The 121896-nt window shown below is 41.4% G+C and overlaps 1 protein-coding gene across 1 annotated transcript; it reads right to left on the bottom strand.

The window, feature by feature from the left end:
- Positions 1-16911: 16911 nt before the first annotated feature.
- Positions 16912-76974, bottom strand: Mamld1 (mastermind like domain containing 1). The gene is given in 5 exon segments (XM_059251236.1): positions 16912-19122; positions 21224-21308; positions 57316-59077; positions 59079-59134; positions 76830-76974. Coding segments are annotated over 5 exon segments (3069 nt in total). The 5' UTR covers positions 76926-76974; the 3' UTR covers positions 16912-18052.
- Positions 76975-121896: the final 44922 nt, after the last annotated feature.

Raw genomic sequence — 121896 nt, 5'->3', positions numbered from 1 at the left:
TCACAACTCAGAAATGATACAATCCTGTCATTTCTCACAAGTCTTGGCTGCACATCAAATGTTCCATGGATTGAATGAGTTAGTAAACTTCCATTAAGACTATCAAAGTTATAGAGGCTGAGAAGATGGTTCAGAGGGTAAGAGTTCTTTCTGTATAAGCATGATCCAAGTTTGAATCCATAGCACTCATGTAAAAATCCAGGGAAGGTTTCTGGGCATGGTTGCACATATCTTTAATCCAAGGAGGCAGGGGTAGATGGATCTCTGTGATTTTAAGGCCAGCCTGGTCTATAAAGTGAGTTCCAGGACAGCCAGGGCTGTTACACAGAGATAAACAAAACAATCCAGGGAAGGTTGTGAATGCCTGTGACTCCATTGTTGGAGACAGACAGACAGACATGGGTGGATCCCTGGCCAGCCTAGCAGAAAAATGGTGAGCTTTTGGTTCAATGGGAGATTGACTCTCTCTGTCTCTGTCTCTGTCTCTGTCTCTCTCTCTGCCTCTCTCTGTCTCTGTCTCTGTCTCTCTGTCTCTCTCTCTCACACACATAGATAACCTTTCTATTATTATTGTGTGTGTAAGTACAGAGCACACATGACATGGTACATGTGTGGAGGTCAGAGGACAACATAGATTAGTTAGTTCTCTCCTTTGACCATGGCATTTGGGAATTGAACTCAGTTGTCAGACTTGCATAGCAAGTGCTTTTACTTGTTGAGCCATTTAACTGGCCCTAGAGACCATGTCTTAAATGAATAAGACAGATGTCCTTCTGTGGCTTCTATATGCACACAAATGCAACAATGACAATAAAAATAGAATATCAAGATAAACATAGATAAGTCATGCCAAAATTCTCAATGTTTCGACTGCTCCAAGAACAGCTCTGATATCTCAAGTGGTAGTAGACAGGGCTCATTGTCAGGAATTGGGAGAATTGTAGACTGGGCTGCTATCTAGCAGAGGTTTGTAAGGCTTTGAGCCCTCTCATTGTCAGGAAGCACATGTAGGACCTGCCAGTATTAGCATGGGACCAGTTGGAAGAAGCAGTGCCAGGTCTGAGGTGGGTGTGGGCATGAGGTGAAGAGTGGCTTGAGTCCTGGGAGCAGTGTGCTCCAGGCACCCCTTGTACCCTAGGGCAGGGGAAGTGGTGAGTATGTGTTAGTGTTAAATGGCATCCTGATAGAGGACCAGGCCTCTGTAATCTGGAATCCATACAGGCTTTGACTCTTCTTCCTGGAGGGCCAATTTTGCTCTAAATTTTTGGGAAGGGCTAAGTAACATGAAAATCATTTTATTATGTTTAAACAAATTTGGGTATATTGTATATTAGGATGAACATTTCAAATGGAGTTTTAAGCTAGAGCAGTGATTCTCAACCTTCCTAATGCTGTGACCCTTTAATACAGTCCCTTATGTTGTGGTGACCCTCAACCATAAAATTATTTTAGTTACTACTTCATAACTGTAATTTTACTACTGTTATGAATTGCAATATAAGTATTTTTAGAGATAAAAGTTTGCCAAAGGGGTTGTGACCCACAGGTCGAGAACTTCTGAGCTAGAGTATAAAGATTCAAAGAGCAAATTTGGTCATAGAGATGTAGCTCAGTGATATATGTTATTTGCATAGAGTGGACAAGGTGCTGGGCACAATTCCAGTACCAACAAACAAAGCAAAGGACAGAATCAAAAGAAGACAGGAGGATGGTCCTCTGTAGCTGAAGTTTTCATCTACAGTCCTTATGGTCTGCATCTCATTCTTCCCAGTTGCTAGAGGACCCTGCTGAAGAAGTTGGTTTGTTGGCTAGTGGATCATCAATATTTCCTAGTCTCCCTTATATTCTTCTCCTCACACAGGAAAAGGAGGCCAGCTCTTAAACTGCATGAACCCAGCCATACACAATTTCCATCCAGTTACCTCTCAACTACAACAGAAATTCAGGAGCCTCTGAGTTTTCATGGAGGAGAGGCAGTGGAGGAGAGGCTCCAGGAGAACTGTGATGTGGACACTGTGTGCAGATGTTGCCAGTCTCAGAGAAATACCCTTCTCCTTCCTCCATAGCCATCTCAACTTCTTGGTCAGCCTTCCCAGAATGGCCACTACATGACCTCAAGGGATGGGCTGACTGTAAGGGATAGCCTGTCCCTCTGAGTTGGCCTAGGTCTGGAGTCTGGTGATGTTCATCTTCTCTGGCTGCTGCAACCAAGTACCACAAACTGGGGGCTTAACTATAGACATGCATTGGCTCCCAGTTCTGAAAGCCAGGGTTCTGAAATGAAGATGTTGGCAGGGTAGATTCACTCCAAGGACTGGGCAGGAATCTGTTCTGTGCTTATGCTCTAGCTTTCTGGTAGTGTTTGCTCTTCTCCAGTTTGGGCAGTATAACTGTAATCCATACACGGTATTGTTCCTGTGTCCCATACTGTTTAGAAGGACACCAGTCATATCACATTTAGGACTCACCCTGTTCCACTTGACTTTGTTCTAACTTAACTGATTTTATCTAAAAGACCCCATTTCCAAATAAATTCATGTTCTGATATACTTGGAGGAGAGGTAGAACATCATCATATATGTTTAGGGAGACAAAATTCAACTAATAACAGAAACGGAAAGAAAGTTGACTCAAGCTTATGGGATGCCACAAGGCAAATTTTTATTAAAATATGCTGGTGTTTTTCAAATTTTGCCACTAGGCCTGCCTGGTTGAACACAACCAGGTGCATGCAGACTCTTACTTTGCATTTCCACAATGCCACGGGGAATGAAACCTTGAATAACTAACTGCCTCTGGTGCCACCCACCTAGGGCATCTTTGCTCAGGATCACTTACTACTGTTTCATGTGCCTCTATCTCATTTCCTGTAAGTTTCTTTCTCATAGTCTTGGTCAAGTCCAAAGTAGTTTTGAGCTATGAGTACTAACTTTAGTTCTAGAGCCATTCTCTAAGTAGGAAGCTTAAGAGTCCCCATGATTTTTTTCTGAAGAAACCCAATGTGCCATTAGTGACACTCAGAGTCTCTTCTCCATGGCACTTTTACCACACTTCATTGTCCCACCCACTTGTAGCATTTTCTGAAATGAGAAAGATTTCATTCTGGCTATGTGTCTGGATTTGTCAGCAGCCTCCAGATTGTGTCTTGAGGGAGGATTGCTTTGGGGACCACGTGGAGCCTCATTTGGCACAGTTATGTCAGTCATAGCTGAGTTTCTATTATTGCTATTTCTGCATGCTAACCACATATTTATTTTTGACTCCTCCTAGGAAAGAGTGCTTCCATTTAATTCCTTTCAGCCCCATACTCACACTGCACTAACCTATTTATATTTAACAGTTTGAGCACTGAAGTGCTTTTATTAGAATAGTCAATTCTGTATCAGGAAATAGCCTTCCCTGGAATACAGAATCTAACCAAGTGTCTGGATGTCAAGAAAACAGCTAGACCTTTTGTTACAGCCACATCCTCCTGGACCATAGCACAGCTGTGAGTGGTGGGTGTGCTGATCCCTAGATCTTACCATGATAAAGAATGAAATTGCTTTTGGTCAGATTCTTTTTGAGGGTTTGTGATGAGAGGCATGGCAGCTCCAGGTACAAGTTTGTCCAAATTTGTAGTAATCTTTGTGGTATTAGGTACACTTAAGGACAATCAGGAGTATAAGATGCTAATGGCTGACACTCACTAAACATTAACCATGTGTCAGGCATGGTCCAGCTGCTTTCCATACAGTGGGAGATCTCACTTGATCCTTGAAGCCACTCTCTGGGATCAGTCTTTTTTAAGATTTATTTTTATACCCATAGGTGATCAAAATGCAGCGGATACTGTCAGTGATGTCACACCCTTTTTCCAAGCCTCAGGGACTATCATAGAACATGGGTAGAAAGGTGGCTATAGGTCAGGGAGGACTTGGGTGTAGGGAAAAGGGGCTGGCTAAAGAAACCCACTGTAGCTAGAGTTTTCCTGCCTTGCCCACAGTCAGGACAAATTTCTGTCACCCGCCAGTCCCACAGCCACTCAGACCCAACCAAGTAAACACAGAGACTTATATTGCTTATAAACTGTGTGGCTGTGGCAGGCTTCTTGCTAACTGTTCTTATAGCTTAAATTAATCCATTTCTATAAATCTATACCTTGCCACGTGCCTTGTGGCTTACCGGCATCTTCACATACTGTTTGTCATGGCAGCGGCTGGCAGTGTTTCCCTTTCCCTTCCTGTTCCCTTAATTCTCCTCTGTTCGTCCTGCCTATACTTCCTGCCTGGCCACTGGCCAATCAGTGTTTTATTTATTGATCAATCAGAGCAATTTGACATACAGACCATCCCACAGCACTTCCCCTTTTCTTTTTTTAAAAAGGAAGATTTTAACTTTTACAGGAAGGTTTTAACTTTTACACCTCTCCAAAGCCAGCTTGGTATATTTGCGAATTTGGGCGTAGCTTCTCTTACTACTTCCTGCTGGAAGGGGGGTGCTGTATCTTATCGGGACACAAGAAAATTTAAGGATCATGGAGTAGTCCGTGAGGCTGTATCGTCTGAGCCAGTTGCCTTGAAACAATTCTGGATGTTGGATCATCTGGGTCATGGTGTCATCAGAGACCTTTCAGGTGGTCTTGGCTGGTCAAACCTGATGTATCTTAATCTGGAACAAATCCATAGCCTCTGGCTTTCTGTGGGAACAAAAGCAGAGTCTCCTTTCTAAAGCAACACATCCTTACATCCAAATTTTGAAGTCAAAGTACCTTTAAAATATACATTTTGGCATAACTCAACAGCTTTTGCAATCAAATGTTTTTCTTCAGTTACAAATATCAAAGACAACACAATCCAGATTCTCTGTGTGGTAGCCATCTTTATGTGGCTTATTTTTTATATTACCTTGAACCTATTGCTTTAAACTGCAGCATTCTAAGACTGAAACGGTGCATGTTGCTGCTGGCTCCACCCACTTCAGCTTCCCAACATGGCCATGATTCATTTTCCACCAGCTCTGGGAGCCATCAACTCTCAGAAATAGTGGGTCTATGCTTTTATCCAAGCAGCGTGTAGCCCAGAAACCTTTTTGTTTTGTACTAGCAAAGGCTAAATCCACCACACAGCTTAATGTGCCACTTGTAGAGGCCTCATTCCCGCCATACTGAAGGTCGAGCACGCACACCAGGAACCCGCCATAGTAGCTCAAACACACAGGCTGCCGCTAACTTGAAAGAGACAACTAGGAACTGTTTTTAGCTCCGTTTTAGAATCTTTTTACTCAGGTTTTAAGGTGGAAACTCCTGCCCTATGTTGGGCGCCATTTGTAGCTAGAGTTTTCCTGCCTTGCCCACAGTCAGGACAAATTTCTGTCACCCGCCAGTCCCACAACCACTCAAACCCAACCAAGTAAACACAGAGACTTATATTGCTTATAAACTGTGTGGCTGTGGCAGGCTTCTTGCTAACTGTTCTTATAGCTTAAATTAATCCATTTCTATAAATCTATACCTTGCCACGTGCCTTGTGGCTTACCGGCATCTTCACATGCTGTTTGTCATGGCAGCGGCTGGCAGTGTCTTCCTTTCCCTTCCTGTTCCCTTAATTCTCCTCTGTTTGTCCCACCTATACTTCCTGCCTGGCCACTGGCCAATCAGTGTTTTATTTATTGACCAATCGGAGCAATTTGACATACAGACCATCCCACAGCAACCCACCCTGACCCTGGAGCCCAGAACCAGGGAAAGATGGCTCAGATCAGGGCAGAAAGAAACACAGTTTGGCTCACTCAGATCCAAGACATTGCTGCCCCTGGTCAACTGACTTGTGAAATCAACCAATCACAGAGCAGGACAGTAGAACCCTGGGCCCCAAATCAACCCCTGGTTGACTCTACCCCCAAGACATCCTATGTAAATCCCCCCTGTCTGGTCAGTTAGAAAAAGGCTGTTCTCTCCACCCTGGTAGAGGCAGCTACTCTTCTGGACTCCTCCTTCCCAAATAAATCTCTTCCTCAAAAGAGTTTTGGGTGTGAAGATCTTCATTCACTGGGGTAGAGAAGATCCTTGCTGAGACATCCCTCAATGGAAAAAACAAGGGAGAGCTGAAAGAGCAGAGCAAGGAGGAGCTGAACAGAAGGTCTTTGTTGATACATTCCTCAGTGGACAGAGCAAGAGAGAGCTGAAAAAGTAACACTTTTCTCTGGACCTGGAGAAGATTGCTACATTTCTACAGGGGTTTCCCCTTTTGCAGAGTGAAGCAAAAGAAGCAACATCTTAGGGTGGAGAAGCAGCGCTCTGCTAGGAAGCCCCCTTAAGTGGGGGCTGAGCAAAGCTCAGCTGTAGTGGCTCTCCAGGAGAGGAGCAGGATTTCTGTATCCTGTGGGAAGACCATCCTCCATCACACCAGGTATACCCTGACTTTCCTGAACAGTCATGATACCCTTCCCTGCTGAAGCAGTTCCAGGCCTGACTTTCCCAAGAAGTCAGAAAAATTTCCCTTCCAGGGTTGGGCTGCTTCTTTGCAGCTCCAGCCATCAGAGCTGTGCTAAACAGCTCCAGGTGTCTTAGACACCTTCAGGGCAAAGCTGTTGTTCTGAGCAGCTAGAGGTGTCTGGGATACCTTGACCTCCAGGGCTGAACTGTCTCCTGGCAGTTTCAGTCATCAGAGCTGTTCTAAGCAGCTCAAGGTGTTACCTGACTCCCCAGGTAGTCAGGACACCATTCCCCAGAGTTGTTGCAACAAATTTACTTACATTGTTGGTGCCGAAACCCAGGACCAAACTCACAGAGTTGCAACCAAATTACTTACATTGGGTAAATCTTGTTTGGCATGGCAGGAGCACTATACTCATGAACTCACAGCAGCTGGGGTTGCCTGGACAAGACCTGCACAGTATCAGGGTAGTCAACATTCTAGCATGGAGGGGTGAGTGGCTCAGCAGTCTCCACTCCTAACTTACAATTGATATCTTTTGGTAGTGGGTAGTTAGTTTTCTTTAAGGATATGGCCCCTGGTAGGTTAACCATTTTCCAGTGGATAGTGGATGGCCCCATACCCAGGAGTATATGGGAAGCACAAACTAGAGCTGATGATGAGATGCCAAATAACAAAAGAAGACATGAAGTTAGCAGGGGACTGGGAGGTGGGGTGGTTCTGGAAGAAGTTAATGGGAGGAGTTGGGGGTGAATGCAATAAAAACACATTATATGGAATTTTCAAAGAGTTAAACATTTAAAAAGTATACAGTCTTAAAAGTTTAAAAGTGATTTGTCTTTATTTTTAAAAATTGTTGTATGTCTTGTGGGGGTATGCACATGTGAGTGCAAGTATGAGGCTGGTCTTGTTAAGTTAGTTTAGCCATCTGTAGATGGAGGGTGGGAGGAAGTAAGTGGCTCTGAGATGGGTTAGTCAGTAAGTAGCATCAGTGAGGCTTGAACCTAAGAAGTCTGACTCTAGAACCATGGAACAGAAGCACTACCCTGAGCAAAGTGTTTCCACTAGAAGGAAAGGAAGATTTAACCAAATCACTAATGCACAGGGAGGGACTGAAAGTTGCCCAAGTTTATAGATCAGGAGATATAGCCAGCAAAATTTTACTAGTCGCCATTGTAGGAGTTGGGGAGGGCTTGTTGAAGTGCACTTGGGGAGTACTTTTGTAGGTTAACACTTTGGGTAAAATCCACCCTGCTCATGGACCCCTCTGGCATGAGAGAGGTCCTCACTACTGCTCATTCAAGTACACCTTCAGTAACAACTGTCAGAAATGGTTGGCAGAGTGGGGGCACAATGAGGGAAAAAAACAAGAATGTGACCTGTGGCAGAGGTCAGCTTCTGAGCATCCATTACAGATAATGCTTTATTTCTAACAGCTGTTCCATTCCATCTATGAGTGTATCATAGATCATTGTATTTCCCAAGCCCTCCTGGGTCTCTCCAGCCAGAATCTGAGTTCCTGATGAGCACAGCAGGACTCTTCTTTTCCCTGGACCTCAAATACATGGTATGACCCTGAAAATCCAGGATGGGATTTCTGAGGAAGGAACGTCATAGTCAGAGTTCTCACTGCCACTTTCTTTCTGACTTTTCTCAGCTGTTCTTCATATTTCTTTTATTTTTGTTTTATTGTCATGCTAAATACACATAACCAGAGCCTACCATTTTAATTATTAAAAGGTATCTAATTCAGTGCCATTTAGGACATCCTCAGCCCTATATGATTATCATTACTGTCTAAGCACAGGACACTTTCACCACCACCACCACCACCACCCACCCCACCCCAAAGGATATCTCACAACCATTAGCTTTGGTTCTTTTATACCTTCTACTCCCCACCCTGGTAACTGCCAATTTGTTTCAAATCTGTATGGTTTTGCCTCTTGTGGGTATTTTATATAAGTGGAATCAGATAATAGGTGGGTTTTCATGTCTGCCTTTTCCCATGTAGTATGTTGTTTTCAAGGCTCATCCATGTTGTGAGGACTGGATTATTCAGTTCAATACTTACAAGGCAAGTGGAAGTTAGGGAACTCAGAGAGCAATTGACACAATTACATAGCATTCCTTATTACAAATATATGGTACATCTATATACGCAAACACATACATATGTGAGTATATGTACATGTGTTTCTTCATGTGCATATGTGCATGAACATTGAACTCTCAGCAGCTGTGAAATTGCTCTTTGTTTCTAAGTCTTTTTCCTTCAGTGTTGGAGAGCAAACCTAGGGTCTTATGTATTCCAGCAAAGCATTCTGCCACTGAGCTGCAGCTGCATTTTCAGCCCTGGTCTTAAGTCCTCTCAACTTATGGCTGAGGCCCACATTCTTGATGATTAGTAACCTCTTTTACTTAAAATGTACAGATTGTAGATCCCACCCATAGCAATAAACTACCTTCAAAATACCTAGATTAGTGTTTGATGGAATGACTAGTGGCATGAGCCTGTTCCAGGTGACACATAAAACTGATCATCACAGTAACAAAAGGCTAATATCATCTCAGTAGTTAAAGCATGGCTTTCAAAGCTATTGTATTGCCACAGACAATATTAAAACATCAAGAGCTGTCTTTTTCCTTATATCCTTCCTGTGGTCATTTTAAACTTCAAGTTGTCTAAGTATGTTTTCAGAGACTAGTGCCTTGGAAATATTGTGGACAGAATATCACTGAAAAGGAAATGCAAGTGAGAAAAGCACATTAATACATTTTTTTCTTTTTTGCTCAAAGGAGGACGTCATGCCTTCCAAATTGTGAATCATCTCAATGGAGAAGGAAGGGGCAATTGATGACAGCAGTAAGCTCCCCTTGGAAAGAGCACAAACAAAGAGTGAGGCATGAGAATTTGACCTCTGGCATCATGGGCATAGACTATTGGTAAACACCAGGAATGCTATGCCTAGAAGGCCAATACTGAGTAAAAGATGAGGATAAAGCAAAGGCCATGCTGTCAGTACTGCTTGGCCCCAGGTGAGTCTTGTAGGGAAAGGCTGGTGACTTAAGGAGACAGCTTTCAAATGAGTGATACTCAAGGTAGGAGGGCTACCCAACTCCTCTTTTGCTATTTCTTCCAAATATAATCTTGATTTGTAAAGGATCTAAGTAACATTTGAGAAAGATAATGTGGCATAGAAGTACCTTAGCTTCCTTGTATTCCTTCAAGGTTAAAAGGGGGTCTATGATACCACCTGTGCACAGAAAACTGGCTCCCCTTTCCAGCAATGGTGCAGAAATATTTTAAACCACATGGTCTGTGGCCCCTTCCTTAACCCACAGTAGCCTCTCTTGTTTAATGGACCTTATCCTCAGCTCAATGTCCCCTGTAGACCAAGGCTCCATTCTGATGCTTTGGATCCTTGCAGGCTAGTCACTGCCAGGCCATGTCCAGCAGTAAGGAGTCATGTGCTTGGACTCTAAAAATTGTCTCTGAAGTGGACTTTTTCTGTCTGCCCAACTGCTGAGGCAATAGTGAAGCTTATAGAGCAGAACAAGGAGGATCACCAAGCAGATCTTGAATGTCCTGCCCCCAGTTGCCCACTACTGAGACTATAGGCAGGTGTCACTGTTGTACCATTTCCCTCCTAATTCTGAATATAAACAACCTGACATGTCATGGGGAGCCCAGACTGACAAGACTCATCAGGCCTCTCTAGAAATCTCTAGAAGCGGTGAACAATTGCTGAGAAAGGAGACTCTCCAACTTAACAAGCTGCCTACAAGTCATGAGCAGAACTCTAGGATTACAGTTTATTGAGCATTGGCACTGAGGCTGGAGTGGACATTTTGGAAATTCAGCTGCTACCAAGTAATCCATGCTCCTGGAAGTAACCCCCATAAACTCACTGGTTTACCAAATTGAACACTGGTAGAGTTGGTATGTTGGTCTACTGTTGGTTCCCTATCTGGCATAAATAGACTTTGTGAGTAGTCTCCCCAGGAAAAGTCCCACACAATACTCAGTATGCCCAATTTATGCAGTGCCTAGGCTGGAGCTCAGGGCTTTGTCCATGCTGGCCAAGCATTCTACCAACTGAACTAACTGTATTTTCAGCTCTCCTTTTTAAAGATTTGTTTAAAAATTTCTGTCACTGTGTCTCTGTCTCTCTCTGTATACCACATGTGTCCATGTATTCTGGTGCCCATGGATGTCAGAAGAAAGCATCAGAGCTGCATTTCCAGGAGATTATAATCTGCTACTACATATGATTGCTGAGAACCAAACACTGGTTCCCTGGAACAGCAGCAAATACTCAACCGCTGAGCCATCTCTCCAGTCCCCTGCCTAGCTATCTTTAATTTTTAAGAATGTATTTGTTTTTTCAATTTTCACAAAGCTCTGTAACATAATATTTTCATTTTTACCATTTGACAGATGAGGACACTGAAGCACTGACAGACTAAATGGTTTGCTGACCTGTACAAGATCCCATAGCTAACAAGTAGTGGAGCTATGGGTTGAGCCCAGGGGCTTTGGTGACAGAGATCCAATGCTTAATGACTGCCTTATGTTGCCCCTTGGCTTATAGTCTGTCTCCAGGTCCCATGAGGCTCTGAGATAGCTGGGTCTTTTCCTTGTGGCCTAAATTCATGTTTGCTGTATCCTACCACTATTTCTTACATGCCAAGGCTGTCACTGGGACAAGTCTGCTCACTTTTTCCCCAGAGGAGCTTTGTAGCCACAGGCACTCAGAAGGAGGGAGGCATGACTCTGGGTAGGCAGCATTCAGGGCAGCCAGAGACCTGGAGGACATCTTGAAGGAGCCACACATTTCTGTTGCTGAATGTGGGCTAGATTATTCAGTGTTAGGACACTGATTTATCAACCTCAGAACAAAGGCATTCAGAGAACAGAAATGACAATACTGCATTTCCAGGAAGGCATGCTTCCATGTGCCTCATTCTTTCATGATCAGAGGAGTTCACTTTTCTACAAAGTAGGGATGAGTTTACTGTGGTGGCCAGATTCCCAGATATCACAATGGAGCAGTTTGCACTTATGGTTATACACAGCAAAAACAGGAGGAAGACAAAGAGAAAAATCCACTTAAGAAGCAAAGAAAAAAGTGAAAAAAATCCACTGATGGCCTGTTGGAGTTCACTTCTGTCTACTTTCTAAAGTCTGATGCAGGGATTCTAGTTTTTTGGATTGAATCAGAATGGCCCCACCCTAGGAAAGACAAGCAAACATGCTTTTTAAACTGTATTCCAATCCTATGATTTCCATGGCTGGGTTACAAGTAACAGATAAAAGGTTGCACATAGGATATGATCCTGGACACATATCCCAAGCATCCTCAGCCTGTTATAAGAGAAGAGACAGACAGTGTGGTGGCTCACCTTCCTGGGGACTTTTGTTAGGTTCCCTAGGTTTGGCCTCAGTACTGGGAGGGAGATGATGGGGTGGTTTGTGGGAGAAGCACCCTCTCCTTAGCAATGGAAGAAGGTCATCAGTCATCTGGTATTTTTCAGAAGCTGTCAAGCACTGCACAGCTTCTGTCTTACAGTTCTCTCAGGGAAGAACTTTCAGTCAGGGGAGGGGTGTAAGTGTGATACTGGGATGCTGGTGATGGTAGTGGGACTCTCTATCAGGCAATATTAATTGAGCTCTTTGATGGAAAGAATCTAGCAGCTTCCAAGCTCTTTCATCCTACAAGTCTTGGTCTTAATTGTCAACTTGATAGGATTTAGAAAGACTTTAGACACAGAGGACATCATGAAAGAGTGGATGTGACTAAGAATACAAACCTCTGCATGTGTCTATGAGCATGCAGCCCTTCAGCCAGAGGGGTTTAACATTGGTGGAATGACCTCCCCTGAATGTGGGCATCACAATCCCAACAAGCATTTCTGTCTTTGTTTCTTCTTTAAAATAGTTATTTATATTGTATGTGGTTAGATATTTTACCTATATGATTGTGCTCCACATGTATGCAGTGCCTGAGGAAGTTAGAAGAAGGACATTTCAATATGAGGGAATTCATGCCTGGCACTGTAAACCTAGCGAACTACTTGTGACAGGAGAGGTCATGGACCTAGAAGAGAACCTACTACTGCCACTTTACTAAATCAGTATAATTTCTAACTATATTAATTCTAAATACTATGTCTACTTATGTGCGTAATTCTCATACCTTATCAAAATAAGCTTCTTTTTGAAGCAGATGGAGGCCATTACAGAGACCCACAATTGGTAAATGCATAGAATAAGTGACCATGGAGTAATCATCTCCACTTGGTACACTACAATGCAGCCCCTAAACATTCATCTCAGATGACATAATGGAAGAGCAGGCAGAAAGAATGTAAGAGCCAGGGAATCATGATGCTTGATGCTAGATAGTGTCTTCTAGACATGACAGAGATACTGCACTCATGAAATCTCAATAATGTGGTTATTGAAACAAGACCTACATAATAACAATACCAGTTGACGTGCCAAGGGAGATAGAAGGAATTTCACAAATCACCCTTAGATGAAGCACTAAAGGCAGTCAATGGTTGCTGAGGGAGGGAGAATCAGTTTTCTTAAGGGATAAGAACTTTCCCGATAGGTTATGCTATCTCAGATGGCCAGTCCTAAACACATATACATATGAGCAACACTAAATGAACTCAGTAGATGATGATGATGATGATGATGATGATGATGTGTGTATATATGTGTATAAAATTATAGATGAAGAGGTCAAGAATTTGAGAGAGAGTAGGAGGGATATAGGAGGAGTTGGAGGGGTAGAAATGATGAAAATACAATACTCATGTAGGAAATTCTCAAAGTATTAAAATTTAAAAGATTTTATTAACATATACATATTAATGAGATTCATTATGACATTTTCATACATGTGCATAATGTATGTCCAATGTAGTCAGCTGTCTCATGTGGTCATCACCACATCTTCCTTTAAAAATGTGCTATATCTCTTCTTAAACTGTGAGTCAAAATAAATGCTTTCTTAAACTGCTTTTGTCAGATATTTCATCACAGCAATGAAAATACTAACTGATCTACGTAATTTTTTTCCGGGGGTCAATGGGGAACCCAAGAACTCTGAACAGATGAATCTCACTCTTCTTAGCTGAGATGCTCAGATACTGAGCAGCTACTGGGGTGCTGGGATGCTGGGTGTGGTCTCAGAAGATAGAGCCAGAAGATAGGGAGAGGATGAAGGCACCCTAGTAAACTGAGAATTAGAAGTGGAAGGAGCAACATCTCTTGGGGCCCAAGAGAAAAAACCCCAAGAGCCAAGAGTATCATAGCTTTGTTGAAGGGGCACTCCCCACTGCTACTGGGGAGTAAGCAACTTGCCTTGGCTTTATGGGTGCAAGGAAATTGTTTTGACAAGAGGACTTAGGAAGAGGAACTGAGCAGGAACCAAATTGTTCTGGGTTGGGGGTGAGAAGAAAAGGGAGATGAGTGCCAGCACTCCTTGGAAAGGGAAGTAATGAGCAAGAGATGGTGCTGTATAGGTGTCCTTGGGAGGAACCCTAAGAGGAGAGGCTGGTGGGCTAGGTGAGAGGGAGCAGTGATAGCAGCACTGTGGGAGTACACATCTCTAAGAAGGAGCAACCTGGGACAACTATCATTCAGAAGCAGAAACCACGGATTTAAGAGGAGTGCAGTGAGTGCAGGAGGGTCAGGTGACGGAAAGTGATGAGAGAGCTGTTCTGTTCTGTGGCCCACCCTTGCTCAGCCTTGAGTTTGCCAGGGTAGGTGACTCAGAAAGTTTGTCCCTCTGGGAATGTGAGATGGAGCCAGCACAGTGGATCAAGCTCCACTTTTATTTTGGATCACAGTAGACTGGCAGAGCTAGCTGTGAGATTCTTGGGCAGGCTAAGGAGGTATCTTGGGAGAAATTGGAGGGAGCTTTTACAGAGCCTGTAATGTAGCTTTGGGACTGGCCAGTTCTGAGGACTAGCTCATTACTACCATATGATTACTGTATGCAATTTTTGCTGGAATTGAGTCTAATCACAACCAACGAAGTGCCAATGAGCTTTCTGCCACCCAACTTTTGCTTCCCTTGGGCTGTGGCTTGCCTGATGAACAACTAGGGCCTGCTTGATGTGTGGATGATATGACAGGGCAGTAGGGCATGAGGAGAAAGAGGCATCAAGATTAATAAATGAAAGAAATCAATGACAGAGGAGGGAGGGAACTACCTATGACTAAGGGGCTATGTATAGGGGACAGCATTCATAAGAAAGAGACATAATGTATAATTGTGGTAGAATGTACATGCTATGTAAATGACTTATAAAGGGTCCCAACACCAGTGACCAGGGCTTTTGAGCCCCAGATCCTGTCTCAATTTTTTAGCCTAATTCCATTCTCAGGGGTGCCCTTTTTTTCTTAGTAAAGAAACTCTATTTCTGTGACAATCCATGTATCCCTGGTTTACCACATGTATATATGAGCAAATACAAATGGACTCAATAAGTTGTATATGCATATGTAAGCATGTAACAACACAAATTAAAGAAAAGACTTTGAATTTGAGAGAGAGTAGAAGGGGAAAAGTGAGGAGTTAGGGGCAGGGATAGAAGGGTCGATGGGATATAAACACAGTATTCACATAAAGACATTCTCACAAAACTTTTCAATAAAATAAAAAGGTCCTGGAAATCTCAATGGGTTTCCTCCAGACTTTGACACATGCCTGTAACAATGGAGACTTCAGACAGAAGAACAATCCTTATAGGGAGTAATGACTGACTATAGGCACATCTCTTACCTGGACCTAAAAGGAATGCTCATCAGGTAGTAACAGAGGCCAGTGTGAGCAGGGGCCAACAAAACCAGGGATTTGGGCATTAGGGCTATTCCTCTGAATGCCCTCTACTCAGCCACTGACTGAGGAAGCTACTCTATCCCTGGGGACCTTTGCCCTTAGTCATGGCATTGAATGTTGGGTGTGGGCATCTTCTAAGAGTATTTTACATTGGGTTTCAGCTGCTGCTTCAGCTGGGCTCTCTCTCTCTCTCTCTCTCTCTCTCTCTCTCTCTCTCTCTCTCTCTCTCTCTCTCTCTCTCTCTCTGTGTGTGTGTGCGCGCGCGCGCGCGTGTGTATGTGTGTGTGCGCGCGCGCGCGTGAGCTTTGTGCTCCTATTGGCTCCCAACCGCCTTTAGGAAGATATGATTCTATTTATGAACTCCTGTCACCTGCTGACTAGGTCCTGTCAACCTGGTGGAAAAGGCAAAGTTCTTATTAGGGTCCCCTTCAGAGGAGGCTAAAATCAGGTGTTCTTTGGAAAGCACTTGTCATGATGGAGAGGGCCCAAGGATAAGTCACATGGGAGTCTCTTGTTTTTGCATTTGTCTAAATGGGAACTGATTACCCTGGGCAAAGTCTCTGACTGTAGATGCTGGTCCAGGAGTGGGAGAAGAAAAGGGGGGGGGGTGGTGGTTATATCTCACACTGCTGTGAGCAGCAGGTTTTTAAAAGGCTTGGGTCTGGGACCCTGGGGGTGAAGCTCCTCCTCCAGAGGAAGTGAGGCAGATCTCAGTCATGCTTTTTCATTAGTGGCCTGGACCCAAAGGGGAGGTAATGTGGGCCTTTCCTTGTACCATTGCTGAACTCTTCTGACTCCACGTTTCCAAATGAACAGAGTGTGGTGCAAGCTAGACCAAACCAGGAGAAAGGATTTTAGACCTTTGAGCACACTGTAAATGTGCACACCTGTTTAGGCATACTACTGGGGTCTTACGGCTGTCTATGAAATGCAGGTCTACTTCTTCAGCAGTGGGGCCAAGCATCTCACCATCTTAGGATCAGCCTCTACCAAATCTCTATGTATGAGCGCCCTTTCTGCAAGAAGAACTGGATCTGGCCCTTTGTGGTTTGTTGTCTGCAGTATCTTCCCCACTGCCTGGGGCCACCTCATCTCAAGTGGATGAAGCAGGAGCTCATTTCTCTATGGAGCCACACTTAGCCCATATTGTAGGGCTGCATCAGGGTCTGACCAGGGAGAGAAAGTATGTATTCTCACAGGGTAGAAGGATAGTGGTTGGGAGCCCTCAGAGTGTGTCTTTCTACCCCTAGCCCCAGCCTAGAATTTCCAAAGTGGCTGCTTGTTCCCTGTTTCTGCCTCTGTAAGATGAAGGGCTGAGGTCAAACTGACTTGCTTCTGAGCCTTAATAATAAAACATTCCACAGCATATGCTGTGAAATTTGTCACACCCACATGCGTACATGTGCACAGGCATACATGCACACACACACACACACACACACACACACACACACACACAGAGAGAGAGAGAGAGAGAGAGAGAGAGAGAGAGAGAGAGAGAGAGAGAGAGAGAGACTCTGCTGCAGAGTTTTTGTGGTGCATAGGATAGCAGCAGCTTCTGAGGGCACCAAAGTCATAGCTGACTTGGGTTTGTGGGGATTAGAGGCTCCATGAAGAAAATGAGAACACAGAGACACTTTTCTTCTGGCTGTTTATTACAGAACAAAGGGGCAAAACCCAATTAATAACAACAACAACAACAAAACACACTGGCCCCAAACGGATGCCAGATTTCAAATGTAGAATCAAAATACAAGGTGGCAATTAAAATGTGATTACACAAAATCTGGACACTGAGAAAAGTTTACAAGACAGTGGCTGTGGATTTTCTCTAACAGACACTTAAATATACATGACAAGAATTGCAAATAGAAACCATTTAAGACAAACCCCAAATCAACTATTAATGTTTACAGACTTTCCCCCCAAACCACAGAGATTTACATCAAAATGAGTGTTAAATGTTTTAAAGCAGACTTAAAGCATCACTCTGTGATGGTGCACCAAAGCTATTTAAAGCTGGGGCTTTCTCTGTGTCTGAAAGTCACCATAGGTGACAAAGGGAAGGGAACGCTCTAGTTCCTCGAGGTGGCCAGCTCTCACAGTGCTCAGCTCAAAGGTTATTTCCGCACCTCTCCCAAGGAAACCTAAAGGATGCTCTTGGCTTTCCATGAGTGTCTCTGTGGGACACTTAATCATACCATGACTTTTGCTGTAAATGCTCATTAGGGAAGAACTAGCTGAGACTTAAAGGCTTGCAAGAGATAGAGTCACACGGGGTAGTACAATTTGTAATGGAGTGGAAATTAATGACCAAGTGGCTTTCTATTTGGCATTTGTCAGTTTGCACAATACCCCTTAGTCACATCCATATCTCTCGTGGCATGAAAACCTCAGTGACTCAGCCACCTGGTTTAACAAGGTGTCACTGGAGCGAACAACACAGTCTGCATATTTGGAACAATGTATAATAAACACAGCTCTATTGAAACCAAAGCTGCCACTTTATTTACAAAGCCACAAAACCAAGTATAAATACTTCTGTCATTTATGATTAGGAAAACCATTTACAAAATTTTCAAATATATACAAGTAGCTTCAAAAATCACCAGCTTTTTATTCATCAGGTAGATAAAGGGATGGGCAGGGCTGACAGGATCCAAATTGTAACTAGGAGCCTAGTGTGGGTGTCTGGGGCCAGTTTCAAGTTGGCTGCAGATTCAGGCCACTCCTTTGAGTGAGAGCACGGGGCTTTCTGGAGCACCCTGCTTTGATTTATAGTTCCTCAGCACCCTGGGTGACTTGGACAGCATTCTGGTTTGTGGCATTTTGGGCAGCAGCATGCTGTTCCAAAATGTCATCTATCAGCCTCAAGTTGCACACCCAGTCTTCATCTGGGGCCACACTGGAGCTTTCTAAAAGCTCATCCATGAAATCCACCTCACTGCCTGCAGATGATGGTGAAATCAGACCATCTGTTTGGGACTGGGCCTGAGGCAAGATATTGTCCTGTGGCTCAGGGGTTGTGCCAGTTCTGATCAATGAACCTGGGGACTGGCTAGTGGCAGCATTAGCAGCTACATAGCTTGGCGGCTCTAGTCCCTGAATAGGACTCATAGGAGAGCAGCTGGCCATGCTCTGCTGGAGGGACTTGGTGCTCAGTACAGGCACGGGCCCCTGTGCTGGGCTGTGCATAAGGCTCTGATTGCTCAATAAGCTGAATCTGGGGCTGGCCAGAGCAGCACGCATCTTGTGGCCAGGCCTGGCTCCTGGGGCCATCTGATTGGCTTGGACCACAGCCTGCTGAGATGGAAATGCTAGGGCTGTTGGGGGTGTACTTATGGGTGCCTTAGCAAAAATTATGGAGTTGCTATCAAAATGCTGCAGCATGCTATTATCTACTTGGCTCAGGGGTGATTCCTTTGAAACTGGTGTGGCTACAGCTGCAGCTGCCACTGCCCACACTGTATTACTGAACACTGGAGACATCATTGGCACACTGGGGAGGCTGAGTTGGTAGTGAGTCAAGGGTTGGCTGCCCAGAGGGTTGACACAGAGCTTAGGCCAGGGTACTTCTGGGGGCATGGCCTTGGCTTTGGGACAGACAAAGCCAGGACTGTTCAGGGGATCCTGACCCGAGCCTGAGGAGATAGGAAATGGGAGGCCGGTGTTGACTTGCTGCTTCCTCAGAGTTGATGAGAAAACACCCATGTGACTTGTGGGTGGTAATATTCTTGGAATCAGATTGTCCTGAAGGAGCTCAGTTTTGGGTGGCATCATATGCTGGTTGGATGAGGGTTTTGCCTTGGTCTGGCTACACTTGGAGATGACTTGTTCTTGTACTGCTGTATAGAAAAAAGACATAGGGATTAGTTTTAAAGGTGTCCTGAATTTTGGCTGTAGTCACTGGGCACGAGCTACAGGCACAATGTAGTTTTCACTCCCACCCTTGGCTATTTCTCTCCCAGTCCCTCCCAACTCCCCTCATTCCTTTGCTGGAATTAAGGTCTTTTGAGAATACCCCATGCTCACAGTATTCTCTACACCAGTGGTTCGCAACCTTCCTAATGTTGTGACCCTTTAGTATCGTTCCTCATGTGTGGTAACCCCCAGCCATAAAATTATTTTTATTTTTACTTCATAACTGTAATTTTTCTATTGTTATGAATTATATCTGATATGCAGGATATCTGATATTCAATCCCTGTAAAAGAGTCATTCAACCCACAAAAGGGTAATGGTGCACAGGTTGAGAAACCCTGCTCTACAAAGAGCCGATAATGCTGGACTTGAAATGCCAGCTGATTTGTCTGCCTCTTCATGTATATTGGAGGCTCTGTGAAGGCAGGGGCTGTGATTACATTTACTCTAATACCCTGGCACTATCCATCCCTCAACAGATGGTTCCTATTTTATAGAAGAAAGGGAGAGGTGGGGGAGGGCCTGAGGAAGAAAGCTCAGTCTCTTAGACAACAAAAGGCAGGATTTGTCTTAGTTTCTCCACCTGATATATGTAACACACATAGGTGAAGAGTCTTCTGTTCCCTCCAAAGTCCCATAGCTGAAGCAGCCTCAGCTGATCTGAACTGCAGTGGAGGTCCTTTCTAAAGACTGGAAACTTGAAAGCCTCATGTCCTGGAATGTTCATGGTGGAGAGACAGGAGCAGATGAAAGGTGAGACCCTCAGCGCTTTAGGGTAGGGATGAGTTTCTTTTCATTATTGGGACAGCCTACTGTGACCCATATTTACTGGGACTTCTGTGGAGTAGGAACTGTGGCAGATGGTGGTGGTGTACTTTGCTCTAGGTCAAGTAGGGAGCATCAGAACTGGCCTGTGTGATCTCCCATATAGCTGATGTTTGACACTATGAATAGATTTTCCTCCTTTACTTGTAACCATGCCTAGGATCTTTCTGTAGTGTAAAGCAAGTGTTTCACCTAGGTTATAGTCCAACCTCCTAAGGCTAGTCTGCTGAGTCCTGTTTCAGCTGACTCATGCCTGGCCTCACTGGCACTCTAGCCTAGCCAGGGGAACACAGCTCTGTCTGCTACAAGGTCAAAGGAAGCATGGTATTTTGCACAAGAATTGAGGATCAATGATGTTTAGATAACACGGGGCTGAAATAAAGATGTAGCCCACCTGTATGAGGGCCAGCCAACAAGTGCTGAGCACTGCTTCTTCAGGACCCATGAATTAGATATCATTGCACTAGCTTGGAGAGTTGTTTAACTCAGGTTGCCTTGGTGCACCTGTAAGCTCCATGAAGTAGAAGCTGAGTTTTGCTGACCACTGCCAATAAATATGGATGATATTGATAGCTGTGATGTAGGATAGGAATCTTTAGTTATCTGTGGAGGATGTGGGAGCACCCCCCCCACACACACACATACAACCAATATCTAATTAGGGTAGAGAATCTTCAACTCCCTTTTCATTTCCCATACCTTCCAGATAAAGGCCCTGAAACCCATTAGAAATAACTTGGAACATGTGTGTTGGAGGGGAGGGACAAGGAAGGGCCCTGAGGGGCCTGTTTCTCATTGAAAGTGGGGTAATGGTGATGTACTTTTGTAAGCCCAACAGATTGGGGGGCTGAGGCACAATAGCAGCTGGAGTATAAGAGTAGCCTGGGCTACAGAGTGAGAACCTATCTTCAGAAAACAATGAGCAACAACAGAACAGGGGATTTAAGGGATCTGACTCTGTTTAATCACCCTCTCCAATTAAAGTAATACTGGAACCACTATGCCTCTCATTGGGGTGGATAATGCTCTTAGAGGCAGGTGAACTGCTCTCAGTGTTAGATTCCTATCCTGGGCACCACTGATGTGACTTTCAGACTTCTCTCTGTCCCTCTAACACCATATGCAAAAACTGTAGAGTCAGAAATAGACTGGCACTCCTCCTCACAGGCTCCTTTAGGAACACTGATCTTTTCTGCTTACCTTGAAATTGAGTCGTCTGCTGGGTGATATACAAATTCTGCTGTTTAGGGGTCATTGCCATAGGACCTGATCTCTGCTTCTCTTGCTAAACAGAAGATGGAAAGGACATATTAGATTATCGATACCAAGAAACATCAGCCTTGGATTGCTGTGTAGGGACCTAATACTAGGCTTTGGTGCAGCAAAAGCATAAGCAGACACACCAACACACACTCGCATGCATGTCCCACCCTTCTGAGCAAGATCACACAAGTAGACATAAAAGAGTATGCATCTGGGTTAAGAAAACCAATTGTAACAGCATAGGGTGGGGCAAGAGAGACAGAGCTCAATAGCAAGAGAACATAGAGAAACAGTTAAGCATTCTGAATGTCTGTCTGCTCAGGATGGGTCAGCAGTGAGATATGGTTGCCAAAATATAACATTAGGCTGCATTATTAGAAGCAGAGTATGTAGAAGGAGGGAGGTGACAGTCTTATACTACTCTGATTTGGCCAAACCACAGTATTAGCAGGTATCTGGGCGCCTTACTCTGGGAGCTTGAGACAAAGTAGCTATATCCAGAGGATGGTAAGCAATGGAGCATAGGGATAAATACTTTAAATTACCCAGTCAAGGGATGGATGGTGTGCTGAGGCTGCTAGGGATAGAACAGAGTGCATTCTGGGCTATTTGGTGATGAATGCCCAGCTTCTGCAGGACTGTCATGGAGTCCTGTGGATTAATCCAGATGTTCCTGAATGGTCACATGGTCTGATGGACACACCAATCTACACCAAGGGTAGCCAGATATTCACTGGCCACTTCCTTTCCTCCTGACCTGATGCAGTGTGGAAAGTGGGAGGAACTTCCTGTCATTATCTCTAAGTGGGCTGGGTGTTCAGGGGGAGGAGCCCTACTTCAGGGCCTCAGGCCCCACACTCAATTTGGAATCAGCTCATAGGACCAAGGACAAAAATACAACCAAGCAACCAATGAGGCCTAAAAGCCAGACATAGTAATGGCAGCTTGTTTTGAGTTCTTCATGTTGGCATGGCCTGACTGTGACTGGAATGAAGGTGTGACTTGCCATATGTCAGGGCTCATCCTCTCTTAACACTTGTTACCACCTCCACCTTTCTCTCCTCAAATAGTCGGCTGCCAGTATGCCAACCATCAAAGGCAGCTGTCAGGAAGTACACACCCTTAGGTCACTTGCTGGCTTGGTGACCCTAGATGTCAGAAGATCTGATCTTGGGATATGAGATTCCTGTGTAGGGCCAATTTCTCCACCAAGGTGCTCTCAGATGCCCTTCTCTGCACTGAGCAAGACTAGTGTGGCAGTAGGTGGGGCTGAAGGCCTGTGCTTGGGAGTGTGCCTGGCTCACAAGTCTGGCAGCAGGTGTTGGCCTTAGTCCCTGCCAAGGCACAGAGGACAAACACATGGCACCTGGATGAGCACAACATAAGCGATTTCCCCAGACTGGGCTTTGCTTTTCTACCCTGCCCTTAGACAGCTTCCTGTGGAGCTCTTGCCTCTTCCAGCTCTGGGGCTATTGGAATGTGCTGGTGGGAGGGAGGCTCCTTCTCAGCTGACCAGCAGAGCTGCCCTCTTCCTGCTAAATCACTGGGTCTGGGTGGGATGGATCTGTCTTACTGTCCTGAACACTTCACACCCACTGTTTTCTGTCATCAGGCCATAATTCAGAGGTGATCTGGGGGTCACATGACCAGCCCAGGCCACTTCATCTGAATCTGGCTAAAGATTCTCTGGGTGGGTGACCATTTCTAACAATGGCTCTTTCACTTCTGTTTTTTCTCCTATTGACACCAGGAAAGATCTATATTCCCCAGATTACTGATGTGACATGTGAGGCTCACGAGAGATTAAATGACTGCCCACAGCAACTTGGCTAGCAAGTGTAATGCCTCTTAACTGTGGACCCAGTACTCCATTTCAGCCTGGATGGCCACTAATGTCCAAGCTCACCTGAATTCTACCCCTAACTGTCTGCCTGATTAGTTTTCAAGTATCACAGTTGTCTAGGAATAGGGACAGGGGGCAGATGGAGGCTAACAGTGTGACCTAACAGAAATTAAGGTAGGGCAGAAAAGTGCAAAGGGGAGGATGAACAGGGAGAGTGTGTCCAGGGGCATGACAAACAAAAAGAAAGGCTAACTTGAGGCAGCAGTCAAAGGGTAGCATCCTAGACCACCGGGCCTACCAGATAAAAGAGAGTACTGGATACCTGGGCCAGGCTCACAAGGATAAATAAGGTTCTGGGAAGTCTTTGTCTAGGGAAGCACACATTCCAGAGTGCCCAAAGTGGCTGGGGGAAATCTTGTCAGAGCCTAACAGGTCTGTGCTTGTCTGGGTGGTGATAGCCAACTCCATAGGAACTGCCCCCCCCAAGTCTGAGTATCCTCCATGGACTGGCTCTTTGCCCTGGAGCCCATTGCTCCCACCAAAGTCCTGCTGTCCCTGGCAGAGGGCACTAAGCATTCTCTCTAGGCCTCTAGAGGAGGCTGCTTCCTTTGTTTTGCAGATGAGGCTCTCATCCTTTGTTCTGAATCAATGTGCTCCAAAGATAAGCCCCATGAAAACAGTTGTTGCCTTTTGAAACTGACAATTAGAATTGTAGGAAAATGGAGAAAACAGGAAATGACAAATGGTTTCAGTGACCAGGAGGAAATGGTGGCTGAGAATTGCCCCTTGGTGACAGTACACTCTTAATAGCCCCTCTTGTGAAGATAGCCTGGGTCTGGTGGCTTTTTCTAAGCACAGAAGGAGAGGTCATTAAATGAGTCAAGTTTCCAGACCTGCAATTGTCATACAAATCTTGTTGTATGGGACACTGACAGGCAGGCCTTGTAGGAGCCCAAGACTGTTTTTCCCCCTGTGGCCAAGCTAGGAAGCCTAGGGTTAGGGCCAACAGAAAGTCTTGCTAACAACCTTTCTCAGCCCCATTTAGCCACATTCACCAACAGGCCCTGCCTTTCTGGAAGCTTCATGCTGATACCCAAGAAGCTATAAAGTGCCACTTGTCTCTGGGGACTTCTAGGACACTAGTACCTTGACTTATGTGCCAAGCAAGAGAGAGGCAAAAGGCCTGGGCTGCCCAACGCTGCCACTGCCTATTAGCAACATGGATCTCAGCATAGGCTATGCCAGAAGTGAACCTGTGTTACACCAGTTCAAACCAGCATCTTAATGTCTCCTGTGGTCCCAGTGCCACAGCTTCCTCTCTCTCATCCTTGAAGAGGGAAAAATCATGTGTTACCAGCTCAACAGTTATACAAAGGGCCTCTCCAAATTGAGTTGATAGGGTCATGGAAGCCAGCAAAAATTGGACATATGTCCTACAAAAAGTCCCTGGTTTTTGGCCTGATTTAGACAAAAATTACATACCCTGTGATCCTCTAGAGGAACAGAGTATGGAAGGAGGGATGAAGAGGAGGATAGGGAAGAAAAAAAAGAACTGAGAAAGAGGAGGAGAATGGAAGATAGGGAACAGGAGGAGAGGGATGAAGAGAGTGGGAGGAAGAAAAAGAGAATGAGGAGGAGGAGCAAAGGGAGATGAGGGGGAGAGGGAAAGAAGGAGATGAGAGAAAGAGATGAGAAAAAGGAAGAGGAAGGGGAAAAGGAAGGGAAAGGGAAAAAGAAAGAAGAAGGGCTCATTATTTCCTACAAGGCACCTCCAACCTTTGCAGCAGGCACTGTCCTTTGAGTGTCCCCTACAGAAGCCAGCCCACTAGGCTACAGAAGGCTATTCATCCCAAAGGTTAATGAGCTCTGGCATGGCTTGTTTATTACCCCACAAGGAAAAGCATTTTCTTTTGTAGACTTGGGAAGCCAGACTTGAAAGTAACTCCCTCGTGCTCATGACTCTGAGGTCCCCCAATCCTATCTGCCTGAAGACTATGTGGGAAGATAAGTCAGTTGACAAATATTTATGGCTGCTGTGCTCAGGGCCAAGCTGCTCCCATCATGAGAGCATTACTGAATGTCTCTACCCTTGTGGGGCTTACACTAGACAGGAGAATTAGCAAGACACAAGTCAATCATTGGAGGTAGTTAGTCTTTTAAAGGAACTTTGGCAAGGTGAAGGGATAGCCAGTAGACAGGCATGAGCAGAGCCCTCAGGTCATACTATAATCAGATATGTCATACCATTTCTTTATTAGGCAAGACCCAGGGTGGTATTGGCCTGCTGAGGTCATTCCTTGTCCCTCTGCATAAATAGCTACAAACTTCACTCACAGTACTGGATCTACCCTTAGAGTGTTCTGAAGCCATCACTGGAAGCTTCACATAATAAATGTCATCAAAACTGAATGACAGAACTTGGTGTAGGTCTTTGCCCTTGACCAAAGCCTATATAAGCAACCCCCAATCTGGTCTAGGTGATTTCAGGGATGGCTGATTCTTACAGTGTTTGCTTAAAATGCTAGGGATGATCCTCGGGCAGAGAAGACCTATATTTCTTCTGCCCCTGTAGTACCTGAATCCTCTGTCCCACCTGTTTTAGTGACCAGTTATTGAGAGAATGCAGACCTGGCTCTCAAAGTGGAGATCCCACTGTGCATTTACCCCATCATGAAAGGCATTGGCTTTGGCACAGAATTACTGATGTTGGGAGTAGGAATCCTCCAGTCAAGCTAGCAGTAATCTTCTCACATGGCTTCTGTGGCCAAGAAAGAGCTGGGCAGGACCAGGTGAAAACATGACATTCAGAGTAGATGGAGTCTCCTGGGGTTTTGATAATTCAGTTTCCCTGGGAGCTTTGGGTTGGATAAGATTCTTCTGGTTTCAGCTGAAGAGGGGGAAGCTAAGGAGTGCTGTGACTCTGAGGGAGAGAGAAATCAATAGCCCTTGACTGGAAAGCACGGTTTGTTCTTCCAGGCCAGGGCACTCAGGATAAAGAGAACAAAGCTGTGTGTACTAAAGCAGAATTTCCATTAAAGGCCAGAATCTCAGGAGGTCCTTTCAGCTTGATGACCATCTTCTGCAGGTTTCTGTACAGATAGGACAGATATCCTGTGGGCATTGATATTTCAGGTCTCAGAACAATAACTCTATGGTTCAAATGAAATATTCTGCCAAGGCTGGTATCCATCACTTTGCTCTCATGACCACTAATGGGACTCTAAGGCATGCCAAGTCATTCTTTCTAGACTCAAGAATTGAGAGAGAGGCTTAGCTAAACTCATAGATAACTTTCAAAAGCTTGGCATCGAGCACTGAAATGTGTCCCACTAGACTGCCTGTCCTTTAGTGGGGTGATCCAGCTGCCCACTTCTGGAGCAGGAGTCTCGAATAAGGCCAAAGAATGGTATGGGATGCAGAGCTCATAGCAGATCCCTATCAGGATGTAGAGTTTTTGAATTCTCACTAGGTATCAGAAAGGCAGGCACTGGGTGGGAGATTTGGAGATGCAGCCTCCCAGCCTGGACACAGGGTCAGGCAGGCAGGCAAATAAGCAAATGGGGGTGCTAGAAGGTGGGTTTCAATGGGAGAGATTGCCCTCAGCAATCTCCAAATGTTTCTAGAGATAAGGTCAAGGTGCTTGGACTACTCTGCTTGCTTAAGTTCTTCACTTTTCCAAAGAATGTTAAAAAAGAAGTGTAGAAGGTACTAGAAGTCCCTCATAGTTGTAAAGAGCCCTATGGGTTGCAAAGGGCCTACTTTTCAGAGCTGTCACCTCCTGAGTCCCTCCCAAATCCCCATGAGGCAGGCTGGCAGGCTGAGCAGGGGAATGTGCCCCAGCTGACAGATGAGGAAAGTGAGGCACAAGAGGGAGAGACTTACCTGCAGCATCGCAGCTAGGCAGTAGTGGAGCAGGCACCTGCCTCCAGGCCTTCGGATCCCAGCCGCCCCAGGGGGCTGCCTCTGAGGTGCTGTACGAGGAGGTGACTCGGGCCAGCTCATGAGCAAAGGAGCTGCCGGGCAGGAAGGACTCACTCCCCAGGGCCTGGCGGGATGGGGGCTGTCGCCCCAGGCTGACCTGGGGAGGCCTGGCTTCCCCAAGCTTGCAGGCTTTGTCTACATGAGTCTACAACAACCGATTGAACAATCCATCAGCTGTTTGGCCACAAAAGGCTTCTGACTGATTTGTCACTGCCCTGACCAACTAATTGGGTTCTTTGAGTATTGTGGTTATACACATCAACTAGTCCGGGGAAACAAAACCAAATATCTTTGTGCTCTCAGCTTGCTATGGATCACAGACTCCTTTGAGGATCATTTGGAAGGTATGGTCTCTCTCCACAGAAAATGCACTTACTGTGTGACATCTCCTCCTCCCTGTACCAATGATTTTTTATGTATTTTGGTTGGTTTGGGGGAATACTAAGTGCCCATAAAAGGATTTCAAATGAGTGATGTTCTTCTTTAAGCAATCATTGTCTTGTTGGAAGCAGGAATAAAGCTAAGTCAGATAGCTGGTTCATTGACAATGATTTTGGCATATTCGGATCCCTCCCACCCTCATAACAGAACATACAACTCAACCATGGTTTGTAGGTACTAGTGTGTAGACATGCTGAGGTGAGTGCAAAACCAGTCAAGCATGTGCCTCCTATCAGCTGTACCCTGAGCTGCATCCCTCACTGCACCAGACTTGGACAGGGCCTTAAGGTTTGGGGGCTAGTGTGGACATGAGCTTCCTTGCCATCTTGTCTTACAAGACAAGAATTTCACCAGTCTGAGTGTGTGAAATGCATGTCAGTTCCTTCAGCTAGGAAATTAAAATGACCTTATCCTGATGCCCACATTAGCAAAGGCAAAACTCAAATAGGTGGCCAGCAGAGCCTTGACACTCTGACAAGCACACAAGTGTCTAGCAGCAGTCATGCTTCAAAGGATAGGGGAAGCCTGCATGATGGGGAGCTGTTCTTCTTTTCCTGTATCAGGCAGTGTCTCTTGTTTTTCATCTTTGAGCTATAAGTGGTCCACTGTGTCTACCAAGCAGCCCAGGGGAAAGGGGAATATTCATTCCCTGAATCCAAGAAAAACTTTTGGATGCATTCAACTCACTATAAGAAATACTTAGTGACCATCTATGCATATTACTTGATATAACAATAAAAACTATACCGGTAAATTTATCAATCATTTACTGTGCACCCTGGACTAACTAACTCAAGGGCTTTAAACATTTGGTCTCACCCTGTCCTGACAAATAGCTATCTATAAGGTAGGGGCTATTACAGTCTTTACTTTTCAGATGAAGATAGTGGAGATCCAGAGAGATTAAATTGCCTAAAGTCACACAGCTATTTAGTACCAAAGCAAGATGTGGACATGGGTTTGCTTCATTCCCAAATCCACATGGAACATGTACTAAGTTACTAAATTATGATATGGAAAATAAACTAAGAAGTGGAAAAATGTTATAGTGAAAGTATAGATGAGGTGTTCCAGGGGAGGTTCCAGTCATTTTAAGAATGAATTATTTATATTTAAATATGGCAATAAGAAAATGACTACCTGGAATATTTTAGAAGTAATACATGTCTATCTAAAATAAACAGGCCAACAATCCCCCTCCTAAGCCCAAACATTTCTCTGCTATTCTGATGACATTTGTCCCAGTTAGTCAGCTCAGTACCACTCTACTTGGGTAGCTCATCAAGCTCTCATTTGTCCTTGGAGAGAGGCCATCAGAGTGAGACAGAGGAAAACTGATTTTCTAGAATTCACAACTTTTCATGCCTATATGCTTAGCCCCTTGATAACTCTGAATACTATTCTATAGCAGGTTTTTAGAAACAAGTTCTTATTGGCCGAGACTGTCCTCAAACTTACTGAACCCACTATATAGCTGAGGACGGCCTAGAATCCCTGATCTTCCTGCCTCTACCTCCATAATGCTGAGATCATAGGTGTGAGACTACAAACATGCCTTTAAACACTAGAGTTTGTAAAGTCCTGAAATACACATATTTCTCAGGTTCTGAAGACTTGCCCCACTCCTTTACGAGATTGTAAAAGCAAGAAATTGGGCTTATTCATAGAGAATGAAAGTTTTTTAAGTTTCTCAGGAATCCTCTGTAATTTCATCTCTTGCAAAGGTTAGTGATGAAATTACTCAAGGAATGGTCTTCCATTTACCCATCAAAGTTAGGAAACTAGTAAGGAGTCATGGGGGAGGTTTTCAATGTTTGCCTGGAGTAGGATATGGGAGGGCAAGGTAGAAGAGGGAGTATGAGGAGTGATAACTAACATGAAAGATGTTTGAATAAACCATATGGAAACCTATTATCATAGAAGATTAGTAAAATATATACCTATACATGTATAAAAGGAATTTAAATGGAGTTACCCTATAACAGGGGTGGGGGATGACTCCTACAGACACCATAAGTTATGAAATAAAAGCCCAGTGCCAGGCATGGGTTACTTCTTTATGAGGTGTTGGTCAGTGGAGTCCTCTGGACTTCTAATAATTACAGACTATCACCATTACTCTTGATTACTCTTCTAAACTTGATGGTAAGACCTCATTATTGAAGACACTATATACCAGAGTTATAGAACCTGGAGAAATCAAGCTCGTACTGATCTGGAAGCTTCATCCCTACTGACTAGCATTCATAAGATGGAAGATACTGCGCATGCTACTAAAGGAGAAAAGGAATCCTTAATCTCATTCACCTGTGAATGCTGTGAGCTTCAATAGTAGTGGCCTGGCAAGATATGGCAACAAGTACAATAGTGGCACAGATGTTATAGTGTGGCACAACTACTTTCTGATTGGATTTAAGGCCTCCTCTTTAAGGTAAAGCTATCCTGGTGTTGTTAATAATGGTCCAAACTTCATGGCTGGTGAGGTCCATAGATGCTGGGGGAGAAACTACCACTATTAGTGTGTCAGATGAGCATAGTATTAAATGGTCTCCTAAGTTATTTTTATTCCCATAGATTACTGCATTTCTTAACCCTCATTAGAGAAGCTTCTTTTTGCAATAGAAAGAGATTGACATGGAGACCCAGAATTAGTTAACATGAAGAGAATAAGAGACTGTGTGTGCTCAGACTTAAATGGGACACCTATTTCACACCCCTTCCCCCAAAAGCTCTGGGTGGAAGATTGTAAGAGCAAAGGTAGTAGATGAGTACACAATACAGAATTTTCCAGACAACAGGGCAGTCACACACAGGAACTCATGGTAGCTGTGAGTACATGTACAAGACCGGTGTAAGCACTACACATGCACATGTAGGCAACACCAAGTGAATTTACTGGGTTAAAAAAAGAGTATGTGATATTGGAAGTGAACAATGTTGAGTGGGGGGACAGGGGGAGGAATTAGAGGGCAGGAAATGGGGGTAGATGTGATCAAATCACATTTTATGCATGTATGAAATTCTCAGACAATAATAAGGAAAAAACATAAAGAAATGGACCTCCATCAACACGAGCATATGCTTACAGTGCCATAGTAGTCTATCAGGCAGAAAAGCCTGCAGATGACACATGGAACCAACTACAGCAGATGGCTCAATGGTATGGGCAGCCCTATTTTAGTAGCACAATTGTAAGTGGCCTGGAACTACTCACTCAGGTGCAGCAACATAGGAGCAGGTACTTAGAAGATCACTACAACCCCCAGTTGAAGCACAAAGTAACGCAAAGGAAGAGATGCTATCCTATAAATGTATCTCACATATAACAATAGATTGATCTTATGACTAGAAACCTCTGGGAGTTAAAATGTCCCCAACAATCTCTTTTCTTTGTATTACAGTTTTAGGCTATATGGTGCAGTTTCTGTTCCCCATCCAATAAAAAGCAGAAAACACGCATCGTAGCTACACAGACATCTTCCAGTCATCCAGAGTCAAAATTGAATACCATCTCTTTCTCTCCTGATTGCAGCTAGCTGAAAAACCTGTGTTGAGCAAGTAGCAGAGCTGGAGACTAAGCCAGGGTCTGACTTAAAAAAACGAAACCAAACCCTAGGCTTCTAATCATTGTGCTTTAAGATGAGGTAGTCTACCAACTTCATGTTCCTTCTGTCCCCTTGCTGGGCAGAGTAAGCACTGCCCATAGGCCCTGGGTTTCGAAGGAGCCATCCAATCCACATTCAACTTCAGACAACTAAGGAAGCAAGTTGCAGGATTTCCTTTGAAGACTTCTGGATTTAAACAGCAGATCTAATGCATGCATCTAAATTCATTCCCTCCCAAAGATCCATGAAACTTCAGCAAGCCTCTATGTTTAATTTTGCTTTTAAAAACAAATTCCCACCAGGAGAGGGAAGCTAAGAGAGGAGATAATAGCACCATAATTTGTGAAGCTAAAAAGCAGACCTGCCAGGCACCACTATAGCTCCTATAGAAGAGAAAGAGAGGTCAGAGGACTGCTTAGACCCAGGGTCCCAGTGCAATTTGGAATGCATAGCCAGACCACATTCGAAAACAATTGCAGTAGTGGCACCACCAAACAAACCCCTCAAACAAACACCATGCAGATAGAGCAGAGCAGACTGACTACTTAGCCTCAAAGAAGGTGAATCACAAGTCAGCAGAGGGGAACATGGCAAAACAACTTGGTCTATGTGCTGAAATCTTCACGATGCTCTAGAATAGGAGCCTCAAGATACTCTGGTACTGGGAGGTGAGAGGAATGAGGTGGCTGTTGGCTGAAAGGTATTGAAGAAATAAGCAGGTCTCTGTATCCATGGGCGTGTGCCTCTCCCCAACCCTGGCAGAGATGAGGCTTGATCCTTTGATTGCCCCATCTCTTCTGCAAGCCTGGCATTCTGTCCACAATTTTGCTCCACATCCCAGCATGGAGGTAGGAACTCTTATCTCTTCTTAGGTTTGTTTTGCTCTTAGCTCTCACTTTCCCTTAAAGTGAAGCTAGGGACAAAGGAGCACTGGAAAAGCTCAGCTTTCTTTCCTCTGGAGGCCTTCACCTAGTAGTGGCTTGTCACTTCTTTTAGCAGAGTAGTAGTGGCATATGTTTATGATTCCAGCACTTGGGAGGCTGAGCAAGTCTGAGTGCTATGAGTTTTAGGCCAGTCTGAGCTAAGAACAAAACCAAAAAACCCCTAGATAGTAGTGAAACTATCTAGAAAAGAATGAGAATGATTCTCTTAGCATTAGGGTAATGAGGATCCTCATGTGGTGGGTGGACTGTGGTCATTAGGGACATAGTAGGGCCAGTATTTCGTTTCCCCAACCTGATCTGTGGATATAAGTTTTCTACTTTTTACTTCCTGTTATTCAGTGTATATAGATCTTCCACACCATTCCACAGCCATGCTATGTTTCATAATAAAGGAGGAAAAGTTATATATGCAGTCTGATAACAATATGCTAATGAGAAATATAGATATATATCTGTATAGAAAAAAGAAAATGCTGTATTCTAGTAGGCTAGCAGGAGTTATCCTTGGGTTATTATATATTCATATTTATATATTTTATTATTACTTGAGGTTTATTGGTTTTTAAAAATAATTTTCTGCATTTTTCTAGTTCAGTCCCAAAAGAACAGATTACTCTTAGAATGAGAAAGCAATAAGCACATTAAACCCCCCCCACAAAGTCCTCATGTCAAAATTAGTACAGATGAACATAAAGCCTGTGTAAGGACCATGTGTAGAAGACTGGTTTTGTGAATGGAAACTACAGTGCTCTCATAACTCCTCCAAAGTCTAGAGTTACTTCTGGAATTGCCTCTGGGAAGTCAGCACTAAGTGTGGTCTCTCAGAGGGTAGGTACCCAGGAAACTTCTAGGCTATTTCAATGTTTTATTTCTTCCCTTGGTTGATAGCCTATGTTTTATACTCTCTTTTATATCTACAGCATACATTCTACAATGGATTTCCTTGAGAGTCCTGGCAGTAGTAAAGAAAGTGCTATGTCAAAGGAACAACTCAAATTTAGAGCTTCAAAAGTCACTTTGATATTTTGTGCCAATCATTTGTCTTTCTGGAGCTATTCCAGGTGCAGTAGGTTTGGAGTGGGGCATGAAATTTAAAGCTGTGGGCCTGAAGATACACATTATCAGCAAGAGGTTGGGAATGTGCCTGGTGCTGGCACTCTCAGTTCTGGTCTGGAATGTCAATCAACTCATGCTTAGGATATGGGGTCTGTCTTCTTCCCGTGGAATTTATCTGCAGACACCCAGACAGGTGGTTTGCTAAGACTCCTATATCATGGCTGCCTAAAATCCTTCCTTTCTACTTCCAGTGAAGACCTTGTCTTCTGCTTCTTCCTTCAGACCTCTCCCATCTCCTTTTCTAACATGAGGGACAGCACTGGGTCACCTATTCAGGCATCATTTTTCTGTAGAGAAAGGAGAGGTCACACTGTTTTCCCCAGGTAGTCAAGCAAGCTGAAGCCAGATTGGGAGAGCCAGCAAGATCCTAGAGAGCACTTGATGCTGACATCTAGTCCTCTTTGGGTCTAGAATTCTGGAATACTGCCTTCTCAGCAACACTGGCTTCTTCCAGCTCTCAACTTGGTAAGTGGTTGCTACAGAGCAAGGCCCAAGATTCCATTCATCAGAAGTAGATCATGGCATAAAGCAGAAAACTCAGTCATCAAATTTTACACTAGGCTGATGAAACTTAACAGTGGGCAGACACTAAAGGCCTGTGGACAGAGCCTTTGGGATAGCTCCAGGGCTAGGTGAAGAAGATACATGGCCAGATATCTATTCCAGCTAGCATTGCCTTGAATGAGTTGCAGCTGCCTGGGGACATGTGTCTACCTCAATAATAGGTGGATCAGGAAATTGTGGCCTTTAGTTCTACCCTGGAGTTATAATGATCTTATCAGTTGTGGGGTTGGGGTATGACACAATATGATGGTATGAATAGCCGAGGTAGAAGTCTGAGGCTAGTCCATTCACAAAAATTCCTGGAACTAGGCAAAATACTAGTATATAGAGATAGGCCAGCAACTGTAGGAGAGATATTTGTGTGTACCCTGGCCCCAGAGAGATACATGCTGGGACAGACTATTTTTTCTTGGTACTTTCCTTTTCTTTCACAACTCTATTTTCATTACATTTCCAAAGTAATTTTGTGTGCATGTATGTATGTGTATTGTGTGGGTGTTCTCATAACAGAGCACATATGTAGAGATCACAGGGCAACCTGTGAAAGTTTGGTTCTCTCCTTCCACCATGTAGGTCCCAGGAATTGAACTCAGGTTGTCACATTTGGTGACAAGTGCCTTTACCAGCAGCACCATCTCTCTGGCCCCCATGCCTGTTCTTTCTTAAGAAATGCCAATAGCGTATTTGGGACAAATCAGCATGTGGCTTGCCTTATAGTACTAAAAAAGTTGACAATGCATCAACAGCAGACTCTTAGTAAATATGGGCCTGGATGTTACCCAGTGCTGAAGCGCTGGAGTAACTGAAGTCACCGGGAAAATAAGCAGCCTGCTTAGAATTCTCTTAAGACAGGCACAACTAAAGATGTTATACATAACTAATCCTTCAATGCCAAGGTGATGCCACATGCAACAAGCGTCAAGGGCTATCAGGAAAATATAACTTCATTTAGTATTGAAAATGAGGTACCAGAAACTAACCAGAGAGCAATCAGTATGGGATATAGCTTAGATAGAGAATTAAAACACCTGTTTGTTTAAAGGAAACTCAATGAGCTTAAAGAAAACATGTTGATAATCTAATAAGGAATATTAACAAAAAGATGAGAACAATTAAAAATTGAAGGGAAATTCTTGAGCTGAAAAATACATTCAGCAAAATTAAAAACAACAAAAAAACAACAAAAGCAGGATAGACTAAACAGAAGAAGTGATCAACTTGAAGATAGGTGACTTGAAAATAAGCAGTTGGAGAATATAAGAGTGAAAAGGAATGAAGAAAGCTTGTGAAAGCTTTGGGATAGTATAAAAAGAGCAAATACTTGGGTGTTCAAGAAAGACCTGAGAATGCCAAAGGAGTTGACAGCTTATATAAAGGAATAATAGCTCTAGGAAGTTTTCCAGCCCTAGAGAAGGGTTCAAGTATCCAGGCAGAGAAAGGCCAAATGGCTCCCATCAAATTTAACTCAGCTTTGCCTACCCTTATCTTATAAACAAGGTCTCAAATGGTGGGGAAATTATTACAGTAATAAAGGAAAAGGAAAAAGAAATCTGTTAGCTGAGCATACTATACCCAGTAGAGCTATCTTTTCTAGAAAAGGAAGAAGGGATAAAAGCGTTCCCAAGCGGAAGCTGAGAGCAGATCTTTCTGAGACCTTTCACACAAGTAAACACTAAAGCAAAAGATACTAATGAGTGAAAATTCAACATTCAAAAGGAAGTGTAATTGTAGAAAGTGAGAATTATCTAATTCTGTAAGCATGGTACATAAATTATTCATAGCCTTAGGATGAAGACTAAAGCAAAAATGAAAAATATGAATATATTAATATACTAAAAGATGAGCAATACACAAAGTCATAAAGTGGAGTATCAAAGATTCAAAATATGAGGAGAAATGGAGTGCAAATGGAAACTGTTCTTATTAGTATATTTTCTCTTACTCTTTCGATTCTATAGTTATCTTTACAACCATGCTAAGAAACTAACATTTAGAAAATAAATTATTTTTATATGCCTCATGGTAGCCATAAAGTAAATATCTATAATGGGAAACTCAGATATAAATCAGGAATCAAACACATGATTGGATTTATCCAGATAGCCACAAAAGAGAGGGGGGAAAATAGACTACAATATGATTAGAAAATAACTTTAAATAGCAATGATAGTAAGATCTTACATACCAGTAATTACCTTAAATGTAAATGGATCAAATTATCTAATTAAAATACATAGAGTGATGAGACAGATAAAAATGAAAGACCCAATCACATATTGGTTACAAGAAACTAATTTATCTTTAAGAACACACATATACTAAAAATGAAAGGATGAGATAAGAACATTTTATATAAAAGGGATTACAAAAAAGAGGAAGCAGTCATACTTACATCAAATAAAATAGATTTTTAAATCCAAAACAGTAAAAAGAGATAAAGGAAGGTTATCATCTAGTGTCTAAGGGGTTTGGATTTTAACAGCTCATTAACACCTAAATTCATCAGTTGAAGGCTTTCTCTCCAGCTCATGGTGCTATTGGAAGGTGGTAGAATCTGTTGGAGTAGGGTATAGTTATAGGAACTAAAGTCATTGTGTGTATGAGTGTGTATGTGTGTGTGTGTGTGTGTGTGTGTGTGTGTGTGTGTGTTTGTGTGGGGTGTCCTTGAAGGTATTTGGGGCCTTGGCTCATTCCTCTTGATTTAGTTTCCTAGACACAAGAATGTGAAATAGTTTGTTCCACCATTCACTCTCCCTCTGATTTTCAGGTTCACTCTAGGTGCAAAGCAATAGGGGCCAAGCCACTGTGGACAGAAACCTTGGAAACTGTGAGCCAAAATACATCTCTCCTCCTTTTTGGTTGTATCTAGTATTGTGGCACAATGACAGAAAGTTGATGAACACATGCACTGGATATCTGAATGTGCAAATGTATAATTCAAATTTTAATAGACCTATAGGGAGAGCTAGACTCCAATACAATAATATTGGAGACATTAACACTTTACTTTCAACAATGAATGGATCATCCAAATGGAGATTCAAGAAATGGATGGTGGAGTTAAATTTCAACTGAGATCAAAGGGACCTAATAGTTATCTATAGAACATCCCATTCCAACAGGTATAGAATACACATTTTACTCTGTGCAGAATATTATCTAGGATAGATTAATAATAAAAGCATTGAATAGTATAGACTATACAGTACTCCATAAAATAAGTCTCGATAAATTTAAAAGAACTTAAATTATATTGGATATTTTTTTCTAATCATAATGTGATAAAGTCAGAAATCAAGAAAAAGAGAAATATTTGAAACTATAAACACATGGAAGTTAAATAACTTGCTTTTAAATACCTAACAAGTCAAGGAAGAAATCAAGAAGGAAAGTTTTCATTTATTATTATTATTATTATTATTATTATTGTATATTAGTGTTTTGCCAGCTTGTATGTCTGTGCACCACATATATGCAATTCCCACAGAAGTCAGAGGAGGGCATCAGATCTCCTGGAACTGGAGTTACAGATGATTATGAGCCATCACGTGGGTACTGGGAATGGAATCCAGGTTCTCTGGAAAGGCAAACAGTGCTGTTAACCACTGAGATATCATTCCAACCCTGAAGAAGGAAATTTAAACTTCCTTGAAACATGTGAAAATGAAGATCCAATCAATGGGATACATCCAAAGCACTACTGAGAGGGAAATTTATAACAATCAACACCCATATCAAATAAGAGAAAGATCTCTAATACTGCATCCCAAGGAACTAGAAAAGCTAAAACTAACTGAACCTAAATTTAGAAGGAAAAAAATTGAAACTCCAATCGGAAAACAAACAAACAAACAAAACAAAACCCCAAAGAAATAGAGACTAAGAAAATGTAGTCAAAATGATCAATGAAACAAAGAGATGATTCTTTGAGAAGACAAAAGAGAGCCAGTGAGATGAATCAGTGGGTAATGGAGCTTGCTATGAAAGCCTGGTGATCAAATAAAGATGAAAGGAGAGAACCAACTCCACAAATGTGTTATCTGACTTCCATATGTGTTGTAGCATGTGCTCTCTCATATCACGCAAACATAATAATAATAACAGCAACAGCAGCAGCAGTAGCAGTAACAACAATATTTTTAAAAAAAGATAAAACAGACAGGTAGGTTAAGAAAAGGAGACACAAATAAATAAAATTAAAAAAATGAAATACAAGATCTTACAACCGACACCACACAGAATAGGCATTATTATGAATAACTATATAGTAGGAAATTTGGTAGTTTAGAAAACAGACAAATTCCTAATAGACATATATATCTTACCAGCACAGAATCACAAATAATAGAAAATCTGAACAGACCAATAGCAAGAGGATAGATTGAATCAGCAATATAAATGTGCTCCATTAAAGAAAAACCAAAGACTATATGGTTTTATGGTTTAAATAAAGCCAATTTTCTCAAGTTATTTCCAAAATCAGAGGAAGAAGGGATTCTTCTAAACACATCACATGAGGCTAACAATAACCTGATTTCCAAACCAGATAAACACCCTAAACAAATAAATACTGTTTTTTATAAAAATCCTCAACAAACCATCAGCATACAAGTATAACAGCATATTCAGAAGATTGTTGACCATAACCATATGGAACTTATAAAATGGATGCAAAGGATGGTTCAGTATAAACAAATTAATAAACACAATACACAACAGCAACAGAAGAAAGTATAAAAATCATATGATCTTAATGAATGTAGAAAAGGCACATGATAAAATCCAACACTGTTCATGATAAAAAATATTGATCAAATCACCCAGAGAAGAAACATACCTCAATATCACAAAGGCCATTCATGATAAACCAGCATTAACCTACATGAAATGGGAAAAAGCTGAAAACATCCTCTCCAATGTCTGTACAACAAGGTAAGGATGCTCACTTTCACCATTTTTTTTTGGTGGTTTGTTATTGTTAAAGTCATGTTATGTAGCCCAGGTTAGCTTTGCATTTTCAATTCTGAAGCCTCTGCTTCTTGAGTGTTGGGATTACAGCCATGCACAAGCATACTTGGCCACTTTTACTACTTTATTCAAAATAGTCCTATCTAGGACACATCCAAATTCTAAAAGAAGTCAGATGTCACTGTTTTCAAGTGATATGATCTTACATATAGAAACTTCCAAAGCTATTTTTATACTAAGTAAATTTACCAAAGTTGCAGAATATAAAACAGCATACAAAAATGATCAGCATTATTACATAATAATTATGATTTATTTGAAATAGAAATCAAGAAATAAATCCCCTTCGCAGTAGATTAAAAATAGTACCTATGCACAAATTTAACTAAGGAGGCAAAATACCTCTATCATGATACATTTTAAACATTGATGAGAAAAACTGAAGAAGATAAAATTAAAATGACATCTTTTGCTCATAGATTAGAAGAATCAATATTGTAAAATGCCCATGCTACATAAAGTGATTTAGATTCAATGCAACGTTTATCAAAAGTCAGATGCTATTCTTGATAGAATTAGCAAAAACAATTCTAAAGATTGTACGGAATTATTCAAACCTACAAATAGCTAGAGCCACCTTGATCAAAAAGAACAAAGCAGGAGTTGTTAACAGGCTAAAATGTTACAGTAATTAAAGCAGCATGTTACTGGCATAGCAACAAGCACATAACAAACATATAAACTAAGATAACAGAATAGAAACCATATCTATCTATCTATCTATCTATCTATCTATCTATCTATCTATCTATCTATCTATCTACCTACCTACCTACCTACATACTTACCTATCTATTTATCTGCTTATATCTAACTGATTTTCAACAAAAGTGGCAAGGATGTACATTGGGAAAAGAACAGTCTTTTCAAAAAATGGTATTAGGAAAACTGGGTATCCACCTACAAAAAATGCAGGTAAATCCCTAAGTTTCAGTTACAAAAAGCTAATTCAAAATGTATTAAAGTCTTAAGTGGAGCCTGGGGATGTAGTTCAATTACTTGCCTAATACTCAGGAAGCCCTGGATTTTATTATTTGGAATGCAGAAAGTGGGCATGTGATCATAAATTTGTAATCTTGACACTTGGGAGGTAAAGGAAGGAGGATCAGAAATTCAAGGTCATCCTTGGCTACATAGTGAGTTGGAAGTCAGCTCAAAAGATATAAAGGTATCTGAAAAAATTATAAAGGTGTTCTCACATGTAAGACCTGAAATTATGAAACTATTAGAATGAACATAAGGGGGAGGTTCAGAAAATTAGAATGGACAGTTTTTTGGGGTTAGGATCCAAAAGGCAAAAGTAGGCTGTGGTGATATTTTATTTGTATGTTAATAAATAAAGTTTGCCTGGAGATCAGAGGTCACATAGCGAGCCAGGAACAGAAGTCAGGCAGTGGTAGCACACGCCCTTAATCTGATCACATGGCAGGCAGAGTCTCTGTGTGGTCAAGGACACAGCCAAGTGTGGTGATACATAGTTTTAATCCCAGTACCAACCATAGAGAGCTGGAGGTCTGTATAGACAGGCAGTGATGAGGAAGTGATGTGGGTGGGCTTAGAGCTAATGAGAAGGCAGAACAGGAAGGCAATAAAAGCACAGGTTAGACAGGAAGAAGCTCTCTCTGGGGAAGCTACTGCATGGTGGTAAGCTAAGGCTAGTCGTGGCTATTCACTATTTCTCTGGTCTCTTCAGCTATTATCCCTGTATTTGGCTCTGTGTTTCTTATTTAATAAGACTGTTTAGAAATTCATCTATACTAGGCAGAGTATTAAAATAGCTTCAGCACAGCAAATGATCAAACAGTATGCATATGTACATCTGATATGGGGCTGAACTTAAAAACACAACAGAGACAAAGCAAAACAAAACACTTTCTTAAAAAAACCAAAACAACAACAACAACAAAATAACAACTGAGAAACCCGACGTCCAGCTAAATAGACCATTCTCCAAGGAAGAAGTACAAATGACCAGCTGGTATTTGGTTCAATATTACTAAACATTGTGAATCCAAACCATAATGAAATATCACCTCACTACAGCCAGAATGACTGTTATCAAAGAGGCTAAGGAGAATAAGTGCCATAGTAAATGGAAGAACTGGAAGTCTTGCACATTGCTGGAGGAAATGGTAATTAGTACAAACATTATATAAAACAATATAAATATTCCTCAAATTTTTGGAATACAGTTACTGCATCATCCAGCTATCCTACCTCTAGATGTACAGTCATAGGAAATGAACTTAGTTATGTTGAAGAGACATCTGCACTGCCATGCTATTGTAGCATCACTAATAATAGTGTCCATCATCAGATAAATGGGTAAAGAAAATACGGTATACATCTGCATGGAATATCTTCAGCAAGGAAAGGAATGAAAACCTATTATTTGTGGCAATGTGGGTGGAACTGGAGATTATGTTAACTGAAATAAGACAAGACCAGAATGACAAATATTCCATGGTCTTACTTGTACAGGGAATCCCAAACAGATGATCTCATTGAAATAAGAGTCAAGTGGCAGAGCTATCCAAGGCTGGGGAGAGTAAGGCTGGGGAGGGACCAGAAAAGGTTGACCAGTAGGTATAATTTGTATTCCTATAGGAGCCCTAAGGTGTTCTTCAAGATAGTTCCACCTCTTCACGTGGTATAATTTGGTATGTTCCAGTTAGAAACCATGCGTTTTAAACCAGTACAAAATTCTAGAGTTCTAAATATCAAAACTGGAAGGGCTCACGGGGATTTTTGGTAGTGATATTGTGTCCCCCAATATATTGTGCACCCTACAGAACAGCCACTAGATAGACATAGAGGCCAGAAAATGGTGGCACACACACCTTTAATCCTATCACTTGGGAGGCTGAGATCCATCTGAATCTCTGTGAGTTCAAGGCCACACTGGAAACAGCCAGGCATGGTGACACACTCCTTTAATCCCAGGAAGTGATGGCAGGAAGCAGAAAGGTATATAAGGTGTGAGGACCAGGAACTAGTGGCTTTTAAGGTTTTAGGCTTTTAGCAGCAGTTCAGCTGAGATCAATTTGAATGAAGACTCAGAGGCTTCTAGTCTGAGGAAACGAGATCAGCTGAGAAGTTGGCAAGGTGAGGTTAGCTGTGGCTTGTTCTGTCTCTCTGATCTTTCAGAATTCACCCCAATTACTGGCACTGAGTATTTTTTTTATTAATAAGACCATTTAAGATTCGTGTTACAATTGTTCACCCTAGAGGTTTTCAAAGTAGAAGAGTTGGAGCAGATGCAGCAGCATCCCTTGGAAACCCATTGAAAATAAAAATTCCTAGGTCCCACATTGTCCTATGGAATCAGAAATTCTAGACGTGGGACCTAGTCACCTACATTTTAACAAAGTACTACAACCCCAAAGGAGATTGAACCTCAGAGAAGCAAGAGGCAACTGATCCTGATCAGCAGAGCTTCAGGGATTATGGTTCAGTGGACATTCAATGTTGATTTTCAATTTCACCTTTTAAAATCAGAAAATGGATGGGAATGTCGTCCTGTATGCTGTGAATGTGTGTTGCTCTGATTTGGTTGGTAAATAAAATGCTGATTGGCCAGTAGCCAGGCAGGAAGTATAGGCGGGAAAAGCAGAGAAGAGAATTCTGGGAAGAAGAAGGCTGAGTCAGGAGATGCCAGCCTGCCATCCAGGGAGCAGAATGTAATGGTACACAGGTAAAGCCACAGAACACATGGCAACATATAGATTAACAGAGATGGGCTGAGTTTAAATGTAAGAGCTAGTCAGGGGTAGGCTTGAGTTAATGGCCGAGCAGTGTGTTTACTTGGGTCTGAATGGCTGTTGACCAGGCAGGACATAGGAAAAACTTTCAGCTACAGAAAATTTTCCTTTTTTTATCCATATTCCTATTCTTTCTCTATTCAGATGACCTTGGAAATTAAGGGTCCTTGGAACACAAGGAGACACATACAGAACCAGTTCTGAGGATGGCACATCCCTAGGGTTTCTCAATTGGAGACTGAGCCCAAAGGGTAAATTGGATTTCCGTAGGGTTGAGCATTTGAGAAAGTGAGATCATGGCAAAAGGGAGTGAATGCATCAGGACAGTCACCAAGACTGACTGCAGCAGTGCATGGTGGCTGGTAGGTGGCCTATTCATCATCAAATATGTCTTCCTTCTCTAGATTCCTCCACCCATTCTCATTCAAGTAGTTTCACCCACTAGCTTCATGCCCAGAAAATATTTGGGAGGAACCTTATCCCACCTGAGATTCTAGAGGTGGGGCATTCAGTTTTGCTGACAGAAAGCTGCATAGTATGCATATTATCCTTTCTAGCCAATAGATCCCTGAAGTCCAGGGACATCTGAGAAAGAATTTCCCTTGCTCCTCTGACTAGAGACTAGAATGGGGTTCTTTGAACTGGGGGCAGGAGGAAGCTGGCAGCGCCTGGAATTGCAGACAGCTACAGTGTGCCCACAAGGGGGAGCTAGCTGTAGGAGGAGGGAAGGTCTAAAAGATAGTTACACATCTCTGGTGACAGGGTTAAGTTGATGATTTAGAGCAACTTGAAGCTACCCAACTGCTGCACTTTCCCTCATAGGAGTCAGTAAGATACATTTTAAATTAATTATTAATTACTTTTTGTCTAAGCCATAGTGAACTGGTTTGTCTGCTACCAGCAATTGAATATATTCTGATAGACCACCTAGCCTAGCTCCTCGGATTTCTGAGTTCATGAAGTCTGTTCTAAGCTACCAGCCTTGGGTTAAAAAACCATGTATGTCTCCTATCCAAGTGCCCAAAAGGCCAGACCCTACTTAGCTTCCAAGATCAGATGAGACAAGGAACATTCAGGATAGTATGGCTGTATACAAGACTACCTTATTTCTAATGATGAAGACCAAGGCCTGTATAGCCTTGCTCAGCCTGGAGTCATGTTTCCTTATTCCTTAGGCCAGCTCTCTTAAAGAAAAATGTAACACACCTGCAATGTCCAGCACGCAAACAAAACATACCCAAGTGTAGATCAAATATCACCATTTTGGGCTCTTCATTCAGATGACTAGTTCAGTACTCAAACTCTTAAATTTGCATTAGTAGAATGTGATACATATTTGAAAAGCAACAGTATAGTAAAACATTAAGAGTCTGGATCGTATTCAATTCTGATGCAAATTTCAATATGTATACTTTGTGGGTTTTTGTGAAGAAAATAATTGATCGAAACTGGAATTTATCTATAGAAAACAGGCAGTGTTACCTCCTAAGAGCAATTATTGGAACCAAGTTCCTGAATTTTAAAATCCTTTGAAAAGTCCAATAACATACCAAAAAGTCAAGATTTTATTTCAGAGAAGATAGTGGAACAAAAGCCTATAGAAGGTCTTACTGAGTAGTCTGCTGATGACTCTAGAGCAATCACAAAGGTTCATTCCCTTTCTCTGTTCCTTTGTCCAACATTGCATCATCACTTTAACTACTTGGAGAATAGAGAATAGATACAAATAAAATAAAGAGAGAGAAATGCTTATCAGTCTCTCTCTCTCTCTCTCTCTCTCTCTCTCTCTCTCTCTCTCTCTCTCTCTCTGTATAGTGGGGTGTTATGGGCTGGAATTGGCAAAGACAATGGGCAGGGCAGATGGAGGATGTGGTTGCTACCCATCTAGTGAGTTTCAGGAGGGTGGGAACAAAACAGATCAATGGGAAAGAATAGGGGGAGTCTCCTATTCTCTTCTCCACTGCACCAAATACACCGGGAATGTTTTGTTTGGTCTAGGCCAGTGGTTTTGAATCTTCCTCATGCTGCAACCCTTTAATACAGTTCCTCATGTTGTAGTGACCCCCAACCATAAAATTATTTTCATTGCTACCTCATAACTGCAATTTTACTACTGCTATGAATTGTATTGTGAATATCTGATACACAGGATATGTAATATGCAACCCCTCTGAAGGGTTGTTCAACCCACAAAGATGTCATAATGCACAGGTTGAGAACCACTGATCTGGTCAATTTGTACCCACTCAGAAGATCTTCCCTTAGTGCCCTGTACTTAGGTCAGAGTCAATCAGTGGAAAGAATTCATGGTGGAGACAGTTGAAACATCTCAGTTGTCTTCAAATCTTTGAGAAGCTCTGAAGCCTCAGGGAGGACATATGGAACTAGAATCTTACTCAGCTGATCAACTTCAAGATATTGTAATTTGTCTTAAATTATTCATGGAGGAAGAACCTCAAGTCTATAGTAAATAGCAACCTATCTAGGTCTAATGAGTCACAAGTCAATTTATGGCTTGGAGCAGGATCTTCGTGGAAACTTGTAAATTCCTGAGGTCTTGCCACCACTTAAAATTTTACTAACATAGTTTTATTAATATTTGAGCCCTTGTTTATAATCTGATCATATCTAGTGTGGCATAATTCCTGAACTGGGGAAGCAGTTGGAGAAAGAGCTTGGTAGAACAGATTTGTGTGACTCTGGACCGCCATGAATTCAAAGAGAATGTCTATGGTTAAACCATTGCCAGAGACTGCTCTTTTAACTCCATTTGACTTCTTTGATTTGTATTGTTCTAAATATGGCAATTAATAGAGAACTAAAGGAATTCAGGCCCCTTATTGAGGATGGGGATGAAGAAAGGTAAATCCTTGTGATATAATTGGCCTAAAGAATATGTTTCCAAATTAAAAATTAATAAAGCAAATGAAAGCAATTAGCAATGTAGTTGTCAAATGACCAAAATAAATGAAAACAAAAATCCAGAGACAAAATTTCCACAAGAAATCAGTCTACTCAGAAAGTAATAAAAATAAATGTTTCATTATTTTAAATTCTATGGTATGAGTTTGCTATTGTTTGAATGCTGAATGCTGAGGGCCCTGTGGTAGCAGCCTGATCACCTGATCATAGCATGTGGTGCTATGGCAGAGGTGGTGGAGCTGTTAGGAGGTAAGGCCTAGGGGAAGGAAGTTAGATCATTGGGAGTGTGTCCTTGACTCCCAATATCACTGTTTCTTTGTGTTTCTTTGCTTCCTAGCTGCTATGAACTGATGAGGTTTGGTTAAATATGTGTCTTCAACCATATTGTTCTGCTTTGCCTATGGACTGAGAAGTGTGAGTCAAAAGAAATCCTTTCTTCTTAAAAAGTAACAGAAATCTGACCAACACAAAGCTTATCCAAGTAGAATCAAGCCAGTATCATTCTTTTGTGGTGTGTGGGGTGGAGGGTATAGGTAGCCATACCCAAGCTGATCTTTAATTTGTGATCCTCTTGCCTCAGTCTCCCAAATACTAGGATTACATATGCCCCCATGATCAGAATAGCTAAGTGTTCTTACTAATTTGCATTTTAAGCCTAAGAAGAAAGAACATGTGCCAAGTAGTATTTAAATCATACTCACCTGATCCTGTGCTAGTCAGAACCAAATAACAGCTATGGACACACTGTGTAAGTAGAGACCACTGACACACAACTCACAAGACTGCAATTGACTGATTTATACCAGGAGGCTCAGTGCCACCTTTGAGTGGTATGAATAAATCTTAATTGAAAAAAAAAACAATTATATAAGTGGCTTGAATTCCTAAGCTAGATGTCTTTTGGGCTTTTCTTATCATATGTGACTGTCATTGTGGTATGCGAAATGGCTACCAGAAGTCTTATAAACTTCATTAACAACAGTGATAGCAACAATAGAATACCCTGTACAAAGGACCACTGGAAGCATGACACTGTATTTGTTGGAAGTTGAAGAGATACACATATTCAGAGATTACACAAATGCTGTAGAAGCACAAGAAACACAACTAGATCACAAAGATGCATTGCAGTCAGTGTACTTACACAAGGTGGCAGAGATGTTTCCTCTACCCAACGTGAAAACAGCTGAGTTCATCAAAGCTTCTAAGTCTTGGAGACTAAGAGCTTCTATCAACAATTATCCCAAACCAACCATCCAAATAGTCTCAAGAACTTAACATTTTGTGAAGGCTAGCAGATGCACTTCAGTCACTGGTTCATTCCCTCCTCCTTACATTCTTACACTTATTTAAAGGGTCACATTTTTTTGCTCACATTCAAAGCTAGGTAAGATATTTTCCTGTGGCTGAGGGGTAGTATTGAGTGGGGCCACAGATAAGACACAAATAACTCTAAAAAGTGGAAATCACCAAACCTCCAAGCAGTCAAAACTAAAGGTTTGTGTGCATAACAACCAGACGTGCCAACTTCCTACAAGTTATTTGAACTGAACATTTATCAGAGGCTCTTGTTTCTTACTTCACGTGCCAGTGGCCAGGCACTGGAACCTGTTCTCATTGTAGTTGAGATCCCTAACCTTTGCCAGAACTCTATTTCAAAGCCCTGAACTTGCTCATAGAAAGTCAATCCTGGAAGAAAAGTCATCACCATTTTCTATTGGCTCCTGAATTATCTAGAAAACTGCTGGCCTTTCTGGTGTTTCCAGACTTGTGGGTACCCAGAGAGCAAATGAAGCATATAGGGCTTCTCATCCTATTCAAAATCATTGATGATGCCTTTTCCTATTTAAGTCATTTCTTCGCACCTCCCATGTTGTCATTTCTATAAAATTTACAGAGAGTACCAGTCATATTGTTTAATTTGCCAAGAAATATATTGCTATGCACTGGCCATGTGCAGTAACTCAATTTCGTGTGATTAAATTACATGTGCTCACTACAACACGATTTGTACTGTGATAAGTAGACATCCATTCACTTCTGCTCCTAAGCAGGAAAATCGACAGCCAGCTTGATGTTATTTTGATACTGCACATTAATAATTGTGGTGGTATTGTGTTCCCCAAAATATTGTGTACCCTAATAAACTTATCTGGGGTCAGAGACAGAACAGCCACTAGATACAAAGGCTAGAAAATGGCGGCACTCACACCTTTAATCCTAGCTTTTCAGAGGCAGAAATCCCTCTGGATCTCTGTGAGTTCATGGCTACACTGGAAACAGCCAGGCATGGTGACACACACCTTTAATCCCAGGGAGTGGTGGTGGGAAGCAGAAAGGTATATAAGGTGTGAGGACCAGAAACTAGAAGCATTTGGCTGGTTAAGCTTTTAGGTTTTGAGCAGCAGTTCAGCTGAGAGCCATTGGGTTGAGGACACAGAAGCTTCCAGTCTGAGGAAACAGGATCAGCTGAAAAGTTGGCCAGGTGAGGTTAGCTGTGGCTTGTTCTGTCTCTCTGACCTTCCAGCATCCACCCCAATAACTGGTCTCAGGCTTGATTTTATTAATAAGAACTTTTAATATTCCTGCAACAAATAATATTGGAAAAGGTTGCTTTTGATTAGTGAAGGATTAACAAGTGTTTTAAAACCGCAAAGTATTTCCTTTTCAATTTTGCTGTTTTGAGACACAGCTATGTGTCACTTAATCATAGAGACACAGAAATGTGTTGCTAGGTGATTTCATCATTGTGGAACAACACTGAGTGTACTTATACAAATCTACATGATATATGCAGGTCAATTACTCTACTGCGGCATTGTGATGCAATCAAGAGACTCAGTAAACAAGAGATGAGCAACTGCCAGCATAACATGGCAATTGCTCTACTGTAAACTTCTTGTTTATAAGTTGTAAGAGCATACTCAAACACGAAAGTATAGGAAATATAAAAAAAACTAGCAATATAACCATTTCTTCTCACTATAAACATGATGTATTGAGTACACAACTGTACATATTCTTTTATTGGACTGCCAGTGAAGTTGGTTTGATCACCCCAGCATCACCACAATAATGTAATGCCTTCTGACATAAATGGCTATGACATCAGCAGATGATAGGAATTTCTCAGCTCCACTATAATCTTAGAGAAACACTCTTATACATTCAGTCTGTGTGGTCAGAAATATTGTTTTGTGCTATACAACCATATGTGATATAACATCAACTATCTCAACCTTTTAAATTGTACAGCCCTGTGGCATGGAGTTCTTCCACCAGTATGTTGTAACTGTCATCATTGTCCATCTGCAGAAGCTTCTCCTCTTTGCAAGTGAAACCCTATGCCTTCCATCTTTGTGAGTCTCTAATCTGCATGTTTTCCAATCTAACATGCAACTCCACTGCTTCAACCAACTGCTAAACAGGAGCCTTATTGTCTACTTGCTATCTTAGGAGCTGCTATCCATGTTGGATTCAGGAGTCAGCAATGCATCAGAACAAGACTAATATGAGGAATTCCCTCATATTCCAAAGTCTGTGAATGCTCAAGTCCTTTGAATAAAATGGTAGTATTTCCATAGATTCTATATACATCCTCTTATACTTTAAATCATCTCTAGATTACTTTAATATGAAATACAATGCAAATTGTTGTGGAATATTTGTTTACACTGTGAAGATGTGTCTTTTCCAAGTCACCTTCTGATTGGTTTAATAAAGAGCTGAATGGCCAGTAGCTAGGCAGGAAGAGGTTAGGCAGGATTTCTGGGAATAGAGAGGACCCTGGGAAGAAGGGAAAGATGCCAGGAGACATAGAAACAGGAGGTGCAAGATAAAAGAGAGGTAATATCACATGATAGAACATAGATGGGTTAATTTAATAAATTAATTTATGGTTAATAAATGGGTTAATTTAAGTTATAAGAGGTATGCTGTGGGATGGTCTGTATGTCAAGTGTGTTGCTGATTGGTCAGTAAATAAATCACTGATTGGCCATTGGCTAGGCAGGAAGTATAGGCGGGACAAGGAGAAGAATTCTGGGAAGTGGAAGGCTGAGAGGGAGACACTGCCAGCCGCCACCATGACAAGCCGCATGTGAAGATCCTGGTAAGCCACGAGCCATGTGGCAAGGTATAGATTTATAGAAATGGATTAATTTAAGCTGTAAGAACAGTTAGCAAGAAGCCTGCCATGGCCATACAGTTTGTAACCAATATAAGTCTCTGTGTTTACTTGGTTGGGTCTGAGTGGCTGTGGGACTGGTGGGTGACAAAGATTTGTCCTGACTGTGGGCCAGGCAGGAAAACTCTAGCTACAGAGGTAGTTAGAAACAGGCCTAAGCTATAGGTCAAGCTTTCATAATTAATAATAAGTATCCATGCCATTATTTGTGAGCTGGCAGCCCAAAGGAAACTCCAATTACAGCAAATAATCATGATATATTGTTTAGGAAGTAATGACAAGAAAAATGTATGTGTTCAGAACACACGGATTTTTTTTCCCCAAACACTTTTGATCCATCATTGGTTTAACTTGAGAATTTGGAGCCTGCATGTATTCAGGGCTTACTTTAGTCTATCCTACTGCTCCCTTCAAGCTCAAAAACACCCAGGTCAGAGTAGTAGGAGCTTTTTAAAAGCAGATCGAAGTTATGGGCTCTGCCAACCTCTATGAGATATAGTCTAAAGTTACAATAGATTCAGGCAAGGTTTCCGTGTGCCTGTGATTTATGATCCTGGTGGATATAAAAGGGGGAAGCTTTAGGGTGGAGCATCATTACCAATACTCAGAAACACAAAAAGAAACTGGGAAAAATGATTCTTGGTAACCTTAGTGCTAAGTTTTTGAGCATAGTTGTTATATTTCCTGTCAATCCAGAGTGGTTAAAACACAGCTGCTCAACACTGAGGTGTCAGTGATCAATCTCTCCAAATATAATGTCACAGTGTGCCTAACATTTATCCTCTTACAGTAGCCTCCCAAAATACCTGCCCCAAACTAAATAGATTTGTAGCTCAGTTTGGTCTTGTTAGATATAAAATATGAATGCTCACTCAGAAAAAACATGTTCATGTCTTGTAGAGAAGATGCTTACAGGTCAAGCCTGGGCTCCAACCAGTGGCTCTTTGAATTCTGACATGTGTCCCCTTCCCCACACCACTTCCTTCATCTGGACAATCTAGGCCCTTCCTTAGTTATCAGTTGATTTATCTTAGGCAGCCAAAAGCTTGCTCCCGAAGGCTTCTGTTTTTGCACTTCACCAGAACTAACCTTTGAAATGAAATCTATGCTACCCATCACCAGAATTAGTAAAAGAGAAAATGTAAAGAAACTTGCCTGTGAACATGTCAGGAAATGCTACCCTCCCCACTGAATGAGGGAAAAAAATAGCAGCAAAGCAAGTGGAAGGACTTAAAAGCCCAAGGTGACAGGCCCTTCTTCCACAAGTGGTGCATCTGATTTGATCAGAGGGGTCATTTCATTCAGCAAGTTAAAGGTCACTGCAAAAATGTTAGTGAGTGATTCTAAGAACAGGAAAAGATTAAGTTTCCATCTCTTCTGACTGCAGTCTAAAATGGGCTGATGTAGCTTTCATTGCAGAAGGAATTCTCTGAACCTCACTGATCATTTTTGTTTTCAATGGGAGGCCGTAGTTTGAATGCAGATAATTTAAGCTGAACTGTTGAGGGGCAATAATTAGAGCTCATGCACTACTAAACATGAAGTCCAAAGCAAAAGAAGTCTTGAGGCTCTACAGATACTCTATTTAAAGGCTCTGGGGTATGAGTAAGTGGTGAAGGAGAGAGATGGACAAGGAGAGACAATGAGCATGCTGTACTTAATCCCTATGGGTCCTGGCCAAGCCTAGAGATGGGCGTGGGTGGTTCTGACCTTTACTTTCCCCTTTGTGTACATACCCTCAGACCTATTTGGCCAGTTGAGGACCTGGTTTCCAAGTGACATGTGGCCCCATCAAGCTGCTGTCATCATATCCTTAGACCCTCTTCCTGCCCACCTCAAGTCATTCTGGAGTCACATTTTTTATTCAGTATCGACATGGCTGCCAGTACCTCAGCTCTCTGTGCTTAGAAGAAAATGACTTGGCTTTGAGTCAAACCCTTTGGCCCTGTTGGGAATCCCAGGGCCAAGGTCCTTGCTCTGTGCATTCCCCTTTAGGTCTTGGCCCATGGGTGGATTGAGGAGGAATCTGCCCTTGCACATATTGCAGACCCAGTGTCTCAGGGAGGGCAGATAATACTGCCTTCATAGTTGCTAGGAAGCTACAGCTTCCTAAGCTAAGGGGATATGTGACTTCTTGTTGAATATATAAAACAGACTTAGCCCAGTAAAGGATTAATTCAGTCTTCTCCTGAGCAAACTGGAGTCCCCTTTCTCCTGCTCAAAATTTTTCAAAATATCATATGCTTCTTGGTATATTTCACTGCAGTTGCCCTCTTCTGTCTGTGCCTCGCAGCCTGCCTCAAGGATCAGATTCCAGAATTTTCTGTTCTTAGTCCAACTGGCTGCCATCCACATCCCTCCTCCTCATGCAGTCACAGTCCTAGCCATGCAGATCTGCATGGGGCAGCAAAGCACGGGTGCAGAAGGCACTGTGGCTGGAGGTTGCCTCTTGCTACCCACATACTTGCATACTCCCATCTCCTGAACAGACTTGTTTTCCTCTTTGGGAGTAATGTGAGTTCCATTCTCCAGTGACTGATGGCAAAATTGAACTAAGTCCTAACCCTGATTGACAATTTGGGTCTCACCAAATTAAAAAGCTTCTGCGCAGCATAAAAAATAATTAGCAGAGTGAAGAGACAGACTGAAGAATGGCATGGGATTAACATGCAAAATATGTAAACAGGTTAAAAAAAAACTAAACAGAAAGAGCAAATAATCTAATCTATAATAGCCAAAGGAACTGAACAGTTTTCAAATGAAATACAAATAGACAATGAATACATGAAAAGATGTTCAATCTCTTTAGCCATCAGGGAAATGCAAATTAAAACTACATTAAGATTCCATCTTATTCCTAGTCAGAATGGCAGTCATCAAGAAAACGAAAAAACAATAAATGCTAGCAAAGATGGGAGGATGGATGTACCCTTAAACTCTGTTGGTGGGATTGCAAATTAGTGTAGCCACTATGGAAATCATGATAGTTCCTCAATAAATTAAAAGTAGATCTTCCAGGCTGATGAAGCACTTGCTTAACATGTGTGAGCCCCTGGGTTCAATCGCTAGTAACACAGAAACATTAGTAAAAACCAGAACTTCTTTGTGATTTTGCCATATCATTTCTGGGTTTATACTCTGAAGTATTAAAGTGAATATACAACAGAGATACTTATATACCCATATTTATCACGACACTATTCACAGTAACCAAGATATGGAATTAGCTTAGGTGCCCAATAACATATGAATGAATAAACAAAAGGGGTCATATGTGCACAGTGGAATATTATTCAGCTATGAGGAAGAATGAAATAACTCCATTTTCCAGAAAACAGATGTAACTGGTCATGTTAAGTGGTATACGAAAGACTCAGAAATACAAACATTACAATGTTTCTTTGCTCATAAGCAGAATCTAAAAAAAAGGTCATGGAAGTATAAGAATTATTAGGGAACAGGAATGGATTGGTGGTATTTGCAGGTGGGCTAAGATAAGATTATGGAGGTGAATAGGATCAAAATATGTGCAAGTAGGAACATGTCATAATGGCATCTATTATTTTGTAGAATTAATATGTAGTAAGAACAAGATGGGACAAATTAAGGTTGTCTGTCAGGGGAATCTCTCTCTAATAATTTTGTGTCCCTGTCTTTTACTGTAATTTGAAGTCAAAGTGGCTCTAAAGGACAACTTTACATTGTGAGTTTGGAGCCAGTTTTTATTTGGTGGCAAAATTTGACCTGGACTCAGTTAAATTTTCATATTTCTCCACTGGAGGGGGTTGTAGCATTTTTGGTATTACTGCCATATTGCATTTCTCAAGTTCCAAGTGTTCACCATTAGAGTCTCCCTTGCCCACAGGGGTTTCAGATCTCAGGCCACAGCCCATACTGGTCCTGTCTGAGTATACTCAGGTCCTGAGCAACCTATCTCTCTTTCCTTCTTCAGTTCTCTATGGGATGGGTGCTGATTCTTTCTGTATTTTTAGTTGAAACTCTGAGGGTTTAGGGAAATTTGCTTCTGGCTTTGGCTCACTCAATGTCAACAACTGCTTTGGATTGGAACCTCAGCTCTGTGTACATCCAGTGCTCTTGCTTGACTTGTCACACTGAACTAACAGATGGCATTTGCCTTGTAGCTTAGGTGGAAGAGATGGTCTATATAAATAGAATCATTCATTCCACTGGTAAAGTAAAATCTCTCAAGTTGAGAAACACAGAAAAATGAGCCTGATTGATAGACAGTTAGAGTGGGCATTACTGCTTTCTTAACTGTTTGTTTCTAATCTTACATTAGAAGAAAACATTCCTTTCAAAAACTGAGCTCCAGATTCACACACATCTTCTGTCTTACCACAGTAACCATGATAGAGGGGAAGGGCCACCAAGCTAACAAAGGACATGTCATCAGGTGACCATTGCTTCTACAGACAGCCTGACTGCTGCTAAGGTGAGAATCATGCACTTCCTGCCTTTAGGGCTTCCATATGTTCTTACACCAGGATACCAAATTTTGCTTCAAACACTAAACTCTTTCTTTCTTGTTTCCTCAGGAAGAGTGACCAAGCTGTTTCAAGGCCTTACAGTTGTGGGAGAGAGGCCATGAAAAGGGGAGCTGTTGATACATTTTTGCCTAGAAGAATGCTATTTGAACAGAGTACTGGGGAGGGCATAAGAGTGCTCAGGAATTTGGAATGGGGTGCTTACAAAGTGAATATGACCCTTTGCCATTTCCATTGAGTCTAGAATGAGAAAACTCCACAAGGTGCACAAGCCCCGTAATTCCTGGCAACATCATGGTAAAGACAGAGTTGGAGAAGAACTGCTCATAGTCTGTCCTGACCTAGATGTTGACTTGGAGACAATGTCTTCAAACCCCAGAGGACAGATTTAAGGGCTCAAGTACAACAGACAGACAGTAATATAAACTCCTTTTTGCTTGACTTTATTCAAAGAGCTTTAGATGTTTTGTCTCATTTCATCCTCAGTCAACTACTATTTCCCCATTTTGTGGATGAAGAAATGGGTGAGAAGGGAAGATAGGAACAGAACATTCTGGAGGCGGTGCCTCATTCATGGGAAGATGAGCACAGGTTCTGTAGCCAGATGCTTTGCTATCTGATTTGCTGTGTGACTGTGGGCCACTCTGGTCACTTCTCTGTGTTTTGTTCTCAACACTGACTGGAATGATAAAATCCTCTACCTCTGAGGATTAAGAGAAGAGACAGGTGAGTGAAGAATTCCATGCCTGGCCCTATGGGTCTATACCTTGCTGGGAAGATAGCTCATAGTAGAATGCTGCTGGAAGCCTAGTCTCTCTGTGAGGGATCTCTGGAGCTTTTCTGTACTTCTAATCCTTGGAGGGCATGGTTGCTTGGTCTTTCTCTTAAACACTTTCTCCAATCCCACCTTGGTGACCAGCTAGGCATAGTTCAATCATTAAGCATTCCCCCCCCCCCAAGCCATCTGAGCTGGCTCCTTGCAAACACAGTCAGACTACAAACATATCCCATTGCAGATAAGAACAAAACAAAGTGGCTCACAAGGTTAGATGGTGGCCCATGTCCATGAGTGCTAGTGAGAGAGTTCCACTGCTGATGCTGGTGCTCCAGCCAGAGAGCCGCAGTAGTCCACGCACAGCGATGGCAACAGCCCTATAATGACATCAAACCACAGTGCTCCTGAGCTACAGATAAGGGCTCAAGCCCCCAGGTGGTTGCCCTGTCCTGCTTGCTATGTCTGTCTTCATGCCACTCAACCTAGCTACCAGCCACCCCTTTGGAAGTTCTCTCTACTTCATGTACCCATCAGATAGCCAATTCCATGTTATCAAGCACTGTGCTTGGTTGGGCTCCATAATATTTGGGTGAAGTCTCTTTCTAGGAAGCTGTCATGTATGCCCTTGAAAATAGGGTCACTTCCTGACAGGCACATCTTTTCACAAGCAATCTATAAACATTATCTCTTTGACTTCTCTCCAGAACAGAGAGGCCCAGCAGAAAGTAGAAGCACTGGGGACAGTCAATACTTCCTGAAAGGATGGAGTCTGAGCTTGAAGAAGCTGCAGAAGTTAGACATGAGAGAAATGAAAAGAAAGCTAGACATAAGAAACATCAGGGACAAAGGCTAAGAATTCTGAGCACTTCAAGGTTATAGAGTGAAGTGCAAGGCAGAACCTCAGAGGCTCTGTGTCTGAAGAAGTATGTGGAGTCATGTTATGGCCCTCTGGGAACTTCTGAACAAGTGGAAAATACCATCAGGACAGCATTCTAGCAAGGTACTAGAGTTAAATGATGATTTATTGGGGGCATTGGTTAAGGGTCGACTGTATCAGCTCATATGAAGAACCAATGAATGGAAAGATGCATCCTGATTGACAGTATTCTATAGGAAGACTTTGAGCCCTGCTTCCTGGTAGCCATAGCTTCATGCAATATCCCGTGGCTGATATCTGATGATGATACCATAGACTGTATCTTAAAGACCCTGGTTTCTAGCCATCTGTCACTCCTCCCCATCCCTAGCTCCATCTCTACATCTAGCTGGCATGTCTTTCTCATCCACTTGGATGAAGCCAGCTGCCATATTGTGTGATGCTTGCTAAAGAAGACTGGCCAATAAACAGTTCCTGAGGTCCCTGTGAAAAGCTGCTTCCTATCAACAATGCCATGAGTGAGTGTGAAAGAAGCTCCTTCCCCATGGAATTTGGAGATGACAGTGACTTTCTGAGAGATTCTGGGCCTAAAGAACCAGCTAAGCCACAATGCCTGACCTGCAGAGCCTGTGAGCCAATATATGCATGAGTTTTGGAGTTGACACTTTGGGGTAACTTTTTACACAGTAATAGATAATTAATACAGGCAAGGATCAGAGCAAAGAAAAGTGGGAACAATGATAGATACCACCAAGGAGAACCAATTGCATTTAATGTTTCAAAAGACTGTAGGCAAAGAGGGAATGTAAGAAAAAAGTAATCTCAAGAAGAGAGATTTTGGGGCAAGATGTTCTGGCTTTAAGCTCCTGCTCTGGCCCTTGCTAACTGTGTGACTCTGGGCAAGTCATCGCAACTTTATGAGCCTCAGTTTCTACCTTTGTAGAATGGAGATGACAACAGTCACTACTTTAGAGGTGTCTGTCTTATACCAGCCTCAGTATCCAGCACAGTGATGAAAGACACACTGAGAGTGCTCAGCAGAAGATTGCTGGGGCATTTCTAGAAGGTTCAGTGATCAGTTTAATATCAGCACAGACAAGACCCAAGTGCTTCAGTGTGATTGCCTTGCATTCTTCAAAGCATTTGTGTGTCCAGGCATGTGACTCAGTCCAAGGGAAACAGTCCATCTATAGATGTCTGACTTGTCCTATCTGACTCCTTCCCCTGGGCACAGATTATGGATGCAGCTTTCCTCCCAGGAGAGTTAAGAGAACTGATCAGGCCCTGGAACCATAATTTTGGCCTCATAAACACTATACTTAACTACGCACAATTATCTGACTTATATAGGCTTTTCCAGGGTCAAGTTTGACCTCAGTGAGGATAATAGCTTGGATTTGCCTGCCAATGCCAGGTTTGCATAACATATCACATAGTTCTTATTTCCCAGAGGAGCACCACTAGATAGGAGGTGGCCTTACCTGTCCAGGCAGAGCAGACATGGAATCAGAGGTCACCATGCGCTGGAAGCGCTGGGGTTGCTGCATTATCTGCTGCAGGAGGAATGTAGACTGGTCAGATTGCTGCTGCTGTTGCTGCTGCTGCTGCTGCAGCTGCAAGGTGGCAGTGGCAGTAGAAGAGGCAGTGGCAGAAGGAACATGTGCTGGTGTTGCCTGAGGCAGGTAGTGGAGCAGCGATGGCTGCCTGGAGGAAACAGGCATGGAGGTTATCTTCTGGGTGCTTGGTTCAGAAACAAAATGTGACAAGGGCTTGGTGTTGTTGAAGGTAAAGGGCTCAGGTGCTTCTGGACTGGAACTTGCCAGGCCCTGCTGCATGATCATGCTCAGGGTTTTGGGTTGCTGGCTGCTGGTCATAGGCTTAAAGATTGAATTTGCTTGCTGCTGCTGCTGCTGCTGCTGCTGCTGCTGCTGCTGCTGTTGCTGTTGTTGCTGCTGCTGTTGCTGCTGCTGCTGCTGTTGCTGCTGGCTTAGCAGATTGCTGGTGGGGGTGAGGCTCCTGATCAGAGAGTACTGTGGAGTGAAAGACTGCTGTGGCAAGCCGGGGCTGGAGAGATTCTCGGGGCGGTAGGGTGGGGATGGCCCTGGGGTGCTGGTAGGCAGAGCAGATATTAGGTGTCCCTGAGGGCTTTTGACAGTAGAGGACACCAGATTGGCAAGAATGGAGCTCTGGGGGCTGAATTGTGGCTGCTGACTGTGAGGCAGACCTGTGAGCTTCACTGGAGCATAGGGCAAGGTGGGCCCAAGGACAGCATTGCTGCTGGGGGCCATGCTGGAGAGTAAGGCATTGGGCGAGCTTTGCACAGCACTGCCAGACAAGCTATTGGATGACATGCAGGATGCTGTGAAGTTCTGTGGGCTGAAAGGTGGTGGTGGTGGCTGTGGTGGTGGTGGATGAGGCGATGGCACTGGGAGGTAAGGTGGGGACAGAACTGGAGGAGGCAGACTGGACCAGCTGCGGTTGGAACCTTGTTGTTTTGTAGCAGATCCCTGCTTGCTGGCTGCAAGAGCTTTCAGCTGGTGGGCATGATGCCACTGAGGCACAGATAATGGAGGCAAAGCGACAGGGAGCATGGTCTGGACCTGGTTTTTTACCTGAGCCTGTGCTGTTGAAGAACTGGGTGAGACTATCTGCTTACTGGTGGAAGGAATGGAATAGCTGATCCCTGTGGAGGAGGGCAAGATTGGTAGAGATGTGCCAGTGACTTGACTGCAGCTAGATGCATACTCCTTGCTGGATCCAAGGTTCTCCATATGTGCTATCTGAACTGGAGGCTTGGCAGGAGGGCCAAGAGGGGTCTGAGGGTGATGTAAAACCAGAGGTTCTTCTGGCTTGCTCCCCAGAATCTTCTCAAGGTCAAGATCATTTGAAGAAGGCTCTTGAATTTTAGTTAGTTCCTCCAGCAGATCTTGAAGCTCCTGGTCTACAGCTGGTATACTGCTGTTTTTCTCATAGTAAGGAACAGCATGCCCTTTCAGCTCCGTGTCTTCAGTTGATGACACCCCAAATGATGAGCCCATAGCACTGCTATTCACAGAATTATTGTCTAGAGGATTTTTCTCGAGGAGTAATGACTGGCCAGCCACTCCCAGATCTGCAGAGCTAGGATTCATGGTTAATGTGGGCATCTGCAGCTCTGTAGAAAGAGAAGTAGGGTGGGCACCTGGGCCCATAGAGAGGGTGACATCTTCAAGGCAAGGTCTCTTGATTTTATTAGGGTAGCCCATCAGCCATGCCTGCGAAGTGGAAGTTGTCTCCTTCCTGTCTTCTCTTACTGGTTCCCTGTATTTATGAGAGGAGAGAGAGAGAGAGAGAGAGAGAGAGAGAGAGAGAGAGAGAGAGAGAGAGAGAGAGAGAGAGAGAATGAGAGAGGGAAAATGAGAGAGAGAGAGAGAAAGAGAGAGAGAGAATGAGAGAGGGAGAATGAGAGAGAGAATATGAATTTAATGAAAGGTTTGACATATTAAAGTTAATGCTAGGAAGCCCACATATAAAACAGATCTCTCAGTTTAGAGTTACTCTTGTCAAAAATCATAAAATTATGGTCTATTTTTAGAAGGATGTATTTTGTTTTGTTTCTTTGTTTCTGTGTCTCATTTAAACAGTCCTGTTACATTTCAAATAAAGCAATATGTTGTCTGTATACTAAACAGGACTGAAAGTCACACAAAGGCTATTCTTTGTGCACCTAAAAGGGGAGTTCAGGGACTATACAGAAGTCACTAAATGAATTTGCTGCCAAAGGCAGGCACTCAAGAACAACCTAGAATTAGCTGAACGATTTCAATTCTTACCTATATACAGATAACCCAGTTCTGAAAAAGACAAACCATAAAATAAACATTGAACTTCTAGGTTGCCTCACTGTCTTGCTTAAATGAATCAGGGTGTGTTGATAAAACAGAAACCAACAGTGTCAGAGAAATGGAAATGCAAAGGAGCTGCCTAAGATATATGTTTAGGAGAAAGTTCATGATTTAGAACAGCCACTGTTGTCATTATTCCATTTAGTTTACACCCACATACTCTTTCCACATGCACACACATGCACTGCTTATATACATACAAAAATAACTTGGATGAACCAATAATCTTTTAGAGTGGTCACCTTTGAGGAAAAACTGGCAATTCTATTTCTATTCTCTGAATTTCTGTATTGTTTGTTTTTAATGAGAAAAACTTGCAATAAAAGAAAAGCTCAAGTATAAAGTTATTTAAATAAGGAATTCCTCTGTGCAGATGCATCCTTGGGTTGGGGAGATATCAAACAACAGGAAGAGGTCCCACTGTGGGATCGGCACCTTGGGAGAGCTGCCCATTATATATAAAAGCAGTCTTCAGGAGCAAAGCAACACTTTGTTTCCCTGTTTCAGATTCTTATCCATGATTCAGTCATGTTAATAACCATGAGTTTTCTTTCAGTAGGTAAAGAGAGAGGAGGTGGAGGCAGGCTTGTGAGAATAAGGATAGGATGCTGATTCTGGAAGCCCCTCATCTGCTAGCAGGCTAAAGTCATGGCTCTCATGGCCAAGTGAACATCAAAGTAAACCCCCTAGAGCTGTGTGCTTCAGGCCTTTCTGTACGTGAGAATCACTTAGAACTATCTAGATAGCCAGATCCTCCCATAAGAAATCAACTATCTTAGTTTAATCCAGGGTAGGGCCCAGGGAGTGGACAGAGGCAGCATGGCATATGTCCCTGGTCATCAGGTAGATATAGGGAGGTCTTACCCTTGCCATGTAAAGTCTCTGGGCCCATTTTATCATGTGAGAAATGATGAGAAAGAGCTCTCAGGTTCTGCTGCTGCTCTCTTGACTGGAACGGGCAGACTATATGCTAAATGTAGGGCCTCAAATGGTTGTGACATTCCTAATGCAGATCTATAAGAGTCCTGAAAATTCACTATCTTCCAATAGCAATGGCTACCTCTCAGGAATCAGGTAGGGCTTTCCTTGTATTGCCTATCCAGTGGGTCAAGGCCAAATGAAGGGTGAGAACCAATGACCACCTGGCTGCCTCTCAGTCTATTATCTTTAGCCATCCAGACAGTAGAACACTGCATCATCTTCATAGAAGGACCTAACTACTTTGAGTAAGAGGACTCACACATCCTTGACTTTTCTGAGATGCTCATGATTCAAACAAGGGCATTAGACCTGTTGCCAAATTCATTTGAGGACTGAATACTACAGGTTGGGCAAGACTGGTTGGGTAGAATAAAAGGCCTAGCCAGTCTTACATGCCCAGTTTCCAATCAAGGAGCCTCGTTGAGGTTCAGAAGCTGTTCAGGAAGCAGTTCACCAAGTGTTTGGTCCATAGAAAATACAGTAAATAAATAATAAATAGCAATTGAGTGAACCAATGGACAGATGAACCCAAATGCCTTGGCACATTGTGTACTTGGCAATTCTTTCAGTCACTTACAGAGCAGCCCACAAACAAGTCCCTCAAATTCCAAACTGGTATTTGGTTCCTTCAATATTCTGTCAAAAAAGCCAAAGAAATCTGATAGGCTTAAAATAGAAATGTCTAAAATGAATCAATAGGTGTTCTTGTAGTATAGACCTCCATAACTGTCCCTTTGCAGGGAACCCAGGTTAGCAACAGTTGGGTCCTACATTCTATTTCAAGGTAGCATGAAATACACAGCAGTTTTAACAATAGTGAAATCTATACACACAAGTAAGTAGGCAAGCAGATGGTAGGATTAGGTGGAAGGGAGGGGAAATGAAACTATAAGCCTGGAATTCTGGCCAAGTGGGTCTCTGAAATTCACTGTCAGGGCCCCTAGAGCTTTTCCTTAGTTGTTGGTCTGCCATGAAGCTGTTGGGAATAAGGTGTCAAGGATTGGGAAGGTAGACATTACTCCTGGACTCGAACAGTAACTTAAGTGAGAATCTGTGTGAGTCCATCAAGCACATCCATGCAAGTGGCCCCCACTCACTTCTGTCTGAGTATTCATTAACAAAACAGATCACAGGATACCTCCTTGGGGTGCCAAGGGGCATCTTATGCTGCTTAGATCTGATTCTTTAAGTCCACAGCCAGTAGCTGCTGGTGCTTGGCACAGTGAACACTGAGGAATATCTAATGAGGAGGGAGTCTCCCCTTGGCTGCCCTCAGGAATGTCTCCTGAGTACTTCCCAACTAACTAGGTTGCCATTTTGGTAGAGGGGCAGCCATAGGCTCTTCTGAAATTTTGCTTTTCAATAAGATCTACCTTTGGTAGAGGCTGTGCACCTCTGTGTTTGGGACTCAGTGTTAAGAGCTTTCAATATTTAATCAAGGGGCATTGAGGACAAGAAAAAACAGCTGTATTTCCTGGGGAGAGCTCTGCTTCAGTCTCATACCATCTGCTCTCACTGAACATTGGGAACGTTGAGATATGGCAACCCATTATTTTGTGTATGTCTAGGTGCACATGTGTGCATAATAGGACTGGGCTTATAGGAAAGGAGAAATTAAAGCAAATACCTGGATAAGTACAGATGCACATATAAATATCTATGTATATACTATCCATTTCTATTTTTAAGCATATATCATTTGCATGTTGGTTTGGAGCAAAATATTCCCATAAACTGAAGCTGAAGTTTCTGTGGGACAAAGAAGATTATCAGCTTTCCCAGACTTGCAAGACAAGCGGCTCTAGAGAATCATGGGTGGTTAGGATAGGGTGCTAATTGGCTTACAAGAAAGGACCACAATCTCTGTTACTAGATGGTTTAGAGCATGAATCTTGCCCTAGAGATAGGGATTTGTTAATGCCATTGCCTTGCCCTGCATCAGAAGAGACTGCATGCTCAGCACTAGATGCAAACATAGGCTCCTACTTCCAATCGAAGACAGGACATTTCCTTTTTTGGGGATGAGGGCCAGATGATTAGGCAGATGGTCTCAGAGTAGCAGTGGCTGGCCTTCATATACAGTCCAGGCCAATGCAGCAGGGAGATGTTGGTATACACTGATTCCATGTGTGATTCTGAAAAAACCCTCTCTAGCTGCTGTGGAGCCCTCCACTCTACACAATGCTTCAATGCATGACTCAGTTGAATGATATGAATTGTGTGGAGTCTTTTGACTATTCAACCTTTTACTACTGGGAACATGTGACTGAGATGCAGCCAGGCTGCATAGCCAAGGAACCAAGAAAATGTCCATTTGCTTCAGTATTTCAGAGAGACAACAAAACATGGGCATCAAAAGGTGAGGTAAAAATGGCTCTAACATGTACCTGGGCAGTGCTTACAAATGACAGAAGGCCCTTCATCTGTACAGTGACAGGAGTAGTGGAAGACACCCTTACGCAGTAATTCTTAGACACCTTGCAAGCCAGCCGAGTTCACACAAACCATAGCCTGGTAAGTTGTCAGATTCCATCATTGTGCTTAAACGTCTCTATGCTGCTCTGGGCTGTGACAGACTTTGTCTCCAGCTTTCCACACACACCCCCGGGACACCACTCATAGAATAGCCAGGTAGACTGGCCCTAACTTTATACCACAAATCCCTTCTGAGGCTTCCTATTTGACTGATGTAGGATGTAGGATGGGTGGTATCAGATCTCTCCCTTTTCCTTTCTCCTAGTCTACTCATGCCTTCTTCTCATGACTACAACCTTATTGGCTTAGTATCCTGATGCAGTGGTGGACCCTCAGGTAATGGTAGACACCATACTCGTATTGGTAATATAATTGGGAATGAGATAGTTGAGGAATTCCCTGGACTGAGACTTGTTGGTATGAGCAGCATTTTAAGGAGATTCCTAGTGTATTTCAGAGACTTGATACCTGTTAGAGTCAGGCTGAAAGAGTATAGATCCATTATCAGCGTGAGAGCCATTATAGAAATGTTAAGTGCCAGGTTGTCTTTAGTTAGTGTGTCTGTGGAGAAACCATGGATCATGCGGTGTAGCTCTAAAACTCTGGTTGTCACTAGGTGAACATGGAAGCACCAACTCTTCTTAAGCCATGATCTGGTAGTCCTCTGTGTGCTGGTACCCTAGTGACTATTAAATTATATTGCTTGTACACTAAAACCCCTTGAGTTCTATCTCCTCCAGGCCTCAAAGGATAATCCCAGCACCAGGTGCTCTTCCTCAGAGAACTCATTTGACTTGAGCTCGCTCTGTATGGAGCAAATTCCTTAGCTGGGCAGAGGCACAGCATGCTTACTGAATAAGCCCACTTTAGCTTCTAATGACCTGGAGAGATATTGAACCTAGTTAGATTTAGGTCCAGACTTGGGAACTCTAATACCATCAAAGCAGAGGCTTGGAGGGGACGCAAGGAACAATGGTCTGTCTAGAGGACTTTCCTTTTTCTTGTAAATTGTGGTAAAATTGACATAGTATGGAATTAAGTTTTTAAAAAGAGAGTCTCATAGGCTAGCTTGAAGCTAACTATGAGTCTAGGCTAGACTTGAAGTCATGATGATCCTCTTGCCTCAGCCTTCTGAGTGGTAGGATTATAATTCTGAGTCATCACATCTGGCTGAAATGAACATTTACTGAAGTGTACCCTTCTGTGGTGTTTAGTCCATTCAGGATGCTGTTCAACCATTACCATCATATAGTCCCTCAATTCTTCCCTTATCCTAGATGAAAACATTTGAACCATTAAGCTGGGTTTCTCCTGTCTTCGGGCTCTGTAACCACTCATTTTTCTGTCTCTCTAGGCTTAGCTATTTTTAATATTTCATAGAAATGGAACTATACAAAATGCAGCCTTTTGTATACAGTTACTGTCCCTGAGCATGTTTTCTAGGTCCATCCATGTTGTGGCATCCATCAATACTTATTTTTTTTTCATGGGTGAACAATATGTCATTGGATAAGTAAAGTACATTTTTTCTATTCATTTATTGAATGATGGATATTTGTGTTGTTGGCATATTTTAATTTTTCCTTATTCCTGAGAATTCCATACATGTATGCAATGAAACATCACATCTACCCTCTCAGTTCCACTTCCAACTCCCCACATATCCTCTACAAGTCTTCATTCTAACTTCATGTCATTTAAAAAAATAATTCACTAAGTCCAGTTAATGTTGCCTATATGTGCATAGTTATGGGGCTATCCCCAGGATCATGGGAAACCAACTAATGGCCACATTCTCCAGAAAGAAGGACTCTCCCTTTCCCAGCAGCTACCTACTTCCAATAGCTACTCAATATGTGGTAAGGTCTGGAGATCATCTACCTGTCTAAACTGGAGCTGTACAGAAACCAGTTTTTGTGAGTTCATGAGTGTGATAGCCATGCCATATCAAGAAGACAGTATTTTACTGTCACTCCTGCTATGAACACTTAAGTACACATTTTATTGTAAGTTTGCTTTTGGCTTGGGGGAAGTGGAATGGCTGTGCATAGCTTTCTGAAGACCCCAAAACTGTTGTTTCACAATCTAGGTCCTCTTAGAAACATCTACCATTGTGGCTATATGGGAAGACTGTAGGGAGGGCTCTGATAACTTCCAGACTGGAAAGAGAAACCTCTGTAGTTCTTTATGGATGATGTTCTTTGTATATACTAGGCAAGCACTATCCCACTGAACTATATTGGCTGACTTCTGTATATTCTGTAGAGAAATGCCTATCTGCTTTAGCTCCAGTACCTGGCACTGTCTGTGGCACCTACAAGGACCAGGGACAAATACAGAAAGTGCATTTTCCATCTTGAGGCCAAGCAAAGGCATCCATAGGCTCCTGTACTCCATGCTAACTTCTAGCAGAGGCAGAAGGCCAAGGGAAATTCAGTAACCAGAAAAGTGGCTCTGTGCTTTTTCAAGACTCAGGATCCTTTCTGACCTAAAACTGCAACTTGGGAAAAGTTGACAAAGCTCTAGACTCTTACAGCAGGGTTTGAGGGACCTCACGTGTTACTGTGATTTGTATTGAATGGGACATGGCATTCTCATCCCAGATAGAATGTATTTTCTTCAAGGTAAAAGACCCCCCAAAGGCCTTGTCCTCCAGAAGCTAGTTGTGTCTCATCAGCTACATCTCCATATCCTAAGCCCTATGGCCCAGCTCTCTGTCTGGAATCTAGCACAAAGGTAAGAGCATTATGTGGTCCTCATCTATTTAACCACTCGACCACTTGGGAAACTCCTTTAGAACCCTTTCTTGGAACAATATAGCCAGAAGAAGCAATTGGTGTAGCTAAGCCATGTGTGGTGCTACACATATGTAATCTTAGCATAAGCAGGAATTAGTGTCACGAACTAGAGGCTGGCTTGAGCTAATAGGGAGTTTAAGGCCAGAAGATAGTGAGACCCTGCCTCAGAAAACACACAAAAAGCAAAACAACAATAACTAATATGACAGAGACAGAAAGAGGAGAGAAAGGAGAGGAGACAGGGGTTGGGGATTTAGCTCAGTGGTAGAGTGCTTGCCTAGCAAACACAAGGCCCTGGGTTCGATCCTCAGCTCCAAAAAAAAATTCCTGTTCATTTTTAAATAGATATACAGAAACATAAAAAAATTTAAAAAAAAAAAGAGAAAGGAGAGGAGACAGAGACCGAGAAAGACAGAGACACATGCGTGCAGCACACGCGGGCGCACACACACACACACACACACACACACACACACACACAGAGAGACAGAGAAACAGAGAGAGAGATGAGACAGACAGACAGACAGACAGAGACAGACAGAGAGAAGGAATCAGGAATAGGCAGATCCTGGCTATGGTGGCTACAGGTAGCAAAGCCTTTGGGGAAATTGAGGAATCTATGTTATTTGCAAATGAGCACTCAATCAATAGACAAGATCTCTACAGATTCTTAAGATGCTGAACTTTTTCTAGGCCTTTATAACTAAGTCTTGGTGTTAACAATGGCAGGCCTTTGTTAAGATCTCAGTCTTTGTCAGTGGTCCATGTATTTTCTTATTCATGGTCCTTGGCTTCCAAAAACAATCCTAGCATGTAGGCAGGCCTCTGCTTAGGATATCACTTGTGCTCAGAAAGGCCAAGTGACTTAATAAAGTCATGCAGTTAGTAAGTGGCGGAGGAGATGGTGGCATTCAAGAATCTGAGGTATAGTCTAGTACCAGAGTGTCAAGAACTCAGTCATCCATGGTGATGAACGTGTGGACACCTCTGCAGTAGTAAGCCAGCCTTCCTCAGTTGAACATGGAGTTTATTCTAGAGCACCAAGGGAATGAAAGGTCATTTCAACTTTATACACCAAGAGGATAAAAACCTGCTGTTCAGTGTTGGTTACAGTGTTTTAATTTCCCTGTAGGGACAGTTATACTTTCCCAGGGCTTTCTAAATCACACATAAAAGGGTATATCAGATAGTGATGGCCCCAGAGAAGGAAGTTCTTTCTTCAGGTTGTACACAATGGGATTTGCTGAACCTCCTGGGCCCAACCACTTGATTCCAAAGCCCATTAGGTGGCCTCAGGGGCCTTGGGACCTGTGCTATGTATCTGTCTAAACTGCCAGAAAATCTTTGCATGAAAATGGATGGTCTTGTGAAAAAGACTTCTGGTTATTAAATTCCAATCATAGAATTCAGCAATGTGAGGTGCTAAGAGGTCTGGAGAGAGGCCCAGAACTCTTAGTGTGTTTTCTTACCTGCAAAATGGGAGCATGAGGCTACCATACAAATTTCTTCTAAGGATTCTGTAAACTTAGAAATGTAAAGTTAGCATAGTGCCTGGCATGGTACAGATACCAAATAAATATTATCTCTCTTTCCAAGCCTGAAAACTCAAACACATTCTTGGTGGTCCTAAAATAACTGTTAACATGTTTTACTCAGCAACATTTGCCATTCAAGGCAGATCTTCCTTTAGCTGTTGGCTGTGCTCCTGAATAGCTGTGTGAAGGCTAACTTTTGTAAACCAAATCATAATAAAATTCAGCATGAATTTACCATTGAAAGAAAATTCTCAGTGCATCCTTTTATGAAGTGAAAGCTCCTTCATTTAAACTTATTTTTTAAGAGTGTGCATTTGAGGCTATTACTTGGTCTTGTGATAAATTATAATTCAGTTTTGACCACAAACATATTGTTCTATAGCCCCAAAGGACAGAGTAAACAAGACTAAATTATATGAAAATAATTTTAAAACATGTATTTATTTCACTATATGTGGTATGTCTATGGTTATATAATGGAAAGCACCCTGTTTCTCTCTGTCTCCCTCTGTCTCTCTCTCTGTCTCTGTCTCTCTCCATCTCTCTCTCTCTCTCTCTCTCTCTCTCTCTCTCTCTCTCTCTCTCTCTCTCTCTCTCTGTGTGTGTGTGTGTGTGTGTGTGTGTGTTATCAGAGGAAAGGGAGGGAAAGGGATCAGAGAGAGGTGGTAGGGTGATAATGATGGCAGTGGAGATTGTGGAAGCGATAGAAGTGATAGAGGTAGTGACAGTGATCATGATGTCATCAATATTGAATGTGGTAGAAGAAGAAGTAGCAAAGATGATGGATAACGAGATGGTGGTGATATTGGTGGTAGAGTAGATAAATGAAGTAGTAGAGGTGAGGGCAGCAGTGGTGGTTATGAGGCACTGGGGGTATATGATGGAAATGCTATTGAGGGTGGTATTGCAGACAGTGAGGGTTCCCAGAAAAAGGGTGAACTTATAAGATATTTCCCTCTTGTAACACTCTAAGAAGCTCCTACTGATTGGCTCGGAGGGAGATTTATTGAGAGAGAGGAAGAGAGAATGAGAGAGAGAGAGAGAGAGAGAGAGAGAGAGAGAGAGAGAGAGAGAGAGAGATTATATAGAGTCTCATCTCACTACATGACCTAGAACTCACTATGTAGTCCAGGCTAGCACTGAATTCATAGTGATTCTCCTGCCTCAGTCTCCCTCCTGAGTGCTGACAGGACTAAGTCACCATGCCTAGCTCCTGAATTTCTTATAAACAGAAAATCTAAATAATGACTCTTTGGGGAAAATGACTCTTTGGGAGACACACAGTAGATTTTGTGTTTGTCAGTATACTGCCAATAATGTAATTTTATGTCATCTATAACTACAGGTAAAGGCAGAGCAACATAAGTCCTTTAACATGCCATATGGTCATTAAAAAGAGGATGGAGAGCAGTGAGGTACTGTACATTTTGCTGTGTGATGCCATGTATTCAGAAAGCAAGAGTTGGGTGCTGGTGTTTCGGAAATTACTTCCTGCAGCTATTTTATACAGGCCAAGTTATTTGTTCTTAAAGGCTTGACTTGAGGGAGAAGGAGAGGCAAGAACATGTTTCGTTTTTCTGAGAGTCATATGGGCAGGCCTAACACTAGAGAACGTCAGCACCTGAAGCTTGTTCCAGAAAAAGAGGCAGCTAAAGAAAGGGCATTGGTCTCTCTACTCACTATAGAGACAAAGGCTTCCAACAGTACCAGACAGGGCTGATTGGGGGTCCAGAACAGACACTCCCACCAGAATGAGTACAAGTTGGACAGAGAAGAATCAGAGTGAGGGAGCTAGAGTTCTAGTGGGTAGATCACAAGCCACATTAGCAACAAGAACAAGATCAGAAGTCTTTGGAAGATTAAAATATGGTGGTTTGACAGAGTGCTGGGGTGGGTTACCTCCTCATTTAAGTGAAGGTCAAATACAGGAAGCAGGCTACAGTAGTGGGGCACAGTACTCCAGGCAGGAGGGCAACAGGCTGGAAGGCCCTGGGGGAAAGGCTCTTGGCCTATTTCAGGGACTAGCAGGCAGCTAGCGGCCCGGTGCACAGCAAGCTGGGAAGTAGCCATGAGCTCTCCTGGGGCCTCAAAGGCCATGTGAAGGGGCTTGGGCTCTGTTATGTTTGCAGTGGGAAGCCATTATGGGGAAAGGTGAAGCAGAGGAAAGATAAGCTCAATGTTTGTGAAAGCTCTCTCTGGATGTTCATGGGAGGGGAAATGATTATCATGGGAAGGAAAAAGGAACATGGGACCTAGAGTATGGGGCTGGGATCAACTAGGACAAAGGAGGGGAAGATGAACACATGGTCAAGCATAAACCCCTGTGATTTTACCAAGTGGGTACTGAAGGTAGCACTTAGTTATTATAGAAAACAATGGCCTCTAGAAAAGTGAACCACATGCCCAGTGACATGAGTCATAATTTACAAATACTGGAAAAGCCCATATAGTAACTAGCTGAACCTTTTCAGGTCATGTAGTGCTTATTGCCACTGCAACTCTGTGGTAAATTATATACTAAAGGCTAGGTAGGGCTGTGGGTCACCAGGACTTTATTTACCAAGACAGCCTGTGGGCTACATGTGGTCCCAGCCTGCAGTTTACCAAGACCCAACCTAGAGTATGAGTTGAATTCTTTCCCTTGGGAAATACCATATTTCCAAAGCCCCTTTCTCATACAGCAGGGTACCACATGGTACAGGCCTACTGTTCATGAGGCAATGTGCCTGCAACCTTTTGGGAGTAGAAAAGCTTTATTATTTCAATCATAATGAAAACAGAGTGACCATTTCTGAGCTGTGCAATTTATGTAGCAGTCCTAAATGCTATGCTTCACCCAACACTAGTGACACTTATTGCACAATGTTGGCAAGTACTCTGTGGCTTCAGTGAAAGGAGGGAATAACATCCCCTCCTGGATTCCCTTGGGTCTTGCTCTCTCAGCTTTTGTACACAGTTGGGCAATTTGAATTTAGTACAGACCATCTCTCTCTGGTCTTCAAGGGTCTCTACGATAATATGGCTACACTGTCTACCCCTTTTCTTTATCCTAATGGCTCTGACCAACATGGAGGCTGCTACACTGGCTATGCATTTTGTTTCACCTCTTCAACATGCCTCTGAAAGTTAGAATTGTTTTCTCATCTTTGTACCCCTAAAGCACCTATCCTCTGTGACTAACTCAGCTGACACCTGCAGGTTGGAATTACCCTCTGTGGAAAATGGCATTCTGCAAATTATCTGTCTTGTTCTGCTGTTCCCAGTGGAAGGCCTCAAGACAACTGCTTCTCAGAAACTGGTAAGTGTGGCAATTGGCTCAGTGATGTTGCTGAGCACCTACTATGTACGAGGTGCTTAGCAGCAGTTGCAGGGGCAGAAGATCAAGAGGTCTCAGGCACAAGGCAGGATGGGAGCAAATAGCCTTGTGAGGACAAGTCATGGGGAAACAGCTCTTCCTAGGGAATTGGGAAGCTATGGAGCCTGTGGCACTGGAGGGAGGCAGACAGAGTCAAGCCTACACTGAAGGGCAAGGGGTTAAAAGATGTCAAGTAACAAAAGAAGCAGCTGGGCCTGGGCCTTGGGTTTGAGTGCCTGTGGTAAAATCCTGGCCTGTGGTTCATACCTACCTTTCTAACATTGAAATCTTAGGGACATCCATCTGTGAGAAGGAAGGGGGAGATGATAGAGAAAGCAGAGGCAGGCAGGCAGGCAGGGAGACAGAATGGGCAGGATAGGAAGTGTGGTACATTATTCCATATTTACTGCAGAAACCAAGTTTTGTAGCCCAGACTTGAGAAGCCTGTGCTCTATCTACCCTCAGAAGTCTGGAATGCAGTACGTCAATGGCAGCTTCTGATCCACATCTTTACCTAAAAAGACACATATCAAATTCTCCAGCTGAGGTGATTAGTGACAGCAAGAGGCCTGAGTCTGCACAGGCCTGCCTGCATTTTGGGATGCCATAGGCCCACATCCCCAAGGCATGGCCCACGGGGTTGCACATTCCCTGAAAGGAGTGAAATCTGGTTCTCCGTGTTGCCTGGAGTGGTTCGCTTCCAGACACCTGTTACCTTGGGCCTACTATCATGGAATCTGCAGGGAGGGGCTGGGTAGGAATTCAGACAAGGCTATTGTGTGCTCTCATCAGTTCAGAGATGCTCCCTACCCAGCATCTTCCCTTGCTACATGCTGATTTGCAGGTCGCTGATTTTCTCAGCTGGGCTACTCAGCCAGGACCCAGATACCAAGCCTGGTGGTGTCCTTCAAGCTGAGAGTTTCTCAGTCCTTGCTGAAGAGATCAGTCTGTAGGCAAAACCTGTGCCTGGCTTCCCTGCCTGGTTGGGTATCAGTAGCAGGAAAGGGCCCTTGCTGCAGAAGGAGGAGAAGGGGGGCAGGGTGGGCAAAGGGAGTGAACAGCTGCGTGCTCCATGGGGAGGATCCCCAAAATAGCAAGGCACATATGCACTGCAGGCCTTGACCCAGAATGCTCAGAGTTGCACTATAAATCCAACTCTCCTCTGTGCAACGGGGCTGCCTATGAGACCATAGCCATCCTTAGGGGTCCTCTGTATTCCAAGTTGAGTTCCAAGGACACATTGTTCCTTGCCTTTCTGGCGGAAAAAATAATTTTGAGTCAATGCCAACCTCTGATAGCTAAAAAGGTGCCAAGAGCAGTCAAAGCCTATATGCTTTAGGACAAGTCTACATCTTTGTCTTACTCATCATGACGTCAGAGATCCTGAAGTAGGCAGGGAGTATTTGTTAAACCCTCTTGACCATTGTGAAAACTGGGCCCCCAAGGCTCATGTTAAGAACTCAGCAAGTGGTTGGAACTGTTCTCAGGCATCACCTGGGTCTCAGCAGTGCAACCTACACACCTGGGATCCTCTCTCTTGAGGCCAGACTTGCACCTGTAGCAGGCCTACAGCCTACATGAAGTAGAGAATATTGACAAAGACACCAACCATTGAACCTTGAGATTTCAGAGTCACTTCAATTCTCCACATGCCTTCCCATACAACTCCAAAGCAGCCTTGTTTGCTGCCAGACTGGAAGCAGACTGTGCTGATCAGAGGGCAAAAGGAAACAAAGATGCTATCCACTCTTCACCTGGTTATACCACTGGGATGAAAGCACCAGGACACCTGGAATTCTCTTCTGTCCATTGCTCTATTTTGAGAACCCAGGGCTTAGTGTGTGTATTGGAGCCTCTAATCCAGGCATAGGAAGCAGTAAAGTGGGCAGAGCAGCAGTCACTCCTCCTGGTCTCAAACTTCAACATAGAATAGACTTGCTCTCAGTGAAGGAAGACTATAGTCCTGGATCTCAGATTCTAGCCCTAGAGCTATGCACATACAAGGGTTGCTGGGATTGTGGCAGGAGGCCAGATATAGACAGGCTCTTATAAATCATATCCAAGCTCTCAGAATTCAAGATGAAGGGGACTTGTTTCAGGTTATACCTCTAGTCACAGCTTTGAGCCTCCGAGATCTCCTTCCTGAGTTTAGTACTCTCTGTGCAAAGAAAACAACAGAGCTCCAAGGTCGATGAGCACAGACCTTGACCTGGATTACACACCACAGAGATGAAGAGCTCTTATTGGGTATTTTAAAGGAAATGATGGAACTGGGGACAGTATTATTTGAATGATTCAAATCTCCACATACTCTTTATGGGTTGGGTGTATGTTCTCTCTTTCCAGAGTTCAGTTCCCCACTTTCAATTGGAGGTGAGGAGACAGATTGGGGTTGTTTTGGGTTGTTCTGTAGGGGCAGAGCACACTGCCCTTTGGACTATGCAATGGGACTGTTGATGTAGCTCCTTGCCTATTCACTCACTATTCTCTACAAGGTACTGGTTTCCTCAGACCTTATTATTTTGTACATAAAGAAAGTGACAAGAATATCCTCTCTTCCAGCCAAAGAGTAGTTGGCAAGATTATAAGGTGTACTGGGCATGCCAACTTATTGTAACCTATAGAGTTATTTAGTAACATTAAGGCTCTGAACACAGATGATGAACAGAGAGTACATGCCCTTTTCTTTCCCAAATTGTACATTTAGTGTCCTTAACCTCCTCATTTTTATTATACTTAGAAGAGTTTGTGGTATTTCTTTTGGCAGTAATGGGGACTGAAACTGGAGTTTTGTGTATGCGGAGCAAGCACTGTGCACACTGAGCTATATCCCCAGGCCAGCTCCACCATTTTGCTCAGAAACAGCTGTAGGAATGGAATAGGTATAGACAGAGGCAGAGATGACATTCGACTTGAACACTGAGTCTTTGCCCATGCAGGCTCTGGGCATTCAATGCCTTTGAGTTTTTCAATCAACCTACTGGATCTGTAGAAGTTCTAGTCTGAACTTCAAAGGAAAGGACACGATGTTCCACATGCTGTTTCCATCTACTAACCTTGAATAGGTAGACAAATGTTGCCTCTTTTTCCTGTGCCACAGGAGTCGTTAAGTAATTGTGGTACTAGATGAACAATGATGCTGAAAAGGAACTTGAATCACTACATTTCTTTACAATTTACTTTGTAAAATGCACTTAGCATTTTGTGTTTCAAAACAAGCTTTCCATCTAAGAAGCAGCAGAGTATGGTGCAGGACAATGGGCTCTGAAATCTGCCTGTTATTCAGTGCTTAACCTATTTATGACTTCTTCTTGGGGTAATCAGGAGATAGTGTTCCCTAAATGCTAAGCAAAGTACTAATATCTAGTCAATGTTGAAGTCAAGGCAGTTATTCTTACTATTGGGTCATCTGAATTATGTTTTCTAGAGGATAATGAATGAACATTGTACCTATTTAGGAGCAGGTGTTAAGACTAGAACCTCAGGGTCCTGGGTCCTGATCTTAGGCTAAAAATACTTGTTACTTCAAATTCACTTCTTTCTTCAAAGTAGCTCTCAATTGTTTACATGAAAATTCTAGGGCAATTAAAAAGCTCTCTTCTAGTGGCACATGCCTGTAATCCCAGCACTCAGGAGATTGAAGTAGGAGGGTCACAAGTTTCAGGTCAGCCTGGGCTACAGGGTGAGATTCTGTCTCTGCATAAATAAATCTCTCCTCTTGGAATGATAGAATTTTATTTTACAATTTTAACGTGATACAGGTTTTTCTGTTAGCTTTGTTTTCAACCTAACCAAAAAGAAACCAGTTAAGGTTACTTCCCAGAGCAGATTTCTATGTTTGGGAGGCTTTCAGGATGAAGTCAGGTGACACACACAATGTGCTTCCAGACTTATGTTGTTTCTTGGGACCAAGGAGCAGTATTAACTCTGGATGTCATTAAGTCTCAAAAATACAGCCAACAACGGAAACATCTGAAATCCAGGTAAGACCACACCTTGAACTGCAAGGCCAGTTACTGCTAAGGACAGCCTTCTGCCATGATAGTTTGAGTCCAGTAACTTCTTTGAACAGCAGGGTTTTTTTTTGTTGTTGTTGAACACCCAGGAAATGCTGTTATTAATCTCCCAGTTTCTGAATCTTCTTTCCTAGTACCCTGCTGTTCAGATCCTCAGCACCTGCAGCAAAGTTGGAGGCTAACACTAGGCACCTTCCTAAGGTTACAGGGATTGACTGGACACTAAAACCCAGCTGCATTCACAGCACACCAAGAGTTGCCCTGGATACTTAAAGATGGAAGCAATAGTCCTTATCAGGCACTGTAGAGTGGGTTATCTCAGTATTATCCCTTTTGGTGACCATATGTGTATTCCAAGACAGATGCAGTTTCACCTGGGATGAAGGCTCATGGAGCTGCTAATGGAGCTGCTTTCAGAAACTCAGGTATATTTTTGGACCCTTTCAGTTGGGGAAAATTATTGGTCTTCTACATCATCTTGGCATTTTTAAAATAGCCATGTCACTTTGAGCCAAGGACAGAGAATGAGGTGTGCTATGGAGGAAGAAGAGCTGATTTTTGGTTAAGTGTAAAATGTAGCTCTAAATCAATGAATGTGCACTTTTTTGGCAAGGCTTATGAAGGGTGCTAGAGGTCATTTGCCCTGAGAGCCCAAGCCAGGAAATGGCATGAACAATGGTAGCCGCTCTACAGTGAGAATTGCTCCAAGGACCCACTCCTAGGACAGTGATCCCTAGATGCCATGCACAATGATGTACACAGATGGAAGCAAAAGTGTTACTTACCAGACATACTTTATTTTTATGAAGTCTGGACAGTAAGTGAGGAGCAGGGAAGCCTCCTTCCTGTACCTATAGCCCACCCACATTTATGCCTAGGATTTGGTCCAAGTGAGTGGAAAACAAAGGGAGAATTTAAAATCAAGCCTAAACTGATTGTGGACTCTGGGGACATACTAGATGCTTTCCTTTATAGACTCAGATGTTGACCGTCAAAGAGAAGCCTGAAATATAAAGGGTTGTTACAATGGATATTAGAGATTCTCTTCTGTGAATGCCTCAATTTGTGGCTGGCCGGTTGTAAACAAGTCACACTGGCCAATCAATTCATCTGTCTATGTCCATTCTGTCTGCCCATTTATGTGAATGTTGTGGTACTCTAGTTACCAAAGTTTTTTAAAAGTTTATGCACTCGACTTAATAGCATATCCTCAATACATTGTTGACAATGAAGGGAAAAAAAAAGAAATGTGTTTCAATCACTCACACCTGTACACATAACAAAATTCCTAAAATGAACAGAGCAGATTGCCCTGGGAACTGAGGAAGATAAGTCTTCCAGTTATGTGAAATGACGTTACCTCAGACCTCAGGGCTCCCAGTTCCATGAGCAGGAAGGAAACAGAACCATGGCTCTATAGGAACCATTTCCCCTCTGCTCTATTACTTTTAGTGATTAAGCAAGCCACTCCTCTGTGGTCTAATACCCCGAGATAACAGCCATTGTGTCTGCTGCAGCTCCTGCTAACCTAATCTTGGTAGAATGGTGATGTTGCAGCCACTGACTGCCAGACTCCAACAACCAGAGGCTCTCATGCTGCCTACTATCATGCTTGCCCTTAGAACTACCACTGGAATCTCCAAAACTGAATTTCAGATACTTGGATGATGGCTGAATTCCTAGAGAATAAAGCACAAATGTGACAAATGACTTTGAGAAAAGATACCAGGGCCAGCCAGTTAAATAGGAATCCGTTCTATGCCCAGTTTCTTAACGTTTTTAAACTAGAAACCCGCAGGGGCAGGAGTAGTTCTTCTTGATTCAAGTGCCTTATATTTTCAGTTGGTCTCCAACACCAAATTTGCACAAAGACTTTCAACAACACATATCATGTTCAAATTTAAGTTTAGAAGCATTCAGCACCCCCTCCCCCCATAGCCCATTTTCTGACCGATTCCTGGAGCTTTCTGGGCTCCTGACGATTTCCCACCATGTTGAAATGGGGAAGCATGCTCTCGATTATAAGCCGACTTTTCCAGTCATCCATTGTTTGACCTGCAATTTTATTCTTGACTCTCCAAGGCGTTTCCCAAACGACCTAGACACAGGGCTTAAGGAGACAAAAAGTATACTGTCTTTCAGATATGAAGATGAGACCATTGACCCCATGAATCACAGGCTTTCAACTTTGTGTAGGATCTGCCTCATTCATTTTCCCGTCTCTCTTTCCACCACACCACCCTCATAGGTTACCCCCAGCCCCAGGAATGAGGAAATGCTTCCATGAGCCAGTTGCCCAGGGTAAAGTGGCCATCCATGTCCATGAAATAGGTAAACTGTACTGGAAAACAGAGAAGGTGGAGGAGGAGCTTGATGAGACTAAAATGGCACTGGTCATATAGTTGGGCAAAGTGAGTCCTAGTTCTGGCTCTCATTTTGTGTGGGACTCAGGAAAGGCTCTCCTATTTTCTGAGATAGTTCACTTCAGTGAACAATATAGCAACAGAATCAGAGTGATATCTTAGAGCCTTTTCAACTCTGGTCACATTAGCACTCGGCCAAGTGATCAGACCAACAGTTCCAATCACAGCTAACACTGGGAAGAAGGAATGGATGCTGAAAGGGGCTCCAGAAAGCCTGGTGCATCAGTTGACAGGACACTAAATGAGCTACTCCAGCACATCCTCCAGGCTGGATGAACAGACATGTAAACCCAGGAGAAGCTGTTTTCTGTTTTCCACAAAGTGAAATAAGGACTATGTTATCTCACTATGCTACACGTGAGATAAGGACTATGAAAAGGTATGCATATAAATATGGGGTTAGCTTTCCTTGCTGTAACCTTTCTTGTCTATATGGTACCAGGCACTACAATCTTGATGTTAGGAAAGTCAGAAAAGCACTTTCCCCACTTTCCCACTGAGTGAAAACAAAATCTTTATCATGTTATATAAAACAAACATCAGAGGATTCTGTAAGATAGAGAGAATATAAATTGTCTAGGGACCTTGGGATCTAATGAATAACACTGATGAGTTCCCTGGGATTTCATTCTACTAGATTTAGAGCCAAAGAACCCAGCAACCTCAAATGCCAATGGGCACACACAAAAGCGCTCTAACAAAGGCTTGCTTTTTCTAGCCTTTTGAGACAGAAAACCTTAAACCAAAACCATTCTAATCCAGCTAACCACTAGAAAAGACATTGTAGTGCCCTCCCATTCCAGCAGCAAAGACCAAGTAGGGGAGCCTACTGTAACCCTACTTGGCAGCAATGAGACACTTCTCCCAATCCCACTGGAGTGATAGCAAGAGATGTCTAGTGAGGACTTGGATATAATATGCTTGCCTAGCAGTAATGAGGGGCCCCAAACTCCTTTACATCAAAGAAGCTATCTCAGTTACTTGAACTTCTATATTACCACGTAAAAGAAAGATGCTATCTCCCTTTCTTGCCAGACCAATTAAAACAGAAGATTTAAATAAAAGCCAGTTTTAAAATATTAAAAATATCCTGACTTTAGTAAAAAAGGCACCTATACCAAGATCAAAAGGTCTAAAGCTAAATGAAAAAGTATTATTAATCGATGTGTCACCAAGATGATACAGATATTACAATTACTTGACTAGAATTTTAAAATAGCAATCATTTAAATGCTTCTCCCGAGAGATACAATAATGCTTTAAACAAAGAGACAAGCTCAGGAAATTGAAATATTAGAACCAGAAACCACAGTAACTTAGATAACCTTGGCGGATAGGACCAAAAGGGGAATGGAAAGAACAGTCAATTTCTTATACCCTTTATACTCCAATTTCTTCAATGTGAAGACAAAGACTGGGAAGGAATGACAGAAAAATGACACACTACCTATAGGAGAAAACTAATTTCAATGATGGCAAATATTTGCTCAGAAGCCACAGAGGTCACAAAGAAATAATGCAGTGATTCTCAAATGTGAGGTTGTAAGGGAGAGCTTCAACACAAAATCTTAGTGAAAATGTGTCAGATGTAGAAGGGGAATCTTGACATTCTTAGATGGAGGGAAACCAAGAGAATTTATCAACAACATGCCTCTACTAAGATAATAATTAAAGGAAGTTCTCCAAACAGAAAACAATTGAAGAAGAAATGTTGGTATTGGCCAGGAAGAAAGAACAATAGAAAGAGAAAAACAATATGGTTAAATAAAATAGATTTTCTTCCATGCTTAAATTTCATAAATTATGTTGATGGTTGAATTAGCAATTATATTGTCTAATATAGTTCTAAATATGTATGAAAGAAATATTTAACACAATTACATTATAAACAGAAGTAAAAGGGTAGAGAGAAATGCAAGGTTTTTCTATTTCATTAAAGGTAGTAAAATATTGACAGTAGTTGTACATTTTATGTTATGCATACACACACAGACAGTAGTACTGAGGGAAACCACCACAAAAAGACAGAGTAAAAATATTATACATGAATCAAATATTATTCTAAAATTAATCAAGTAATGCATAGAAGGTTAAGGAAAAGAAAAATTGAAAAAAATCTCATAGGGAACAGAAAGAAAACAAGTAAGTGGGTAGGAATACACACTAATATCAGTAACTATATTAAACAATGGCCTAAGACTTTGGCAAATAAGATAAAAATATAACCTAGTGATATAGTATTTCAAGATGTTTTCTCAAATATAATAATTTAAGGAGATTTAAAGTGATGTGCTGGAAATTATGCATGTGGACATCTACTTTTCTCAGATTGTTGAAAAATGTTTTTTATCCAATTTATAGTTCTGGCATCTGTAGTAACTACTTATGTGGACTGATATCTAGGTCTTTAACTCAATTTCATTGATCTCTCTGTGTGTTTTTGTGCGAGTAACATGTTGTTTTCATTACCACATGTGGTGGTATTTTACTTGTACTGAAATGTGATTTTAATTGTATGTTAATAAATAAAGTTGCCTGGGGGTCAGAGCTATTAGAGCCATAGCAAGTGTGTGGCGGTGGGGGCGCACACCTTTAAGGACCTGGAGGGTGGTACATACAGGCAGTGACAAGGCAGTCACATGTTTAGGTTTACAACCAATGAGAAGGCAGAACAGCTAGACTATATAAAGACATACACACAGGAAGTAGGCCCCTTTTTCGGAGAGCTCTCTTGACTGAAGAGGATCACTGAAGCAGGAAGGATGAGGCTCTTAGCTCTGACCTCTTGGGTTTCTTCTCTGAATCGGCTCTGTGTATCTTATTTAATAAGTCGGTTGGTTACATCTACATTTGGCGCCCAACGTGACAAGAATCCATTAAAAACTGCTTAACTTGGCTTGGCGACAGGTCCAGTTTCCCGCCAGGGCGGCCGGCTCCCTAGCCCGGGCACAGGTCGGCTTGGCCTCAGGCCGGACCAACTTTGAGCTACTTGCTTAAAGCCAGTGCTACAAACAACTCAGGCCTGCCCTGCCGAACAGGGCCCCTGCCTGTAAAGCCAACGCACATGACATGGTTGGAGCTTCAGGTAGTCAGAGCCAAGGCTTTATTAAGCTCAAGTGGAAACATGTGGCTGGATTCAAGCTCTTAAGCAGAACTTGTGGCTATGGTTCTTGCGTTTTCTCTCTCTCTCTCTCTCTCTCTCTCTCTCTCTCTCTCTCTCTCTCTCTCTCTCTGGACTCACACCTCAGACACTAGGTGGCTGTTTTGAAATTCCCTCGGATTTGTACTGTTCTACGAGGACTTGGTAAGTCACTTAACATATCAGATATTTTAAAGGAAACTATTTAAAAGAGAAATTTTTTCCACATTAAAAAAATGGATTTTCTGTGTACATTGGAAGAAAAATGGGCTTTGTTTGCAATTTTAGACAGTCTGACAATGGAACAGCTATATGAGAAGATTAATGTTGATCGAATTATGTATTTTATTACTATGCTTATCCTCATTTTACTATTTAAAAAGATAGTCAATTTAAGTGCCAGGGTGACAGCTTTAGAAAAACCAGTTAAACCTGTAAAAACTCAGACAGAAGAAACTAACAGTGAAGTTGCTTCAAGATTGGATCATAGAGTTACAGAAAGAAAGCCTGTTTTCACACAGTCACCCTTAGTTTGTCCAGTAACCGTACAGCAGTCGCCTGATCAAATGACTACACAAAATATTTGGGCTCCAATTGAAATGTTAGATTTACGAAGGTTTAAGGAGGCAATAGTATCTTATGGCATGCATTCCCCATATGTAAAGCAAATGTTAAACTCTTGGTGAACATATAATAGGATTGTACCACAGGACTGGTGGGAGCTGGCACAAGCTATTCTGGAACCCAGTCAAAGGCTTCAGTGGCTAACTTGGTTCAAGGATGAAGCTGAAAACATAGAAAAACAGTAGAGGGATAAAGGAATACAAGTCTGCCAGGATCAGCTTATTGGAGAAGGTCAATATGCTTCAGCACAAACACAATGCTTATATGATGTCCAAACCCTAATTTTATGTCGAACAGCAGCCTTGAATGCATAGGACAGAGTTGAGGAACCAGGAAAAAAAAAACTGAGTCATTTACAAAGGTTGTACAAGGCCCAAAAGAATCTTTCACAGATTGTTTTACAAAGACTGGCTTCAGCAGTAAAGAGAATGGTCCCGGATTCAGAAGCTAGTAAGATAATAATTGAATCTTTGGCCTTTGAGAATGCAAATGCAGCATGCAAAACAATAATCAGGCCGTTAAAGGCAAGATCTGCACCCTTGGAAGTTTGGATTAGAGACATGGTTAATGTTGAAGCTCATGAGCATGATGATACGTGGGTAGGAGAAGCAATTTCAAAAGGTTTGAGGAATGTTAGATGTTTTGGATGTGGAAAGCAAGGACATTTGAAAAGGGACTGTAAACAGGTCATTCCTAGAAATAATGTTTCTTCAAGGAACAATGGCAACAGAATGCCCCTTCCTTCTGGAGTATGCAGAAGGTGTGGTAAGGGAAAACACTGGACCAATGAATGTAGATCAGCAAGGGACAGACAGGGTAATCCTTTGCCTCAGTCTTTGGGAAACTCTCAGTGGGGCCTCATGCAGGCCCCAATAGCAAATCCAGTTCGAACCTTTCTTGCAGTCGTAGAGGAAACCCCTACTCAGAGCAATTAAATAACCAAATGCCTATTGGAATAAGTCATGCTGGTCAGGATGATGAAACAGAGAGAATAGAAAATTCAGGAGAAAACATAAAGAAAATTTTTTGGCAAACTTCTATTAATGAACAAAGACCAAAACTATCGATAAAAATAAATGGTGTTTTGTTGTCTGGTCTGGTAGAAACAGGTGCGGACGTTACCATAATTGCACCAGAATTTTGGTATCCAACTTAGCCTCTTCAGGAGGTAAACGTTCAACTGTTAGGAATTGGGACATTATCTCAGGTGAAACAGAGTGCAAAATGGCTCGAATGTATAGGTCCAGAAGGACAGAGAGGAAAATTGAAACCATATGTAGCTAACATAGCTATGAACCTGTGGGGTCAAGACTTGTTGCAACAATGGAATACTCAGATTAACATCCCTCCAATCTCAGAAACAAATCATACACTAGCAAATGTTTCTGAGAGAAATATTGGAAGGCATTATTTTGAGTGGTCACCAGCCATCCATATTATACAAGAACAGGGCACAACAACTGATGATCTTCCAAAGACATCAACAGCTCTACCTTTAAAATGGTTAACAGACAAGCCTGTATGGGTCCAGCAATGGCCTTTAACAACAGAGAAACTCCAGGCTTTAGAAGAGCTGGTAGAAGAACAGTTAAATGCTCAGCATATTGAAGAATCAACCAGCCCTTGGAATTCTCCTGTATTTGTTATGAAAAAGAAATCTGGTAAATGGAGAATGGTAACAGACCTTAGAGCAATTAACAAAGTAATTCAGCCAATGGGCTCTCTACAATCTGGAATTCCTTTGCCTACTCTGTTACCAAAAGGATGGCCTCTCATAGTTATTGATTTAAAAGACTTTCTTTTCAATACCCTTACAAGAAGAAGACAGAGAAAGATTTGCTTTCACAGTGCCTACTTATAATAATTCTCAACTGGTTAAAAGATGTCAATGGAGGGTCCTCCCACAGGGAATGTTGAATTGCCCAACTCTGTGCCAATATTTTGTACAACAGCCATTGGAAGTGATATGTAAAAAATTTCCTAAATCTATAATTTATCATTATATGGATGATATTTTACTAGCTGACTCAAATGCAGATACTTTGGAAAGAATGTTTGAAGAGGTAAAGAAAATTTTGCCTTGCTGGGGATTACAAATTGCTCCTGAAAAGATACAAAGAGGAGATTCTATTAATTATTTAGGATATAAAATAGAGCTATGAAAAATTAGACTCCAAAAGGTGCAAATTAGGAGAGATAGACTACAGACTCTTAATGACTTTCAAAGATTATTTGGAGACATTTCTCATCTACAAACTATTGGTGGGGTAAAAAATGATGAACTGCATAATTTGTTCAAAACCTTAGTAGGTGACAAGGACTTAAATAGTCCAAGAGAATTATCACATGAAGCTGAGAAAGAATTGGCCTTGGTAGAAAAGAAAGTACATGAAGGGCACGTGGATCGTATTGATCCAAAGCTGGATTGCATTTTGGTTATTTTACCTTCTAGGCATTCTCCTACAGGAATATTAATGCAGAGGGAAGATATTATATTAGAATGGATATTTTTACCAAATAAACCAAACAAAAAATTAAAAACTTATGTGGAAAAAATCTGTCACTTGATTTGGAAAGGAAAATTGATACTTCGTCAATTAGCAGGAATAGACCCAGCAGAAATTGTCGTACCTTTAACTAAGGAGGACATTGAAAAAATATGGACAGAAAGTGAACCTTGGCAAAGAGTTTGCCGTAATTTTTTTGGAGAAATTAACAGCAAATATCCCAAAAACGATAGAATTGATCTTATAAAGAAAGCTGATTGGATTTTGCCTCGAATTGTACGGGAAAAACCCATATCTGGAGTTTGTACATTTTATACAGATGCCAACAAACAAGGAAAGGCAGGTTACAAATCAGAAAATTTAAGTAAAGTGGTTCGAAGTCCTTATAATTCAGTTCAAAAATCAGAATTGTATGCTATTCTGTTGGTATTAATGGATTTTTCAGAACCTCTCAACATAGTAACTGACTCTCAGTATGCTGAAAGAGTAGTATTACATATTGAGACTGCAGAATTTATCCCTGATGCTTCAGAATTAAATTCACTATTTATTCAATTACAAGATACAATCAGGAAAAGGAGTCATCCTTTATATATAACTCATATCCGATCCCATACTGGTCTGCCAGGCCCTCTAGCACAAGGCAATGATGACATTGATAAATTATTGATAGGAAATGTGCTGGAGGCCTCAGAATGTCATAAAAAACATCATGTCAATAGTAAAGGTTTAAAAAAGGATTTTTCCATAACCTGGCAACAAGACAAAGAAATAGTAAAGAAATGTCCTACTTGTTCCTTCTACAATCAAACACCATTACCAGCAGGATGTAACCCAAAGGGTACTCAAAGGAATGAAATCTGGCAGATGGACGTGTTTCACTTTGCAGAATTTGGAAAACTGAAATATGTACACCACACTATCGATACTTATTCAGGATTTCAGTGGGCAACTGCTTTGAGTTCTGAAAAAGCTGATTCTGTAATCACTCATTTACTAGAAGTTATGGCCATCATGGGTATACCTGCACAAATCAAAACTGACAATGCTCCATCATATGTCTCTGTTAAAATGAAACAGTTTTTTGCTTATTACAATATAAAGCATATTACAGGCATACCACATAATCCTACAGGTCAAGCAGTTATAGAAAGATCAAACAGAACTCTAAAGGATATGCTAAATAAACAGAAAGGGGTAACAAAACCCACCAGAAATAGACTGCATAATGCTCTATTAACTTTGAATTTTCTTAATGCCAATGAGAAAGGAACAACAGCTGCAGAGAGACATTGGATAATAGAAAAAACTATAGAATTAAATCAGCCTATATACTTTAAGGATGTGCTGACCTCAGAATGGAAACCAGGGTATGTGTTACGTTAAGGCCGAGGTTTTGCTTTTGTTTCTACAGGAGAAGATAAGCTGTGGGTACCATCAAAATTGATAAAGGTTCGATTTGAACAAGAGAAACCTCTTAATTAGAGGAGGTGATAGCTCATCAACCAACATGAACATCCAATTTAAACTAACTTATACCAGTAACATATGTCTTTTCATTTAATCAGATAATAACTTGCCAAAAAGGAACATCCCCAAAATTAGTCTTGGGGAAAGGTTTTAGTTTTTGTCTTTTAGGAGAATGAAGGTTAAGGAATCTGAAGAACACTGGACAAATGAGACAACTGAAGAAAAGGGACAAATCATCTATCCCAGGAAGCAGAGTAAAATGGCGTATGGGTATATATTATCTAAAAAATTTTATGTCTTCCTAAATGTTTGTTTCTGCTTTTCTCTAAAGATTTAACACTATTGGTCTTCTAATAGTCCCAGTCCAATTAAAATTTAAAGCTGACTTTGGAGTTGGAGAATGGCTCTCTCCTTCTTTAAACTCAAGCATGTTGTTAAAAGGAAAATGCAAACTCCCTGTATCATGCCAGAATAAAAGAGCCATCTTCTGCTATGAGACAGGAGAAAAGCCAAATTAATTAAGGGACTATTCTATTACTAATCTCAACTCTTTGATTCTATTCTGATTCTTTAAACTTTTCTTAAAGTATAAATTTTATATCAAATCTTACAAGATATATATATATATACATATATACATTTGTTAAGATATGAATGGTCATATAGAGTACTAATTAATTCTAGAAAAAAGGCTTCAATTAGCTACATGTATATGTCTCTTTGTTCGAGTCTCTTATCAGTTTTCTGCAGGAAATCACGGCCAGGCCTAACATCAACTGAAGTCTCCAAGAAGAAGTTGGGGCCCCACAACAACAACAATTCCACGTGGACAATAATAACATCACTAAGCTGACAAACATCATCTACAGATCAGCTTTGAACTACAAGGTGCTCAGAGCAATTTTGAGATGACTAGATGAGATGATCCAGTCTCAAAGACTACTTGAATAAGGACTTGAGATAAACCCTGAACTTTGGCATTATATACAGACTGGATAATGAAGGATATAGTTACCTTTCCTAGAATTTGACAATTAACCTAAAATTTTTCTTTCAGGATAAAGATAACTTTGCCCATACTCAGCAGGAAGCAATTTTAAGAATACGACGCCCACATTCCCAAAGAGGTGGTGTGGGGCGGGTGGTTTTTTGGTCTTTTTAATGGTTTTTGGGTCTGGGATAATTTTCATTGTTTAGGGGGGTTGGTTACAAGTTGTTGTCAAGGGTTAGGAAAAAGGCTAAGCAGATTAGATTTAAGGTTCTTGTTTTAAAACAAAAGAGAAAGAAAGAAGAAGAAAAAGGAATTACTAGTTTTAAATACTTTACATTGGATTGGATTGTTTTATATTGTATACAAATTATATATATTGAAATTGATATTGTTAGAAAATGCTATATGTATATTTCTAATTGTACTTATACTGTTCATTTAACAATGCAATTTTCTGATCCTTGAATGTTGTTATTACCAACTATTAGGATATAAAGAAATGATAGTAGTTAGACATTTCAATAGAACTTGTAGTCATATTAGATATGTTTTAAAAATTGAGCAGATATATTTTAGATAGGTCATCTTCAGACCCTTCAGAGAACTACAGAATATGGCATTTAAAATGTTTTAATAACTTAGAAAATTTTCCTTTTTTGTTATGACTATGAGACATGTCAGCTCCTGGCAGTACCAATCTACTTCAGAGAAAATATGGGCATTGAAGAAACTGCATATGGAGTTAGCTTTCCTTGTGGCAAAAGTTAGCCACTGGACAACAAAGTATCCTCGAATCAACTGCTGACAAAATGGACAGATAGGACATGAAACAAAGGACTACTGATTCTTGCCTAAACAAGCGTGGTTATGGCTTTATCAAAAGGCATCTTCTGAGGCCAGGACAATATGGCTCCATCCCTGACGTGGCCTTCACAACTCAGAGAAGGTACAGTGCCCTTTTCTTCGAAGGCAGCTGAACAGGCAGTGGGCCGATGGCTTCTGATGTGCAATGGAACAGCAGCTGAAACAGTTATTCTTGAAGAGTAACTAAGCTCACGCCTCTCAATAGTAGACTGGTATTTGATAGAGGGATGTGGAGAAGAACGGGATGCTGAGATGAAGCCATATGTACACAGCCAAGAAGAACGGACAGCTGAATTAAAAAAACATCAACAATTTCCAGAATTTAAAATCCTGAATCATGACATGACACTAGTGGAATTCAGGTGTTTCTGGTATATGGACTGCTCTCACCCAATGTGAGGTTGAACTGTTGACCCTGTGTACATCCTACTTCACAAATGAGTCTGTCAGATATGCTAAGCCTATAGACTAAAGATGATGCCCCAGCATTGCAGAGAAACCTCAGGTGACTGTCCAGGCAGCTGGCTGTTTCTGTCAACTCACAAATTTTTTGGAAGTTGCTTGCATGCACTTTCTGTTTTTATTTTTGTTAGCTAATATTATTTCCTTCTTGGGTCTCTGAGGGAGTTGAAGATTAGTTAGTTATAGTTGAAGATTAGTTAGTTATAGTTGAAGATTAATTAGGATAGAAAGTGAATTAGATACATTTTGGACTTAACAAAATAGGATAATGAAATTATTATCTCTGAATTTGTCAAATACAAATGGACTAGACATTGTTTAGACATTTATTATTTGTATATATTGTATATAGTTATTGTACTTTTGTATTTAGTTTTTCTTTTGTTAGTTATAACCTTTTTCTTTTTTTTCCTTTTTATTAAAATAGAAAAGGGGAAATGTGGTGGTATTTTACTTGTACTGAAATGTGATTTTAATTGTATGTTAATAAATAAAGTTGCCTGGGGGTCAGAGCTATTAGAGCCATAGCAAGTGTGTGGCAGTGGTGGCGCACGCCTTTAAGGACCTGGAGGGCGGTACATACAGGCAGTGACAAGGAAGTCACGTGTTTAGGTTTACAACCAATGAGAAGGTAGAACAGCTAGACTATATAAAGACATACACACAGGAAGTAGGCCCCTTTTTCGGAGAGCTCTCTTGACTGAAGAGGATCACTGAAGCAAGAAGGGTGAGGCCCTTAGCTCTGACCTCTTGGCTTTCTTCTCTGAATCGGCTCTGTGTATCTTATTTAATAAGATGGTTGGTTACATCTACAACCACATCTCTGTAGAACAATATGAAATCAGTTATAGTTATACCTTCCACAGAAGGTTTTTTGTTGTTGTTCAGGATTGCTTTGGCTATCCCAGGTCTTTTGTGCCTTTATATAAAATTTTGGATTGTTTCTGTGTGTGAATAATGGAATTAGAATTTTGATTTGAGATGACAGCAATGAACCAGTAGATTGCTCTTGGTAAGATGGTCTTTTCATAATATTAATACTTTGATCCCATGAGTATGGGGTACCTTTCCATCTTCTAGAGTCAATTTCTTTCTTCAGTGTCTTAAAATTTCCATTATAAAGGTCTTTAATTTTCTTAGTGAGGCTTGTTTCCAAATATTTTGAGTGGCTATTATGAATGGGATTGTTTCCCTTTCTTTTTCAGTCTCTTTGTCATTGGTATATAGGAAGGTTTTTTTTTCTTTTTTTTCTACCCCACTCCATTGCTTTCTTTTTTTTAATTAAGAAATTTTCTATTCATTTTACATACAAACCACGGAATCCCCTGTCCTCCCTCCTCCTGCCCCCCAGTATCCCCCCTCAACCCACCCCACTTTCCCACCTCCTCCAAGGCAAGGTCTCCCATGGGGAGTCAGCAGAGCCTGGTACATTCAGTTGAGGCAGGTCCAAGCCCCTCCTGCATGCACCAATGCTACACAAAATGTCTCACCATAGGCACTAGGTTCCAAAAAACCGGCTCATGCACTAGAGACAGGTCCTGATCCCACTGCCTGGGGGCCCCCTAAACAGTTCAAGCTAAACAACTGTCTCACTTATCTAGAGGGTGTAGTCCAGTACCATGGGGGCTCTTCAGCTATTGGTCCACAGTTCATGTGTTTCCACTAGTTTGGCTAGTTGTCTCTGTACTTTTTCCAATCATGGTCTCAATGTCTCTTGCTCATAGAATCCCTCCTCTCTCTCATCAATTGGACTCCTGGAGCTCTGCCTGGGACCCAGCCGTGGATTTATGCATCTGCTTCCTTCAGTCACTGGATGAGGGTTCTATGATGACAGTTAGGGTATTCAGCCATCTGATCACCAGTGTAGGCCAGTTCAGGCACTCACTTGTCTATGGTGGAGTCATCCTTGTGGATTCCTGGGAATCTTTCTAGCACTCTGCTTCTCCCTATTCCCTTGGTGTCTTCATTTATCATGGTATCTCTTTCCTTGTTCTCCCACTCTGTTCCCATTCCAGCTCAAAGCTCCCACTCCTCTAAGCTCTCACCCCCCATCCCTTGCCCTCCATTATGCCCCCTCACCTCCCAGCTTGCTCATGTAGATCTCATCCACTTCTCCATCATTGGCCAATCCATGCGCCCTTCCTAGGGTCCTCCTTACAGGTTGTAGGTTTTTGTGTGTCAATTTTATATCTTGCCACTTGGCTCAAATTAATTATCTCTAAGAGTGGTTTTTGTGGAGTCTTTGGGGTTTCATATATATAATAGAATCATGATCTGCAAATAGGGATACCTTGATTTCTTTTCCAATTTGTATCCCTTTTATGCTCTTCTCTGATCATGTTAATTCTAACTATGTCTTCAAGTACTACATTAATAGAGGGAGAGAGTGTAGACACACTTGCCTTATTGCTGTTCTTAGTGGGAACTCTTTTGAGGTTTTTTTCTCCATTTAGCATGATGGTACTGTGGGATGTTTTGTATGCTAAATGTGTTGCTCTGATTGGTTAATAAATAAAACATTGATTGGCCAGTAGCCAGGTAGGAAGTATAGGCGGGACAAGCAGAGAAGAGAATTCTGGGAACAGGAAGGCTGGGTCAGAGAGATACTGCCAGCTGCCACCATGACAAGTAAGATGTAAGGTACCAGTAAGCCACAAGCCACGTGGCAACTTATAGATTAATAAAAATGGTTTAATATCAGATATAAGAACTAGATAACAAGAAGCCTGCTGCGACCATACAGTTTGTAAGCAATGTAAGTCTTTGTATGTTTACTTGGTTGGGTCTGAGCGGCTGCAGGACTGGTGGGTGAGAGAGATTTGTCCTGACTGTGGGCCAGGCAAGACCGGAAACACTCTAGCTACATGATGGCTTCTGTGTCTATTGAGATGATCATGTGATTTTTGTCTTTTGTCCATTTATGTGATTAATTATAATTATTGATATATGTATGTTGAGTCATCCCTGAATTGATGGAATAAAGCCAAGTTAGTCATGATGAATGATCTTGTTTATGTGATATTGAATTCAGCTTACCAATATTATATTGAAAATTTATGCATCTTGGTTTTATCAGGAAGATCAGCCTGTAACTTTATCTTATTTTACTTTATTTTTGTGCAGTGAATTAATTCATTTGATTTGGGTATCATCAGGATAATGCTGGTTTTGCTAAAGAAAAACAAAGGAAGCCTTTGTTTTCTCTATTTTATGGGATAATTTAAGTAATTCTTTAAAATTCTGGTAGAATTCTTCTATGAATCCATCTAGTTATGAGCTATTTTTTTTTAAGTTGGGAGGCTTTTTATTATTACTTCAGTCTCATTACTGTTTATAAATGTTAAATTGTTTATTTAATTTTAGTTTAATTTTGGTATGTCATATAACATTTTTATCAATTCCCCCATCCCAGGCTCAGGGAATATCATGGAAGAAGCATAAATAATATAAGACCCAGAGGATGAAGAAAGGTGATATGAAAGCTGTTTTCCGGACATGACATGACTATCAAACTCCTGAACACATAGCAGCTATTGTTACATGCACAAGATCATATAAGATCAGCCCAGGTCAAATTGTGGCATAGATAGGCAGATGATCTCCAAATCCATGGCATACTGAGGAGTTATTGGCAGGAGACAATTGTTGGAGGAGGAAGAACCACTCTTTTTTGATGAAGTGGCTACTGATATACTACCCATGCTCAAGTGGATGACACAACACTCATGCACATATAGGCAGCACCAAGATATGAAGTTGGGAGGGGGACATATTGGGAGAATATGAGGGGGAATTGGAAAAGGGAAATGGATATGATCATATTTATTGTATACATGTATGAAACTCTAAAGAATAAAGAAAAACTATTATAGAATGAAATAAATTTTGCAAATATTAAATGAGATCAAGACTATTTCAGTAATATTAGATAAGGTAGACTTTAGAGCAAAGAAAATTATTGGGGATGGAGAAGGACATTACATAATGGTAAAGGCATCAATACACCAAAAAGACATCTTCTAAAGAACTGAGCTGAAAAATATAGGATATACAAGTGAACTAAAAATGATCTACAAAAATGTAAAAGGATTGAAATAATACATGATAGTTTCTGTGACTATAATGGAATCAAACTAGAAAACAATAATAGAAAAAGAGATGAAAATTTTCAAAACACTTAGAAACAAACATGCTAGCTTTAAAAATTGTGTCAGAATTCTGAAGAAAATAAATATGTTGACTATAACTATGAATGAAAATGACACCACAATATGTCCAAACTTGTGGAGCATGAGGAAAGTTGTTCCAAGAGAGAGTCATAGCATTAAATGTTTACACTAGAAGTGAGGGGATAATTTAAGCTCTCAAAGCACTTTGCAAAAGAAAATAGAAACTCAAAACCCAGCAGAAGGAAACAATAAAGAATTAAAATAAATAATACTGGAAAAAATAGAGATAAACCCAATAAAAAAGCTATATTTGACAAAATTAGTAAAGTTGTTGAACCTGAAAACTAAAAATTGCAATGAATGAAAAAGGAATTATTACTACACACCCTGCAGATAAGGAAAACATTTTACATATTAAATTTGGAAATTTTAAAGAAATGGAGCAATTTTCCTAAAGCACAAATGACCAAATTACCCAGTATTAAAATATATCATTGTAATTCTGAGAAAAGGAATCAAAATTGTTAAAAACTCCTGATGTGAATGTTCAAAGGAGCTGAAATGTGCCATAGTGGTAGAGAGCTTGTCTAGCATGTAGGAAGTCCTGGATTTGACCAGCAAAAGGAAGGCTCTAGGCTCAGATAGTTTCAAATATTGAATGATCTTTTTGGTGTGATCCTGAATTTAGTTTGCTAGCATTTTATTGAGAATGTTTGCAACCATGTGTATCAGGATGACCAGCCTGTAATTTTCTTTTCTGTGTGGTGGTGAAAGAAGAGTTAGTACCACCTCCATATGAGCATGACTTCTTTCAGAGAACACTTGCTGGGTTGTTGTATTGTCCTGACACCAAAGACATTGACTATCCAAACAGAAAATTACAGAGCAATGTATATAGAAAAATTCTAAACAACATTTTAATCACTTATAAAAGGAAATACACATCATAAGTTAACTTAGTTTACTCTGGCCATATAATGCTGGTTCAGTATTTATCAGTCCATCTGTTTTATCTACTATAGTAACAGGTAAAATATAAAAATCATATGATGTGAACAACATTTTGAATGCTCTAAGTAGCATTGTGTGGATATGAGATTTCTGTCTTTGGAAAACATTTAGCGACAACACCACATTCTGGGGAGGATGTGGAGGAACTACATTACTCATAAATGTCTGGTGGGTATTCAGAATGGTACACCTGCTCTGGAAATTGTGCAGCTTCTTAAGAAAAATATATAAATACCAGCAATTGTACTCCTGAATATTTATCTAGAAACATGAAAATGGAAGTGTATAACAAAGTTTTTAAATACACACACAGACAGACAGACAGAGGAGAGAGAGAGAGAGAGAGAGAGAGAGAGAGAGAGAGAGAGAGAGAGAGAGAGAGAAATCCTGTATCGGTATGATATCACTTTCTTGGTTCTGACATTGTAGGGCTGGTATGGAACATGTAACAATGAGGAAGACTGTCTAAGGGGTAAATGGTGGCTTCTTCCTACTGTGTTTGTAGTTTACTGTGAATCTAATTATTTTCAAGCAAGAAACCAACTGTTACTTGGAGTTCAGCCTCTAGATCCAGGACACATTGATTCTTCATATTGCCTCTGAGACATTTCTTCGTGGCATTTTTGCTTCAAGCAGTTTATAAATGTCTGTATCTTCCTTATGTAAAACAAGTCAACACAGTCTCCACTTCGGGCCTTTTCTGGATGTTTTAGGAACCAAAACTGAGACCTTAACTGGGATACTGATGACATACTAGGATCAAAATTGTACATACAGTACACCATACATGCAAACAAAAAAGGCAAAAGAAACTGCCATTACTGCAAAGGCAGTCATTAGTTCTGGACAACACACGCTCAGCGTTTTCAGTCTGTAGAGGCTAGGGACTCAGTTATTTCAGGGCTAGCAACACAAAACTTAAGGACATCAAACAAGCTACTCATTCATTCAACTCTAAAAAAAAAAAGTAAAAACAAAAACAAAATCAAAACCAAACAAAATTCCAAAAGGCCGACCTGCCTTTAAAAGACACCACTCTATCCAGGGTGATTGAAGAGATCTCCATGAGTGAACTGGGGGTGAGGGGTGGGCAATGAGGGTAGAGGATGGGGGATGAGAACATAAGGAAATGGGATTGTTGAGCTGGAACAGGGATGGAATGGGAAACCAATGAGAGAGATACCATGATGGAGGGAGATTTCATGGGGATAGAGAGAAACCCAGAGCTAGTGAAGTTGCCAGGAATCCCCAAGGATGACCCCAGCTTGGACTACTAGAAATAGTGGAGAGGGTGCCTGAACTGAACTGGTTTGCCCCAGTGATCAGATCAGTGAGTACCCTAACTGTCATCACAGAACTTTTCTCCAGTGACTGATGGAGGCAGATGCAGAGATCCACAGCCAAACACCAGGCAGAGCTCCAGGAGTCCAGTCAAAGAGAGAGAAGAGGGATTCTATGAGCAAGTGCATTAGGACCATGATGGGGAAACCTGCAGAGATGACCAAACCAAACTAATGGGAACTCATGAAAGTTGGATCAATGGCTGTGGAGCCTGCATGGGACTGGGCTTGGCCCTCTGCATGGTGAACCAGTTGTATACCCTGATCTGCTTGGGAGGCCCCCTGATGGTAGAATCAGAATCCATCCCTGGTGCATGAGGGGGCTTTTTGGGCCTACTACCTATGATGGGACACCTCATGAAGCCTTGAGGCAGGAGGAAGGGCTTGGACTTGCATCTACTGGATGTGCCTCCCCATGGGAGGCCTTGCCTTCTTGTGAGGGGGAATGGGGGTGGGTTGGGGGAGAGTCTTGGGGGTGGAGGAAAGAGGGGGCTCTTTGATTGGTGTGTAAAATGAATGAAAAAATTTCTTAATTAAAAAAACACTCTATTGATTTCATGCTCTGCTATTTTATGTTCTCCAAATCAAATAAATACAAAAGGGATGTCCTGGTGGGAGCAGTAATTGGAGCTTTCTGAACAAAGACTTGAATCTGTGTCCCGAAGTGGCAGCCTGTACCTTCACTACCACAATTATCATGTTTGGGTACTGGCTGGGCCAGGACTGAGGAGCAAGATGGGAAAAGCTGTACATCTTGCTGGCTGGCTGTGTATACACCAGAAGGCTGAGACCACTGTTTTCTAGACTTCCAACATGGATGGTAGAAAGGAGTACAGAGCCGAGGACAGGAATAAAATGTTTCCCAAGCAACAGACCTTCTGTTGCCTCAGACCATCCTCGGCCACAGGACACTGGTTAACATTACTAATCACTATTTTCGTTAACAATCTAAGCTACAGATCAAAGAGGATATTTTAGTCCAGAGAACTAGACCTGGGAGGTACAGAAAGAGGCCAGATATGAACAGAAAGAATTCACTGTTTAGGGGCTCCCGCTGTGTTCCCGTGGCCCCTGGTAGGAAGTTATTTCTCTGATATTCTGGTCTTCTTCCAGAGAGGAGTAAAGTCATTGATGTGTCAGTAGCCTTAGATTAGTGGTTCTCAACCTTCCTCACAGTTTCTCATGTTGTGGTGACCCCCAGTCATAAAAATTATTTTGTAGCTACTCATAAGTGTAATTTGCTACTGTTATGGGTCACAATATAAATATCTGATATGCAGGGTGTCTGATATGTGACCCTCGTGAAAAGGTAACCCTCAGGTTGAGAACCACTGCCCCAGAGTGTTCGTGCCTACATGAGCACTGCTGAATGGATCTGCAGGGTGCACTTAAACTTAGATGACAATCTTCCCTAGAGGCTTTGTCAGGGTTTAGTTACTTGGTCAAGAGCTTCAGTGATTTGGTGTACTGGAACCCAAATGAGCTTAGTAATGTATAATGTTATTCAACATTTCTGTGCATTTGAAGGGGCTGTTTTGACACTATGCAAGAGCTGCAAGGCATATAATTATAGTTTGTGCTACTAAACATATTAATATTAGAACATGTCCTTTTTCACTTTGAAAAGTTTAATTTAAAAGAACTACAAGTGGGCCTGGGGATATAGCTTAGTTGATAGAGTACCTGCCTAGTGTGCACAAAGCCCTAGGTGAGATTTGATCCCCAGCATTGCATAAAACAGATGTAGTGCACATACCTGTAATCCTGGTATTAGGGAGGTAGAGGCAATAGAATCAGAATTTTAAGGTCATCCTTGGCCACATAGCTAGTTTGAGGCCAGTCTAGGATTCATGCAACCCAGTCCCCACCACCTCCCATAAAAAGAATAAATAAAAGACTAAGAATCTAAAGCTGATGCCAAGAAATTGGAAACCTCCTACACTGCTGCTGGATATGTAAAAGAGTGCAGCTGTTATGAGAAGCAGTTAAGTGCAGAGTCGCCATACAATGTAGAAATTCCACTCAAGCCTACAAAAATTCAGACCCAAGCATTCCTAGTGGTACTATGCCTAATAGTCCCAAATATCCACTGAGGTGTGTGTAGATAGACAAAATTTAGAGTATCTACTCATTGCAATATTACTCAGTATTAGAAAAGAAAGGATTGACAAGCATTACCACAGATGTACCTTGTAAGCATTGTGCCAAGGAAAGGACCATATGGTGTATAATTCTATTTTTGTTTGTTTTCATTTTATTTATTATTTATGTTTAATTTTTGAGATTATAATGTAATTACATCATTTCTCCTTATCTTTCCTCCCTCTAAATCCTCCCATATGTCCCTCATTGCTCTCTTTCAAATCCATGGCCTTGTTTTTCATTGATCATTGTTTTGCATACACACACACACATTTATAAATATATAAATACAACCTTCTCAGGCTGTATAATGTTACTTGTATATATTTTTCTTAGGGATAACTATTTGTTGTTACCAGTTATTATTTTTTAAGATTTATTTTTTTGTTGGTTTGTGTGTTTTGCCTATAAGTATGTGTACCACATGCATGCCTGGTGCCTGCAGAGCCAGAAGAGGGCGTCAGAGCCCATAGAATCAGAGTTATAGATGATTATTAGTACATGTGGGTGCTCTGCAAGGCCCTCTGCTAGAACAAGTACTATTAACTGCTGAGTCACCTTTCCAGCCCACTATGATTATATTTGTATGAAATGTCTGGAACAGGCAAATCCATAAACACATAAGGGTCGCCTATAGCTGGGAGTCTGGGAAAATGTGAACAGATTGTTAACATGTACTGGGTTTCTTCTGAGGGTGATGAAACTATTCAGAAATTAATTGTGGAGATGATTGCCCATCTCTGTGAACACACTAAAACAGAATTACACAATTTCAATGCATAAATTTATGGAGTGTGAATTATGTACTAATAAAGTTGCTTTTCCTAAGTTCAAATTGTTTCACTCCTTACTCCAATTCAGGGTTGTAGAAGGCTGTTCTTTGTAAAGAAAGGATTAAGCAACATCTTTTAATATTTTTGGAGGTAATGAGTGTTTACAACCTCCACATTAAGCAAGATTGACTCCTTTTGAAACTGGACACCACCATTCATTTGCTCAGTTTTTGGCTGCTGAGGAAGCAGTGCTAGAAACTCTTTCTTGGTGGACTGGGTATTCGCAGAGTGACTTGCAAAGCTTTGCAGGATGCTAGCAGGCACCTGTCACTGCTACTTTAGACAGTGCTGCTGCTATTTCACAGGAACCTGCGGTATCCCCATATTAGCTTTCAGGATTTCTTCATGCCATCTGAGTTAAAAATGCACACTCCTTGGATGCGAAATGCCACTCAGTAATAAATCAGGCCAGGACCAAAGCTTCTTGGCAAATACAATTGCCCCATGGTCCCACCCATTGGGCTCAGATTCAGAATACTGCTGCAAAGAGCCAGAAATTGTATAAACCACCAATTTCATTGACAGCAAGCTGCTTTTCCAGCTGGCCATGATGGGAAAACTTACTTGAATCTAAAACTAATCAATATACAGTAACCACTCATCATGGCAAGCAGAGAACAGAGTTTTCTGGAACTTGGAAACATCAAGAAATGAGGTCAGACCAAGACTATATGAAAGCAGTGATGGCAATGCTGACCTTGTTACCCTCTCCACTGCAGCAGACCTAACCTTCAAGGAAATGCAAGGCAGAGGTTTCTAAGACCTAACTTCTTTAAAAAGGAAGGCAGCCATTGGATGTGACTCCCATCACTGTAACACAAATTGCTAAAAGGTCTTATTAATTAAAAACACCTGGAAACAGATATTGGGGTGAAAGCTGAAAGATCAGAGGAATACAACAAGCCAGCCACAAGTTCTTACCAGTAGGAAATCCTCAGCCCAAGAGAGCTACTTCCTGTATACTCACGCCTATATACTTTTCTGTACCCTGCCATCTTACTTCCTCTCTCCACCCAGCTACATCATTTCCTCTTTCCAAGTAGCTCTATCACTTCCTGTTTATCTGTACAGACTTCCAGACCTCTATGGTTCACTAGTGCTGGGATTAAAGGTGTGTGCCACCATGCCTGGCTCTGTTCCCAGTATGGCCTTGAACTCACAGAAATCTGGATAAATCTGCCTCCAGAATGCTAGGATTAAAGGCAGGTGCTACCACTGCCTGACCTCTATGTTTAATATAGTGGCTGGCTTTGTCCTCTGATTCCCAGGCAAGCTTTATTTGTTAGAGAACAAATAAAGTATCACCACACATCACACTTTTCTATCATACACTTTGGGATATGTAGTAGTTCTTGGATTAGAACTGGTAATCCAAACTGAAGGGCCTGGTAATGCATGAGCTTGTTTCCTTTGTAACAAGTGGAGCCTCCATGGAACTGTACTAGGCCTTCTGCATAAGGGAGACAATTGTGTAACTTGATCTGCTTAAGGATTCCCCTGGCAGTAGGATCAGAATCTATCCTTGGTGCATGAGCTGGTTTTCTGGAGCTCACTACCTATGGTGGGACACCGTGCATATTCTTGATGCGAGGGAAGAGCTTGAACCTGTCTCAACTGAATGTACCAGGTTCTGCTGATTCCCCATGGGAGGCCTTACCTTGTGGGAGGAGGGAATGAGGGGTGGGTTGGGGAGGGGAAGCCTGGGAAGGAACAGGAGGAGGAAAGAGAGGGAGATCTGTGATTGGTATGTAAAATGAATAAAAAATTCTTAATAAAAAATTTCCACTCAGTTTATCTAAGCTTTTCCATAGCTGGTTACAAAACTCGAGGTTGTATTGCTAAGGTTTAAGAAATCATTTCAGTCTTTTCTGTATTCTGTGCCACTAATAAACTGGACTGTACACCCAGAAAAGCAGATGCACATAGACACATTAGCATGCCTGCATTCTCTGGTACTAAACTCTACTTGGGGAAAGGGCCCTTCTTCAGGCTTGGAGTCAATCCTCTCCATGATGGCGAATATCTGATCCTTCTAACTGCCCATGCAAGTGGACTTGCTGTTCAGTTGGCTCTCAAGTAGTCCCTCAGCTGACCAACAAAGGAAACAGGAACAGTAGCTGGTTGCTGGTCTAGTCTTTTTGCCCTTATTTGCTGATTGGCTTCAAACATATCTTTTTTCCTCCTGGAAATGATTTCTAACAGTATTTCCCTAGACTTTTCATACAGGATTAACTGGAAATGCTGAACAAGAAAGGAGGAAAATGTTGGAAATTGTTTGGTTTTGTTGAGATTTCATCAGGCAATCAGCCTTGACTGTTGAAACAGTTTATAGATATGTCACATTGGAGCCCAGATGCCAGTCAAAACAGCAGGCAAAGGCAAGCATATAAGCTTGTTGTTAACACTTTGAGCATGGGCTTTGGAGCCAAGAGACTAAGTTCCACTTACCTTCAAGTCACTTGACATTTTGAATGCCACTTTTCAGTCTTTAGTTCCTCACCTGCAAAATGGGGATGATCATCTTTGCTTTCTCCCTTTGCATGGTACTTGTGAGAGCACAAGACCATCTTTAAATCTGAAAGCTCTGCTTGAGCAGAGAGGTGCTGTGTTCTGGGGAAGGACAGTCCTTTTCTCCAATACTTTTAATGGGAGCAAGCAGCTGAAGTAAATGGCCTGGATCTTGTTTTGTCCTCTCCTATTTTATAATAAAACTTAGAATCCTAAAGTCTTAATATTAGAAGTAAAAATCATAGATTATAATCCACAACACCCCCTCTTTTTGTACAGATAGGGACACCAACACAGAAACCTATTTGGGACCATGTAGACAGTGACTGTTGACTCTAAAACTCAGATTCACTGAATCCCAAGTCAGGACCCAGTGTCATCAGGTTTTAATTGAAGATAGACACTGGGTATAGGACTTCCTTGGCTCTTCCTTTGAAAGGCTCTGAACATAAAAATCCACAAGGCAACCTCCCAGGCTTTCCAGGGCCTGCTGGCAACTGGTATACTAATGAGGTTGGCCTGGAGGGTTTTTCAGCTGGCATCATTTCTACATTGGTGCCTGGCTTCCTCTGTGTTCATGTACCTCTTATGCTTTCCCAGACAGAGTGCATAGACTTCCTTTCAGAGCCTGCTGATAGGAATCTAGACTAATTCCAGATTCCTAGTTAACTTAGGAGGGAGTTTAAGGCCCTACTTTCCACATTTAAGCAAACACTAGTGACACTCCTTGTCCACTATAATTCACAGCAAATCCAGGGTATCAGATTCCTGCCTCTATTAGGATATAGATCACCAATGATTCATCACTCTCAGAGATCAAAAGAAAGTGGGACATGGCCAGAGCTAAGAGAAAGAGAAGTTGGGAGTTCATTGCCACTGGTCATCGAGGAGAGGTGTCTCCTTAATTCTGTATCTACTCTTCAGTTATAATGCGCTAGGTCCAACAAAGAAGACCACTTAAGAAAATGAATAAAGGTGGAAGGGTGCTTAACAAATGTCCAAAACTGGCCATGCATTGGAAGTATTCCAACAGTCTTTAATAGCAACAATAAAAAACTCAACTATTGGTAAGAAAATATCTGAAGAGTTCCCAGTAAGCAGATCTCCCTCTAGATGGATTTTTGAATAAAGAGGAAATCCCTAGTAATAGCCCTAAAAATCTGTCTGATAGGAAGAAACGTGCTTCAGTTGTTGACATGATAAAATCAATTCTCTCCATTCTTGGAAATACCTCCTTGCAAATATTTTAGATATTATTTCCCAAATGAAAGAGAACAGTCAAGGCTGCTACTCATAGATTCTGAGGAAACAATCTAATTTTCGAGATTATTTCTTCATCGCAAGTTGGCAACAATGGCTCCATTTTAGAAAGAAAGTGGGAGAAATGCTGTGCACTTTGGAAATGGTTCCCAGACATTTCCTTTCAAGAAGACAGTCAGCATAGCACACATAAGCAGGCATTCAAGATAAAGGCCATTTTATAGGCAGTCATTCAGTTGCACAGCATGATTAACAAGCAAGATCAGTGCTTTGCACACAGCCAGTTTTTAGCTCCTGAAAGAGCTAGGAGGGAGAGCTGATAGGGACTCTTTCAGTAGGCTACCCTGGTTGACAGCAAGTGTTGATTTTTTTTCCTCGATTTCTATTACCTGCACTATGTCAAGTTCACAGATTTATTGAGCATGAAGTTCCACCACTGCCATCTATCCCATGCAAAGCAGAAGCTGCCAAATCCTAAGCAGATTGTAGATGCAACTTACTTGACCTATGGGTCCAAACAAGTCCATCCAGTAAGTGAAGCGCTAATACTGGGACAAATAAGACATCTTGATTTTATCAAGCCTCTTTTCTCTGAGTCAGAAGGAAAACATGCCATTGACTGCACTGTATGTTAGTGTGTTAGCTCATGAGGAAGAAGAAATTTGACCAAAGTCCTATTTCAGGCTTCTTTCATATAGCTTAGTCATCCTCAGTTGGCTCTGCTCTCCTGAAGAGTCATCCTGAACTATTAGAAAGATCTGTCAGATGTGTCAAACATTTTTTTCTGGTTTCCATCTAGAAGTGGGGCCTTGTGAGATTTCCTATATCCACAGTGGTATAACAACTGGTATTGGCATTGTGCAGGTCTTGTTTAGGCAACCACATTGTTGAGATTTCATGGGTGCAGCTTCCCTTCATATACAGAAGACAGCAAGCATCTCACAGCAAGCATCCTTGATCCTCTGGCTCTTAATTCTTTCTGCCTTCTCTTCTGCTATGTTCCCTGATCTGTAGGTGTAGGAACTGTGTTGAACATGTATTAGCTGTGGTCAGGCATGGCACAGTCTGTTGTTCTCTGCATTTTGACCAGCTTGGATTTCTACAATGGTCTCCATCTGCTGTAAAAAGAAGCTTTTTTGATTGAGGATGAGAGCTACACTACACTGTAGATATAAGGATAAGTGTTTAGAAGGCAGTTAGAAATTCTACTGGTTTAGAAAAGTTGCAGCAGTAGGTTCTCCTCTAGGGTCCATGGCCTCACCAGTCATGGATAGTTGATTAGGTTTACAGTACCAGGCATGAATTCCTTTCTATTGAGCAGGCCTTAAATTCAATTAGATGGCTACTGGTTACCCATAAGATGTAACTGCCACTGTTGAACCCTTGGGGATCTCCTGCCTGGCTGGTGATTTTTGTGGTTCACAGGCCTTATAAATAAGAGAGAATATATGGCATTTGTCTTTCTGTGTTGGGGTAATTCAATATAATATTTTATAGTTTCATCCATTTACCTAAAATTTCAATAATTTCATTTTTCTTTACTGCTAAATAGAATTAAATTTTGTATATTTTCATTATCCATTCATCAATGAAGGGACATTTAGATTGTTTCCATTTCCTAGCTATTGTGAATAAAGCAGCAATAAAAATGGCTGAGCAAGTATCTGTGGGGTAGAATGTTGAATCCATTGCACATATGCAAAGAAGTGGTATAGCTGGGTCATATGGTGTATTATTTTTAGCTTTCTGAGAATTCTCCACACTGATTTCCATAGTGGATGTACCAAATACATTCCCATCAGCAGTGAATGAGAGTTCCCCTTTCCCTATAACATTATCAGCATTTGTTGTGGGATGCTTTGTTGATCTTTGACAATATGTTGATCTTTGACAATAAGATGAAATATCAAAGTTGTTTTGATTTGCATTTCCCTAATTGCTAGAGATGATGAACATTTTTGAGAGAGTTCTTAGACTTTTTTTTTCATTTCTGAGAACTCTGTTAATATCAATAGCCCATTTGTTTTTTGTTTTTTTTCGAGACAGGGTTTCTCTGTGTAGCTTTGCGCCTTTCCTCTATCTCGTTTTGTAGACCAGGCTGGCCTTGAACTCACAAAGATCCGCCTTTCTCTGCCTCCCGAGTGCTGGGATTAAAGGCGTGTGCCACCACCGCCTGGCTTCAATAGCCCATTTTTTAAGTTGAGTCATTTGTTTTCTTGATTGTTTTTTGAGTTCTTTTATATTCTAGATCTTAATTCTCTATCAGATGTACAGCTGATAAGGATTATCTCTGCTCTGTGTGATTTCTCTTCACTCTATTGATTGACTCCTTTGCTGTAGAGCTTTTTACTTTTATGGAATCCTATCATCAATTGTTGACTTTAATTATTCCTATTCAGAAAGCCCTTTCCTACACCACTATCTTGTATAGTACTGCCTGTAGATAGAACATATTAAGTATTAGATTCAGGTTCTTTAGGACAGGATACCTTTTGGAATGATCTTTGTAATGTGCCATTTACCTATGCTCTAGACTTCTCTGGACGTTAGTATGTGTTTCTTGCTTGATATTGTTCGCATTGGTTGTAGTTCTGTCTTATCTAGGTCATTATCCCTCATTACTCCTGGACAATATTTGATAACCATTCCTTTGTATATAGTCTTGTATTAGGTTAGAACCTTCTTATTTAGACAAAAGGGGGAGATGTAGTGGGTAGCCATTCCAGCTTTGATCTGGAAGTTCCAATCCCCATTGAGGCTTCAGTAACTGACACGCCTACAAGGTGGGGCCAAGAGAAGACCCTGAAGACCTGAGATTCAGATGCTCGGGCTCTCTTGGTTCCTGGACCCTGGACGCTAAAGGTAGACCAAGCAGAGTTCTCCAGAGAACACCTCCAGACTGCACCTTTCCCAGACCCTGTAAGCCTATCCTTTCACTTGTAAGTTATCCCACAAAATAAACCTCCCTTTCAACTACGTAGAGTGGCCTTAATAATTTCACCAATAAGTTTCAGATTTCAAATTGAGGTCTTTAAGATAGGGATTGAATTTCATCCTTTTGCATGAGGACAGCCAGTTGTCACAACACCATCTGTTGAAGATGCTGTCTTTTCTCCAGGGTATATTTTTGGCCTCTTTGCTCAGGATTGCTTTGGCTATCTAGGGTCTCTTATGGTTCTATATGAGTTTTAGGATTTTTTTTTCTGTGTCTGTTAAGAATATTGTGAGCATTATGACTGGGATTTCATTGAATCCATAAATTGCTTTTGGTAGAATGGTCATCTTCATAATATTAATCCTAGAGCATGGGGAGTGTTTTGACCTTCTAGTATCTTCCCCAATCTTGTACTTGAGATTAAAGTGTTCATGATAGAGGTCTTTCACCTACTTAGGTGTATTCTTAGAGATTTTTGAGGCTATTGTGCACATGAGTGTTTCCATGATCTCATTCTCAGTGTATTTGTTATTAGTATTTAGAAAGGCTAGTCCTGATTTTTGTAAGTGATTTTGTATCCTGCCAGTTTGCAGAAAATGTTGAACATTTTTAGTTTTCTAGTAGAATTTTTGGGATCTCTTATGTATAATATCATACCATCTGCAAGTAGAAATAATTTAACTTCTTTTTCTGTTTTTATCTCTGTAGTTGCCTCCTCTTTTAAAATCTTATTTAAATTTTAAAATATTTATTTATTTTAATTTATGTATATGAGTGTTTTCCCTGGATGTATGTATGTGCATGCATGCCTGGTGCTCACAGAATTCAGAATAGAGTGTCAGATCACCTGGAGCTGGAGTTACAGATGGTTATGAGCCATCATGTAGCATCTGTGATCTGAACCCATGTCCTTTGTAAGAGCAATAGAGGCTCTTAATCACTGAATGTCTCTTCAACCTTCTAATTTCCTTCTCTTGTCTTATTGTTTGAACTAAGTGCTTCGAGCGCTATATTGAGAGAGAGAGAGAGAGAGAGAGAGAGAGAGAGAGAGAGAGAGAGAGAGAGAGAGGAGAGGTTGAGGGAGGGAACAGTTATTTCTTGTTCCTGATTTTAATGGGATTTATTTCAACTTTTTCAATTAAAGATAATGCTGGCTGTAGGTCTGTCATATACAGCTGTTATTTTGTTGAGGTATGTTCTCTCCAGACCTACTCTCTCTGGGACTTTTATCACGAAGGCAATTTTATTAAAGCCTTTTCTGCATATATTGAGAGGATTGTATGATTTTTTTTCTGTAAGTTCACTTTTATGACTCATTACATTTATTGACTTATATATGGTGAACCATCTCTGCTCTCAGGCAGATTATTTTTTTGATTTATGCCTGAATTTAGTTTGTAAATATTTTATTTATCAATGATTTTTGTATGTATGTTCATCAGGGATATTGTGCTGCAGTTCTCTCTCTCTCTCTCTCTCTCTCTCTCTCTCTCTCTCTCTCTCTCTCTCTTTCTCTCCTGTGTCTCCTTTCTTCTGTTGTGTATTTACCTGGCTATGGTATTAGAGTGACACTGGTTTCAAGGAAAGAGTTAAGAAGTATTTCTTCTTTCCTTTTTTGAGTAATTTAAGAAGTATTTGTTATAAACCTTTGAAAGTCTGGTAGAATTCTGCTGTGATACCTGTGGGCCTGTACTTCTTTTAGTCAGAAGGCTTTTTATCACTATTTGGGTCTCCTTTCTTATGGATCTGTTTAGATTGTTGATCACTTCTTTGTTGAATTTTGGTACTTTGGATGAATCTAGAAATTTATCCACTTCTTTTAAAAATTTCAGTTTAATAGATTATATGTTTCTGAAATATTTTTTTATATTTTTCTGAATTCCTATGGTGTCTGTTACAAAAATTCCCTGGTCATCTCTAATGTTGTTAATTTGGGAGTTCCCTTTCAGTCTTTTGTTTATCAATCTTATTTATCTTCTCAAAGAATCAGTTCTTATATTCAATGATTCTTTGTAATGTTTTCTTTGTTGCTATTTCATTAATTTCTGCTTTGATTTTTTTATTAGTTCTTCCCATCTACTGGGTTTGATATATTCCTATTTTTCTAAATTCCTGAGCTGCATCATTGAGTCACTTATTTGTGCTTATGTTGGCTAGTGTTTTGTAAATGTCACACAACCTAGAGCCATTTGGGAAGAGGGAATCTCAATTGAGAAGATGCTTCCACCAGACTGGCCTTTGGGCAAGCCTGTGGGCTAGTTTTTTTTTTATTAGCAATTGATGTGGGATGATTCAGCTCACTAGGGTGGTGCCATTCCTGGGTAGGTGGGCATGGACGGTATAAATAATCAGGTTGAGCGCCATGAAGAGCATGCCAGTAAAAGGCACTCATCCATGATATCTGCATCAGTTCCTACCTCTATGTTTCTGCCCTGACTTCCTACAGGGATGGAATATGATGTGGAACTGTAAGCTGAAATAAACCCTTTCCAAGCCAAATTGCTCAGTCATGGTGTTTCATCTCAGTAATAGAAACTCTAAGACATTGCTTTTATTATTTAATGTAGCTGCTTAAAGCTGTAAGTTCCCTTCTTATGGCTGCTTTTAGTATGGCCCAGTGGTTTTATTGTATTGTGTTTTCATTTTCAATTATTTATGGGAATGTTTTTATTTCTTTCTGATTTCATCTTTGATCCATCACTTAGTAATGAGTTGTTTAATCTTCATGAGTTTGTATATTTACTAGAGATATGTTTGCTATCAATTTGCATTATGGTCACATCGGATATACAAAGTTATTTCAATTTTTATTATTTTGTAAAAATTTGTCTGGTGTCTCAGAATGTGGTCTGTTTTAGGGAAGCTTATGTGTGCTGCTGAGTAGACTGTATTCTTTGGTGTTTGGTGGTGTAGTAGTTTGAATAGGAAGGGCTCCCACACACTCATGTATTTAAATTCTTGGTTCATAGGGAGTGGCACTATTGGGAGGTGTGGTCTTGCTGGAGGACTTATGTCACAGGGGGTGGGCTCTGAGTTTTCAGAAGCTCAATCCTGGCCAGTGTGTCATTGTCTCTCTTTGCTGCCTGTAGATCTTTCAGCTACCTCTTAAGCACCATGTCTGCCTGCATGCCACCATGCTTCCCACCATGATGATAATGGACTAAACCTCTGCACTGTAAGCCAGTTTCAACTAAATGTTTTCCTTCATAAGAGTTGATGTAGTAATGGTGTCTTTTCATAGCAATAAAACCCCAAATGAGACAGAAGTTGGTACCAGAGCCAGGGTGTTGCTGTTATAGGCCTGACCATGTTTCTTATTGCTGGAATGCAGACTTTGGGACTTTGGTTAAAAAATCAGCTGAATGATTTAAGTGGGCCTTAATGGGCCATACTAGTAGGAACATGGAAGACAGTGGTACTGAGGTTGATTTGAACTGTGGGGATCTAGCTCAAGAGGTTTCAGAGGAGAATATTGATATGTGACCTAAAGACAATTTTTGTGATATTTTGGTGAAGAATGTGGCTGCTCATGTCAGAAAAATCTGCCTGAGGCTAAATTAAAGAGTTTTGGATTAATTGTGTTGGTAGAGGAAATCTCAAAACAGCCTAGTGTGGACTATGTTGTGTGGCTATTTGTGGCCGTGCTTATGCAGATGTATAATGAAAAGGAGCAGGCTGAGAAAGGAAAGTTACAAAATGTACAATTTGAGGAGAAAATGGGCACCAGGAAGCTAAGTCCTGTGTTCAAGGAGATCAACAGATGAAAGAAAAGTCTAATTGTAAATGGAATAAAGGGAGTGGTGACCCCAGGGCAAGATCCCACATAGCTAAGCTTCCAAATTGTGAAAAAGAATTTAAGAAAAGCTTAGAGCCATGTGTAGTGGTACACACCTTTAATCCTAGCATTCAAGAGGCAGAGGCAGGTGGATCTCTGAGTTTGAGGCCAGGCTGGTCTACAGATCTAGTTTTGTGGCAGCCAAGATTAGGCAGTGAAGAAACCACAGAAAACAGAAAGCTGGTCAAGATGTAATTGAACCAGGTGGCCATATCCAGCCCCAGTAAGCAACAGAACTTGGCTTCAGCCATGTGGTTCTTGTTTTAGAGTCAATGATAGAAGAAAGGGGTTATGAGATCTTCCTGTATGACTAAGAAAAGATGTTGAGGCCAGGCATGTGTCAGGGGTGTCGCTGAATGGAGGCCTAAGAGGCCATTGTGGGAAGCTGAGAATGTGTGGTCTGGGTTGTCTTGGAGACCCCAAAATGTGGGAGATGCCAGAGCCATGTGATACCTGCTGAGGAAAGCTGCTAACAGGGAGTGGAACCAATCCAAGAGAAAGAAGTATGTTGTAGTCAACAAAGCTGTAAGTAATTGGAGATCTGAAGAGCACTTTGATATCAGATGTGGAGATGCAGTTTGGAGTTTGGCCAGCTGGTTTTTGGTCTTGCTTTGGTTCAGTATTTCCTCCCTATGCTCCCTTCCCTACCTTTTGGAATGGTAATATAAATCCTGTGCCATGGTATGTTGGAAGTATGTGATCTACTTTTCATTTTGATTTTACAGGGGCTTACAGTTAAGTGATTGCAATGAGTATCAGAAGATATTTTGGACTTTGAAACAAGTTTGAGAATGTGATAGACTATGAGGACTTTCAAAGTTGGACTGAATGCATTTCTGCATTATGATATGACTAAAAGCTTATGGGGGACAGGGAGTAGAATGTGGTAGTTTGAATAGGAATGGCCCACATAGACTCATTTGTATGAATGCTTGGTCACTAGGGAGTGGCACTATTAGGAGATGTGGCCTTTCTGGAGTAAGTATGGCTTTTTTTTTGGAGGAAGTGTGTCACTGGAGGTGAACTTTGAGGTCTTAGAAGCTCAAGCTGGGCTTAATGTGTTTCATTGTCTCTTCCTGCTGCCTGTAGATCAAGATGTAGAACTCTCAGCTCCTTCTCCAGCACCATGTCTGCCTGCGTGCCTCCATGCTTCCTGCCATAACCATAATGGACTAAACCTCTGAAACTGTAAGCCAGCCCCAATGAATGTTTTCCTTTATAAGAGTTGCCATGGTCATGGTGTCTCTTCACAGCAATAGAAACCCTAACTAAGACAATGGTAATCTGTGTCTTTAATTCTAGTAGTATGCTTTATATGAAGTTGGGTACACCTGAGTTTGGTGTATATATGGGAAGGATAGTAATATCTTTTTTAACTATTCCTTCAATTAGAATGAAGTGTCCTCCTTTGTCCATTTTGATTATTTTTAGTTCAAAGTCTATTTTGTCAGCTATTAGGATAGCAACACCTGCTTGATTATTGGCCCTATTACCTTAGAATATGTTTTGTCCATCCTTTAATTTTAAGGTGAATCCTATCATTGAAGATGATAAGATTCTTGTAGGCAACAGGAAGATGGATTGTGTTTCTTAGTTCATTCAACTGACCTACATTTTTTGTTGGAGAATTGATGCCATAATATTTAAAGTTATTATTGAAAAACTGTACATTGATTGCTGTCATTTTGTTGGCTTTTTGATGTTTGTGTTCTTAGTCCTATTTTGTGTCTCAGTAATTATAGATTCATTTATTTTATTTCTATATTCTCTTGGCTGTGCTTTTCTTCTCTTCAGTACAAAGTCTTGTTCTTAATTTAATATTCTTTGAAAGGCTGGTTTGGTGGACGAGTTCTGTTAACCTGTTTATATAATGGAATTTTTTTCTTTTTCCCTCAACTATGGCAGACATTTTTTTCTGGATACAGTAGTATAGGTCTACAACCAGTATCTTTACTGGAGTACATTGCTCTATGTTCTTCTAGCTTTTAAAATTTCCATTGAGAATTCAGCTGTTATTCCAATGGGTTTTCCTTTATATGTCACTTGTTCTCTCTCTCTCTCTCTCTCTCTCTCTCTCTCTCTCCTCCCTCCCTCCTTTTTATTTTTCTCTTTAGCATTCAATATCCTATCTTTATTCTGTATATTTAATATTTTGATTATAATATGCCATGGAAAGTTTTTTTCTGATCTTGTCTATTTGGTGTTCTGTGTGCTTCTTGTATCTGTATGTGTATGTCTTTCCTTAATTTGGGGCAAGTTTTCTTTTATGATCCTGATGAATATCTGGTCTATGCCATTGACCTGGGGGATCCTTCTCTGTTTTCTATATCTATAATTAAAAGATTTGATCTTTTCATGGTGTCCTTCAGTTCTTGCATGTTCCTTTCATGTGTTTAATTTTTTTCATCTTTGTGTAGTCCTCTACTTTATTTTCAAGTCCTAATACTTTATCTTTTAGTTGATCCATTCTGTTGGTAATACCTTCCCCTGCTTTTCTAATTGGGTTGAGTTTATTATTATTATTATTAATCTATTTTTTTTGATTTTTCAAGACAGGGTTTCTCTGTGTAGTTTTGCGCCTTTCCTGGAACTCACTCAGTAGCCCAGGCTGGCCTCGAACTCATAGCGATCCACCTGCCTCTGCCTCCTGAGTGCTGGGATTAAAGGTGTGTGCCACCACCGCCCGGCTAATCTATTTTCATTTCAGTTTGAATCCTCTTCAATATTTCTCTTTACTGAACTCAATTTTCATATTCTGAATTGTCCTAGTCATTTCATTCAGCTATTTGTTTGTGTTTTCTTGAACACAATTCAGGCATTTATTCCCATCCTCTTTAATTTCATTGAACTTTTTGTTCCTACCTTCTTTAAACTTAGAGCTTATGAGGCAAGGCCAGTGCAAGGACTGCATATCATGAGCTAGGCCAGGGGTTATGGAGAAGGCAAGCAAGTGAGGTTTTGGGTAAACTCAGTAAGCAAGACCCATGCATGAGCTGCATGTCTAGAGCCAGGCTCAGGAACATGAGGTTGGGTCTGGAAGTTAAAGTTCTGGGGACCTCACCAGGCAAAGCCAGTATTTGACCTGTATGTCCAGAGCCAGGCCTGGGAATGTTGCATGTTGCACTTATTTCTTTAGATTTATTTCTTCTAAATTCAAACCACTACCATTTCTATGACTTTAATAATCTCTCTTGGTCTAATTCCCTCAAGGATACATATTTAACTCCATTTTGGAGTCAAAACAAATTTCTGGGGTTTAAAGGTTCAAGCTGCTAGAGCTTGAAAAACATATTATTATGGCATTTTATGCACATGAGTCAGAGGATTCTTAGTGGAATGCCATCCATTACCATACTTTAGACACGGGCAGAGTTGACTATGAATTCAGAAGCACCCCAAATTAGCACTTCTGTGCCAAGACTATGCAGTTCACTCATGATCAACTCATTCAATCATATTGATCCCAGTACTTATCCTTGCTCTTCTTGCTATAGCAAGCAAGTATGAGAGAGTTGTCCAGAAAATATGTGGAAAAAAAAAGAAACACATATTCCATCTGTAGATGTAACCAACCGTCTTATTAAATAAGAAACACAGAGCCGATTCAGAGAAGAAAGCCAAGAGGTCAGAACTAAGAGCCTTACCCTTCCTGCTTCAGCTATCCTGCTTCAGCCAAGAGAGCTCTCCGAAAAAGAGGCCTACTTCCTGTGTGTACGTCTTTAAATACTCTAGATGTTCTGCCTTCTCATTGGTTGTAAACTAAACACGTGACTGCCTTGTCATTGCCTGTATGTACCGCCCTCCAGGTCCTTAAAGGCGTGCGCCACCACCGCCACGCACTTGCTATGGCTCTATAACTCTGACCCCCAGGCAACTTTATTTATTAACATACAATTAAAATCACATTTCAGTACAAGTAAAATACCACCACATCCATCCTTTATTGTGGCTAAGTTGAAGCACCATAAAATCTTGACAGCTATAGTATCTTGGTGCAACCTGAAGTTATTGCTTCAGTAAGATGTACATTTAAAAATGGTTAAGAATCTCCTAGTGATATATGTAATAAAATTTGTATTCAATGAAGAAGCTTTATTTTAATTCCATCATGGGGTGGGGAAGGCCACATGAGTCCCTATCCCTAAGGATCTATGGGCAGTGGATGGCTTCTTGGGGAAGGAGAATCAGTTTTCTTTAAGGGTGTGGCCACTGGTATGTTGACCATGCTCTGGTTCATGGCTCCACACTCATGAGTATAAGAGCAGCACAAATTGGACTCAGGAGTTATAAACAGAAAGGAGGGCATGAAGATGGGAGTGGGTGGAGAAGTAGATACACAGTGTGTATAAATCTGGGAGGGGTTAGGGGAAGGAGTTGGGTAGTATTTGATCAAAATAGATTGTGCACATATATGAAATACTCAAATAACTAATAAAATTATATATATATATGTTATATATATGATTATATATGCATTTACATGCACACACACACACACACACACATATATATATATATGAATTCTCTTTTTGGGAGTGTTTCTACTGAGTAATTCTTGGAAAATGTAAGTTGCAGGGGTTAATCCACACATCTAGAAAGGCAAATATGATCTCTGCATTCCCATCAAGAAGTTTTCCAGCTCTTAGAACATTTGTCAATGTATTCAGATGAATCAAAAATAAATGAATCCAAGGCTTGATATTCAGTAGGCAACAGACATGCTGCTTACAGGACATTGCACTAAAAAGCTCTAGAGGTGGAACTGCTTGGGATTGGGATAAACCGTCCTTAGCATTCCTGGTATCTATATACCTTGGCACATGAGTGATGTTAAACCTAAGCACCACATTTTAACTATTGCAAAAGTAATGGTTGCAGTTGAATGCCTGGTAGGCTACATTTGGTATCACAGCTTGAAATGGTGGCAGTGGTACTGGCAGGCCCAACTCCCTACTGAATCATAACAAGATGACTGTCAACTCAAGGCCCCCACTTTATTCCTAAACCACTTTTCTTCCCACTACACTCGGGCAGATTGGTCCAGGACCCAAATATAAGACTTGCCATTTATTCCTGTTACATTTCCTATGACAAATCCAAGCTCATTATGATCACGTTCGATGTCAATTTCATGCTCCAGGAAATTGGTTGCCTTCTGGCTCTAAGTCAGGGATAAATCTAGTAAGACTGCTTTCTAAATCCTCGTTTGGATCATTGAGAAAAAGAGAAGCAGGCCACAAGGGATCCCTAGGACCTGCCTCTAGACTTCTTTCTCTGAGGGAAGACATTAATCCATTATTCACGGCCTCTGGACTGAATCCTTTAATTGGTCACACAATCACACAACTGAGCTGTAAATGAGGATTTCACAATAGATGCTGCCAACTGCTTTGCTGAGGTCCAAAACTCTTGCGTGACTTTCTCTGATCTATCTTTCTGCTTGTGAACAGAATGAAGTGTGCTATTCTACCACAGCTAGAGACCCTGATCCCCTTGCATTTTCAGTTTCACTTTTAACTAGATACCCTTTCTAAGAACTCAATCACCATTGCTCTAAATGCACATTTTAAGATCTAGAATTTTTCCTGGAACCCACATCAAACAAACCGTAGCTACATAAGATATCCTATTCAAAGAATCTCCCTCCTGAAAATTCACATGTCCTTGCCTATCTGGTAATCTATATGGTTCTTTTTTTGTAGTTCTATATGGTTCCTTAATGGTCAATATTAAAGGTTCAGCATCTTGTTAGGAAATATTCTCTTTCTCTCAATGTGTTGGCCTGTCATTCATTATGGATTCCACAATGGGGAACCTTCTCACAGTGGCATTTTCATTCTGTCACTTAAAACTAGACGATCATTCCAACAACACTAATTATACAATGCTCTCACCACAGAAGGTGGGAACTCAGGAAATACTGTGAAAGAGAAGGCAATTTAGCCAACTGAGTTATCAGTGAACAGAATGGCATACTGGATTATTTTTCACAGTCTTTGAATGGGTAGAAGATCTGATGTGATCTTCCATAATGTAGGACCAAGCAAGTGAATACTTCTAGACATCCAAAGTCAGCTTTTTAATGCCTCAGGTGACTAAGAGGGTGTTGTGATTGGAATAGAACTTATAGTATTCACTTTAGCTCAATAAACAAACATATAGGATATTTGAGAAAGTGAGATTAAGTGTGATGTAAAGGCAAGAGAATAAAAGATGGCTGTGGAATCAAATGATGGCACAAAGTTGCCATCTAAGTTCACCAGGTCATGTGGAATTGTCTGGCTTGAGCTTGAGATACCAACACAGTGTTCAGGTGGGCTGGTAGAAGAACTGGCCTGCAAACATCAATGGTGTGGGGCTGGCAGGAGCTAGCCAAGAAGATGAATCTATTTTAAGGTATGTAAAAGGGAGTAACTGACAATTAAGGGGTACCAGGAAAAGGGATTTTGCTATTGTGCTGAATGTCACAAGTTACTCTCCAGTTAATAATGGGATTGTGGAGAAAAATGAAATTCTTCTGTGACTGGGGAGATGCCACAGAAGATAAAGGTTCTATCATGCAAGCATGACCTGTAATCCCAGACCTTCAGAGTATTCTGAGATTATATATGGTGGCACATGCCTTTAATTTTAGTGCTTGGGAGGCAGAGGCAGGTGCATTTCTGTGAGTTTGAGGCCAGTCTGGTCTACTCAAAGAGTTCCAGGCCAGTCAAGGTGTCTTAGTTAGGGTTTCTATTGTGAAGAGACAGACCCCCATGACCATAGTAACTCTTATAAAGGAAAAACATTTAATTGTGCTAGTTTACAGTTTCAGAGGTTTAGTCTGTTATTGTCATGGCCCGAAAATGGTAGCATGCAGGCAGACATAGTACTGGAGAAGGTTCTACATCTTGATCTCCAGGCAGCAGAAGGAAACTGTGTGCCAAACTGATGTGGCTTGAACATATGAGATCTCAAAGTCCACCCCACAGTGACACATTACTTTCAACATGGCCACACCTCCTAATAGTGCCACCCCCTATGGTCCAAGCATTTGAACACATGAATCAATGGAGGCCATACCTATTCAAACCACCATACATGGGTACATAGTAAGATCATGTCTAAAAAAAAGAGAGAGAGAGAGAGAGTGGTTTCTGGGACATACTGGCCAGTCAGTCTAGCTGAATTGGTGAGTTTCAAGTTAAGCGAGAGACTCTGCCCCAAAATTAAGAATTAAAGTAATAGAAGTAGAAACCGAACATCAACTTCTGGTACCTAGGTCCACATATGCCCCTGACACATAGGATGAACAAAACATATGAACATGTGCATCGACCACATGATGATGATGATGATGATGATAATAATAATAATAAAAATAAATGAAATATTCTTCCTCACACTTTATTGCATCATAAATTACAAAGCCTCTGAAGTATTATTTGTAGCAAAGAGTACAGCATAGAACCCCACTGCTGTCAATTTGCTGATATGTGAACTTTTCTTTTTAAAGAGTATCTGCTTAATCAAAACAATTCTGGGATTCTACCTTATACCTACCAGAAGGGCTAAGATAAAAAAAAATGCAAGTGACAGCTCATGCTGGAGAGGACAAGGAGTAACACTCCTCCATTGCTGGTGTGAGTGCAAACTTGTACAGCTACTTTGGAAATCAATATGGTGGTTTCTCAGAAAATTGGGAATCAATCTACCTCAAGATCCAACTATACCACTCTTGGGCATATACCCAAAGGATGCTCAATCATATCACAACTATGATCATAGCAGCTTTATTTGTAAAAGCCAGAACCTGGAAACAACCTAGATGCCCCTCAACCAAGAATGGATTAAAAAAATGTGGTACATATACACAATGGAGTACTACTCAGCAGTGAAGAACAATAATCATGAAATTTGAAGGGAAATGGATGGAACTTCAGAAAAAAAATCATCCTGAGTGAGGTAACATAGACACAGAAAAACAAACATGGTATGTACTCACTTATAAGTGGATATTAGCTGTAAAGTAAAGGATAATCATGCTACAATTCACAGACCCAGAGAGGCTAGATAACAAGGAGGGCTCAAAGGGGACACACAGACCTCCCTGGGAAGGGGAAAGAGAAAAGATTTCGTGGGTGGACTGGGGATGAGTGAGGATGGGAATGTGAGGGATCAGGTAGGGAAGGGGTGGAGGGGGAGAGTACTGAAAGAGATGACTGGAAAGGGGGGGCATTTTTTTCACAGCTGAGGACTGAACCCAGGGCCTTGCGCTTGCTAGGCAAGCTCTCTACCACTGAGCTAAATCCTCAACCCCAAGGGAGGGCATTTTAAGGTCAGGTAGAAACCTGGTGCAAGGGAAATTCCCAGGAATCTACAAGGATGACCCCAGGTCAGGATGTAAAATAAATAAATTAATTTTTAAAAATAACAACAACAAAGAAAATACTATCACACACACACACACACACACACACACACACACACACACACACAGAAATGTCTGCTTATGTCTTCTACAAAAATAGGTACATCCACACAAATGCCATTTTAGCTTGAGAAGAACTTTAAAGTCCATAATTTTTAATATGAATCTAGATCATATGGTTTTAGTTACTAAATTTTATTACAAAATTTCGTGAAAAGTAATATGACTTACAATGTTAACAAGTCAGCTAAATAATGTTTCAATTCTTGTCAGAATGCCTTGTTTTTCTGTCAGTTTCTGATCTTGGAATTTTCAGTGTTCAAGGATTATCATGCTGGGATACAGGAAGGAAAGATAAACATAGGTCAGAGAAATGCCTTTGGAAGCAAAAGTGTCTGTTAAGCAGGTTTGTAGGGCAGTCTTGAGGTTGGAGCAGTATGGTCTATGATGGCAGCACTCCAGATTTATAATGGACAGCCTCTAAGCAACCACTCTTGTCACATCTTTTCTGCTCATCAGTGGCTCTGTTAGAGTTCCTCTAGATAAATTGAAAGCCAAATCCCAAAAAAAGAGACCCTGTGCATGCCAAAGGCAGAACTGGCCTTGCAAAGGTTAGAGTTCTCCACACACAGGCAGTGATACAAAAACCTCAGTGTGCAAGGCCAAAGTCTCATCATTCTGCAAACCTGCTGTCCCAGCTCAGGAACCAAAAGCAGGTTAGGGATTCTCTGTGCTGCTGATGCTGGAAGGAGCAAAGGGTGACATCTCAGAGACTTGCATTTTTTTCTTTTTTATAATGAAAGGTGCTGGAGTCATATCCCAAAGATTGAAGAGGGCAGGGAGCCCTAGTTGGTACTAGTTAGATCCAGGCAACACATGGTAACTTCTGACTTCCTACTAGGGTAAAAGTACTAGTGTTTGGTAGGGAGTACTCAGTCCTGCTTGATGGGAATTCCTTGAACTTTGAGTTTGTTCCTACAGGAGTAACTGTGTACTATGCCACCCTAAGGAACACTATAAACCATTCTGGCATAGACTCTAGCACCCAGCTGTCTGAATTTTAACCTTACCTAAGCCAATATTAGATGTGAGGGCTTGAAAGGAGTTATGCAATCACCTTCTATAAGTTTTCTTATCTGTAAGATAGAGATGCTATCAAAAGTGTCTGCTCCATTAGGCTGTGCTGAAAATCAAAACATGAAAAGTATGATACTCTGAATGTGCTTTGCATAGTTGCTGACACATGGTAAGACTCACCAAATGGTAGCTGGTGGGGCCCTCTCTGTGTAGGCCTCCATCCAAGTACCACAACTAGGGAACTCAGGCTCTACGGCCACACCTGCTAGGTGGGTTGAATGCCAAGTGTCATGGTATACAAAGTGACATGAGATTTTACCTTGTCTGGTTTCTCTCCACATCTCATGCAGGATGCCCACCTGGCCTGTGGTAAGTACACTGAAAAATTAATGAGTGTATAGAGAAATTTCCCCTCATGGATGATGGTTTTGGAAGGAGTACCAAGTTCCAGAAATAATTCCTGTCAAAATGCAATTGGGCTTGAGAGAGCAGAGACATTAACTGTCATTAGATGCACTACTGTATGGTGATATTTTATTTGCATTAAAATGTTATTTGTATGTTAATAAATAAAGTTGCCTGGGGGTCAGAGCTATAAGCAAGCCATGGGAAAGCCAGGCGGTGGTGGCGTATGCTTGTAATCCCAGCACTTGTTAGGCAGAGCTAGGTAGATCTCTGTGTGTTCAGGGATACAGCCAGCACTGGAGACACACGCCTTTAATCTCAATACCAACCATAGAAGACCTGAAGGTCTATACAGACAGGCAGTGACGAGGCGGTCATGTGGTTGGGTTTACAACCAATGAGAAGGCAGAACCGAAAGTCTTTATAAAGACTTTAACACAGGAAGTATCTCTCTTTTGGAGAGATAGGACCACCGCAGGAGGAAGGGTAAGGATTTAGCTCTTAGCTCTGACCTCTTGCCTTTCTTCTTTGCATTGGTTCTGTGTTTCTTATTTAATAAGACGGTTGGTTACATCTACACTATTGAGTTAAAATATAGCTTGGGAGTTAAAAGGATGGCTTTGTAAGGCCTTGCTGCTCCCTTGATATAGGGGAGAATGGGGCTTGAACTAGGTTTGTCCTCCTCTGGACTGCAAACTCAGAGCTCTCCAAGTATTTTCTTTCCTATCCAGGCCCAGAATATATAGGATGTAAATGGACACATCCAATCCAAGACTTACTCTCACTACAATCAAGTTCAAGGTCAGTCTCAGTTTCTGACAGCAATATGAGCACATCATTTTTATATCAGTTATAGGAGCCATTTTCTATGGCTTACTTTATAAAATGTTCATTACCCATATGAACTAAATATGAAACTCACATTTTAAAAGGCATTTTGGAAAATAGGTACATATTGATAGGAGCAGCTTGAAATTGCCTTGGTACTGTTTGGCTTACATCTGAGAGCCACAGGCACATTGGCTATCAATTATATCTGAATTGAACTTGATAAGCATTATCATAGAAATGCCATCTGAGTTTAACTGGACATTCTTTATTATAGAAAAGGGGAGAGCCACGTGTGATGGCAAATGCTTTTAATCCCAGAATTTGGGAGGCAGAAGCAAACAGATCTATATGAAGCCAAACTGTTCTACACAGGGAGTTCCAGGTCAGTTAAGACTACAAAGGAAGATCTTGAAGAGAGAGGGAATGGGGGAGGGAAAGAGAGACAGAGACAGAAAGATACAGAGAGACGGGGTGACACAGAGAAAGACACAAAGAGAGGAAGAAGGAAGGAGGAGGAATAAGAAGAGAAGGGGAAAAGAGGAAGAGGAGATTTTTTTCTTTTATTTTTCTCTCATACATTACATCCTGACTGCAGTTTTCCCCTCCCTCCACACTTACCTGTCATCCCTCAACCTCCCCTCTCCCCAAGATCCAGTCCTCCTCTTTTCCACTCAAAAAAAAAGAGCAGGTCTCCCAGGGGAGATTTTTAAAAACAGAAAAAGGGATGAGCTTGGAGCACCTATGTGGCTGGATGTGAATTTTACCACCTTTGGTTCTACAAGTCAGATTGCTTGATGGTGTCACTTGTCCCGTTCCTGTCTCCTTATTGCTTTTGGATATTCATGACATTAATGTCTTGGTACAACCCAAGCCCTCATGTATCTCTTCAAAGCCTTTTTGCACGCAAGTGTACGGATTAGGTCAAGTTCTCCAATGGGAGATCAGATCTGATCAGCCTGGTGTGCCTACAATTGTTAAGCTTAGAGTGAGTCCTCACTTCTCTCATCAAGATATTGAAACAGGCCAATCAATGTCTACCTGCTGATGGGCAGCCAGCCAGAGACCCAATCCAAATGAGTCACATTAAAAAGGAGAGCGTGAGCTCATGCATGGAGAACAATAATGCTGCCTCCCTGGCAAGGCGAGGCTAGAATGCTCTGCAGGATCCCACACTGCATAAAGCCAATGACATTCAAGAGAGTGGAATCACAGACAGGGAAAACATCAGACCAGAGTAGCTCAGCAGCCACTCAAAATCTCCATTGAGCACCTGAAGGCCATAAGAAGTGTAGTGACACATTTTCTCTGTTGAAGTACCCCCACAATAGTCCCATACAATAGATTGTCCAGCCTCATCCAAGACAATACACTAGCCATCCTGTATTAGATTCCAGTTCTTCATAAGCTATCTTGCTTGTGGTTACATATGCTTATACACGATGGAAAAAGGAAAGACAGTTGAGAGTGGAAAGCAGCAGATCCAAGTGGCTGAAGACTAGCAAGATAGCCTAGATGCATTTGAAAATATGTCATGCAATCCAATGCCAGTCACTGAACAAACCACTGCCCCAGGACTTACTCCCCCACATTGGCCCTGCAATTCTAGATACTCAGCGCTTCCATTTGCAGACATAAACATCCACTTATGAGTTCTGAAAACACCATCTAAGCCAACATTCAGATTCAAGCATTGCTAATAAGGCTGCATAATCAGTAAACTCATTTTCCTCCTCTGTGCCTTTGCAATATTTTCCAGAAAGAATGCACTAGAGTCTCACAGATAAAAGTTGACATGGAAGTAAGTTACGTAGAAATATTGGGTTTTGAGTAAAATATGCCTCACTCTTCAGATAAGAGAGCAGAGATTTTTTTCCCTTATTTGAAAACAGATCCTTTTGTAGAACTGGTGAAATGGAAGTAATTATCAAGAACTGAGAACATTAATCAAGAAAAACCTGTTCTTTCTTGTTCCAAATCTTTGTAGATGTAAAAACCAATAGAGAGCAAATAGAATGAACTTTGACTGCAAGAAACACTTACTTTTCTCTGAAAGCCATCTTATTTTTCACATCTTTCCCAGATAAAGTATACTTTGTCTCACCCATGTTTTGATCAAAGCAGCACACCCTTCCAGCCCCAGCTCCAGCCCCAGCCATTCTCTCCTAGTGATGTGCTGGTAAATGTTTAACAAGAGACTCAGTAAAGAGGATGAAAGATGATTGAAAGTGTTCTTGCAGCACTTGATTTCTGTTTTGTAAATAGTCTTACTGTGATTGATTTCTGGCTACTAACATGATGTAAAGCAAATTACAACCCCCTGAATATGTAGTAAAGGATTTTCAGGAACTAGTGTTAGCCAGTTGGAATGCATCAGCGTCACTCCCTGATCTGGGTCTGTGTGCTCCCTGTGGCTTCTTCTCTGGGATCGTAGAGGTAGTGAAGAGAAAAGTCACCAAAGAATAAGGCAGCTATAACAGTCAATGCACACATTACTGCCCTTGGGTTTATAAGCTCTTTATTGAGTCACAGTATCACCACTAGCCTTTTTGATTGCTTATATGCTGACAGGATGTTTTATAAGTATTATTTAATTTAATCTGCATGTCACTGGTAGGAGTTAGATATTGTTATTATCATTTTACAGAGGAAAAATTGATGTTGAAAGAGGTTGTTGTTTATCCATAATGTAGCTGATAACTCGAGGGGTTAGCACAGAATCTGACAATTGCCTTGGTTGTGCTTTGGTGGTGAGAAGAAAGCACAGTATCAAAAAAAAAAGGTCCTAGGGGCAATGGTTTGACCTAGCTGAGGAATCAGGGAGGGGAAATGCAAGTTAATAAAATGGGTTTCAATATTGCCTTAGCAGCCCTCTTATCCTCTATTCCATGGATAGAATTCAACGAACCCATATGTGCCAATGGGGAAAATTACATTTTTATTTTCACTAACCTCTAACTGAAATGTAGCATTTCTTCAATTATGAATGTGGGCAACAGACCACAGAAATATTTATGGAACCTGTGACTTTGTCACCGAGATAAATCACTTATATTTTTATTTTGCATTACAGTCATAACAGGAGTCTCTAAATATCACTACCTTAAAATTACAGTAATTATTAAGCTTACTGCTACATAGTATTTAATGTGCTAAGAAGCACACAAGTTAATATTCTGCAGATTAGTTTTGTTAATATGCTGATAGTTTTTTTATCTAATTGGTATTCCTTGTTGTCTCATTGTTTAATTTTATGCATTTAAAAATGTGCTTTCCTGAGAAGAGATCTTTAAGATTCACCAGAAACCCAATGGCACCCATGAAAGTACAGGGTAAGAATCCTGTCATCTGAGAGAAATTTCTGCAGCAACCACCACTAATCCTCTTACCTTCAGGAAGGGCTGAGGAGCAGCCATTGCCAATGCCACAAGGATCTTAGAATTGATAGGCCCCCTACTTTCTCTCCAGGTATAGTGAACTTTTTGATATCCAGTTATAGCAGATCTCCTTAGAGCTCTATGTCTGGTTTTCAGAAGGCTGGCATGTTTGTTTATTTAGGATGGCTGGGAACTTTTGGACTGAGGATGTGCCTATGGCTTATAATCATTGATAAACACTCCAGTGTTTTTTCTCCAGTGAGACAGTTTGGGATCCATGAGTCAGTCCTTCCTGGGAAATGGCTGAGAGGGAGCTTTCAGAGATGGAAATGAAGTAGAAAGAGAAAGTGAGGGAGGGGTAGGGGAGAGGCTGAGTCAGAACTCAACCACTCTTACAGGGCATCCTAG

This window comes from Peromyscus eremicus, chromosome X, assembly GCF_949786415.1.
Source record: "Peromyscus eremicus chromosome X, PerEre_H2_v1, whole genome shotgun sequence".
Taxonomy (NCBI): Eukaryota; Metazoa; Chordata; class Mammalia; order Rodentia; family Cricetidae; genus Peromyscus; species Peromyscus eremicus.
The sequence above is the reverse complement of the archived record's forward strand: the minus strand, read 5'-3'. Positions and strand labels throughout refer to the sequence as shown.